General features: G+C 52.2%; 1 protein-coding gene and 1 long non-coding RNA gene across 7 annotated transcripts; one reads left to right on the plus strand and one right to left on the minus strand.

Moving 5' to 3' along the window:
• The first annotated feature begins 236 nt into the window (after positions 1-236).
• On the plus strand, positions 237-66,860 carry MGAT5B (alpha-1,6-mannosylglycoprotein 6-beta-N-acetylglucosaminyltransferase B). 5 transcript variants are annotated; one of them, XM_045513541.2, is made up of 17 exons: positions 239-949; positions 4,748-4,860; positions 13,110-13,257; positions 24,516-24,631; positions 25,163-25,239; positions 25,946-26,242; positions 26,968-27,132; positions 27,838-28,007; positions 42,058-42,189; positions 43,537-43,670; positions 47,732-47,862; positions 55,901-56,056; positions 57,162-57,308; positions 57,494-57,610; positions 63,286-63,360; positions 64,618-64,874; positions 65,315-66,859. In XM_045513541.2, exons 1-17 carry the CDS (start codon positions 882-884, stop codon positions 65,511-65,513), a joined length of 2,502 nt encoding a protein of 833 aa, XP_045369497.2. In that variant the 5' UTR covers positions 239-881; the 3' UTR covers positions 65,514-66,859. The 5 variants fall into 5 exon arrangements, with proteins under 5 accessions (XP_074199862.1, XP_045369497.2, XP_074199860.1 ...); XM_074343759.1 differs by having other exon boundaries at positions 240-949; positions 25,166-25,239; XM_074343760.1 differs by having other exon boundaries at positions 241-949; positions 26,072-26,242; positions 65,315-66,858.
• A 31,663-nt stretch (positions 66,861-98,523) lies between these two features.
• Positions 98,524-105,975, minus strand: LOC141573665 (uncharacterized). 2 transcript variants are annotated; one of them, XR_012499666.1, is made up of 4 exons: positions 105,779-105,975; positions 104,415-104,510; positions 103,734-103,836; positions 98,524-102,107 (listed from the first exon to the last, which is right to left on the minus strand). It is a non-coding gene; the product is annotated as an uncharacterized LOC141573665 (long non-coding RNA). The 2 variants fall into 2 exon arrangements; XR_012499665.1 differs by having other exon boundaries at positions 98,524-103,836; positions 105,779-105,968.
• Positions 105,976-141,635: the final 35,660 nt, after the last annotated feature.

Here is a 141,635-nt window from a genome sequence, read left to right on the forward strand (position 1 = left end):
GGTGCTCTGCAGGAGCCGAAGCACCCCTCGGCACTCGGAGCTGGTGGCGCCCGGGATCCTGGGCCCGGGGAAGTTGCGCGGTTGGAGAGAGGTTCAGGGACCCGCGCCGGCTCGCCCGCCGGTCCCCCGGCGCCCCGCCCGGAACCGGGGGAGCGCGCTGCTGGGCTGCGGCCACGAGGTGGCGCCAGCGCTCCGAGGAAGCGCGACGGCCGCTCTTGGGCCGCCCCAGCCGACGCTCAGCCGCCTCCTCCGAGGAAACAATGCGGCGCCTCCCGGCGTAACGCGGCGCGAGGCCGGACGCCGGACACCCGAGCGCGGGCAGCCGAGCGAGCGGGAGGCAGCGCGGGAGCCGGGCGCTCTCGCCGGGAGCCATGGGCGCGGCGCGGCGCGGTGCCGCGGAGCCGCGCGGCCTGGAGTCGCGGGGCACCGGGGCGCGGGCCCAGGGCCGCCTCTAGCCGGCACCGAGGGCGCGGGCCCGGGGATGAGGGCGCCCGCGGCGGGGAGCCCGTCTGCGCGCCGCGGCGCCGTCCCGCCCAGCGAGCGAGCCCGAGCAGGCAGACGCGCGGCCGGCGGTCGGGGGGCGCGCCGCCTCCCGGCCCCCAAAATGTGAGGCGGGGAGGGCGGAGACGCAGAGACGGCCGGGCCGGGCGCCCTCGCCGCCCTCCGGCAGCCGCGCGGCTCCCCTTCCCCTGCCCGCCGAGGCCGCGCCGATCCCGCGGGCCGCGGCCGGGGCAGCGAAGCCGCCGAGCCCCCACGCCCCTCGCCTCCCTGGGACCGAGCTTCGGGCCGCAGCAGGTTCGCGGCCGGGACGCGGCGGGAGCAGGGCCCGGGACGGCGCGTCCGACCTCGCCCGCGGCTCCTCGCCCAGACAAGTTTGAACAATGATCACAGTCAACCCCGATGGGAAGATAATGGTCAGAAGATGCCTGGTCACCCTGAGACCCTTTCGGTAAAGTTCTCTCCCGGTTGGCGCGGGGACGTCTTTTTCTCCACGGAGGGCGCGGGGTAGGGGTGGGCGAGGTCAGTCCCTGCGAGGGTGCCTGCCCCCGTAGCAGAGGGGACAGTTCTTGCTTCAACCCTTGCTGGTGGCCAGCGGGGCTGGAAAAGGGATGGAACCGGTTCGCGTGGGGAGGGTGTGTAATTCTGGACGTGTATTGAGTTGGTCTAGGTTGGAGAGGACTCGGGGTGCGAAGGTGGGATTAGGGGCAGAAATCACCCATGTTGTGGTCCCAGGCCCAGAAGGCGCCCCAGGCAGGGCGCCCCTTCCTTGTTCCTCCGGGTCCTCCACCTCGCGAGCGGCCCCACCCCGGCGGCAAAGTTAGCGCGCTGTGCCGGAGGACACCCTACCCGGCGGGCCCGTCGAGCCCTGAGTTGGCCCGCCCACCCCCTTTGCCTGTACCACCCCCTTTGCCCCCGCTTCTGGGCGCACTCCTCTTCTCGCGGCGGGGTGCGTGCCTGTCTCCAACGGGAGGGTTCTCAAGATTGGGGCAAGGACCCCCTTTGCTGGGAATTCGTCCCTTGATGGCGGGCCTTGGGGAGGCAGGGGCAGGGACGACGCTGTGGAGTGGAAGGGTGATGAGAGTGTGGAGGAAGGATGTAAGGGAAGACCGGCCCTCCAACCCCAATTACTGCGGTCAAGGCCAGGCAGGGCTGTGGCCGCGCGGGGCTGGCTGGGTTCTGCTGGTCCCACCCCAGGGCCCCCCAGAATCTGGTGGTTCCGGGGCAGCTCCCACTCTTCCCCATCCTAGGAGCGGAGCCTGTATCCGGGGTTAGGGAGGGGGCGCTAAACGATGGGGTGGCTATCGGGATCAGAGCGCAACCTCCCCCATGGTCTGGGCATTGTAGGGTCCCAAGGGAACAGCGGGGTCCCCGGGCCAGGGGCCACACTCAGAACTCGGCCACAGGTGGAGTCCGGGAGCTGGAGGGAGCCCAGGAGGGCAGGAACTGGATAGAAGGAGGTGCCCAAAGTTTAGGAGGTGGAAGGGGTTGGGTTTGAGCCCCTCCCTTCCAAACCTAAGGCGGAGACCTGGACCCCTCCCATGCCCGGCGTTGAGCTTCCTCCCGGCTCCTGACATGAGACCATGGCTCTAAAGGCTCTGGTCTCCCTCTTGCATCCAGCCCCTGGATCTGCAGGCCTGTTGTGCACAGTTGAAGAGAAACCTTTAGGGCGGCGGGGGTTATGCTGGACCACCACTGTCCAGAGGATGCAGGAGGATCATAGAGCTGGGGGTCCCCAGGGTAGAGCCTTGGGCAGGTGATTGGGGGTGCCAGGAACCCCTGATGTGAGAGTCCCATGAGAAGCAGGGTGGGATGCTGTGTCTCAGGAAAGAGCCTTGTTCCTCCAGTGAAATCCTCAAATCCCTGGCTGACCCAGACCGTTGAGGGAGCCCTCAGCCCTGTCTCTCCCACCCAATGTCGGCCCCTCCCTCCAGGCCATGGGAAGCCCAGCCACCAACCCTAGCTTGACTGGATGTTTCCTGGTGCAATTGGACGTGGTGGCTGGATGCCAGCACCTCGGACAGCGCCTGCTCCCTAACACTGCTTCTGTCTGGGGTCCTGGCCTGTGTTTCTTTCAGGCTCTTATCTGAAAGCAGAATTCAGAGGTTCCTCCCCCCCGTTACATAACTTCCCTTCAGGGTACCCCGAGGCTGCCTGGAGACCCACAGCCACTAGTGAAGTCTTCAAGTCCCCTTCAGACGGGGGAGAATATAGCTTCCGACCATATCACCCCTACTGTTAGTCCTCAAAGGCAGGCTGGGAGCCATTTCTCAGGTTTTCCCAGAGCCTCTGGCAGGGCCTTCATTCCATAGTTGCTCCTGGAATGTTGCTTGAAAGGATACATGGGTGGACAAAACAGTTTTAAGTTGAATCTACTCTAAATGGCCCCAGGATTGGGGTCTAGCAAAGAGACATGCAAATGAGGTGTCTGAGGGAGCTTCAGGATTTGGGCTCTGTTTTCCTCATAGCAGGTCTTTGGACCCTGGCAGCCCAGGTCCCCAGCTTTAAATACAGCCCTATAGCTGGGGAAGGGAAGTGGGGAGTGAGGGCCAAGAAACTTGAAGGCATCCATCCTTATCTGCAGGCTGGGAAGACAAACTGCTAATTTCCCCCAGGGTCTTCCTGGGTGTATGGACACCCTCCCCCCTCACGGTCCCTCTGGCTGCTAGCCTGAGGCCAGCTTGACTTCATCTTGGGGATCCCATGGCCAGAGCCCCACCCCCAGGCTTGGTGGAATTTAGTAAGAGGTCCCTGGGAAGTGAAGGAGCAGTGTTCCTTGTGCCATCTTTCCTGTCCTCCCTGTCCGCTCCTGGGGGAAGCTTCCATTGCCATCTCTGCTTTTGGGGTCTTTCCCCACCTCTCTGATTTAATCTCTAACAACTTCCTTTAAATATGGGTTGGGAATTTTGTTGTGCTTTTATTTTCTTCTGCAATTATGTGTTTTCTTTAATGGACCAAATTTTAATTAAATACTGCTCTGCCAGTTCCAAATAATGAAGATTAAAATGCATAAAGCAAGTCTTGCATAGAGATACAAACAAGGGTGGGGTTTGAGGATAGGGTGGAGGTGGGAGGGCTGGAGGGCTCTGGCAGGGCTTGTGGGGCTCCCTGTGGTGAGCCTGGCTCCACAAGACATGGGGTTCCTTACCCTGACCAGAGGGGCACTCCCCTTTCAGCTCTGCCAGCTTGAATCTACCAAACCCCCTGATAGATTCAAGGTCCCAGAACAGTCGCCACCTCTGGCTGTGCTGGTGAGCTCAGTTCTCCTGTCTGGGGTCCAGAATCTAGTATGGAAACATCAGGAGCCTGGGGCCAGACTTGAGGTGGGTCCCCTGCTGTCCCCCTGGGGATAGCCTAGTTCCTGGCACTTGATAAGTAATCAGAAACTATGTGTTGAAGGAGTAAACAGCCATGTTTGGGCCAAGTCCCCTGAGCACTGGGACCCCACACACCTGTGTGACACCTGGTACATGGGTGTCAGCTCACTGACCAGTCCATGGTGCCACCTACCGTGTGCCTGCCTGATGAGGATGTGGGTTAGGAAGAGTCTGGGCACAGAAGGCAGCCACATGGCCCTGTCCTTCTAAATCTTACCATCTGGTCTGCACTCCCCCCTCTCCCCAACATGACAAGGAAGCGTTCAGGCAAGCTCATGACTAGTTGCTGTGGCAGGGCCTGTGTACACAGATACTGGCTGAGGGGACTGATGGGATCCTGGTGGGTTTTGTCTGGGCCAATTACTTGCCCTCTGGCTGGCCTCAGGTCCTGCTGTCTCCTTCTGTACCAATGGTTCTCAAACTTGAGCGTGTGTCAGGGTTACCTGGAGACCTTGTTAAAACACCTTGCTTACCCCACCCCAAAGTGTGTGATTCCATAAGCCTGGGGCGGGAGCCCAAGAATGAGCATTTCTAGTATTTCCAAGGTGATGCTATGCTGCCAGCCTGGGGACCACACTTTGAGGACCTCTGCTGGAGGTCTCAGAACTTGCCCAGCCTTATACCTAAGTGTGTGTCATTGTCCTGCATGGTTTTGCATCTGGCTCATGGTCCCTTGCTCTCTTTATCCCATGGTGATGGAGACCTCCTGGTCCAGGAGCTCAGCCCTCTGATCTTGAATTTCTCCATCCATCTACCCTTCCTCACTTGTCCCTCCGTAGGGAGTCCTCACAGGAAGGGGTGCGCGTGCTGACCTGCCCCTCACAGGAGGGGCGCGCGCTGACCGCCCCGGCCCGCCCTGTCGCCTTCTGCAGGCTCTTCGTCCTGGGCATTGGCCTCTTCTCCCTCTGCTTCCTGATGACGTCTCTGGGAGGCCAGCTCTCAGCCCGGCGCCCTGGGGACTCGCCCTTCACCATCCGCACAGAAGGTAACTCGGTGGGGAAAGGCGGGTCACGAAGGGGTGCGGGGGTTTGGAGATCGAGGAGAGGGGGGTCTTGGAGCCGAGCCCTGCAGGGAGCTTCCTGGGGCATCGGGCTGCCTTGTCAGCGGATGTGCGGTTGGAGGGTGCCTCACACACACACACTGCTTTGCTCTTGTCCTGGCTGTGGTCATCATCATGCTTCCTTTGGCCTAGAGTCTCAGGCCAGGAGAGTCCTTTGAACTAGGGCCTCCCAGGCATCAGAAAGCACTGCCGGTGTTGCTTCTCCAGTGGGGAGGTTTGGGGTCTCTGAGCATGACATCTGTTTCTTTGAGGCACACATCTTCTGCGCCTTTGGGCCAGGCTGTGGCCACAGCACAGGGGAGAGGGCAGGCCTGGCCGTGGGCTCACGTGTCTTATCTCCAGGCTCTCTGGTCCTTCATCCTTGCCCACATGATACTTGCAGGGCGCTAGAACGGAGACTTTGGGGAGCAGAAGACCTGGTTAGTACACTGGCTCGTCATCTGCCAGCTGTGTGCTGTTGTCTAAGTCGCTTAATTCACCTTGAGAGGAGAGCAATGGCTGTTGCCAGGGGTTGGACTGAATGAGCTCACGTGGTGTGGGGTGTGATGGGGTGATGACTGGGGACGCCACCTCCTGCACGTGGGTCCTGCCCCCCACCTTCATCCTACTCCGGGAAGAACAGAGAACAGCACAGAGAGTCCTGCTCAGAGTGTCCCAGGGCCTTTCCTGGTAACAGTGGGAAGGAGGAACACAGTGGGGAAACTGAGGCAAATGGGGTTTCTGCAGCTGTTCAGGGGGCTGCTCTGTGGGCTTCCCCCTGCCCCTCTGGGGAGGTCTCTGTTTGAGGTCCACCTTCTCAAACCCCCAGGCCTCCTCTGTCTGGCTCCCCTCTTCCCAGCAAAGGATAAACCCGCCAGTGGAATGGGTTGTGGTCCAGGGCGGGTGCTCTGAGGGGCACTGACTGTGCCGTCTGATGTCTCCTCATTAGAGTCATCCCTCTGGTTTGTGTGACCACGTCTTTAAACTTGCAAAAGCTCCCGGCAGGAATTTCACATATATTAGTCATCCAAGCCTGAATGTAAATGAGTTTATCCATCTCTGACTCACAGAGATGCCTGTCTCCCTGAGCCTCCATTTTCTCCTCCGGTAAATGGGGATGATAGTCCCCCCCGCCCCCAGGATTGTCATGAGGAGGTGTAAGATGCAACCTATGAAGGGTCTCGGACAGCATCTGGCAGAAAATGCCAGCTTGATACATATTGGCTGGAGGTGTGGGTCTGAGATGGGGGCACTGCTGGGAGGGACATTCCGGGATCTCTCCGTGGGAGACTCCTGAGGATTGAGGTTGGAGGAAGGGCTGGGGCAGTTGTGAAGGTGCACTTGAGGGGTAACTTGGGGAGGGATGGGATAAAGGGCGTGATGCTCAAGCTACCTGGGTACCACCCCTGGGAAGGGGGCATGTCTGGCTGGGTGGACTGCTGCAGTGGGCTTGAGCAAGCTGGACTCCCAGAATGGTCAGGGCTCCAGGAGGTGGAGGTCAGGGGCTGGGCTTTGGTTCTTCTGCTCATCTCCCCGAGAGGGGTTGACGCCTTATCCTGGCAGAAGGTAGACCAGTGCCCAGAGTACCAGGGGCTTGTGGGAGTCCTGCCAGGCTTTGCACTGAGCAGTTTTGCCTGGCAGAGGGAGAAGGGATCCAACTCCAACCTAGATCTTGTGTCTAAAGGGTGGGCAGAGCCACAGAGGGGAGAGGACTTGCCCAAGGTCATACAGTTAAACTAGAGACATGTGTGCGCATACATGTGCTTAAAGTTTCCATCGCAGTCTGGTATCCAAAAGCTGAACACATCCATGCACTCAGCAACCAATCAAGAAACAGAATCGTGATCGTTCCCCGGAAGATCATTCCCCTCAGACCTCCTTCCACTCACCACTTCCCCGAGGACGCCAGGACCCTGACTTCTAACTGCACAGAGAAATGTCACCTGGTTTTTGAACTTTATGACAGTGGAATCGTACAGCAGTATTCTTTTGCGTGTCCCTTTATCTCTTGATATTACATTTGTGAGATTCATCCATCTCGTGGTGTGTGGTTGTAGACGTTTGTTTTCACTGCTGTGCAGCATCCGTTGTGTGAATGTATCACAATGTATTTATCCATTCTACCAGGGGTGGACATTTAGCTCTTTCCAGTTTGGGGGCTTCGGTAAATTGTGCTGCAGTGACATTCCAGCATGCGTCTTTGGTGGACACACGTTGGCATCTCTGTTGGGTGCACCTGGGGGTGGAGTTGCCGGGTCTCCTCTGTGTTGTGACATTAGTTCTCAGACCAAGTGTATCCAAGTTTAAGTCTTTTCACATCTCCCAGATCCCTGGGCTGGAAGCTTCGTGCCCAGAATATGGAAGTAAAGGCTGGGAGGAGACCTCTGAGAACCCCTGGGAACTGACCCTGATTCAGTTCACATCCCAGGTCTCATTGTCCTGTCTCCCGATTTCTTTCATGGCCTTGGATTAAACTGATTTGCGTGGAGAGACCCAAAGTAGGGATTTGGAAGAGCCCCAAGTCTACACTGTGTGTTTAAAAATCCTGATCCTGCAAGAGATGCCCCCTCAAATGACACCCCCACCCCACGCGGGGGGCAGCCCTGCAGAAAACCTCCCAGGTGCCAGCGTTTCTACTCAGGGGAAGATGGGGGTCGGGAGGTGGGGGGCAGTTGTGAAGGGGTCTGGGGAGGGACTGGAGGTGACAGTGTGGGGTGGGTCGTTAGATAACATTTATTCTGGCAGGGCGGGTGGGGGTTAGTGCAGTCCCAGGGCAGAACCAGGAGAAGGAAACCCACTGAGGGTTAGAGGAAAAAAAAAAGGTAGAATAAAATTTTAGAAAGAAAAATCCTTCATTGGTTCATAAAACCATTTGAGCCCAAATGGGAAAATAATCTCTCCTCTCCTTACCTGTCAAGCCTGTGGGGGGATGTGGCTGGGGAGGGTCAGGGAGAAGGGTTTTCTCCAAAAGGAGGAGGACCTCCCACAGCCTTGTATGGACCGTGGCCTCCCTGGGGAGGCTCTGCTGTCCCCTCTGGGCCAGTTCCTATTTCGTGATGAAGTTCTCCAGTTTGGGGATAGAAATGTGACAGACATCTCATTCTATATTCTGCACACTCATCTTAAGATTCAGGGGAGAAGGAGGCTGCACGGAGAATTATAACTCGGGGGAGGCCTAACCTAATTCCCTCTTGCTGCAGTTGGGCCTGGCCTGGGCCTTGAGGGAGGGTTTTTTTGCGCGTGCGCCCTCACCAGTACCCTCCCCCCCAACTCCTTCCCAGCCCGGTCGGTCCTCCCTGCCTCCTGCCTCCGCTTCTCTCCTCCTGTCCTAAGACTGACTTGCTTCCTTCCTCATGGCAGGGGGTGTGAAGTTGAGTCTGAGGCCTCCTTCCCAACGTTGCTGCACGTTTCCCACAGCCTGTGAGGCTGTTCCTGGCTCTCTGTCCTGTCTTGAAGTAGAGATCGGAGGCTGTTTCTAGGGAGAAGGGCTGCATGTGTCTGCCCTGAGGTTCCCCTGTGGACTGGCCCTGCCAGGCCTCCCGGCCCCCAGCCAGGATTTGAACCTGGGGAGCATCAGAGACAGATTTCCTTGCTCTGTGGCTCTCTGGCCCTGGACCTCAGTGCTGAGGGGCTCTGGGGCTCCTCTTTCAGAGGCTGGCGCTGGGTGGGTGGGCCAGGGCTGCCCTCGGCTCCCGCGCTGCCCAGAGCTCCCGTGGCCGCAGCTGGTTTCCGCGGTGGCTGTGTGCAGAGAGATGAGAGTGTGCGTTTCTCCAGCTGCGCAAACCCCGAGTCACACCCCCCATCTCCAGGCCCGGGGAGGTCTCTTCGCTCTGGCAAGATGGTGGCTCCTTCAATTTCCAGGAACCAGTGGGAGAGGGTGGGAATGCGGACAAGAGAGGGGACAAGAGGGGGAACAAGGCGGAGATGGGGCCTCGGTGGATGAGCACCCGCCGTCGGTAAACGTGGGGACTGTGGGGGACCGTTTGTGTCCCTCAGCATCCAGTCTTTCCTTATTTATATGGAAATAGGGAGGCAACATGTGTGAGTATTGCTGGGGCCTCACATTAAAAACATTTCAATTTAGCTGTCACGGAGAACGGTGAGGCGACTCGGGGCAAGACACGTCAGGAGGTTGCTCTGCTGGCAGTCCCGGCCGGCGTGTCGCGCGGGGAGGGCTGGCCGGCCGGCCGGACTGGCTGTGCATGGCCTGCCTCCTTCCTGGGGACCCACCTCCTGCCTTGTCCAGGGCAGAAAATGTGCTGAGGGCCCTGGAGCTCCTCGGGAGGTGATGGTTGTGGGGGTCGGGGGGTGTCTTCGGAGGTCTCAGGAGCTTCCAGAGTCCTGCACTGTCTGCGGATGATGCGAGTGGCCCTGAGCCCCAGGTGCCGGGATGGGCTCTGCCTGTGGTCTCGGTCTGGCCTGATGGAGGTGGCCTTGCAGACCCACCTGAGGGGGGCGCTGTCTCCTCAGCCCTGCCATAAGCCCTCCGGTCTTCTGGGATTATTCATCCTGGCGTAACGCCCCGCAACCCCGAAGGGGGATCCGGAACCCCCGATGTCTCCGAGGACTCTCAGGGGCTTGTGTTTCCCTGGTCCCCTCCTGCTCTGATCTCCTGCTTCTGTTGAGTTATCCTCTCCTACCTCCTCTGTGTCCCGCATGTTGACCTGGTGGGAAGGACACCCTGTCCCCCTAAGCCCCCACACAGAGGCGGGGTAAGGTGGGGGGCTCGGACCACCGCTCAGCACAGCGGGCAGATGAGAGTTCCCTCTTGCCCCCCTGCCTTCCTGAGACCCCCTGCCCTTCCCCGCTGGTCATCCCTGCTGAGAGCTCCCCCTGTCCTGCTCAGCCCCTCTGGCTGCCCTGCCTCTGTGTCCCAGAGCCTCATTCTCTCTCCTTGTCTCCAGGCTGAGCGGGAAGCTCGTCTTCCTACTTGAATATGCAGAGTCATTTAGCTTTCTCTTTGTCTCATTGCTCTGGGCATCAGACTCTGCTCAGGCCCACCCAGGGGTTTAGCAAAACAAAACTGAGCTCTCTCTCTGAGGAGATTCTGCCCACTTTTACACTTTCAGGGGACCACTTCTTTCCTTCCCCATTACCCTAGTCTCTGGAGGCAATTAGGGGGAGACCCAGCCTGGAGACCCTTGGGGCTCAGTAAGTCAGACCCTCGCATTTTACAGTAGGGGACACTGAGGCCCAGGGAAGGAAAGTGACAACCCCCCACCCGGTCAGGGCAGGTCGGGGCTGGAGCGGAGACTTCCTGACTCCCACTCCCACCTGCCCCAGGCCACGGGGTTGCCCCCGGGCTCCACCCACTTCTGCCCGGCTCTTGGGGTCGCTGCAGCTCTGGGCCAGATCTCACAGTTTTTGGCTTCATCTGCTACTCTGCAGCTTTTGAAAGGGGACAAGGAGCACGGGGGAGGGGGGCAGCTTTGTCAGTGACGTCTGCGGGCAGTGAGCTCAGAGGGGAAAAGGAAGCTTGGGATGGGCCTGGAGAGAGGGCAGCAGGGTGACAGGGCAGGAGCCAGGCCTGCAGCATTGCGGGGAACACAGTGCCACCCCAGAAGCCGTGACGTAGCTCAGCAGCCCTGGAGTGCTGTGTCTGCAAGTCCGAGCTGTGCTGGGTCCAGTCAGGCCTGAGCGCACAGCCGGGGAACCTCGCTTAACAGGCCCTGGCTTGAGAGTGTTTCTGGCCATGGTCTCACTCTCCTTTTTTCATCCTGCTCTTTTGGGGAAGGGGCCTCCCCAGACTGAGCTCTGAGCCATCAGGGAAGCCCAGTGAGGCTGGGCAGGCTGTGCACTGCACAACTCCAAGTCATCCATCAGGCGGCCCACAACACAGACAGTTCCCCTCGGGCTGTGCAAAGCGACGACCAGGTCAGATCGTCTGATGTGCTCCCATGGGAACTCCCCTCTTGTCTTACTCGGTGCTCTGAGCACTGGTTGAAAGTCAGGTGTCACGTTTGGATGATGGGCTTGGGTAGGGGTCTCCAGATGAGTGTGATTTGGAAGAGTCAACCGTTGCTCCCAGCTCTGTGGGGTTGAAAGAGAGAAGGAGCTATTTATATCTTGATGATTGGCTAACTGATCGAGGCTGTGAGTGAGTGAGGAGGGGCCGAGTGGCGGGAAAGACCTCAGTTTGCTTCATTTAACACTGTGGTGAAATTTCCTGATCCCATCTGAAAAATCCACCCTGTTATCAGAGAGGGGAAAGTGGAAAGACCGTTAGCTATTTTAGCTACTCAGGTGACAGCAGGTGGACAGTGTGTCCTTCCTTCCTTCTGATGCCCATTTTGTCCAGCGCCCGACCCACCCTCTGTCTGCTCTCCTACCCTTGGCCCCTCTTCCTCCCCATTCATGTCCACCCTTTTCTTCGGAGCCAGGGACCCAGGCTCTTTGAGGAGCCTGTAGCTCCTCGCTGCTCTGGATTTGATGCCCAGCTGTGAGTGAGCCCCCCAGGTCCCCGTGGCCTCCCTTCTGACCTCAGGCGGGCTCAGCTGGCAGGGGAGCCCAGCCAGGAGTTGACTTCATGTGAGAAAGTGGCGACAACCACTGGAATGGGCCTGGAGCCAGGGGATCTGGGGGACAAGCAAAGCAGAAAGGTCACGAGCAGCAGCCTCTCTAGCCTCCCCCTCCCCCACTCAGTCCCAAGCAGGGAGCAGAGACCAGCCCCCTCATGCCCTCCCCTCCCTCCTCCCCATCTCTGCCTCTGGTTCCCTGTGGCCTGCCCTGCTCTCTCCTGCCTCGCCACCCACCCCCAACCCCCTGCCACCTTGAGCCTGGGCTGCAGATGGGGGCATGGGGTTATTGCCTTGAGCTGGGGATAGGGAGGCTGAGAGTGTCACAGTGACTCCCTTGGCCACGCTGGGGGTTGGCTGCAGAGGCAGGAGAGAGCGCAGGTGTCCACTCCAGCCACTCTGCCGCCCACGGCAGGTGCCACCCCTGGGAGCAGCTCTCAAGTAGTGACTGGCCGGAGGTGGTGTGGACGTGCCCAGCCCCCTCAGGAAAATCTGGGGCTGGTTCTACACCTGCTGGTTTTCCCAGGTTGACAAAGCACCCTCTCTGGGCTATCTCCCCTTCCCTGGTCACCTCCCACTTCCCTTCACTTCCCAAATAATGATTTGCCCTCTGCCCTTGTCTCAGGATCTGCTTCTAGGGAGCCCCACCCCAGGCACCACCCCCCACCCTGGCAGCCTGGGGGGTCCCCTGGAAGCATCCGGGTCTCCCTGGACAGCTCATTTGCTAAGAGTGACTCAGAGTCCGGCCCCTGGGGTTTGCAGGCAGCCTGCTTGGGGATTGCAGTGCCTGGAACTGAGTACCTGTGGATGGTTTGGAGGGGCTGTTTTAAACCTTCACAAGATTTAATGGAAAAGGAAGACAAGGGCTGCTCTCTCACACTGACACGTACGGTGCTAATGATCGGGAACGATTAGAAAGGAAATTGTGGAACGTCGCAGGCTGGCTAATGGGATCTTGTTTGAAGCACCTCGTTTTCATTTAATTTTATTCTTCACAAGGTCCCCCAGCCGCTCAGCCCTGGAGTTGATCTTTGGGAACCCAAAGACCGGCTTGAGAGTCAGGACGAATTCATAATGGTTTCCTGGGGTGGGGTGTAGGGGAGTGGGTGGGGAAGGGGGTGGCCGGGGCTCTGCACCCCTTGAATACAGACTCACAGTCTCTCTCGTGCATCTGAGCCACTTGGGGAGCAAGCAGGGTGCAGGGTCCTGGGCCCCACCCCCTAGAGCCTTGAATCGGCAGATCTAGACCAGGGCCCTGGAGTCTGACCAGGAGACTCAGGTGCAGGTGGATGGTCGACCACACTTTTAGAAACCCTGAGCCACAATTTGTCTGGAACTTGCTCTAAGGGGCTTGGGGTTCCTGTCCCATTGCTGGGCTTTCCCTGTCTTCCACAGACCTGAGATTATGTCTAAAGCTCGATTTTGGAGGCAACAAAAACCGAGGTCCAGAGAGGTTAAAGATTATCCCAAGGTCACACAGTTGGGGGGCGGTGGGCAGGGCTGGCCCAGGCTCTCTGGATTCCTGTCCTGCAGGGGCGTGGGGTGGGGCGGGCTCACTCTCCTGGCCCCTTCTCTTCCTAGGAAGATGGGAGTGGGAAGGTCTAAGGCCAGAGACCAAGCGGTTTCAGGTGGCCTCCGGGCTGCCTGGGCCGCGCCTGACTGCCCACGCTCTGCCTGCAGTGATGGGTGGGCCGGAGTCCCGCGGCGTCCTCCGCAAGATGAGCGACCTGTTGGAGCTGATGGCAAAACGCATGGACACGCTGGCCAGACTGGAGAACAGCAGCGAGCTGCACCGGGCTGCCGGCAACGGGCACTTTGCTGTGGACAGGTAAGGGGGACCCGGGAGGGAGAGGGGCATCCGGAGTCGGGGAGGGGTGGTACCCCGCTGTGTGCTGGGCCCAGGATGCAGCCTCAAAATGCATTTTACACACACACACACACACACACACACACACACTAAATGCACAGTGTGGGGTTTTTACAACTCTTCGCTAAGTGGTTTCCTATTGTGTCCGTGCTGCACCTGCCTTTATTTTTTTTTTAAATGGAGGAACTGGGGATTGAACCCAGGACCTCGTGCACGCTGAGCACCTGCTCTACATGAAGCTATGCCCTCCCCACTGCACCAGCTTTTTCTCCTCACCGTGACGATTTTGAGCTCTGTGTCCATGGGCATGTGTGGATGTGCACGTGGATGTGATGGCCACAGTGATTGTGCGTCCTCCATTCGTGGTCCTAGGCCATCTTTGCAAGAAGGATTTCCTGATTTATTCATTTTAAATATCCCCCTACTGAGCTCAGAATGTGCAAAGTTCCCCCAAGAGTTTGTGCTGCTGTCTCCTGTGCCTCCTCAAGTCCCCCGACTTGAGGAACCCCAGAGAACGAGGGGGTGTGACATTAGGGCCACCTCAGTGGGGAGTCCCGGCCCCCAGGCGTGGAGTGGGGAGACTTGGATCCCACCCACCCCAAGGAGACAGGCTGCACTTCACCTTTTAGGTACTGGGTTCTTTATGAGGTGGAGTTGCTCAGTGTGTTCTAACTGCTGACACATACGTTGGAAACCCACACTTCTACATAATTTGGGAAAAGCTATACCTCAGCCAGTGCGATTTGCTAAAATGTTCTCCTGCTAAAAAATGCATTTGAAATCCACACTTTTAGACAATTTGGGAAAAGCTATACCTTGGCCAGTGTGTGTGATGCAAAAGCCAAAGCTCCAGGCATTTCTGAAGTTTGCTGTTGGGTAAAATCAAAAGAAAGTGACGGCAGGGAGTCCTGCTCATTGAGGGGCGCTGGCTGGCCTGAGGAAGTAACATGTGTTTGAGGGGCCCCACCTGGGTGGGTTCTGAAGCACAGCCCACCCCCTCGGTCTGGTGGGGGCTCCTTTGCCCCTTAGGCTGCCTGGGCTGGGCTGCTGGCCGTCGGTCCCACCTCAGACAGGCCTTGCTGGTTGAATGTTCTAGATGGCCAGTCTGGTCAGCCCACGTTGGCATCCCTGTCCTAGCGGGTGTCATTTCCTGGAAGCTCACCTTATTGTGTTACGGCCATAACCTCGTCAATCCCACAGCCGCCTTACGAGGGGCTTTAATCCCTGTCCCATAGAGGAGGAAGCTGAGGCACAGAGATGTTCAGGAACTTGCTCAAAGCTGCACAGCTGCTAAGAACCTGGGCCTGGTTCCAGAGATCACCTTTCTAACCACTGCGCTCTGGATGGACGTTCATTCAACATGTGGCTTGGTGGGGGTTAGTTTTTATCCCTTTGCAAGACTTTTCATATCAATGAACTCACAACTCAGGGGGGAAAATCCTTTGTTAGACCTTCGCTCTGATTTTTTGGTTTTTCCCAGTCCTGGAGCCTGGGAGTAAAGCCCATGCAGATGTGTAGTGCTCAGCGCTGAGTCTCGCTCCTGCTGGGAGCTCTTCACCTGGGGGAAGTCAGGGCCCCTGGGTGGGCAGCTCGGCCGTGTGCTGGGTCCCCGGTTAGATGCTCTCTCACCCTCCAGGGACTGAGCATCTGACAGGAGATTAGATCTGTCTGCTTATGAAATACATGTTGGCACTGCCCCAGGCGCTGAGCACACGGTGATAAGCCTTGTCCTCCTTCCTGCGGGGCAGGCAGACAGTAACTGAGGAAAAGAAGTAAATGATACTGAGCCATGCTCCGAAGGGTTAGTGTGTGGGTGACTGGGAAAGGGGCTATTCAGACAGGGGGGTCTGGCAGGGCACTTCGGGGCTGGTGATATTTGAGCTCAATTCTGAATGATGGGAAGGAGCCAGCCACATGAGGAGCTGGGAGTGGAGAATTTGAGGTAGCGAGAGTAGTATGTGCAAAGGCCCTGGGGTGGGAACAAGCTTGTTGTGTGGGAGAAAGGAACCAATATGAAGGCCAACCAGGTGGAGCATGGTAGGGAACCAGAGAGGTCAGCGGGGCATGTGGCACAGGGCTTGGTCAGCTATGGTAAGGAGCATGGGACATTATTCTTAGAACTGTGCAAAGTTGCTGGATTAGTGGGTGGCAAGAGGGGAAGCAGAGAAGCCAGCGGCGGGACAAGAGGATGGAGGCAAAGGTGCTGGGTTCCCCTGGACCCCCCTGAGGCATGAGACCATCTCCATGTGCAAAGGTCCATCCTCTCCAATGCTGCTGGGTCCCCTCTGATTCAGCCCCTCACCCCCTCATCCTTTACACTTTCCCGGCTGCCCCCAGCTGTGCTCCCACCTGCCTGGGCTGTAGACCCAGCCTCTGTCCACGGGTCTGTTCCCCAGGGGGAGGGCAGAGGCCCCAGCTGGCTCTCTGCTGAGCATCCAGCTGGAGGCAGCTGAGTTGCGGGTCAGGCGCACCGGTGCTCTGGGCCTGCCTTCTTGGGCTGAGAGTGCTGCTACCAGCACTTTCGGTGTCTCTCTGGTTTCTTCCAGTCTTGGCCTTCCCTCCCTCCCCTTTTCTGCCCTTCATCTCCTCCAGAGGAGGGGGGAGCATGCAGCACCTCCCAGCTCCATCCCAGGAAATAGCAACAATCCATCATGACCAGCAGAGCCCGTCAAGCCCCACAGGCAGAGCCATCAATTTCAGGGATACTGTTGCTCCTGGTTTCAGGGAGCGTAATGGTGGGTGTGTCCAGGGCAGGCCGAAGCTGCTTGCTCCCCCTTCCCATGTGCACAAACATTGCAGCCCCCTGCCCCACCCTCACCCCACCCCGGGTTGTCCACCCTGGAGCTGGCAGGCAAGACCCACACACTGCTGTGTTTCCAGCAAACCCTTAGTTACCTGCACTTGGATTTCTCACTTTGAAATGATCAGTGGCTTAAAAAGAACAAACTCCACTGCCCTCCTCCTGCCCTTCTGGAAGCTTCTGGGCTGTGCCTCCTACTCGTGGCTAGACTGTCCTCAGGGAAGGCAAATTTGCCTTTTTTAGCCTAGGAAAACATCATTAGGATTATTTGCAGATTGGTTGCAAATGGCATCACATTCTGTATCCCGAAACCAAATAGACATTATCTCTGAATTTTTCATATGGCTTCCCTGCAGCAGCAAAGAGGGCTGGAATTTGAGGGTGTCTGCATTCAAGTCAGTCGTGTGTGTTGAGCGCCTACTGTGTGCAGAGTCTAGACTGGAGGGCTGGGAATGGGTGGAGAAGACACAGGCGACTGAAGTCAGAGCTCTGTCCTCGAAGAGTGTCCGACCCTCTTAGGGAGAGGGAGCCAGCACCCGGTTCCTGCGCACAGCCAGGGAATCATAACAAACAGGCCTGCAGTGGAAGTCACAGCACCGCCAGCCCGCCCGGCCTGCTGCACAGCGGCTCCCAGTGAATCAGCCCCTGGGGGTGTGGGGCACAGACCTCGGTCTGAATCCCGGCTGCTGACTGCTGGGTGACCCAGGGCACGTCATGTGACGTCTCTGAGCCTCAGTTTCCTCATCTGTCAGTTAACACTGATGGAGGGGAGAGCCACCTGGCCCTGTGCCTGGCACTTAGAAGGGCAGCTGTGTCCCTTCCTGGCTCTGTGAGCAGAGAAGTGGGGGGGGGGGGCAGCCAGGTTGGGGGAGGGCCTAGAAGCCCTTCGGAGGAGGGGGAGTTTCAGATGACGCTGGAAGGAAGGGACATTTTGGCAAGGGAGACAGAGGTGGTGGGTCCAGACCAAGGGAATGAGCTAAAACACCTGCAAGACCTAGACTTGCACTGATGGAGGGTGACGGGGGAGGAGGGGTGGCCTGCCCCCCACCAGGCTGGAGGTCATGGAGGGAGTGGTGGGCATGCATTCCTGTTTCGCTTCTGTATCCTCAGCCCCAAGAGCAGCAGTTTGCATGATCTTGAGCTGAAGAAGTAGTTGTTGAAGGAAGAAAGGAAAGGAGAGAGAGGAAGGAAAGAAGGGTAGTTTGGGGCTCCTTGGGCACTCCATTCAGTGTGAACCTGAGTTGCTGGAAATGAGCCGCCGTGCTCAGCTGACGAGGTGGAAGCCATGTGCTTCCCGCCAGCCTCACCCTGGACGACGGGGGCCTCAGTTCCCATGCTGCACTCTGGGTGGTTGGACCATTTGGGAGTCTGGAGTTATTCCTGTGCTGCCCTGGGGGTGGCCAGCTGCTGGGTGGTGGAGAATCACAGACACGGTTACAGCCTTGGACCTGGCTGTTTCTTTCCGGGAGTCTGTCTTCGGGGATAGAAATCTTAACCTTTATGATCGTCTTGGTCATTGCAGCCTTTTTCATAGTATCAAACACTTTGAGCAACAATTTAAATGATTAGACAAATATGGCCACTCTGCTGGGTGGGGTTCGTGTCGGGGATGTGCTGAGATTTTTTGTGGTAAGTGAAAATGTGAAAAAGCAGGTTACATAACTATGAACAGTTGGATTCCAAGTGTGAATTCAATATATAGATAAATAAAAGGCAGGTGTAGAAAATCAATAAAAATGCAATGGAGCAGAAGAGATGGCAGAAAGGAGATGCATTAAAATTCTTGTGTGTGGGCAATGAGGTTTTTTTCCCAATTTTTTTTTAAAGCTTTATTTAAAAACTCAGGAATAGACTTTCCCCACCGCCTCTGCGCTGGCAGGGCCAGGTGGCCCAGGAGAGTAGCTTCCTGGGGGTCCGTGTGAGCGTAGGGAGCAGGGAAAGGGGTGTTCTACCTGTTAAGATGACTTGGGGCTCAATTTAAGACATGCCTCATGTCTCTCCGGCTCTGTGCTGGGCCCAGCTTCTGGATTTGCCCCCTTTTAACAGGACAGATCTGGGAGCTTGTCTGGCTCCAGGGCAGGAGAGAGGCCAGACTGGTGGGGAGAGGTTGCCGCTGGCTGAGAAGGTCACTCCAGGACAGACGCCTATTAAGTGTGACATAAATGTGAACAGTTTAATGTCCCTTAAAAAAAAAAAAACCCACAACACAGCCAAACAAACAAAGAAAAAACATCTCTACCAAAGACAAAGATTCTCAGCGTCCAATTATATGCCATTTGTAAGACAGGCCTAAAAACGACTCAGAAATTAAAAATAAAAGGAAATGTGTCCAGAACACACAAACGGAAAGGAAGTTAGGATGGCAATGTTTATAACCAAACAAAGCAGAACGGGATGCAAAAGAACATTTAGCTTAACACGACGTTGTAAACTGACTATACTTCAATTAAAAAAAACCCAAACAAACAAAAAAGACAGTAGGAAAAGGGTCAATACAGTATGGATACACATGATGGAATAAAGTGTAACCACTAAAAATTATATTTTAAAAAGTATTTAATGAATGGCAGCGTATTCACATATAGACAAAATAAAAGAGGCGATACTAGGCGTACACAGCGGGATCTTGATGTGTCTTATACAAAATAAACATGAGATTTTTTTTTTAAAAAAACCCTCCAGGAGAAGGCTGGGCCCTGGGCTGGGGTCAGGGGCTCTGTCCCCTTCAGTCTGGCTTTGCCCCACCCACGGGACACCAGCCCCTTCCCCAGTGATGAAGCCACACGCTTACTCCAGCTCTGTTCCTGTCAGTGATGGAATGATAGCCCTCTGATATCACGTGTGTGTGTGCATGTGTGTGTGTTTATGTTTCCTGGGGAAGGGCAGGCAGATCCTTGGTCCTCTCTTTGGAGCACCCAAGCATCAAGGTCCCTGGACAGGAGTGAGGAGCGGGCGGAAGCAGAGGGGGAGAGCAGTAAAAATGCAGGGAAGGCTGGACGCCAGGGTGGAGGCTTCCTGTGTCCCGTGCGGTGTGTGTGAGAGGTAGACAGACAGACCGACGGACCCAGAGAGAACACACCTCTGGTCTGTGGTGCTCGTGTTTCTGGCTGTAGTGTGTCTTGGTGCACGTGTCTGCTGGCACCTGTGAGCGGGAGTCTCTGTTTTAAAAGGCAAGCGATCAGTTTCACAATAAAAGAACAACTCCCAGCCAGCACGCGGGCCAGCTGCGCAGAAATCAATACCCCGTTAATTGAATGCAACCCTCATACATCATGGGAGGAACTCGAAATTAAACCTCCCTCCCGAGGCTTCCTGGAGAGCTCGTTCAAGGGGCCGGGGGAGTGAGGGCTGGAATCAGTGAGGGCCTCACTGGGCTGGGAGGAGGGGGCTGAGCCTCCAGGGGGTGACTTTTGGAGACCTGGCCTGAAGGGAGGTGATACCTGGAGCCTGTGTCCTGGGGAGGAAGTGGCTCCTGGCTCCCTGCTGGAGCCAGAGTTCCCCGCTTGACTCTGGCCCATGGCTCCTGGCCTTGGGTGGGGGAGGGAGCCGGGCATCCTGTGGCCAGGGGGTGGCCGTTTGATTGCTCCTTCGGGAGGCCCTGAGCCAGTGCTTGGAGGCTGGCTGCACCAGGGTCCTCCTTGGAGGTGGGCCAGCTCCAGGAAGCCACTGTGCACGAGCCAGAGGGACTGGTGCTCAGTCTGTGGGTGTGAGAGAGGGAGGCTCAGATAGCTGTTCAAGAGCTTAGAGAACCGTGGACACTTGAAACACCCCTGGGCTTTGGGAGGGGGGTGGGTGGGTGACCAGGGGCCTGGCTTGGCCTTCTTTTACTTTCTGAGTTAAAATGGGTCGTTTTGCTGGGATGCCTAGCGCTTAGTCTGTGTTCAGAAAATGCACAGGGGCCCAGGTCTCACACCTCCAGTGCGTTGCATTCAGTTATTTTGCAAATGCAGCAGGAAGGGGCGGGGCGGCACAGAGCCCCTGCCCTGTCCGTCATTTGCTCTCCTCTGGGCCAGTTTCAGAGCTGACTGAAGTGGCAGTGATAATAATTAATGATGGTAATAATAACGACCACCCCTGTTGGGTACAGATTGTGAACTTTGACCTTGGCCAGCCGCGCAATGAAGAAAATCCGATTCAGGTCTGTGATGGACACATCTGAGGGAACTGGGCTCACAAGGAAAAAGGACTGGCCCAGGTCTTAGAGCTGGAGGGGGCTGGGCCAACCTGCCTGGTGGTGCTGACAGCCTGGCAAGCATGTGACTGCCACATTTGTGGGGGGATGGGGTGGGATCTTTGCCCAGCTGGGAGGATGGCGGGCCCCTTCGGGCTGATGTGATAATGCAGAATGTCCCCAGCTTTTCTGCCCTGGCCTGGTACCTAAAGATTATAAGCTGGGGCCGGAGAACCTCACCCCTGTTGCTGGGGTGCCCGTGGCTTGGGAATAACCTTCTGCTGCAGGAGTGAGTGCAAGGCCAGGGCCAAACTTGCCTCCGCCAGGAGCCCAGGCTCTTAGTCCAGGGCCTGGAGGGGGACGCAGCAAAGCTGATCTCCTGGTCAAACACAGTTTAACCAATAGCAACATTATATTTTATGACTGTGTTGGCATAAAAGCTACTGTATTAACATCGCATATTAAAACATTTTCTGTGACCTACCATTTTTTCCTGATGTTTAAAGAAATTGACACATTTTCACGGACCCCCTAAAAGCACCGTGGGCCCTGGCACTGCACCTCCCAGGCCTGATGGAGAGGCCGGCCCTGCCGCCGCCCCAACCCGACGGTGACAGCACCGTCCGCTGCAGGCAGCTGCACGCTGTCTCCCCAGTCCAGCCCCGACTCTCTCTCTTTTCCACAGGAGCATTTCCCAGGTCGTAGATGTGCTGTGGCTTGAAGCCTCACGACGTCTACTTTTATTGTCATTTTTTATAAAAGCTTCCTGGGGAGAGACACCTCATCATATATTATTTGAAAATAGAATGTGCTGCACAAATGCTAAGTCCAGTGTAATAATAGTGATGCCGAGCACTTCTGCTCTGAACAAGTTGAACTTGTTACATCAGACAGATGCCATCTGCGCTGTTTTGGAGCCCGTGCTGGCGGTGTGCTTTATGCAAAAAAAAAAAAAAAAAAAAAAGAAGCTTATCTTATGAGAATTGCTGAATCCCCCAGAAAGAGAAGTGCTTTGCTCTTGTAGTTGGACTTAGGAGACTTCCTCTTGGGGATGGGGTGACCACTGTAGGTAGGGAGTGAAAGCATCTCGAACATTTATGGAGCGCCTACTGTATGCTGAGCACTTTACAGTCAGTCTCATGTTTAATCCTTGCAATTAATCACTGTGAGGTAATTGAGATTATTCAGATTTTATATGAGCTGACCTGGCAGCTCAGGGAGGTTAGGTAACTTGCCCAAGGTCACACAGCTCTCCGGTGGAGCTAGGATTTGACCCTAGGACCTCTGACTCAGAGGCCTTTTCTCTTTCCAGTAAATCAGGTAGAGAGTCATGGATTCAGGGCTTGAGAAGTCAAGGGTGTTTCCCTTCCCACCCCATCCCACCCTGCCACCCCTGCCCCTACCCCCAACCCTATGATTCTTCATTTCCCATGAGAGTAGCAGTAGAATAAGAAGCAGGGGTTAGAAAGATGTTCTAATACGGGCAGCAGAAGCTGGGCTTGCGCGCTCTCTCTTTTTTTCTAATGGAGGTACTAGGGATTGAACCCAGGACCTTGTGCATGCTAGGCACATGCTCTGCCGCTGACCTAGCTCTACCCCTGCCCTGCCCTGGACTCTCTTTTTGTAACGAATTAAAAACTGTTTCCCTCAGCCTGCAAATGCTGATTGTATTGGTTTCCTAGGACTGCCCTAAAAATGCCCACAGACCAGGTGTCTTAAAACAACAGAAATTTGTTTCCTCTCAGGTCTGGTACACAGTCTAGGTACCAATAGGGCCTCGTTACTGCTGAAGTCTCTGGGGGAGGCTGCGTCCTCTCCTCTTCTGGCTTCTGGTGACTTGATGTGTCCCTGGCTTGGGGATCAAGCATCACTTGCATCACTCTGCCTCTGTCGCCACAGGGCCATTCTCTCCTAGGTGTCTTCACCCAGCCTACTTATAAGGACCCCAGTAACTGAACTCAGGACCAGCCTATTCCGTCTGACCTCCTCTTAACCAGTTACATCTGCAGTGACCCTATTTCCAAATAAGGTCACAGTCTGAGTTTCCAGGTAGATGTGCATTTTGCGGGGGACACTATTCAACCCAACACAGTGATGGAGCCCTGGGTATGTGGCCCATGCTGGGAAGTGCCAGGTTCCACATACAAAATTGTATCCCTGTCCTTAAGGACTCAGGACTCCTTTGTGTGTAGGTTAATTAGGTTTATTTATTTATTCATTTTTTTTAATGGAGGTACTGGGGATTGAACCCAGGACCTTGTGCATGCTAAGCATGCGCTCTACCGCTGATCTGTACCCTCCCCCATCTTCCATTTTAAAAGATGAGGACTGGAGGCACAGAGAAGCTAAGTGACTTGCCCACGGTCACACAGTTCACAAGAGGCAGAACTTTGGCTCATCTCCTGGTGTGTTACTGTAAATCGGAGACGAGCTGACTGTTCTCTTCCAGACAGCCTCCCTGGATGATCTAAGGCCAAGGAGAAATATTGCCACTTTTTCCTGCCTGAGGACTTTTTGAGCAAAAGAAGCATCGTCTTACATCTTTGCTTGTTCTTATTTGTAATTTTACAGAAAGCTGTTGAGGGCTGAATTGTGTCCTCAAAAGGGATATGTTGGTCTCCTAACCCCCAACCTGTGAACGTGATCTTATTTTGGAAATAGGGTCTTGGCAGATATAATCAAATTAAGATGAGGTCATACTGGATCAGGGTGGGTCCTAATCCAGTGATTGGTGTCCCTATAAGAAGAAGAAATTTGGACACACACAGAAGAAGGCCAAGGGAAGACAGAGGCTGAGACTGGGGTGATGTATCTACCAGCCCAGAACCACCAAGGGTCACTGGTCCCCACCAGAGGCTGGGTCAGATTCTCCCTAAGAGACTCCAGGAGGAACCAACCCTGTTGACTGCTTGATTTCAGACTCCTGGCATCCAGAAGTGTGAGAGAATAAATCTGTGTTGTTTTAAGCCCCTGGGGTTGTGGTAATTTGTTAGAGCAGCCACAGGAACTGAATGAAAGGCAGTGCTACTTTCTGTTGGAGTTGGGAGAGCGTTGACTGGACTGTGTGTGCACGTGCGTGTGCACATGCGTGTGCATGTGTGGCGAGCTCGTCTCCCCCTTCCATCACCTCTGTTTTGTCCCCACCTCCACCTCCATGTCTCCGGCACCTGTCTCCTTTCTCAGTGGACGGGGCCACGCCCTGCCTTTCCTTATGGAAAGTGGAGGTGGGGGGCAGGGAGGCCCGAGGGGGAGGTGGCCGAGGAAGGACACCACTGTGCTTTCTCTGGTGGGAGGTGGGGTTTACAGACCCCGGAGAAGCCCAGGTTGGAAAAACCCTTCTTCATCTAATTCTCATGATGTGCGGCAGTAAAGACCCTGTCCTTGTCAGGGGATAAATGGAGCTTAAACGGGGCCTGCAAAGCCACGGAGGTGGTGAGAATCAAAGAAACGGAACAATTGTGTTCGGAAAAAGCAGGCAGCTTCCTGGAGAAAGGCCCCCGGACCCTTCCTTGCTGAGACCCAGGTGCCAGCAGAGCGGGGTCTCCCTCAGCGCCAGTTTTCGCAGTGAGATAAGTGCTGCGGGGGGTGCCTGGTAACCTTCCCCGCAGGGGGAGTGGCTGTCCACCCCAGGGAGTACATTCTTCCCCGATAAGGGCGATGTGAGCATTGATGGTGGGCTGGAGGCTATGATGTCTGTGGCAGTAAACTCGTTTAAGATCCTGGGAAGAATTCATTCTCAGGAAACTCAACAATAATTTACTAGAGGTTTAATAGTTGGCAAGTCCCCAGGCTGCTTTGGGTGGAATTTATTTTGGCAAGCTACAGCCCCACTGGGAGAAGATAGAGAAACAGATTCAGGGTAGCTGGCTGTGCCCAGGAAAAGGGCCTCCATCACCCGGGGGGTCCCTGGACAGATCCCTGGCTGGCTCTTGAATGGAGTTCCTCTGCCTGTGTCAGCCTTGGGCACTGCCCTTCACACACGTGCAGACACGCCGGGCACGTGCAGATGTGGGCTTTCCCAGCTGTGTATCACGTGTGCGCAGGGATGGTTAGCGTGCCCCTCCGGCCCAGGCTGGGGCAGCAGCAGCTCCATGTCCTGGCCCGGCTTTCCCCGTCGCTGCGTTTCCACTTGGCACAGGGTGGCATTTGGGTGCTGGGGGCCCTGGCGTCCCGCTGCCTTTGCTTGCAGGCTGAGGCCCTCCTGGGAAGGCCGCCAAGGCGGGCTCACCCCTGGCTTCTCCCACGTAGGTCCCCTGCTGGGGCCGGCCTCATGGAGCGGATCCAGGCCATCGCCCAGAACGTCTCGGACATCGCCGTGAAGGTGGACCAGATTCTGCGGCACAGCCTCCTGCTGCACAGCAAGGGTGGGGGCCGGGGGCACCCCTCTACCCCCGGGAGGCCAGTGTCCGGGGTGGGACATCCAGGTCCTGATTTCTCCCAACAGTGGGCAGCTACCCTGGCTCCTCAGGGCCCTTCAAGCTCTCAGCGGGGTGCCTCAGGGCTCACCCCACCCTTACCAGGCTTGAGGACAGACGTCCCTGGGGGTCACCCTCCATTGTGGGGGATGTGGGGAGCATCAGGCTGGGAGGCCCTACCTCTGCCCCCTCCAAAAAGTCCAGAGTACATTTGCGTGAGTGTCTGAGGGCTGCTCATCCAGGCAGTTGGTCCAGAGCCATTCAGGCCAGCTCCTCACTGGTTCTGAACTCCCTAAGGAGTGGGGGTGGTGGCAGAGGGGGCAATCTGGTGGGGGGCCTTTCGAGTGGGGAAACTCAAGCCGAAGGCAGCGTGTGTTCCTGCATTACTCCCCCCTACCCCAAACCAGCCCACTCCTCACGCTTTCTCTGCCTGGCTCCTCCCTGGGCCCAGGGCCACAGCAAGTTGGCCTTCTCTCCCAGCAGTGTCTGAAGGCCGGCGGGACCAGTGTGAGGCGCCCAGTGACCCCAAGTTCCCGGACTGCTCTGGGAAGGTGGAGGTGAGGCCCGGGCTGAGGGTGGGGTGGGGCCCATGCCCCAGACTAGCTCAGGGATTCTGCTCCTGGCAGGGAAATCCACTCTGAAGGGCCTCCAGACCCTGCCCCTGGCACTGGCTGGCGGAGGCCAGCCTCAGGGAAACCACTTCTCTGCTTGGGCCATCTGCCCTCATTCTGTCTCCCATCCCTCCTGGACTACCTGCACTGAGAGAGCCCCTCCCATCCCACCTCCAGGGCCCCACCTCTGGCTGCGCAGTCAGTCCATCTGGGGAGCCAGTCCACAGGCATCAGAGCCAGCCCCGCGCTGGTTCTGAACTCCCTAAGAGGGCAGGGCAGTGGCACGGCAGATCCCTTCTGGGGACCCTGTGGGGGTCACTGTGGATGGGTCCTGCCCAGTCCTCAGCTCTTGCCCCCTTGGAGGCTGCTCTCTGACCTTGGCTTCAGCTGAACTCTGCTCTTGTTGCCAGTAGGGAACAAAGGAAGAGGGAGTCCAGCCAGGCACCAAGCTGCTGCACTTCTGTTTGCCCCAGAGCTTTGCCCTCATGTGTCTTGACCTGGCCTCCTTCTCGGGGACCTCCTCTGCCTGGGCCTGGGAGGTGGTGGTCTTGCCTGGCCTTCCCTGAGCTTCTCAGCGACCAGGACGCAGGGCCGGGTCCTAAGGCCCCAGTCTGGTCTCTCTTCTCTGTGTCTGACCTTGCTGCATCTTTAGGGCAGGCCCCCAGACACCCTGTCCTGGGGACCTCAGGGTCCCCAGGGGCATGCATGCAGGGTTGCTCAGCGAGGGTGCCTGTGGGGCTGGCGCTGGCTCCCTGGCCCAGGCTGGCCCTCTCCGCAGTGGATGCGTGCCCGCTGGACCTCTGACCCCTGCTACGCCTTCTTCGGGGTGGATGGCACCGAGTGTTCCTTCCTCATCTACCTCAGTGAGGTCGAGTGGTTCTGCCCCCCGCTGCCCTGGAGGAACCAGACGGCCACCCAGAGGGCCCCCAAGCCCCTCCCCAAAGTCCAGGTAGGCGTGGGAGGTGGGTGGACTGACCAGCAAGGGGCTGGTGTCGGGTCATGCTTGGGGGACAGCAGGAGGAGCTCTTTGCCCCCAGGAAGATGGGACCAGCCTGCTCTGCCTGGTGGGCGGGCTGGTCCTTGCCCGCCAGCCTGCGGGCGCCTGTCCCAACTTCTGCGGGATGCTGTGGCACTGAGCTGCCCTGAGGGGCGGGCTGGGGCCCTGGAGGAGTCCCCTTAATGGGCTGGAATAATGGTAATAATGGCTGTCACTTACTGAGGGCTTCCTGTGTGCCAGACACTTTATTTGTACTTAAATCTCCTAGCAGTCTTTGTGCGATCATATTTAATAGATGACGGCTCTGAGGCCTGGAAAGTTAACGTCTTCCAGACCTGCAGGTACTCTGGCTACACTGAAAGGCAGCCTGGCTTCCTTGACCCCTTCCTCACTGCCTCCTTGTAGCAGCTGGGGTCCTGGGCACCGAGCAGATGGGCTCGGGACAGGTGGCTGATTGGAGCTGGGCTGGGAGAGGCCAACTTGGCTGGGGAGTGAGTGTTGGGGGTTGAGAACAGTGCTCCCTGACTGTGGGGGCCTCTTAGAAAGAGCGGGAGAAGCTAGAACAGGCCCAGCCTCATGGGGAAGGTGCGGGCCCTTGTGCCAGGGCCGTGGGTGGTGGTGGTGGCCTGTCTGCTGGCTGGAGGGTTAGAGAACTGAGGTCTGGACCCCGCCTCCAGGCAGTTTTCCGGAGCAATCTGTCCCACCTCCTGGAGCTCATGGGCAGCGGGAAGGAGTCTCTAATCTTCATGAAGAAACGGACCAAGAGGCTCACGGCCCAGTGGGCACTGGCTGCCCAGCGCCTGGCGCAGAAGCTCGGGGGCGTCCGGAGGGACCAGAAGCAGGTACCGTATCCTCTCTGTGCACCTGAGGAGCTGAGCTCAGAATGCTTAGGAAGGGAGCTCAGGGCCTCAGGCTTCCAAGTGGACACCAGGTCTACCCTTAAAAAAGTTTTATTAAATTTATTTGAGTTTGAGCCAGGGGCTGGGGAAGGCAGAGTCAGAATAGTTACATGTGGTAGCCCTGGCCCTTTCCAAGTTTGGGGCAGAATGACACCCCTCTCCCCCTTAGGAGTTCCACATCCTGTAGACATTTTGTTCTTTTCAGACAGAAAGTCATGGCATTTGCCTGGAATGTTGGGAATAATGTAACCCATTTGGTGCAGTTTGTTAATTCATCTGTCTGTCCATCCATCCATCCATCCGTCCATCCATCCAATAAATATTTAGCTGACTTTCTCATCACCCTGTTTGTTTCTTTCAGAGTCCTTATCATTTCATGAAATTCTCTCTTGTCTGTGTTTACTGCTGAATACCCCTTCCATGGGAATGTAAGCGCCTTGGGGGCAGGGTGTGGCTGTCTTGTTCACCTGTATCTCCAGTGGTCACTCTGCCTCTTGGTCCCTCTGCTGTGCTCTGGTGCCAGAAAGCTCCTTTCCAGGCACAGGCAGGAGACAGTGTCTTCTGCTGGCCGGGGCTCCCTGGGGGTGTCCAGGCCGGGGGCTGCTGCTTCTCCACGCTGACCCACTGTGCTCCCCCAACCCTGCCCAGATCCTTGTCCACATCGGCTTCCTGACGGAGGAATCTGGGGACGTGTTCAGCCCGCGGGTGCTGAAGGGCGGGCCTCTGGGGGAGATGGTGCAGTGGGCAGACATCCTGGCTGCTCTGTATGTCCTGGGCCACGGCCTGCGGATCACAGTGTCCCTGAAGGAGCTGCAGAGGTGAGTGCCGGATGGGAGGAGGGAAGGTAGGGGAGCCCTGCCCTCCTGCTACTGTCAGAGAGTGACATTCCTAATTTCCTCCTCCACCTGCTCCCTCTGCTTCCCACCCCCTCCTCCCCGACCCTGATGCCTGGCCATGTTTGGGATGCACCAAGGGAGCATATTTGTGGAGTGCTGTTCAAACAGCGTCCCGTTCTCCATCTAGGGGCTAACGGGGGCCTTGGTGTTTGTGCTCAGGGGCTGACGAATGTTGGCTTGTGGAGCTGAGCCACATACAGATGGGGTCCCCTCTGCCTGCCGTCCTGGTGGGCTTGGTGCAGCCTCAGGGGACCTCTTCTGGAACTGGGCTCCTTCCTGAGCCTATTCTGGGGTCTAGGGATCAGGAAGACCTGGAGGGTGGTGAAGTGGGCCACCCTTTCATGAGTGTTTGCCTTTCCAGGGTCCCTCTTATGCTGTTGGAGGTGGGAGAGTGGTGATGAGGGTTGTAGCATCGTGTGTCCACATGTGCGAGTATGATTAGGTTTATTTTTAACCACTATATCTGTGGGCTGTAGAAATATATAAGCTTTTTCTTCTTTTATTTATTAAGATTGATTCAATGATATTTGATACATACAAAAATATACATGCTGTATGTTATGAAGCCCAAGGGTGGAGTGGTCTTCCATGGTCGCCATGAGAGTATTACCTACCAGGTCGCTCGCATCTGCCTGGGGGCTCCTTGTCTCGCCCACCCCTCTGCCTCCCCCCGCCCCACTGCCCCAGGAAACTGGGAACATGGATTCTGTGTTTATCATTCCTTTGCTTTTTGTTTTTTAAGTAGTTTGTTTCACAAATTCATGGATCCATGAACAACGCATGGTTTTAGTTTTATTTGGGTTTGGTTTGAGCCTTGTAAGAATGGCATCTACTCTGCAGTCTCTAAGGCTGGCTTTCTTTGCCTGTTGTTAGGTTTCAAAGATTCATCCATGTTGCCTGTAGCTCCATCTCATTCATGTTCATCACTGAATGACATTCCATTGTGTGAATGCGCCATAATCATGTATCGGTGTCTCCTGTCTGTGGGCATTTTCCCATGTTTTTACAAGTTATTTTGAAGGATGCTGTGGTGGACCTTTTGGTACATGTCACCTGGTGTGCCTGGGTCAGAGTTTCTCTTGGGTGTGGACTGAGTTTTTCCCTTGAGATAGACTTAGGTGCACAATTGCTGGGACTTAGTTGGAGTGTCTGAAAATTTAGCTTGACACAAAAATGCCACCTGTTTTCCTAAGTGACTGCACCAGTTCAGTCCTGCCATGTACTGGCTCCCAGGGGGCCACTTTCTCACCCACAGTTAGTGTTGCTGGGCTTCCTCACTGGGGGTGCGAAGTTGTACCATGACATCTCGTTAGGGTCTTACCTTGCACTCTTTGTGGCTTGTCTTGGTCATTTCTTTATGGTGTTTTGTTTTGTTTTAGGAACAGAAGGTCTTCATTTTAGTTTTTTTTTTTTTTTTTTTTTTTTTTTTTTTTTTTTTTTTTTTTGGAAAGGGCATTGGAGGTAGCTAGGTTTTATTTGTTTTTTTGATGGATGTACTGGGGATTGAACCCAGGGCCTCTTGCATGCTAAGCGTGCGCTCTGCCACTTGAACTGTCTCCCCCAGGTCTTCATTTTAATGTAATTAAAGGTATCAAATATTTTCTTTATGCCTTGGGATTTTTGTTGTGCTTGGTGAATTTCTGTTCCTTTTTTGGGATGAGATTGCCCTAACTGGCTGTAGAGGCATTGGGAAGCACATCCCAGGTGGGGGCAGCGAGTTCTGGGGGCCACCTTGAAATAGCACTTCCGCCCCATCTGGTTGAATGTCACCTGAGTGGGAAGGAGCTAGGCTGGGAGCTGTCCCCGAGAGCTGGTGCTGAACCACCAAACTAGCTGCCCGGTGCTGGGAGAGGGAACCGGCACGCCCCTCACACTGGCGCTCGCCCTGTGGCATTTTGTTGTCAGACAAGCTGTTGCCCTTGTGTGGGCCACTTCAGAGCTGGGGGTGCCTTCTCGCTGCCCGCCAGGGCACACTGCTGCTCGCTGTGCTATGCCCACTCCCTGCTGCCTCTGAACAGAGCTCAGGAGATGCAGAGCAGAACACTGCAGAGGCAGCTAACATTGCAAAGGATGAAAAGACACCTCTCTCCCTGGCCTCAAAGCTTCCTAGGGGAAAGTCAGATGGGGCAGAGATGGGGAGGAGGCAGGAGAAAGGGACCTGATGTGTGGGAAGCCATAGAAGTCTCAGGCAAATTAGGATGACATAGCTGGTGGCTGTGGGAAGCCAGACCGGCCTCAGGCAGAACAACAAGCAAAGGACTGGTGGCCCCTATTCCCTGGGTCTCCAGAAATGCCCAGGGTGCAGTGGGAAGAGACTTGGGGCTGGGGACCGCCCAGAGGCCTCCTCCCAGGCTCTGCCACACACAGTCCCCGGTGCATGCAGAGCTTCCTTCTGTCAGTACCACTGACACCTGGCTCCACCTCAAGGTTAGATGAGTTCACATTTATCCAGCAGCCTTCAGCTTGAGTCTTCTCTTCTGACTATGCATTTTCTGGGGCCAGAGGGGTGAGAACTTCCTTCCTTTATTGCTCCCTCAGGGAGTGGGAGAGCTTCCAGGCATCTGTGACAGCCCAGCATCACACTTAGAGACCCGTTCTTCCGTGAGAGGACGTACTTGACAAGTCTCCCTAAGAGGCAGGAGTTTAACTCAGTTCTGCTTCTCAGCCCACATTGGGGTGTCTCCCCTTTCAGCCTTGACCTTGAGTCCTTGCCTGCCCAGAGTACCTCCTCTGCCTCCGACCACTTGTTGGGCCCGGTGGGCGCTGAGCCTGTGGTTGGTGAGGCTGCGGTTGCCCATCACAGGGGCCAGAGCAGTGAAGATGGGGACCCTGATGAAAAGCACCCAGAGCTGAAATACGCCTCTGCTGCCATTTCTTTCACTACACACATGCACCCATATGCATGCACGCACACTCCTATGCACAGCCACACGTGCACACGCTTGTATGTGTGCACACCCCCCGCATGCACACAGGTGCACATCCCTGCACACAAGCACTTGCAGACACACACCCGTGCACATGCATGCACACAGGCACACCCCCATGCATGCACACGCACACCCCACAGAGAATCTGTATCTTCCCACCAGTGAGTCACTACCTGCCAAGCTCTTGCAGATCTGAAATTCCCAGAAGCAGGGGCTCCAGGGAGAGGTTGCCCCTCTCCAATTACAGCTGTAAATCATATCCAGACAGCTTGGTTCCCGGAAGAGCCTCAGGAAGGTTCTTTCTAAATCTGTTACCAGGTACAATTTAAAACAACTAAAAGAATAAAAATTAAAAAAAGAAAACCACCTTCCCCAGGAGACATAATACACTTCTGTCTATAAAATTCACAGCATCCACCGGGGTAGAATTCATTTCAGGTAGGGATTCTCAGCCTCAGCTGCAACACAACCTCCTTAGAAACAGACCAACCTCTGGGCCCCACTCTTGGGGTCTCTGATTTCATTGGTCTGGGGTGGGGGTCGAATATCAGGTTTTCAAAGCTCCCCGGGTGGTCTAATGAGCAGTGAGGGCTGGGAGGTAGGCTATGTGGGAGGCTCTGTCTCGGGCCTCTCCCACAGCGTCTGGTGGTTTATTGGTGGTGTTTGGCGTTCGTCACCTTATAGAAGAATCACGTTGATCTCCGCCTTCACCTACACGCGGCATTCCGTGTGTGTGTCTGGGTCCACATTTCCCCTTCTTATAAGGACACCAGTCATATCAGATTAGGGCCCACAATAATTACCTCATTGCAACTTGGTCACCTTTGTAAAAGCTCTGTCTCCAAATATGGTCACATTCTGAGGTTCTGGGGGGTAAGGACCCCAACATATGATTTGGGGGCTGGGGGAGCCCAATGTAGTCCATTGCTAGATGGTGACTGTTTGAGCCTGGAAAGGGGTTGTGGGCAGAGATAGCCCTGAGTACAAGCATGGCACCGACGTGGGTTCTGCAGGAGGCGGCGGGATCACCCCAGCCTTGTGGGGCTGCTCCAGGCAGCTGGCGCCACAGTAATTTGAAAGTAGGTCAACAGGATATGAAGGTAATCCAAACTCTGAGAGTCGTGGCTTGGCTTCTACAAGAGAAACGTCTCCCCGGGCTGGCACAATGACCCGTGGGGGGAAGGCAGCGGGACAAAGATGCTGCCAGTACATTTGTTGCAGTTTATTCACAGATGTTCACGGCAGATGTCTTGGCCACTGACTAGACAAGGAGGCTGGACGGATAAGCCACTTGTCTCTGCTGCTCATGTGTTGCTGCTTTAATTAACTGTCTCACTGGAGGGGTGTCTGGGGCCTTGCACGGAGTCCACATCTGGCTTTGCTGCTGGAAGATGTTGAGAGCGATGGCATGTGGGTACAACAGGCCCTGTGATAAGACTGCAGTGCGGGGATGTCAGACAGTCCTGCCCATGCCCTGTGTGCGCGGTGGGAAGGAGGGACAAAGGCAGAGCCCCGTCGAGAGCATCTGAGACGTCCTCATGGATGCCTGGATCCACCGTGGGCATTTTGACGTGAAGCTGCTCCCTTCTCGCCCACCCAGAACTGGCTGTGCCCATCCATTTTATTTGCATAATTTCAAGCATCATTAATAGTACATGGCATGAGGAAAAATTACTGAGCTCTTCCTCCCTCCATGAGTGAAATTGGGTTTAGTAGAAAATTAGTTGACTTAACTGGCAAATGATGAAAGCTTGAGAGGAGAATGTTTAAGTAAGGAGGACAAGGAGGGGAAACTTGGCTGTCAAGCACTGGCCCCGGTGGAAATCAGTCTCCTAGCCTCTTTGTTCAGTGTTTGTTCAAGGGAAATACTGGGGAGGGTCCCCAGAGGATGACGAAGGCATGGACCACATCCCGTCCCGCATGCTCAGCCTAGCTTGACGAGGTCACGTCCAATAAACCCTGAGGAGCCAGTCCAGGCAGGACGCAGGGTTTGAACTCGTTCAGATCTGGCTGTGACTGACTGAGACTGGCCTGAACCAGGCTGATCTATCAAGTTCAAGGCAGCCGCAAGGTAGACGGCGCTGCCGTTCTCTGGGGGGAGGGGAGAGAAGAGCGCTGGGTGTCGGGGGCACATGGGAAAGACCTTGAATTTGAGTTTAGACACGCTGAATTAGAGCTGCCCACGTGGAGACAGCTCAGTGATGGGCCCCGGGGCTCAGAATGGAGATGGCATCTCGGTAGCCACTGAATACAAGTGTGAACAAAATTGCCGAGTGATATGGAAAAGGGCCTGACAGCAAAGACTTAAGAAACAGTAACATTTAAAGGCTTTTTGGAGAAAGAGGTCCTGGCAGGGGAGACTGAGAGGGAGCGGATGCCCATGGAGAAGGTGCTTCCGTCGGAGGAGGGTGTGACTGGAGATGTCAGAAGGAGACTGAAAAAGCATCCAAAGCGTTTGGCCACATGCAAGTCATTGTTGAGCCTTGAAAGAGCCATTGTGATTGGGTTGTGGGGACCAAAGCCAGCAGTTTGTGGGTCGTGGAATGAGGGGGCTGCTGTGGAAACCAGTCGTGAGTCAAGTTCTTCTGGGAGGAGCGCGGCTGTGGGCAGGAGGAGAGGGAGAATTGGAGTCGGGGGGACAGTGACGTTGCAGATAGCGTGTGAGTTTCCGGGGGGCTCTGGAAACAAAGCGCAGCAAACTGGGGGATTTCTCGTCTCCCAGTTCTGGAGGCCAGAAATCTGAAATCAAGGTGTTGGCAGGGCTGGTTCCTCCTGAGGCTGGGAGGGGGAACCTGATCCGTCCTCTCTCCTGGATTCTGGGAGCCTCTGGCACTCCGTGGCTCGTGGATGCCCGTCTTCTCCCAGTGTCTTCGCATCATCTTCCTCCCATTGTGTCTGTCTCTGTGTCCACATTTCTCCTTATAAGGACACTGCCATCTTGGATGAGGGCCCACCCTAACATGACCTCATCTTAACTTGATCATCTACAGAGACCGTTTCCAAATGAGTCACATCGCAGATACTGGGGGTTAGGACTTCGACATCTTTTGGGAGGATACAATGTAACCCATCACAGAAGGTTTGCTTATTTACTTTTCAAGATGGGAGATCTGTAAGCCGGTTTAAATACTGGGGTGAAGGAGACGGAAAAGAGGGCAGTGAAAGTACAGGAGGGAGGTAGCATTGTGCACAGCGGCCCCAGAGGATGGCTTGGAAGAGGAAGAGAGCAGGATGTGGTGGGGCTGCCGATGGGGCTACGGGGAAGGGGCAGGGGGCTGGGGCCTCCCCATCGATGCTTTGATGTAGGAGGGACGAGCATCTGCCGGGAGTGAGGTGGAGGGGCCGGGAGGGGTTGTAAGGAGAGTGGGCACCCTCAGAATGCCCCGAAGGCTGCCCAGGATTTATAATGTATTGTCCCTTAAAAAAAAAAAGATTTGAACCAAATATGGCAAAATCTTACAACTTGACGAGGCTGGGGTGTGGGAGCATGGGTACTCATGACATTGCTGGATTATTTTCTATAACTTTCTGGATGCTTGAAATATTTCATTGTTGGATTAGAACAGGGGAAGGAAGAGCTACATCCAGCGTCTGCCTGGCACTTCGGGGCCTCTTGTATGTCGTGCTTCTCCCTCCCCCACCTATTCCGAGAGGAGGCATGAGAGTCAAATGACTAATTTACACTAAAACTCTGCATCCTCTGCCTTCTTTTTCCTTCTTCCTCCTTGGGCTCCAGGGAGGCGTTTTAAACTGCGTAGTGGAATCGTGTGCAGCACAGCTAAATGCCGTGGAAGGTGGGGGACCTCTGCTGGGGGCCCAGAGCCATGCCGGTTCCTGCCCCCTCCTCCTTCCCCAGGATCCCAGAGAGATGAGTCCTTGCGCCTCCCACTCCGTGCTGCTCTGAGCCACCAAGAGTGGGAGTCTGATTCTTGCCGGTCAAGGCCCCTGACTAAGTCTTGATGCTGGCCTGTGACTTCGTGGATGCCGTGGCCAAGTCGCCTTTTCCAGCTCTGGCCTGGTCCACACTGGGGCTGGAAGGCTGCAGAGGAAGAGACATTGAAAAGAAATCCCAGGCCCTTGGCCAAGGTCCATGCGACCCAAGTAGGGGGGAGAGCTCGGGAGGAGTCAGAGAGGGGATGAAGAGGAGGGCTAGCTTCTGAAGGCTTTGGAGGATGGATAAGGAGGTGCAGTTAGTTCCAGGGGGCACGGAGGGAGGCATCAGTACATCTTCCAGTCTCAGGAGCCATGGATTCCCTTAAAGGGAGGTGGGGTCCTGAGCAAGAGGAGGTCACGTCCTATGGCGGCTGGAAAGGAGGAAGGCAGAGTGGGGTGAACTTCCCAGAGACTGAAGTGCCCCACACAGAACTCCACTGCTCTGGGCTCAGAACAGGGGCAGGGCTGGCCTGGGACTTTTTCATTCCCCGTGAAGCTGGCAGAAGCACAGGATGGTACGGATCACCCCGGCGCTCCTTCCAACTTTCCCTGATATCACAAAAGGGCTCTGGTGAAAGAGAGGCCTTCTTGGGAGCCAGACTTTTCTAGGCTATTCTGAAATGGACCAGGACCCCCGCATGGTTCATGGCCGGCACTCCAGGGCTATATCTTTCCTTTAACCCAGATCTCCCACAGGGCTAGTTCTGATGGCATTGAGAGTAGAGCTTACCCATCTTTGTTTCTGCCAAAGCCCCTGCACAGGTTGGTTTTCCACAAAGGTTTGTGGAACTGGCCAGAACTGTGAGAGCCCCTAGGACACGAAGATCCCCCAAGGAACTGAAAACCCACATCCCAATGGCAGGCCCCGCCCCAGAGGGAAGAGATGGCATCTCTGGGGCCAGCCCAGGCGTCAGGAGCTGTAGTAGACCTCGGTGACTCTAACCTGCACCCGGGCTGGAGAGCCACCTTCCCAGGACATTTAAAGCATGTCTTGGATGGCAGAAGCCTTGATTCGTGCTCAACATTCACACGCATTTGTTATATAAACTGGGGCTTGTCTGCAAGGATGGAGGCAGGGAAGAGCCAAAGGGATGTGTTCCCGTTCCTCTGCCGGCAGCCCCTGGGGAGCTGGAGGAATGAGTCTGTGGTTTCATCCAGCTCTCCTGGGAGCGGCAGCCCTATTCTTAGTCCTGAGCTTGCTTACCAGGAAGGAATGCTGGGGACGAAAGTGTCAGCTTCGGGCCACGGGCCCTATGCAAGCTGCCCAGTTCCCTTTTAGAACGCTCCGGCCCGTGGTTCCTTCAGGCTTCGGCTAAGGAGTGGCTGGACTCTGCTCCCATCTGCTTTTCCTTTGGCTTCCCTTTTCCTCTGAGCCCTGCCTCCACTGGGGACCTGGCTCTTCTTAGCTGTGACCCCTGACCCTCCCCGGGCACCGGGATGTCTGCTTTCTCAGGAGACAGAAGCTGAGGGTGGTCCATCATGGCAGCGTCAGCAAGTGTCTTTTGTTGAGCACAGGAAGGTCAGCCCATGCTGGGCGAGAGAAGAAAACCCCGCCGGAAAATTTAATACCTTCCTTGTTAGTGATCCTAACCCGCCCTCTAAAGCAGCTCGTTAGATGCCCCGTTAACTCTCCGGGTTTGCTTCTTTACGCTCCTTGTGCTCCGGGGAAGGGGCAGCAGCCTGCTCTAACAATGGTCCGCGGGAGAGAGACGGGGGCAGTGCCGGGTGGCTCAGGAGATGGGCTCCGGGTGGGGTCAGAGGGATAGCAGGCCCCGGAGGAGACAAAGGTCCCTGGCTGCCCAGCCGGGGTGCTCCCATCAAGGAGATGGATTCAGGGAAGTCGAAGTTCCCTGTGTACCCTTAGCACCTGGAACCAAAGATCTTGGAGCACTTTGTAAGGATTCTTTTTAATTAGGTCCTTCCCACACAGAGACAAGACAGAAGAGTGTGTTCCAGAATTTAAGCACTACCTGGAGAGATTATTTCCAGCCATAGACCAAAGGCACAGGGAGAAAAAAACCGGAGATTTTTAGCCTGGGAGGGACTGTGGAGATGTTTCCACGCCTCATGGAGCCGGAGTGCAGGTGGATGCCAGAGCGGTTCCACGTCTGTGCGGGACCACCCAGCAAGTTCGTGCCGGAGCTCACGCCCAGGGGTGCTCCTCACTGCGCAGAGCTCAGCGTTTTCATTCCCAGCAGAGGATTTTCCCCCCATTGGGTGTAGTTTATATTTTTTCCTCCCCACTTGTCCTGTCTGCCCATCCTCCCTCTTAATCTTTTAGCAAAAAGTGAGTCATCCTGCTCCGGCTATTTTCTGAGCCCCAGAATTGTGGGGCAGGAGACCATGTGCTTGTGGGGCTGGGCATGGGCACTGCCAGTGTGGACAGTTTGGGTTTTTTGGGGGGAGGGTGGTAATTAGGTTTATTTATTTATTTATTTTTTAATGGAGGTGCTGGGGATTGAACCCAGGACCTTGTGTATGCTAAGCATGCGCTCTACCACTGAGCTATACCCTCCCCCAATTTTACTATAATTTAAAAAAAAAAGCCAAAACCAGGGTACAGCTCAGTGGCAGAGCACGTGCTTAGCATGCACGAGGTCCTAGGTTCAATCCCCAGTACCTCCATTAAAAAAAAAATGAATAAACCTAATTACCTCCCCCGCAAAAAATTGTGGTAAAATACACATAATGTAAAATGGACCATCTTAACCATGTGCGGTTCAGGGGTGTTAGGTATGTTCACGTAGCTGTGCAGCCGTCACCATCATCTGTCTCTAGAGCTTTTTTAACTTCCCAAGCTGAAACTGTCCCCATTAAACCTGAACTCCCCATCTTTTGCTCCTCCCACCCCTCCCCCAACAGGCTGGCTTTCATGGGCAGATTAATCTGGGTTGGGCACAGGGCCAGGTGACCAGGTGACCCATAGAAAGGTTCTGTTTCCCTAGATCACCCCCTTCCCCCACCCCTTTTCATCTGAATTTAGACTCCCACTCAGGTGGCCTGGGGACATCTGGAAATCCAGCCCAATCACCCAATTTGTCAATTTCATGGAAACTTCCCGAGTGTTGGGTGTGGTAGTGGGTGGACCAGGGCTGCTAAGCGGGTGCACCTGAGGCCCCTTCACACTGAAATGCTACCTGTCTCCCTCTCACCAGTGCTGTGGGGGTGGGGGGGCTCCGTGAGCCCCTAAAAGTCCAAAGGCAAATGAGGAACCTGACGTTGGAATGACAAAAACGTCTGAACAGGGGCCTTTTGAGGAGTCGGTGTGGAAGGTGGAATTGTCCAGCCGGGCCTCCCTGGGCACCTTTAGCTGAAGGTTGTCAGGAGCCCGTGTTTTTCAATTCATGTCACTGTTCCCACCAACCACTTAGCGTAAAATTGCCCATAAAAGGGAACTTAAATTACAAGTGATAAAACCACAGCCCCCCTGTCCCCTCAGCTGACCCTCTCTGCTCTGTTCAGATTCCCTGTGACAAGAGTAATGAGGAAGCTGCAGACACTTACCTCCAGTGAAGTCACCTTAAATTGAAAGTCTTTGTTTTCTAGGGCTGGAGGGATGGGGGACCGTGTGGCTCCTCGTTAACTCCTCCTGGGAAGGGGACCTGCCGTCTCTGGACCTGTTTGTCTCCCTTTCTCTCCTTCCTGCCGTGTTGGCCCCCTGGGACCCGTGGGGCCACTTGTGCCCAGTCCAAACCGGGGGGCTACTCACTTGATCACCCCGGAAGTCGCCCATCTGCCTTGGTCTCCTCTCACCCACCCACCCCCTCTCCCCTAACATGCTTTCTTGACCACATTTTCAACCTTTAAACCAATTCTTCCTGGGGGTTCACCTGGTTCATTGGTTTATTAATTAGTTCGTGAACACCACGATACTTACTGAGTCAGACCCTATCCCAGCTCTGGGCTTTCAGAGGTAACCTGGCCTTGCCCTCGGGGCTGGGTAGGGGGGCCAGTTGTGAGGAGGTGACTCAGGACAGTGCAGAGGGATGGGGGGGCAGAGGGATAAGGGCATCTCACTCTGCCTGGAGGACCAAGGAAGGCTTCCTGGAGGAGGAGGCAAGGTTTTAAATAAGGAGCAGGAGGTGAAACATTTCTGGAAAGGATAGGATGGAATGGGGGGTCACAGACCAGGCTGACATTGTGGACAAATCTCTCCAGAAAACTGGAGGCAGGCAAGACTGGAGGGGGGCCAAATACAGAGGAAATGATCTCAAGATTCTAGCTGAAAACTGACGGGGGCCTTAAGTGAGGGCGGTGGGGTGTGTATGAGGGGAGGGGTCTGGAAGTGCATTGCCAGACTGGGAAATTCAGAAGGCAGAACGGATGACTAAAGTAATACTAGTCAATGGAAGCTTCACTCACCTTGCCTCTCTCAGTCCTACCAGGAACCTGTGAGGTAGGCATTGGTATTTATCTTTTGCTGATGAGAAAAATGAAATTCCTAGCGGCTATGACTCTCCAAGGTTAGCAACACAGCTGGGACCGGGGTTGGATCTCTGCTGGCAGCCCGGGGCTCCAGGTTCGGGAGGTCCCCGTGGCCCAGCAGTCCACCGTGGTGCTGTCTGATGCCCCGTGGCCCTGGAGGAAGGAGTGTTTAATGGGTGGGAGTGTGGGCTTTGGAGCCCACTGCCTGGGTTCCCATTCCAGCTCCACTCCTTCCTGGCTGTATGATCCTGGGTTAATGACTAAACCTCTCTGTTTCCTAACCTGTAAGGAGAGGAGCAGGATGGAAATGGGTCTGATCTCTTAGAGTGGTTGCCCAGATGAAAGGAACAGATGAATTAATAAGTTGAAAGTGCCTAGCATGGAACCCGTGTTCGAAATGGTAGCTATGAAGGTGGTGGTGACACTCTCTAGAACATCAGTGTGGAGTCATTCTCCCAGGAGAGAGCTGTGACTTGCTCATCTGGCTTTTCAAGGGCTCTGGGCCTGGGACCCAGGAGTGTGGTTGGGGTTGGGACAACCAGAAGAAGCCCCTGTGACTCTGTTGGTACCACACATGGCCACAGAGGGACAACATGTTGCCTGGAAACCAGCCCGAAAGGCAGTGCTGGAAAGTCGACCTTGTTACTGGCGCAGGTAGCAGCAACTAGACCCACCTACGGTTTATATTTTCAGAATTGTCTTAATTTTCCCAGACCCAGATTCCATGAGCTGAGCTGCCACCCCCTCCCTTGCTTCTGCAAGAGGAATCATCACTTTGTCTTTCTATTTGTGGTTCTTAATTGAGTGGAGGAAGTGGGGAGGGGGGCTAGGGTCTGTCCTGAACCTGGAGCTTCTATAGCCCAGGACAAAAATGATGCTCTGTCTGCCTAGAGGAGTTTTGGGGGGTGAGAGAAAGCCCACACTTGAAAGAAAACAGGGCTCCCACAGGGTAGAATGCCAAATCTGCTCGACACTTAAAAATGCTACCAAATATTTCATGCAGTCTCCAGGCTGTGGGAGCTCTTTCCTGTGACGGCTGCAGACCCCTGGCGTCTGCACTGCTGCTCCTTTGCTTTCTGAGTATTTCAACAAAAAAGCTGAAGCAGCACGACCTGCCTTAGAAGCCCTGGTTCTGTGTGTCCTCTGTGTTGATCTCGTTGAAAAGAGGAATTCATTGGAGGGTTGGATGGATGGGGGCAGGGAACACTTGGCCATTTTTAAGTTTACAGATAAGTGAGGAGAGATGGTTATCAGGTTTTTGCACTCCCCTCTCCCCACTTAGCAGCCAAGGTCCTAACACTGGGGGAGCCAGTGTGGGGAAGCTGAGGGGGCCGGGGTGCACAGGCTGGGGACAGGTAGGCAAAGACAAAGCCCCTTGTCTCTTGCTGCCCTTCTCTGCAGGGCACAGGCCAACCCCTTAGGCCTTGCTCTCCGTCACCTGACACCTTTCCATCATGGCCTTGTCATCAGGTTATAAACATTACTGAAAAGGCACTAGTGTGGGCAGTGAGCTCGGAGGACAGTGTATACAGTGCTTCTGCTGGTGTCTTGCCGAGCATGAGCAGGGGAGGGCAAAGATGTCCAGGCGGTACTTTTCCCCCGGGCGTGAATTGTCTCAAGGAGCCCGGGATGTGACCCAGGGGACTGATAATTGTGGCCCTTTGCCACGTGGATCCCTGAAGGGGCTCACTGGGAGGGCTCACAGACGCCTTCCAGCATCTGTATCTGGACCGGGGATCGAAGGGAGGTGGGAATCAGGCGAGGTGGGTGGCTGATCTCTGGGGGCTTCCCTGGGGACCAGCACCGTTCCCTCTGCCTGGCCCAGCGGCTCAGTTCAGACTCACTGAGCCATTGATCTGAAAGCCTCATCATCCCTGCAGGGGGTGTGCGGTCAGGCTAAGCAGGGGCTCCTGGGTGGTGGGCAGAGGTGTCCAGGACAAAGTTCATGCTGGACCGTGGGTTCTGGGCAGGGGGCTTTAAGCCTGTCTCCAGGGAGGTGGACTGAGCAGACGGGAGGCTATGTCCTTCAGGGTCCAGTGAGATGACCCGAAGCCTCTGCACTGGATCAGCAGGGGCAGCCCTGTCCCAGGTGAGAGCCCGCCTGCCTGTAAGCGGCCCAGCAGGCAGGGTCGGGGCCCCCTGTGCGGCGGGGCTGGGCTCCTCCCCTGGCCGGGGGCCAGTCAGCAAAGCAGAATTGTACCCACTGAGGCACGGGGTTGGGGCCCCTTCAACTCCAAACAAACGCCGAAGCCGCATTGAGGACCACGGTGAGGATTTATGGTGCTTCATGAACGTTGGATAAAGGTGCTGCCTCTGGGCAGACACAGCCCTGCAGGGCTGCGCAGATTAACAGAAGGCGCCCCTTCTTTCTGGCAGGTAGCACAGGCCAGGTGCAGGCTTCCAAAGCCAGCCTGGGCTGGATCTCAGTTCCCCTTGTGCAGTGGGAAACATACGTAACTGTACTCGGCCGGCCTGTTCCCTTCCTCTCCAAGAGTCTGCCAGGATTCACGCGCTGACCTCACTTTCCTTTACAGTGTGCCCCCTCCCACCCCCGCTTGTCTATTCCAGGCTGTAGGAATGAGGGTGGGCTCCGAGGCCCCCAGATACAAGCCAGTTGGGAAGGTGGGTTTCTGCTGTCTGTTGGTCCCTCTCGGGGCTCAGACTCTGAAGGGCTCTTCTCTCAGTAACTTAGGGGTGCCGCCAGGCCGGGGGAGCTGCCCGCTCACCGTGCCCCTGCCTTTCGACCTCGTCTACACCGACTACCACGGCCTGCAGCAAATGAAGCAGCACATGGGGCTCTCCTTCAAGAAGTACCGGTGAGAGGGCCGCGGGAGGGTGGCGGCGGCAGTGGCACACAGGGTCCCAGCCGCCAGCTGGTCTCCGAGGTGGGGGATTGCACCATCCTGGGTTCTGTAGTGGAGGGGAGGCTCCCTCTCCCCCGCCACCTTCCTTCCCAGACAGCTCTGCCTCCCGGCCAAGGCTGACTCGCTGACAAATTAATAAGCCGCAGCCAGCCGCCCCAGTGCCCCGCTGCTGCCCGGCAGGCTGAGAGGTGGGGTCAGAGTTTACCCAGACAGAGGGGCAGGGGAATTGCAGGGAGTGGGGGAAGGAAACAGGGCAGGTAACTGGGGTGTGACCTCTGTGTGGGGACCCAGCAGCCCCCTCCCCTCTTCCTCCTGCCCCCCACCCCGCCTTGGGCTGGAGGAAGACCATCGCCATCGCTCCCAGCCAGCGGACACGGGGTTTAATTTAGCACAGAGAGCCCTGCTGCTTATGACGTCACTCCAGTCCCACTGACTGTCTACGTGATTTTATTAGGAACAAAAAAGTGACAGGCGGCGTTATTGCTTTATTATTGATGCTTGTTCTCCGTGCACACGGGGCCACCTCCTCCCACCCCGCCCTCCTCGAGGGGAGGAGTGCCGACCTCAGCAGTCTGTGCACAGTTCTGGGTCACTAGGAAGGACTCGGGCTGAGGCAGCTCCTTGTAGGGCCGTCTGAGTCTCAGTGTTTGTCTTCACTCCCTGGGGGTGGCCCAAATGGAGGGAGAAGTTCTGGGCTTCGGCCTGTCGAGAGAGACCTCAGGGTGGGACACAGCCTCCAGTCCACTGGGATGCCGACTTGAAGTGGCCATACTTTCCAAGGAGACTTTGAGGTGCAATTGGCCCTTGGCAGTGGCTGGTCCCCCAGGGCTCTGCTCTTCTGCATCTGAGCCCAGAGAGGCCGGGATCGGCCTGAGGGTGTCAGGCCCCTGGGCAGAGGGGCTGTGGACTCGGGAGTGAAAATTGTACAGGTGACCCCTGGGGCGGTGGGGGGGGGACCCCACTCCAGTCAGGCTGTCCCTTTCTAGGTTCCCCTGGGGCAGCCGTAAAAATTAACCGTTTCTGAGTTGGTGGTCCACAGTTCAGGTGTGTCTGTAAGGCCCTGAGACAGCTGGGGTGTTATCTCCATGTGACTGATGGGGAAGCTGACCCAGAGAGGCTAAGGCACTTGCCTGTGGCCACACAGCCAAGTAATGTCTGAGCCCAAGCCCTGACCACACCGTGCACTATCCTGACTGGCCACCTTTGGGCTACAGAGCCCACGGCTGGGGCAACCCCAGCCCAGGGAGACAGAGGGAGGTTGGTGACCTTGGTTCCTCATCCCGGGGGTGGGAGGGGCAGGTGCCGCATCCGGGTCATCGACACCTTCGGGACAGAACCTGCGTACAATCATGAGGAGTATGCCACGCTGCACGGCTACCGGACCAACTGGGGCTACTGGAACCTCAACCCCAAGCAGTTCATGACCATGTTCCGTGAGTACCTGGCCGCGGGGCAGGGGTGGGGCCGACGTGGCTCTCCGAGGTGGCCGGGGAGGCAGAAGGTCCCATTCCTCTCTCTCCTTTCGGGGCCTGTGCGGGGACAGGGACACACCCAGCCATCAGCCTTGGACAGGAAAGCCTCAGTCCCCTCTCTGCCGATGTGCGAGCCAGAAAAGAAGCCTCTGGTGGGTCCAGAACAAAGAGGATCCAGTGGCCCTTCCAGAAAGAGAGACACTGCAAAGTGGATGGAGACAAAGTGGCGAGGGGGCAGGATAGGCTGGCTTTCGAAGCAGAGGGAACAGACGTAGTGAAGATGGGTGTGGAAAGAACCGGAAGGTTCTGGAAATGGAAGTGCTCGGGGAGGCTCCAACATCGGAGATAGTGGGGGTGAGGCTGGGGGTGGGGGCTGGGGCCCCTGCCGATGATGGGCTCCGGGAAGGGACGAAGTCATTCCAGCTGAGCTCTCTCCAGTTTTAATGAGACTCTAAAACGTATACACGCTGACCTCCCCTCTCACCTGCAGCGTGCTGAGAACGATTTAACCTTTGCTTGACAACTCAGGGTCAGTGCTGTCTCTCTGGTGCAGGCCTGCCCTGCGGGAGCGGCGGAGGTGTGCGCAGCCGTGTCCCCTGCTAGCGGGCCCCTTCTCCTGTCGCTGTTTGATGTGGTGCTTTTTCTTCTAGTTGGGAGGCTGTCAGCTGTCACTTTTAATCGTCGTCAGTCTGTCTGCCTCCAGCAGCATCTTGCAGGTCTAATTGGTGGCTCTTTGAAGGCTGTGGGTCACACAGCCAGATAAGCACCCTCGTTAAGATTGTCTCTAAATTAAGAGCAAAGTTGGCCCTGAGCAGGATCCCGAGGAACTTGCTTATAAGTAAAGTAGCTGCTCTCTGCTTAGCCTGTCAAATGAATGCATCTCTTTTGGGTATGTAGGGTCTTCTTTTGTCTTACTCTTCAGAGAGGCTGTATTAGAGGCAGATGAGATTTCTGGATACATAAGTCATAGTTTGATTGGCTCCCAGAGGGTTGGGAAGGTGGGAAGGACCCTTGGAGCCTAGAGGAGGTATCTGAGGCCCAGAGTGGTAGAGTAACCTGTCTAAGGTCACACAGCTCTGTGGGGACAAAACTCCCTCCCCAGGGCCCATTGCAAGGTTTCATGAGGCTTCTCCAAGAGAAGAGTGACTGTTCTAACAGCTCATCTGGTGGCACTGTGCTTCCAGCAGATTGGAGTCGGGTGGGTACCAAGGAGATTTCTGGAGGGAAGGGAGATGGCAGGGGAGAGAGTGAGTGGTGATGTTGTAGGCTGTGGGAACAGCATCTGTGATGGTGGAGTGGAAAGACTATGGAGTCATGGAGGACTTGGAAACAGAGGGGTGCGGTCTTTTAGCAAAGATTCCTGAGTTTATATTGGATACAGTAATTTGAGGTTCACTGTAGGTTCTTGAGCTAGGGAATGTCATGGAGGAAAAGTTCTTTGAGATGCATTATTCTGGCAGACTGCAGGTGGCCAAAAGGGCACTGGTATAGGAGGGGAAAGCAGGAGATGGCTCCTAGCCTTCTGCAATAGTCTACACTGAGAAAACGAAGCCCACTGGATGTGGAGTTCCAAATCTGGCAAACTCCTACTCGTCTTCCAAAACCCCACATCAAATGTCTCTTTTTACTGTCACTTTCCCTGAGCCCCTAATCTAATCCAAGCAGAATGTTTTTATAACTCTTAAACCTAATTCTGTTAAAGCATATATTGAAATAGGAGAGTTATTTGCTTATACATTTATTTCCACTGATAGATTACGAGTCACTGAAAAAAAGGTGATTTTATTTCTCTGGAGCTTATGGAGGGCCTCAGAAAATGTTAATTGATTGAATAAATTAACGAAAAGAGAACAGAAAACAGAGAGGCTTGCCTGCCTTAATGATAAACCAAGTCCAGCAAGGAATTCATGAGCAGACCTCTTTCCCCATCTAGTTGGTTGATTTCCCCAAAGAGCTAACTGAGAGGCTGGCTGCCTCTCCCCGCCTTGCCCTGCCCCCAGAGCTCTTTGCTTAATGGTCCCTATTATTTTAATTGGTTGCAATACTTCCCTGTCCCATGCCCACCAGTTTAGCTAATTGTTCTAAACCTGTCCCCTCGGGTGGAGTCGGTGGAAAGAGGGGTTCTTCAGCTCTGCCAACAGCGAGGAAATGGCGAGCAGGAGAGAGGCCTGGGTGCAGCCCGCGCTGGAGCCAGAGGGTAGGGACAGAGGGCAGGGTAGGGCTGGATGGGCAAACTGGGTCAGGAGCCGTCTGGTCTGCCCTCCGGGGGCCTCGCCCAGCCTGGCGGAGCCTCCTGAGTCAGGAGAGCTGCCTGAGCCCTGACCATTGCAGAAACAACTCCAGGTCTCCAGGGCCCCTCCTTTTGTCCCTGAAGCCCTAGAGGAGAGATGGTTTTGTTCTACAGTCAGTGCTTACAGTGGTCAGATTTCAGACCCAAGAATCTGTGAGCTTTCTGGAGCACCCGGACAGAAAACCGCCACCTCCTCTAAGATGCACCAGATGTCAGTTATACATTTTGTGGGTATTGAGGGCGCTGGGTAGATACACCATGTTAAATCTATACATTTAATTAAATTATACATCCCAGTGTCAGAAATGCTAAAATGTGAAAAATGTGCATCGGAAATGAAGAAACAGGGTGTTTGGCATCAGGGCTGTTCTGGGAAAGCAAGGGAAGGTGGCTGCTGCCAGTCTACGCCCCTCGCCTCTCGCGCAGGGAAGGCAGAGTAGATGTACTTGAGGTCCAGAAGCATCCTATTCAAGGTCCTTTGCACAGAAGGGAGGGGCCGAAGGCCTTGCGGATGATTGGCACTCGTGCCTGCGCCCCTGTCTGGCCACAGCAGACAGAGCTAATCAGTAATCAGTGAGGTTCCTCGAGCGTGGCCGAGGGGTTGGAGCCCCAGCTGAAACGCGTTCCCTGCCCCAGGAGCACTGGCTTCTGGGACGAGTAAGTCAGGGTGCGATCTGCGCTTTGATGGAAACCTGGCTGCAGTGGACGGAGCTGCAAAGGGAGGGCACACAGACCCCAGAGAAGGCTTCTCGGGGGACAGGGGGTGACGTGTGAGTGGGCCCTGAACCTGAACAGGATTTTCCCATTGGAGAAAGGGGAGGAGGGCGCTCCGGGCAGAGGGAAGATCAGGGGCAGGAGCTTGGCGGAGGAGTGAAAGGGACGATGTGTCCATGCGTTCATGAGCCAGTCAGCCGGGGGCGCCGGGTGCCGGAGACACAGAGCCCTGCCCTTGTGGGGCTTGTATTCTAACAGTAATACATGGAAAAATCAATAAATAGCATCACATCTGGTCAGTGAGTGCCGAGGCAAAAAGTAAAGCAGGGAAAGGAGACAGAGAGGGAGACCAGAACTCTCAGCAGGGCCCTGTGGGCAGAGCTGCATGGAGAGGGGGTTGGGGGGTAAGAGATGCCGTGGAAGGGGGCGTAGGGGCAGATCCTATAGATTGCTGTGGGGACTTGGACTTCTGGGTCCACTTTTGTGCAGGGTTTGTTGCAGAGGGGGGACCTGATCAGACCTAGATTTGAAAGGATTGCTCAGGAGAAAAGACAATACAAGAAAACCTTGGAAATGGGGGGCAGCAGTCACAGTGGTCCTGGACCAGGGTGGTGTGATAGAGGGGATGTCAGAAACCCCACCTGGCGTCACCGGCTCTGCTGATGGATGCACTGGAGTGAGGGGAGAAGGAGGAGCTGGAGACCGGGCCTGAGACGAGTCGGGAGGGGGTACTGTGGTGAGAGCAGGGACCTGGTCTGAAAACAAGCAAGGGCGACCCTGTGACCTGTCCAAGGTTCCCTACTGCTCCAAGGCTTTGTGACAGTCTCTGGGAGAGGGGTTTGCCCAGGGCACTGGTGGATGGATGCCCTCCCCCTCCTCAAACTGGTCCCTTTACTCCCAGCCCCCTTCCCCATCCCTGCCAAGTGGGGACCCGTCTGATGGGGTCAGTCCAGGTAGACCCGAGGTATGCCCTTAGCTGTCTGGTACCCCCTTTCTTGACCCTGTGGTCTGGCCACAGCTCACACCCCGGACAACTCCTTCATGGGCTTCGTGTCCGAGGAGCTCAACGAGACGGAGAAGCAGCTCATCAAAGGCGGCAAGGCCAGCAACATGGCCGTGGTGTACGGCAAGGAGGCAAGCATCTGGAAGGTGAGCCCCGCCGGCCCCAAGCTCCGGGCCTGGGATCCAGCTGCCCTCTGCCACCCAGCACTGGTGGAAAACGGCCCCCACTGGTGGGTCAGAAAAGAGGTCCCTAACTGCCATTGGAAATACCGGCCTGGGGGCTCATGACTCGTCCCCCTCCCTGCCCCAACTCTCTGCAGCAAGCTCAGATGCCCTTTATCAAGGACTGTGACTTAATCCTCCACCTTCCCTGGGATGGATCAGTAAACACTCTAACCCAGCAAAGGGGGTTTAGGCTGGACTTGGGGGTTCTGTGGGTGGGAAGCCGTGGAGAAGCAGGAGAGGACCAAGGTTTGGAACCCCACCTTCAGGGCGGGGTCCCTCAAGAAGCGCCACCTGCGTGGGAGGTTGTCTGCTCATCCGGCCACTGATCTGTTCTCTCTCCTCTTTTCTCTCTGCCCCCCTGGCAACGAGGCAGCTCCAGGTATGGTGACTGTTCCCCGTGTGCCCCCTCCACCTCCTGCCTCCCTCCCCTCTCAGTAGGGTCTCCCCTGGGGGTGCTCTTGGTTTGGGTTTTCCGGGGTTCGAGGCCCCTGTGGATGGACGAGACCAAGGTAGGAGGAGGGTAATGGGGACAGCAGGGTCCCAGGCGGGCTCTGTGAGGGGAGGCCGGCCCCCGGAGGCCAGGGTCCGGCCTGGCATGGCACAGGGCAGCTCCTCAGATGGGTTATTGACCTAAGGCAGGCAGCAGAAGGTAAATTACAGTGAAGATGCTGATCATGGGAAACACGTGGAGCAGCCCCTGTACACCCCCCCCCATTTAAGCCTGTCACATGATCATCCTAGTTAAGGATTCTCACGCTGCATTGATCAGGATTAGGTCCAGCTGTCACAGGAAAGCCCGGGATGATAGTAACTGAAACAAGGCGAGGGTATGTTTTCTTCCCTGTAGACAAACTCGGGAAGCGTCAGTCCCGGGCTGACATCTGGGGCTCTTCTCCCCTAGTTGACCCACCCTGTTTGGTTCCCATCCCCAGGTCTGCCTCGTGGTTTAAGATGACCACGGGTAGTTGAGTCGTTACGCCTGCCCTCTAGCGGGGAGGAGGAGGAAGGGACGTGGAAGGGCCAGGTTTAGGGACATTTCCTGAGCAATGCACGCATCGCTTCCCCATGTGCCTGGTGGCTGTGCCCAGGTCTTGGCCCCCTGGCTATGCCCAGTCTCAGGGGACGCTGGAGTGGCTGTGTTCCAGGCAGCCATGTCCCCAGCTCAGTCCTGGAGTTCTGTGACAGGAAGAGGGAGAAAAGAGACTCAGGGACATCGCACGCTCAGTGCTGCAGCAACCCCATGAGGTCACAGCGATGTCTGATACGTTCATCCAGAGCTCACTACTGCCAGGTGTTTGCACAATGTCTTCTCACCTGACCATCATCTGTGAGGTTGGAGTGACAAGCTAGTTAAGTGGCGGGGCTGGGATGCGAACCCACATCTGTCTCCAGAGCTGGGACACTTAGCCCCCACTGTCTGTAGCCTCCCCAGTTATGAAGCCTTGGATGGTGGCAGAGAGAAGTTCTGGAGGCTGGACTCAAGGCCCAGGCCCTGGCGGAGACGTCAGTGCCCACCGCGGGGTGTGGGGCAAGGGGTTATTCTCATATGGGGTCAAACAAGCTGGCTGCCCAGAAGCCCGGGGCACCAGGCGAGGGGGAGAGCACAGCCTGTGTCTGCTTGTACCAGAAAATGCTGTTAAGAAACTGCCCCAAGAGAATGAGAGGTTATGAAGTCTGGGAAGAGAATGGTTTCATCTCTAGCTCAGGAGCTTCTGGGCTAGCCGGGAGCAACGCTGTTCAGCCGGAGACCTCAAAGAAGCTGCTTCCAAAAAAAGTCGTCTCTGCTCTGGTCTTTGTGACCAAAGGAGGGCAGAGGTGGCTGGATGAAGAGAATGGCAGCAGCATCCTGGGACAAACAGGTGCACAGTTCAGGGCACCAGGTGGCAGAGAAGCGGAGGAGAGAGGGCGTGAGGTCACAGCATCCTTAGGGGAGTGGCAGCCAGGATCAGCGGGTTTTGGTGAATTTTGTGCTGAGGAGACTTGTCTCATCCTGGGTGCCTGGAGCTTGTGGCTAAGGCTTGGACGCTGCTGCTTTATCTGAGCCTGTCTCAGGGAGCAGGAGTGAGGGGCAAGACAGGCTGCTTGTCCAGGCGCGGGGCAAACCCATCCTTGCTGCTGGAGACATTCCACACATTAGAAGTGCAGCCAAGGTGGGCTTCTTAAACAACAGGCTGCAACCCGTGGACAAATCATGGAATCAACCCAGCTCTGTTTTTTTTTTTTTCCCTCTTCAGCTTTACTGAGGTATAATTGACAAAGAAAAATTGTATATATTTAAGGTGTGCAATGTGATGGCTTGATAGACGTAGATGTGGTGAAATGAGTACCACAATCAAGCTAATTAGCGCATCCATCACCTCACAGAGCTATCGTGTGTGTGTGTGGTGAGAACATTCAAGATTTATTCTCTTAGCAAATTTCAAGTGCACAATACAGTGTTATTAACTAGTCACCATGCTGTACATTAGATCCCTGAGTTTATTCATCTTGTAACTGAAGGTGTGTACCTTTTGACCCACATCTCCCTTATTTCCGTCACCCCCAGACCCTGACACACACGATCCTACTCTGTTTCTATGGGTTCAACTCTTAGATTCCACGTGTTCATGAGATCGTGCAGTATTTGTGTTTTTCTAATTCGGAGAGTCTTAATTCGCCTTTTTAAATGAAGTAGAATAACATAGAAGCAACAGAATAAAAGGATATCAGACGACTTTTAAGAGTAATGTTTTGTGAATCTAAGTTTACACAGAGAAATACACACATATGTATGTATACGTGTGTGTATGACTAGGTAAAAGTGTTGCTGAACAGTGTGTAACATGAACGCGTTTGTGCATGTGTGTGTGTTTTAAAGAGCACACACATCTGCTTATAATGCATAAAAGATCTGAGGAAGACTCACAAGAAAACCGTTAACAGCAGCCGCCTCTGGTAATGGGATTAGGAAGTTAAACGGGAGGCCTGGAGACCTTTTCTTCACATTTCACAGCCTTCATTTGATTTTTTCCTAGGGGCACACTTCAGTTTTATAGTAAGTGGTCCTTTTGCATTTGGTGTGATTACTGATATTATTTGACTTCGAGTCTACCATCTTACTAGTTTCTTTTCCTTACCTGTTCCATGTTCTTTTTCCTCTCCTGTTACATTGATAGATTTTTAAAAATCTACCTTCCTCTAGCCAATTCTAGGCTCATATTTTGCGGGCTCTTATTTTTCTTAATATTTTTATATTCATTGGGTTATCCTAAAGATTGGAACAGGCATCCTTGACTTATCAAAGTCCAATGTAAACCAATACTTTCATCTTTTATTGGGTTATAAAAGAACTTCAGAATGTTCTATTTCTACCCTCCCCCAACTTACAAGCTCTGACTGTATTTTCATGCTCTTTAAATGTTGTATACCTACAATATTATTATTATTATTTTATTAAGTCAATATTCATTTGCATTTACCCACATTTGTCCTTTTTATTGCTCTGTGTTCCTCCTTCTGTCTCAGAGATTCCATTTGGGATCACTGTCCTTCTCTCTAAAGAACAACCTTAGTCTGGGCCTCCTGTTTTTGATGGTCTAAAAAAGTCTTAGAGGTTATGTTCATTATATATAAATTCTAGCTTTTCCTCTGGCTTCTATTATTTCTAATGAGAAGTCAGTGTGGGTCATAAGGTAATTTTTCAAAATTTTTTTCTTTTTTCTTTTTCTTTTCTTTTTTAAGAGGAAGGTAATTAGGTTTATTTGTGTATTTAATGGAGGCACTGGAGATTGAACCCAGGACCTTGTGCGTGCTAAGCACACCCTCTACCCCCTCCCTGGGTGATTTCTTTTTTCTGTTTTCCTTTGCCTGCTTTTGAGACTCTGTTGGGTTTTCAGTAGTTCTACTATGATGAGCCTCAGCGTGGTTTTTTTTGTTTTGTTTATCCTGCGTGAATTTTGTAGATCTTTCTGGATCTGTGCTTTGATCTTTGCCCAGTTTTTGAAAAGTCTCCGCTGCTGTCTTTGTAAACGTTGCTTCTGCCCCAGTCTGTCTCCTGTACTTCTGGGACTCCGTTCACACATCCATTACATCTCCAGGGGATTTCCTTTGTCTCCAACATTCCCTTCTGCAGTTTCCATCCTTCAGTTTCTCTGTGCTCCGTTGTGGATGTTTGCTTTTGTTCTTTCACTAAGCGAAGTCTCTCTTCAACCGTGTTCATCTGCTGTGAAGTCCCTCCATTTAGTTCTTAGTTTCTGCCACTGTGTCTTTTATTTCTAGCATTTCCATTCGATTTCAACTTCCATCTTCTTTTTCTTAGACTATATTCAGCATATTCATCTTAAAGTCTGTGTCCGGTAACTCCAGCAGCTAGGTCTCCGGTGGATCTTTTATTGTCTGTTTCTCTTGGGTTGTTGATCAGAGTTTTGTCTCCTCATGTACTTGATTTTCTTACAATCAAGGTATTTAAGTTTTTTAATTGGAAAACCTGTTTTTTAACAGCTTTATTGGGAACTTTGACATGTGATACACTAACCATGTTTAAAATGTGTAATTTTTATAGCTTTTGACTTCTGTGAAGCCATGAGAGTGAACGGGTCCACCACCCCTGAAGTTCCTCCTTCCCTTCAGCATCCCTCCCCCATCTCTCCTCTCCTCCTCATCTCCAGGCAACCACTGATCTGCTTTCTATCACCACGGATTAGTTTTCATTTTCTATCATTTTATATAAGTGGGATCATACGGTATATACTCATTTTTGTCTGGATTTTCACAGTGAGTATAATTATTTTGAGACTCCTCCATGCTGTTGCATGTAACAATAGTCTGTTCCTTTTTATTGCTGAGTAGTAGCATTCCATTGTGTGGCTGGACCACACTTTGCTTATCCATTCACCTCTTAACGGATATTTGGGTTGTTTCCAGTATCTGGCTCTTACAGACACAGCTGTTATGAACATTCACGTGCAAACCTCTGGGGTAAATGCCTAGGAGTGGAATGGCTGGGTCACATTGTAGAACTATGTTTCCCATTTCAAGAACAGCGGTTGTACCATTTTGCCATCCTATGAGCAACGTCTGAGAGTTGTAGTTTCTTTACAAACTCACCAATTCTTGGCATGGTCTGTCTTTTTAATTTGAGCCATTTTAACAGATATGCAATGTTATCTTTTTGTGGTTTGACTCATAATTCCTCAATGATGAATAACGTTGAAGATATTTTTGTGTGTTTGTCTTCCGTATATATTTTTTGGTGAAGTGTCTTCAAAAATGTTGCCCACTTACCAAATTGGGCTGTTTATTTTCTTACTAATTGAGTTGTTAGAGTTCTTCACATATTCTGGATATAGTGCTTTTAACAGATACATGCTTTGCAAACATATTTTTTCAGGCTGTGGCTTGTCTTTCTCTTAACAGCATCTTTCAGAGAGCAAAAGTTCCTAATTTTAATGAAGTCCATGTTTTCTTTTACAGATTGTGCTTTTAGTGTATCCAAGAAATCTTTGTCTAACCCGAGGTCACAGAGATTTTTCTCCTGTGTTTCCTCTACAGGTTTTACAGTTTTAGTTTCATATTTAAGTCTATGATCCATTTTGATTTAAGTTTTATACATGGTTTGAAGTATGGACTGAAGTTCTTTTTTTCTTTCCTTCCTTCCTTCTTTCCTTTTTTTTTTTTTTTTTTTTTTATGGATATTCAATGTCCCATGACCATTTCTTGGAATAGACTCTCCTTCCTCCGCTGAAATGTCTTTGCATCCTTGTCAAAATCAATTGACCCTACGTGTGTGAGTCTATTTCTGGACTCTGTTTTGTTTTATTGATCTGTCTATCTTGATGCCAATATCACACCGTCTGGATTACTGTAGCTTTATAATAAGTCTTGAAATCAGGCAACGTAAGTCTGCCCACTTTCTTCTTCCTCGAAGTCATTTTGTCTATTCACGGTTCTTGCATTTCCAAATGAGTTTTAGAATCAGCTTGTCAATTTCCATAAAAAAAGCCTGCTGAGATTTTGATTGGGATTTCATTGGTTCCTTTTTTTCCTTTTTGAGTTACTGTTAGTTCTGGAAAGTGAATGTAAAAAATCTGTAGAAATAATCTGAGGTCAAGGATGATGCGTCTTCTTCTGTGGCATCCCCTTAATCAATAGGACCATTGAGATAATTTCTAAAGGATTCAGCCCCTGCAAGAGCTGCTCTCGTTCTGGGCCACCCTTTCTTTTGGGATGTAATTCCTCAGAGTTCCAACCCAAAGTGTGGCGTTTCCATCAGGGCTCCCCGTCTTTGGCAGGCCCCAAACCGTGGCTTTCATCTCCCAGGTCTGCTCAGCCACCCAGATGCTGCCCCTGGAATCAGCAGGTGCCTCAGGGGGAGAGCCGACCCCAGCCCTGGCCTCCACAATCTCCTTTCCAACTTCTGGGTCTCGGCTTGTAATTCTTCACTCTGTTAGATTTGCAGGCTTTTCGCGGATGTTTCTTACATCGCCCCGTCTTTCCTGGTCATTCTCAGAGGCAGGGCTGATCTGTGCCGTCACCCAAAGTGGAAGGCCTTGGGATGAAAGACGGATAGAGTCTGAGTTTCTAAATGTGATGAATTGTTAACAAGGATTCTGATGTCCACAGATAACATTCTTCAAGAGCCGTGGTTTCTGACATACACCTAGTTTGCAGCTCCTTGTGGCTTGAGCTCGCGCTATCCGACAGGATGTGGGGAACCATGGCTGCTTTTTCTGTGACCCATTAGCCTGCTGGGGACTGACCCTCCCTGAAAAGAGCCCCCCACCCCACCCTTCCCCCTCACCTTATCCCTTCCTCTTTAAAACTTTTTTCTTTTTCCTTTTTTTGAGGGGGGTAATTAAGTTTATTTATTTAATGGAGGTACTGGGGACTGAATTAAGTTTTATACATGGCTTGAAGTATGGACTGAAGTCCTTTTTTTCTTTCCTTCATTCCTTCCTTCTTTCCTTGTGCATGCTAGGCACGCGCTCTACCACTGAGCTACACCCTCCCCTCTTCCCTTCCTCTTTTTTTCAGGCCTCAAAAAAACCCCCAAAATTAGATCCCAGCAGCTGGTCTCATGCTGATTTTCATGGAGTTTCTACACTGGCCGCAGCCCCTGGCTCAGGGCTCTGGCTGTAGGGTCACGGCCACCCAGGGGCTGAGGTGCGGTCCGTTCACCTGGGCTATCCCTCTCCGCCCCGTCCCCTGCAGGCCGGGCCGGTCACCAGCCCCTCAGGCTGGGGGGCAATGGAGCCTGGACTGGGGGCTCTGGGGTCTGGAGCCCTTGCTAACTTGGGGGTCTTCACTGCTGTGCTCCCAGCACTGAACTCAGGGCCAACACATAGCAGGTGCTCACTAAATACATGCTGCATGTATGTATGTATGGGCAGAGGGATAGATGGGTGGGTGGAGGGATGGATGGATGAGTGGAGGGATATTTGGATGAGTTGAGATGGATGGATGGGTGAGTTGAGGGATGGTTAGAGCGATGGAAGGACAGGATGCATAGGTGGGTAGATGGGAGGAAATATGGATGGATAAATGAATGGATGGATGGATAGATGGAAGGATCGAGGGTAGAAGAGAGAGGGAAGAATGAGGGATAGATAGATGGGTGATCTGGGCTTCAGAGAGCTCCACACCTCAGAGATCCTTGGAGGTCACTGGGGATTCAGGAGAAGCCAAGCAGCTCCACCTGGATATAATTAAATGTTGGTCCCTATAGGAGACCTTTGGAAAGAGCACAGGTCCAGGGCTAAAAACAGTTCTGAAGCCTCTGGTCTAATCCAGCCTCTGCAACTTATGGACAAAGAAACTGAGGACCAGAGAGGAGAGGGACCTACCAGAGGGTCACACAGCTGATTAAGGAGCGACCTAAGACTGGCCCCACGTTTTCTGACTTTAAGATCAGGGGTGTCTCTTCAGCTGGCTCTGCCTTCTGCAGTCAGAGCAAGGCTCCCAGCTCCCCTCCCTCCTCTTCCAGGGGAAGGAGAAGTTCCTGAGCATCCTGAACAAGTACATGGAGATCCATGGCACCGTGTACTATGAGAGCCAGCGGCCCCCCGAAGTCCCAGCCTTCGTGAAGAACCACGGCCTCTTGCCACAGCCTGAGTTCCAGCAGCTGCTGCGCAAAGCCAAGGTGAGCCCCACCGCTTTCTCCATCCTCACCCTGGCCCGGCCATAGAAGCCCAGGAGGTCGACCCTACGTGCCTGCCACGCCCACCACCATCACTCGTGGCCCCTTCTGTGTGTGGATATGTCCCAGCATGCCCAGCCTCCCTCCTGTCTGGGCCTTCTACGGGCTGGTCAGAGCCAGGAGCAGAGATGGGGTTGCCCATTGGACAGGGAAGGCCCCACACTGGAAGGGACCTGGGTGGGGCTGAGGGATGGGGAAGAGGAGCTGGGCTGCCCACCTGCCCTGCCTCAGCACCAGTCCAGCCCAGCAGACTCCAGGGTCAGGCCTGGTTTTCAGAGCCACTGAGTGGGTAGGGTAATAGGGAAAGGCTGGGGGCTGGTGTTGGGGCATCCTGGCTGGTGTTCCATTAGGCCACTAGTTCTGACTGACTGCTTCTGGAAATCCCTGAGCTGTATGGCTGGACAGTGGCCAGCACAGTAGGCACAACCCTGCTGTTGGACCCTGAAGTGTCAGCTGAGGCTAGAAGTCTCCTAGCCAGCTGCCAGTTCTTCTCATTTCATCACAGCTTCTTTCCTCAGACCTCTTGGGTGTGTGTGTGTGTGCACGCGCGCGCGTGTGTGTGTGTTGGGTGGAGAGAGGGTACCTTTGTGCAGTGAGCAACCTGAACAACCTTCCATGGCAACCCTAGATTCAGAATCATTTATTGATCACCTTCCAGGCCAATCATCGGCAACTCAATGAGCACTCCTAGTGTAAGTTAGGTGCTGAATGAATGTTTTTTGGGTGAGTCAGCAAAGGTCCTTTGAGGTCAGCTGTAGGAGTGGGCCTGAAGCTTTCTAAGCTTGGGACCCTCATTCTTCTTTCCCTCTCCAAAATCTTAGCCTTTAGAGCAGGAGGAGGCCATTGATACTACCTCCTTAGACCTCCTCGTTTCACAAATGGGGAAGCAGAGGCCCAGAGAGGGGAAATGCCTGCGGTGGCACACAGCTGGTCTGGGCTGCCTCCGGCCCCAGCTGCCTCCTGTGAATGTCCCAACTCCAGCCTCTCTGGGGCTCCTGGGCTGTGATGCCCAGCCTTCTCTGACCACGGTGCCTCCTCCATTCTTCAGCTCTTCATCGGGTTTGGCTTCCCCTATGAGGGCCCCGCCCCGCTGGAGGCCATCGCCAATGGCTGTGTCTTCCTGCAGTCCCGCTTCAGCCCACCCCACAGCTCCCTCAACCACGAGTTCTTCCGAGGCAAGCCCACCTCCAGAGAGGTGAGTGCGAAGGGCCTGGCCCCTCATTGGGAGGGTTTAAGATGGGACCCCTGCAGTTCCTGGAAGGAGAAGACTTAAGCCTGGAGTGAAAGGAGAGATGGGGCAGATAGGTGGGGGCACCTCCCCTTTGCCCAGTCCAGCTTGCTGGGTACAGAGAGGAACCACCTGTCTCTGTGCCCCTCCAGGTGTTCTCTCAGCATCCCTACGCAGAGAACTTCATTGGCAAGCCCCACGTGTGGACAGTTGACTACAACAACTCAGAGGAGTTTGAAGCAGCCATCAAGGCCATCATGAGAACCCAGGTGAGACTCAGATCCAGCCAGGACCGCCCCCAAGCCCATATGTTGGGTCTTTGCTATAATTAGAAAAAGATGCCCCTCTTGGTGAATTCAGACTCGCAGGCCTGAGTTGACAAATTTGAGCATGGGCCCCACTCACCAACTTGGATGTGTGTGTGTATAAAGGGAGTTGGGGGGGGGGTGTGGAAATGCTTTGTGCAGTGAGCAACCTATACAACCTTACATGGCAGCCCAGGATCCAGAATTGTTTACTGAGGGCCTTTGGGGACCAGGTCCTGTGAGCATTCCCTAGCACAAGCGAGGTGCATCAGGCTGAATGTGTGGCGGTTCTTTGAACTCTGCCGTCTCTTTAGCGGCACATCTCAGACTATGACATGCATGCAGATCACCTGGGGATCTTGTTAAAGTGCAGGTTCAGCTTCAGCAGGTTGGGTGGGGCTGAAGCCCTGCATTTCAAATGAGGAGTGGTGCCACTTTGGAGAAGAGCAAGCGGATAGAGCACTCTGGGTTTCCTCCAGCATTTTGTGGGTGTGCGGGGTGCACACGTGTGGGTTGAGGGGGTGGCAAGGAGGAGCCTGTGCAGCTCGTCTCCTTGGCAGGCACCTCTGTGGCTTCTGATGGCTCCCTGTGCTCTCATGGTCCCTTCATTTTGAGAAGAGGTCAGACTGTGTGAATGGGGCTCCACTCTGGGACCCCTTTGGACCCACCCCTTGCTGTAGCTCAGACACTAGAAATAACCACTCCTGCCCAGTCCCCTTCCTGGCCCAACACCATGTTCACTGGGTGTGCCCTCCCTGGGGGGATGTGGCGCTCAGGGCCAACTTGGGGCAGAATCGGAGAGCCTGAGACTTGCGGGGCAGGGGTCACCATGAGGGAGAGCCATGCGCAGGAGGACACAGCCGGCCGGGTGTCTGCTGCCGGGGGAGCTGGGGGCAATGCTGGCCTCAAGGGCAGAGGCTAGTGGGCAGAGATCCCCATGCAGTCTTAAGGGCTTGGCTTTTTTTTTTTTAAATTGAAGTATAGTTGATTTTATAATGTTGTGTTAGTTTCCGGTGGACAGCATAGTGATTCAGTTACATATTTATATTCTTTTTCATAAGCTTTTTCACTATAGGTTATTACAAGATATTGAATATAGTTCCCTGTGTTATACAGTAGGACCTTGTTTATTTTATATGTAGTTGTTATCTGCAAATCCCAAACTCCTAATTTATCCCTCCCCCACCGCCCCCTGCTTTCCCCTTTGGTAACCATAAGTTTGTTTTCTATGTCTGTGAGTCTGTTTCTGTTTTGTATATAAGTTCATTCTGTTTCTTTTTTGTATATAAGTTCATTTGTATCATTTTTTTAGATTCCACAAGTAAGTGATATCATATGATAGTTGTCTCTGACTTCACTTAGTATGATAATCTCTAGGTCCATCCATGTTGCTGCAAATGGCATTATTTCATTCTTTATGGCTGAGTAGCATTCCATTGTATAAATATACCACAACTTCTTTATCCAGGCATCTATTGTTGGCATTTAGGTTGTTTCTATGTCTTGGCTACTGTAAATAGTGCTGCTGTGAACATTGGGGTGCATGTGTCTTTTTGAGTTAGTTTCCTGCAGATACATGCCCAGGAGTGGGATTGCTGGGTCCTAGGGTAAGTTTATTTTTAGTCTTTTGAGGAATCTCCAGACTGTTTTCCATAGTGGGCAGCTGCACCAAACTGCATTCCCACCAGCAATGTGGAAGGGCTCCCTTTTCTCCACAGCCTCTCTAGCATTTATCGTTCGTGGACTTTTGAATGATGGCCATTCTGGCTGGTGTGAGGTGATACCTCATTGTAGTTTTGATCTGCATTTCTCTGATAATTAGTGATATTAGGCATCTTTTCGTGTGCCTCTTCGTCATCTGTACATCTTCATTGGAGAAATGTCTAGTTAGATCTTCTGCCCATTTTTGGATGGGGTTGTTTGTTTTTTTCGTTACTGAGTTGTATGAGCTGTTTGTATATTCTGCAGACTAAGCCCGTGTCAGTCGCATCATTTACAAACATTTTCTCTCAGTCTGTAGATTGTCTTTTCATTTTATTTATGGTTGCCTTTGCTGTGCAAAAGCTTTTAAGTTTAATTAGGCCCCATTTGTTTATTTTTGCTTTTGTTTCTATTGCCTTGGGAGACTGACCTAGAACATTGCTACGATTTATGTCAGAGAATGTTTTGCCCATCTTCTTGTCTAGGAGATTTATGGTGTCCTGTCTTACGGGTAAGTCTTTAAGCTAGGGCTTCGCTTTGGGTCCAGAGCCCTGCATTCTGTGGATCCATCCCTCCGATTCAGCAGTCCCAGCTTTAACTCCCCCTCAGCAAATCGCCCCAGAAAATCCCTGCCTACCCTGCCTGCTGCATTCTTCTGCCCGTCACACCCTCGCCCTTCTCTCCTGTCGGGGTGTGAGCGTTTCTCTGCTTTAAGTGCCAAGAAAACCGCCTTGTCACAGCCCCAGCTCATCTCCAGTTGTAGCAGACGCAGCCATCAGCGGTGGGGGAGCCCTCCGCTCCCCTCTTAAGCATCAGCTTAAGCAGCTCTCTGCTGGAAGTTCCTCCAAGTCACGGCCTGAGGTTGGGTTCTTCCAGGAGCTGACCTCGAGGCAGGGGTTTGAGCACGAGTAGTTTATTCGGGGGTGATCGCAGGGCGGAGGGTTCTGGAGTCACATGGTGGATCAGGATGTGTTATCAAGAAGGTTACGCCTGCCCGCGGGTACCTGGTGCTCGATGCCGGTGGGGACCTCTGAGAGGTGGAGTAGATCACATCTCGGATTGTCCTGAGAAACGAGGAAACTGGGATATATTTACCCCAACTCCATCTGTTACTGGCTGAGTCTACAGCTGGGGGTGTCAGCTCTCAGCTCTGGGACCTGTCTGCCTGCCCTTAGGTAGGGGGCTCTCTAGGGAGCCTCAGTGCCGGAGGAAGTGGTCACTGTTGGAGACTGACCAGCCCCAGCCCAGAGCAGTGGCCCGGCACTCTGCCTCCCAGGTAGAGGTTGACTCTGATCCCCCCTGCTCCGTGCTCCTACAGGGCAGGTGGTGTTGGGGAGGGCTCTGTGGGAAGCTTCCCCACCCCGTATTCCTCACTCCCTCTCCTCCCCCCTTGCAAAAGCAACCCTCCCAGGGGGCCAGGAGTGGGGTGTCCCCGAAAGGCTGCTGTCCACCCCCAGGCCTCAGGTCTGGCCCCACCTCCAGGATGCATTGCTGAGTTAAGGTCCCAGCCCTGTGGGGGCGCAGACCTAATGGGGGGTGTGGAGGGCGGGGTGGGGGAAGTGGCTGTGCTTAGGAACCGGCTCATCTAGTCACACACTGTTTCTGGTTGGACACACAAGGTATTGGTAACAGTGGCTGCCCTGGGGACAGGGCTGGGCGTCTGGGGTCGGAGGAGAACTTACTTTGCATTGTTTTCTCTCGATTACTTTTTTGTATTTGAACATCTGTTTAAATGCGTTAATTTAAAAATGACAGTAACAAAAGGGCCAAGAACCAAGGTATTGCAAATCTGCCAGCTGTGGCCCCTCTGCCTCAGCACACCTCCCACCTCACTCTTCGTGGGTCCCACCCTGCCCCCAGGACAGCTGAGCCCTTACCCCAGAATCTCTTGGGAGGTGTTTAAAATGCAGACTCCTGCGCCTATTCCCAGCTTCTCATTTTAAAGGACTGGGCATGACCTTGGAGCTTGCATTTTAACCAAGTGCCCTGAGTAATTCTGGCCATCCTATTTCAGAAAATTGATTTAGGGACAGCTGGCAGGAGCTGAGGGAGCGAATGAGGGTCCCCATGGGGACGCAGGCTGTTCTGCAAGTCCTGGGGCCTTGCGCTGGGAGAGGGAGGTGGGGGAGGAGACCTGCGGCACCGGCCCAGCTGTCCCCCACCTGACAGGCGCCAGGTGGGGGCCCTTTTCCCGTCTCTCAGCCTCGGTGGGTTTGCCCTTCAGGCATCTCTCCGTCCAGGGTGAGGTCTTTTGAGGGGAGGGGAGGGATGCACTCCTGCCTTCCGGCTCCCTCCGGTTCTCAGTTCTCATTACCGTGGCCGGCAGTCCCGGCAGGACCAGCACCTGCCATCCTACGGAGACTGATCACCATGCACACCTGTAATGAGACGTAATGGGAGTAATTTCCAGGCAGGCTGGCTCCTCCGCTGGGAGATCCGTGGCAGGTGGGACGTGGCTGCTGCAAATACCCACCTTGGAAGTGGGGAGGTGCTCCAAATCACCGCGTGACGTGGGGCTTCAGATCACCAGGGGTGTAGGTAACTCGGGGGTTCCTGCCAGGGCCAGGCAGAGTGACATTTGGAGGGGAAATCTCTTCTCTGGGAGGTTTTATTTATAACCAGGACTTGAAGTCTTGTACTTGAGTGGCATCTCCCTTCCCCCACTGCCCCCAGAGGTGACTGGGGACGTGCTGGAGCAGCAGCTGGCTGCCGGGGCCCTGGGGGCCATCAGCTCCGGCTAGGACCGGGTGTGTGGAGCTCTAGGGCTGGAAAGGCTGCGTGGCTGGATGTGGACCTGGAGTTCTCTGGGAATTGGGAGCTGCCTCAGGATTAAGATACAGGTCAAGTCAGAAGGGGGGCACGGTCAGATGGGTGGGGTCTTGCCCCGAGAATCAGTCCTGGTGGTGGCCACTGCGTCCCTGAGACTTCACCCTCAGCTTGAGTGTCCAGGAGGTCATTTTGGCCAGAGGGCACGGGGTGGACCTCTAGCCCTTCGAGGTGGGGGCTCCAGAAGGCATTGGCTGTCTGACACACCCCTCTCATGACGGGGGCAGACCTGCCAGATTTCAATCCCTGGGCTAAAACGACCTGGCTTTTGGAGCTGCTGGCAGGAAAACAGTATTAACAGGAGGGCTGAGCTGCCTGTGGTAGGGAGCGAACACTAAAGCAGACCTTTCTCTGACTCTGGGAGGGACTGTCCCCCATGTCACCCCCAGGGTGGCTGTGGGCTGGGCCAGGGTGATGTAAATGGGGGGGGGGTGGCCAGGTAAGAAGAGTGGAGAAGTGGATCCCTCCTTATCACCTCTTCTCTCTTCCCCTTGCTTCTTGGGCCCCAGCCCCTAGCGTGGGTTGTCCTATAACTTCAATATTTAGACTGATGGGATGTGGCTTCTGTTTGGGGACACCTATCTCCTGTGAGTCCCAGATGCCTGGCCTGGGTGGGAAGCTTTGCAGATGTCATCGCATTCCATCAGGCTGGGGGCTGCCCCCCATTCCTTTGTGTGAACAGTCCACAGCTTGAGCAGAATACAGGTAGAGCTGGGGATGTTTTTTCACTTCATGACTATTTCCTGAGTGAGTGCCTACGGGGTGGTGGGCAGTGGCACTCCAGGTCTGCTTCCTGGAGGACGTGACACCTTAGAGGGGAGAATGAATTCAGGGGTTGGCCAGGGAAGAACAGGCATCACATCCCAGGAAGGGATGGAATGCTGAGCTTTAAGGAAGGAGAATCTCAGTGGAGGGAGTGAGGAGGGATGAGTGGTCCTGCGCCCCCAAGGACCACTGGAGGGTGCACCAGGGAGCGGGACATCGGAGTGGATAGTGTCAGCTCCCTGGTGCAGGATGTGAGAGCCCCCCAGTGCAGGGTCTTCGGCAGCCAGGTCTGGGGAGGGGAGACCAGGGCTCCTCCTACCTCATGTGTCTGTCTGTCTCTCCCACAGGTAGACCCCTACCTGCCCTATGAGTACACCTGTGAGGGGATGCTGGAGCGGATCCATGCCTACATCCAGCACCAGGTAGGTGTGTCCCCCACTCTGCCTCGGGCAGGGGCCGAGCCAGCTCTAGTGCCCAGGGTGCAGCCTTCGTTAAGCTCCCAGGTCCTCCAATCCTGTTTCCTTCCCGGTGGAGTTGGAGATGGGCAGAGGCGAGCAGTGCTGCTCAGAGGCCCGGCCTGGGGTGCCCCTGCCCTGGGCCCCCAGCTCTAGAACCCCAACCCCCTATTACAGCACAGAAACACATTTTTTTGTGGGGGTAGGTAATTAGGTTTACTGAAGGTACTAGGGATTGAGCCCAGGACCTCGTGCACGCTAAGCATGAGCTGTACCCTCCGCTAAAGACTTCTGTTACGTTTAAAAGTTTGGTAACGATTGAGTGGAAGTATGGAACCCCGCCCCCACCCCCTAGGATGAGGGTCAGCCAGACTGAGGTGGGAGATGAAGACCTCAGCCCAGGGGAACCTAGGGGAAGGGCCTCCTGCTCCAAAAGCAGGCCTCCCGGCGCCTGCAGGGACCTGAGCTGCCACAGGGGCCCAGGCACAGTGCACCTCTCAGTCTCCTGGGCTCTAGGTGCTGCCATGAAGTGAGCTCCAGGCCCCGACTGGGCTGTGGGACCAGGTGGAGGTTGACCTGTTGCTGTCTATTCAGAGATTGGGTGTGGCCTCTGTCCGCACCTTGACCCTGGCCCCACAAATATGAGGAGCTGGGAGAGTGGGTCTAGCCCATTTTTTCAAGTTGGGAACACTGAAGCCCCCAGAAGGGAGGGCTTGCCGGGGTCACAGAGTGAGTGGTGCAGGGCCGGGGCCAGAACCCAGGACTCTGTCCCTGTGGGTGGCTGGGAGCAATGTCGTGAAGCTCACAGAAGAGCGCTTGCTGGGCCCTGCCAGCCCCTGGAGCAGGCCGCCGCAGGGAGCGCCCCTCTAGCCAGCCCCGGCCCCGACCCGCTGTGGGCGGGCTGCACCGGCCCCAGAATGGAAACCCTGAGCCTAGCTCAAGTGCGACCAGCAGCGCAGGGTGGACAGTTCACAGACAGACCCGAGTTCAAATCCTGCCTCCGTCATCCAGCCGTGAGGCCCTGGGCAGGTTCCTTGACCTCTCTGAGCCTCTGTCCCTCTCCCATAAGATAGTTGGAGACACATTTGTACCTGTGGGGGGCGCTGCTGCGAGGAGTCAAGGAAATGATGCAGGAACTGGCGTTGAGACAAGGCCGCTCGGCCACGTGCGAGCCAGCGGCATCTGTGGCCCCATCCCTTTCTAACGCTGCTTTCCTCCTGGCAGGACTTCTGCACCGCCCCAGGCCCTGCCCCCCCAGGGGCCCGAGCCCCGCAGAGCCCCTTCATCCTGGCCCCCAATGCCACCCACCTCGAGTGGGCTCGCAACGCCAGCTTGGCCGCCGGGGCCTGGCCCCCCGCGCACTCCCTCCGGGCCTGGCTGGCCGCCGCGGGGAGGGCCTGCACGGATGCCTGCCTGGACCACGGGCTGATCTGTGAGCCCTCCTTCTTCCCCTTCCTCAACAGCCAGGACGCCTTCCGGAAGTGAGTGAGCCCCCGCCTGGCCGGGCCCAGCTCCCCTCGTGGCTCCCACAACTGCCGCGCCTGGGCCCCGTCAGCGGTGGGGGTGGGGGGGGGGTTAGTGCTTTCCAGTGAGTCAGGAAGGATCCAGAAGGGACCGCGGGGCAGGCACCCACGGCGTGGCTACCCTACTCTTGGCAAAGCCTCCGCCCCAAACCACCAGAGCAGTTCCCGGCCCCTCCTTCCCTCCCTCAGGGCCCAGCCCAAGGGTCCTCCTGGGGGGGTCAGCCTGCGGCCCCGCCCACCTGGCCCCTCTCCTCCCCTTTCACAGACAGTGGGAGGAGAAGCTGCAACCGGGGCTTTGTCCTGGCTCCTCCTAGAAACATCTTCCTGGGTCGGGAATGGGATGGGCCAGGGCAGGGGAGTGGGCAGCGCCCCGCCTGAGAGACTGCTGCCCGCCGCAGGCTGCAGGTACCCTGTGACAGCACCGAGTCGGGGATGAACCACCTGTACCCGGCCTTCGGCCAGCCCGGCCAGGAGTGCTTCCTGCAGAAGGAGCCCCTGCTCTTCAGCTGCGCGGGCTCCAGCACCAAGTACCGCCGGCTCTGCCCCTGCCGAGACTTCCGCAAGGGCCAGGTGGCCTTGTGCCGGGCCTGCCTCTGAGGGCGCCGCCCGGCCAGCCCTCCCTGCCGCAGGGGAAAGCACCAGCAGATTCCCAGCTCCAGCGACCCGCACACCCCTCGGCGCCCCCCGAGTTAGAGCCTCCTTCCCGGGCCGGAAAACAGGCAGAGCAGAGCGGTGCGCAGGCCTGGGGGCGGGGCAGCTCTGCCGATCACCCAGCCCGCCTACGTTCTCGTCCCGAGGGCTCCTGGCATCGCTGTGGCCAAGCAGCTGTGGGGTTGGGCAGAGGGTCTCACGGGCCCAGGAGCAGGTGGTCAGAGGTCCCTTGCTTTGTGCAAGGCCAGATCTGGACCGGATGGAGAGAGGTCCCTCCAGATGGAGGATGGGGCCTCTGGATGTACCCCGGAGGGTGATGCTTGCCCAGTGGCCCAGGGGAGGGTCCAGGGAGTGGGGAGTGATGTGTGAGGGGTCAGCCTTGTCCCTCTGGAGTTGTCTGGGTTTGTGGACAGAAAAGGCAGGGGACTGGAGGGAAGACGAGGCTGGGGGACCCTGTTCATGCCTCCTCTTTGCCCCACCCCTCCCACTTTCCCAAACATCCCCTCCCTTCCACACTTGGGGACCACAGTGAGGGTTACAGGGACCACCTAGACCCTGGGTTGAATTGTTTCCTCTCTTGCTTGTTCCAACTCTCTTCACTTTGGGCATTTCCTGAAACCTATCCCAGCATGACTGTGATTCCAGACCGTGGATTTGTCTCCAAAGCCTCAGTTCCCACCCCAGCCTCTGAGAACAGGCTCTAGCAGCCTCCCCCTCCTCCCCCAAGCATCTTAGGCAGAGGCTGGGGATGGCGCCTCAGCCCCGTGGCCCACCTGGCCCACATGCTGGCTGCCCAGGCCTGCTACCCCCACCCCATCAAAGCTGCGTCTGTGTCCCTACCTCCAGCTTCAGACCACTTCTGGATCCAGCCATCCATCTCCATGTGGCATGCCTTCCCCTCCACCCAGAGCCCTGTCGGAGGAAATAGGTCAGGCCTTCAGAAACACTGCCACCCCACCTGTTTTTACCCTGCTCCCTTCCTGGCAACCCCGCCCCACCCACCTAGGCCTGCCCCTCCACCCTCCCAGGGAGGCAGCCCCCAGGGCCTTGAGAGTCCGAGAGCAGGGCTAGCCCTGCTGCGGGCCTGAAGGCGGATGCCTCCCCTTGGAGAGCCCGCTCTCGGCCTGGGCTGCCCCTGCAGCCACAGAAACTCAATAGTCATCAAGGACCTGACCTTTCGGGGAAAGCAATAGAGACACTCTTTTCTCTCTCTTTTTTTAAAGATTTATTTCTTGAAATAATAAATATTTTATTGGGATGTGAGGTGCAGAGGACAAGCTGTGCTATTTCTCGTCTTTTCCTGGGACGCCCAGGCCTGGATGAGCAAGGGAGTGTGGACGCCCGGGGGAGGGGTGGCTCTCGGGGGCCCCTCCTCCACATTGTCACTCCGTCTGCAAAGTTGGGGCTGTGTCAGGTTGCCCAAAGGAAGTGCCTGCAGGTGCCAGGGACCCCGGGCCCCTCGCACTGCCCCTGACGCTGTGACCGGCTTGGCCAGCAGGGCTGTACCCAGGTCTGTTCACCTGGGGCTGGCCTCTGCTGGCTGTGTTTGCTGTGTGAAACCATAAATGTGCTTTGATGAGAGCCTGAGCCAGATCATAAGACTGACTAGGGAGGGCGATCAAGACGGTGGAATAGGAAGACAAACACATCAAAAATATATCTACATGTGGAACGGTTCTCACGGAAAACCGGCTGAAAGCTGGCAGATCTCTCTCACAATCAAAGCTGTAGGAAGGACCCCCCACATAACCAGGGAGGATGAAAATAAAAAGGAAGTGGGACGGGACCTGTCCCCTGGGAGGGAGCCGTGAAAAAGGACAGGTTCTGTCGCCCCGGGAACCCCCTGGCCATTTGGGAGGCCTGCCAGAACCTGGACTTGGCTCGAGAAGAGTGTGTGGGACTGGCATGCTGCCAGGCAGGGTAGAGAGGGACCCCAGCGCCAACAGCTGCCATGTGGCCGCACTTCCCAGCCTGAAACGTGCACCTGCTAGTACACACGGGCTAGGGCTTCAGTGATCAGGCCCGGGGAGAGGACTCAGTCTAGTTGCGCTGATACATCCCAAGGGGCTGGAATGTGGTCTGGGCACCACTGTTAAACATGCAAGTCGAGGCACAGATCTGCCATCGGAGCTCCAGCATTAGCGCAACAGGTGAGCCCAAGTCCGCCATGAGACCCCTGCTGTCAGCATGCTCGCGATGGGATGTGGCTACAGCAGCAGCAGGCTAGTACGCTGTGGGGGTGGGGCTGACATCTGAACCAATTATCAGCGCTCCCTCGGTGGGGGTGGGTCCAGCACCAGCAGACTTTGCTGGTGCGCCCAGTGGCTGGCAGGTGGCCTCACAGAATCACACGTCCCCTGTGGACAGCCCCCGGGGAGGAATACACAGGTTCCTTCCCTAGTGGGAGCACTCCAGACCTGCCTGCCTCACACTACAGCTTCGAGGTGGACCTGGGGGCCTCTTCAACAACTGGGGAGCAGACTCTACCCCTACACCAGGGCTGTGACAGCCACAGGGCAGAGGAGGCCCCGCCCAATGTCCAGTACAGGCTCTGGTCACCAAACACACCTCCGATCAAGGGGACAGTGGCCAGCACACTCTAAGACATGGCAGGCATCCATACTAGAAACAGCCCTCACACCAGAATATTGGACTCACACAGTCTACACAGGGACACTCCTACATAAACAGCCTGTCAAGACCACAATAGATAACTATTTCTCCTAAATTCATAGCCAGAGAAATTTAAGTAAGATGAAAAAGCAAAGGAACTACTCAATGAAAAGAGAAACTTCCTGAAAGAACAATGAAACAGACCTCTCCAGTCTACCTGAGCCTGAGTTCAAAAAGGAGATTAAAAAAAATTTTTAGCATTTTTATTAATATGCATCTAATGGAGGTACTGGGGATGGAACTCAGGACCTTGTGTGTGCTAGGCATGTGCTCTACCACTGAGCTATGCCCTCCCCCTCCCTAAAAATGCTAAAGGAATTAAGAAATATAACTGATAGAAATGCAGACCACTGTAATGAGAAACTAGAAACCATAAAGAGGACCCAATCAAAAGTAGACAACTCAACTGCTAAGATAAAAACCGAGCTAAAGGCAATGACCAGCAGACTACATAATGCAGAAGAACAAGCAAGTGATCTGGAAGGCAGAACAACAAATCACCCAACAGAACAGCAGACAGAAAGATAAATGAAAAAACTGAAAGCAACGTATGAGATCTATGGGATGACACAAAGCATGCCAACCTACATACCACAGGGGTTCCAGAAGGAGAAGACAGATAAAAAGGGACCAAAAATGTATTTGGAGAAATTATGGCTGAAAACTTCCTAAATCTAAAGAAGGAAAAAATACCCAGGTACAGGAAGCAGAGGATCACAAACAAGATGAAGCCAGACAGACCCACACCAAGATATATTATAATTAAAATGGCAAAAGTTAAAGCGAGGATTCTAAAGGCAACAAGAGAAAAGCAAGTTACAAGGGAACCGCCATAAGGCTATTGGCTGATTCTCTACAGAAACGCTGCAGGCCAGAAGGGAGTGGAAGACACGTACCAAAGTCCTGGAAGCGGAAAGCCTGTGCCCTCTCCCTAGCGAGAGCATCATTTAGAACAGAATGAGCAACTCAGGATTTCTCAGACAAGCAAAAACTAAAAGAACACAGCAGTGTTAAACCGAACCTAAAAAAAATAGTGAGAGATCTCTAAATAGAAAAGGCTCTATAGGAAAGACAAACAATAGGAAAAGCAAATGTATAAAGGGACTGAGTAAGCCAGTATATAGATTAAAAAACAAAAAAATTATAAAAGTGGTAATAGCTGTAATTAACAGCAAAAGGATAAACATGAAGATGTAAAAGAGGACATCAAAATCACAAATAGGGGAAGGGGATAAAAAAAAAGCTAGATTTTGTAGAATGCATTTGAACTCATGACTATCGCTCTAAAGCACGTACATATGGTTCTGGATTACCACACTTGAAAACCAGGGTAACGACAAGTCAGAAATACACAGCAGAATCACAAAACCAGAAAGAAAGGAGCTGAAGCATAACACAAAAGAACACCATCAAACCACTAAAGGAAGAACAAAAAGAAGAGCGGAACCACAAAATCAACTTGGAAACAAGGTTTAAAGTGGCACTCAGTACATACTTTGTAAAAAGTCCTTTAAATGTTGATGGTCTAAATGCTCTGATCAAAAGACAGAATGGCAGATTGGATTTAAGAAAACCTATAAAATACTAATTAAAGAGATTTCATGTTAGGGTGAAAGACACACAGACTGAAAGTGAGAGGATGGAGAGAGATTTCATGCCAATGGAAACAAGAAAGCAGGGGCAGCAATACTCATCAGACAAAATGGACTTGAAAACGAAGTCCAAAAAGAAGGACAAAGCAGGACACTACATAATGATAAAGGGATCAATACAAGAAGACGATATTGCAGTCATTAACATATATGCACCCAGTAAAGGAGCACCTAAGTATATAAAACACATACTAACAAAGGGAGAAATGGGCAGGAATACAGTAAGAGAAGGAGGGCTTAACACCCCACTGACATCAGGGGACGGATCCTCCAGACTGAAAAAAAAAAAAAAATCAGGCAACAGATCCTAAACCACACAATAGTTAGATTTAGTTGGTATCTACAGGACACCGTATCTGTCCCCTCCAAGAAACAGAATATACATTCTTTTCAAGTGTGCATGGAATATTCCCTAGCATGGACCACAGACTAGGGCACAAAACAAGCCTCAACAAATTTAAGAGGATTGAAATTATTTCAAGCATCTTTTCTTACCACAATGGTATGAAACTAGAAATCAACCACAGAAAGAAAAATGAGGGGAAAAAAATTATATAGACTAAACAACATGCTACTAAAAAAAAAAAAAATCAATGCATCAATGATGAAATCAAAGGGGAAATCAGAAAATACCTTGAGACAAATGACAATGAAAACACAATCTTACAAAATCTATGGGATGCAGCAAAAGCAATCCTGAGGGAAGTTCACATTGATGCAGTCCTTCCTCAAGAAACCAGAAAAATCTCAAACACACACCCAAAAGAACTAGACAAAGACAAAACTCAAAGTCAACAGAAAGAAGGAAATAATAAAGATCAGAGCGGAAATAAATAAAATAGAGATTTAAAAAACAATAGGAAAGATCAATAAAACCAAGAGCTAGTTTTTTGAAAGGACAAACAAAATCTACAAACCCGTAGCCAGGCTCACCAAGAAGAGAAGAGCCAAATAAGAAATGAAAGGGGAGAAATAACAAGCAACACTGCAGAAACGCAAAAAAATCATAAGAAAATACTATGAACAGTTAGATGCCAACAAATTGGACAAGCTAGACAAAATGGCAAGTTGCTAGAAATATACAGCCTGTCAAAATTAAGTTAAGAAGAAACAGATCATTTGAACAGAGTGATCACTGGAAGTGAAATAGTGTAATTTTAAAACTCCCTGCAAACAAAAGTCCAGGACTGGATGGCTTCACTGGGGAAGTCTACCACAGCATACAAAGAACTTAAACCTATCCTTCTCAAACTATTCGAAAAAATTGAAGGGTTGGGAACACTCCCAAAGTCATTCTATGAAGCCACCATAACCCTGATACCAAAACCAGACAAAGACACTACAAAAAAAGAAAATTAATTAGAAAGAAATTTAAAATTAATTAGAAAATTGAAAAGAAAATTGAATGCAAAAACCCTCAACAAAGTATTAGCAAACCAAATCCAATAATACATAAAAAGGATTATACATCATGATCAGGTTGGATTCATTCCACAGTGGCAAGGATGGTCCAGCATATGCAAATCAATCAGTGTAATACACTGCAAGAACAACTATTAGAACTAGTAAATAAATTCAGCAAGATAGCAAGATATAAGATTAACATATAGAAATCTGTTGCATTTCTTTACACTAACAATGAAATATCAGAAAGAGAAAGTAAAAAAAAATTTTTTTAAATCACACCAAAAAGACAAAAAACAGAAAAAACCTAGGACTAAGCCTAACTAAGGATGTGAAAGACCTCTACGCTGAGAACTATAAAACATTGTTAACAGAAATTGAAGACGATTCAAAGAAATGGGAAGATATCCCATGCTCTTGGATTGGAAGAAATAATGTTGTTAAAATGGCCTTACTACCCAAAGCAATCTACAGATTTAATGTAACCTCTATCAAATTACCCAGGACATTTTTCATAGAACTAGAATATTCCTAAAATTTACATGGAACCACAAAGATCCAGAATTGCCAAAGTAATCTTGAGGAAAAAGAACAAAGCTGGAGGCATAACCTTTCCAGACTTCAGACTATACTACAAAGCTACAGTGATCTAAACAGTGTGGTTTTGGCACAAAAACATACAGATCAATAGAACAGAAATAAACCCACACATGTACAGTCAATGTTTGACAAGGAGGCAAGAATATACAATGGAGAAAAGACAGTCTCTTCAGCAAGTGGTGTTGGGAAAACTGGACAGCTGCACATAAATCAATGACGTTAGAACCCTCCCTCATGCCATATACAAAAATAAACTCAAAATGGCTTAAAGACCTAAATATAAGATATCATAAAACTCCTAGAAGAGAACATAGACAAAACATTCTCTGACATAATCATAGTAACATTTTCTTAGATCAGTCACCCCAGGCAATAGAAATAAAAGCAAAAATAAATAAATGGGACCTAATCAGACTTACAAGCTTTTGCACAGCAAAAGAAACCATAAATAAAACGAAAAGACAACCTACGGACTGGGAGAAAACATTTGCAAGCGATGTGACAGACAAGGGCTTAATTTCCATAATATACAAACGGTTCATGCAACTCAATATCAAAAAAACAAACCCAATCAAAAATGGGCAGAGACCTAAATAGACATTTCTCCAAGGACATCCAGATGGTCAACAGGCACATTGAAAAGATGCTCAACATCACTAATGATTAGAGAAATGCAAGTCAAGACTACAATGAGGTATCACTTCTCACCGTTCAGAATGGCCATCATCAAAAAGTCTACACATAATAAATGGAGAGAGTGTGGGGAAAAGGGAACCCTCCTACACTGCTGCTGGGAATGTAAACTGGTGCAGTCACTATGGAAAACAGTATGGTGATTCCTTAAAAAACCAACAACAGAGCTGCCATATAATCCAGCAATCCCAATCCTGGGCATATATCTGAAAAAGACAGAAACTCTAACTTGAAAAGATACATGCACCTCAGTGTTCACAGCAGCATTTACAATTGCCAAGGTATGGAAGCAACCTGCATGTCCAACAACAGGTGACTGGATAAAGAAGATGTGGTGTACATATACAATGGAATACTACTCAGCCATAAAAAAGAATGAAATATTGCCATTTGCAGCAACATGGATGGACCTAGAGATTACCATATTAAGTGAAGTCAGAGAAAGATAAATATACCACTTAAATGTGGAATCTAAAAAAAATGATACAAATGAATCTATTTACAAAACAGAAACAGATTCACAGACATAGAAAACAAATGTATGGTTATCAAAGGGAAAAGGGGGAGACAGATTAGGAGTTTGGGATTAACAGATATATATTACTATGTATATAACAAACAACCAGGATTTACTGTAGAGCACAACAAACTATTCAATATTTTATAATAATCTATAATGGAAAAGAATCTGAAAAAAATACATACATAACTAAATCACTTTGCTGTATACCTGAAACTAACGCAATATTGTAAATCAACTGTACTTCAATTTAAAAAAAAAGCAGACTAATATTCACCAGGTATTTACTCTCTTCAGACACCAGGCTAAGAGTTTGACATATGATTTGTCATTTCATATGCTTTGCTTAGCAGTCCTGTCAGGTTGGTACTATTTTATCCCCATTTTGCAGTTGAGAAAACTGAGGCACAGAGAGTTTAAGTAACTTGCCCAACGTCACACAGCTTTTAAGCAGTGAAGATCAAATGACCCAGTAGGATAGCCCAGCATGGTGCTTGAGCCACAAGATGTGTTCAGTTTTACAGAATCATTCTGTGTTTGAGATGCTCCCCCAGGCAGGGGTTCTCAAGTTGGGGCAGCTAGCTCCCCCAGAGGACAACTGGCACTGTCTGGAGATATCTGGTTGTCATGGCTGGGGTGTGGGGGAATTGCCTGCTCCTGGTGTTCAGTGGGTAGAGGCCAGGAATGAGGGTCAACCTCCTGTGGTGCACAGGATGGCCTCTCCAACACCTAGGAACTCTGTTCTAGGCCGGCAAACATCCCAACTCCGAGCTTCTAAAAACCCAGGCTGCTGGACCCACCTCCAGCATTTCTGATTCAGTAGGTCTGGGCGGTGCCTGAGAATCTGCATTCTTCACAGGGTGATGCTACTTTGCAGGCTCAGGGCCCACATTCCAAACCACTAGTCCAGGCCCTGTAGGTACCAGTAGGTTCTTATTTTTATAGCCTTTTAGTTTGCAATTTCCCTGATATCATAGGAGGTGGGGCATCTCCCCACAGGCTCACTGGCCATGGTGTGTCTTCTTGGGGAGGTGTCTGCTCAGGTTTTTGCCCATTTTTTAAATTGGGAGTTTTTTTCACTGTTGAGTTTCTAGAGTTCTTTGTATAGGAGCCTCCTTTTGAATTGTCTTAAAATCTTAATGAGGTGGGTGGGGCGGGGTGGCAGGTGATACTGGAAGGGCAGGCTGATGGCAGAAGCCAGGCCCTGGGAAAAAGCCACAGCCCGCGTATAAGGCCGGGTGCCGGCGCCAGGGGGCCCTTCCTGCCTAAAACCGAAGCTGGCCACCCCTGCCTCCCCCAACACCTCCCATCACTGCAGAGATACCAGGCAGGGACCAGCCTCATCACCACCCTGCAAGGCCACTCCACCGCCCCACTTACAGGTGAGGCAGCGGGCGTGAGGAAGCCCCTCCCCAGCCTTTCCAGTCACCTGGGGAGCAATAGCCATCCCCACCCCTGGCTGCACCCAGACCACTAAACCGAAATCTCCGGGTGGGGGCTGGGCATCAGAATTTTTTTTTTTTTAAGAAAGCACTCCTCTGGTGTTTCTACTGTGCATCCAGCGTGAACCACTGGGCTTCCCCGTCCTGCCTGGATGGCTCCTCTCTGCTCCCCCACCCCCAGCTTTACTCTCAGGGGCTGGGACCAGGTTCAGGGTGCTGGAGGAGGCCTCATTCCAAGGCTTGGCTCCCACCCCCAGCCCCCCAGCCCAGAAGCAGCGCCTCCCTACAGCCCAGGGCGTGGGAGGCTGCCAAGACTGGGAACAAGGAGGGAAGAGGCTGGGTCCAGCCTGGGTCTGGGGCCAAGAGCACACACAGGCCTCAGCTGGCTCCAGGACAGAATCCTGAGTTCAAGGGCAGGAGAGAGAGTGCTGGGAGGCCGCTGGCCAGCAAGCTTGCCCAGAACCAGGGAGGCGGGAGGGCAGCAGAGGGGCAGATTCTCCTGGGTCTCTGCAGAGGGCTGGGAGGCATTCCAGATTCTTCTCTTGGTCACCAAGGGCCCTCTTAGGTGGGGCTGGGCCTGGAGGATTTGCCTGCCTTGTGTCGAGGCAGCTGCCCCCGTCCCTTTGACTGACTCCAAGTGCCCCCCAGACCCCATGTGTTCCTCCTGCCACTTCTGGGGGAATGAGCTCAGGGCAGGGTGAGGTCTCAGGACAAAAGGCCATTTTAACTGTCTTTATCTTTCTGCCTGGGGGTCACGCTGGTTCCTCCAGCTTTTTGTCCTAGTAACCTTTAAAGCGGTCTCATCACGTTTCCCTAAAGGATGGGGGGTGTGTCTTTTCAGGAAGGTGCTGGGGAAAGTCTCCCACTGTGCTCCCTCATCTCAGCTTGGGCAGCCCCCCTTCCCCAGCTCAGAAGGGAAGGCAGGAGTGAAACCACCCCCTTCCATCTCTTAAAAGAGTTGAGTCAGGCCCGGGCTGGCATCCAGGCACCTGACCTGCTGCCGCGGGGCTCAGCTCATATTGCCCATGTTTTTTCCAGTGCAAAATACGGAAGCCGATCCCAGCACACTCAGGGGTTGAGGATGAACCGAGATCAGGCAGGTACCACCCAGGACGCCAGGCGTGAGATGAAGCCATGTTGAGTAACCTGGAGCTGCTGAGCTATAAAGGCCCAGGATTGCCTCCAGGTGCCTCCAGCACAAGGGGCTCGCACCCCTCCTGCCGGGTGAGAGCGGTCAGGCCCGTGGGCCGGCTGCCCCTGGCCTGCCACTGCATCAGCCGTTCCCACCCCTAACCTGGAGGGCCTTAGACGGAACAGGATGGACGATGTCATGGTTGAATTGCACCCCCCACAAGATGTGTTGAAGTCCTAACCCCCGTACCTGTGAGCATGACTTCTTTGGAAAGAGAGTCTTTATAGATGTAGTTAAGATGAGATCACACTGGATTAGGATGGGCCCTAAATCACATGACTGGGACTTATAAGAAGAGGAAAATTTAGACACTTGTATACACACAGGGGAGAAGACGGAGCAGAGTGGAGTGATGTAGCTACGAACCAAGGACCGCCAAGGACTGCGCGCAACACCAGAAGCTGGAAGGGGCGAGAGATCTTTCCCTGGGGCCTTTGGAAGGAGCGTGGCCCTGCCAACACCTTGATCTCAGACTTTCTAGCCTCCAGAATCGTGAGGAATACATTTCTGTTGTTTTTAAGCCATCCAGTTTGTGATCATTCGTTATAGCAGCTACGGGAACAAATACAGAAGGGGTCAGATTTCTGCTGCTGCTTTTAAAGGTAGTACAGGGGAGGGAGGTAAGCAGCCTAGAGGCCAGAGCTGAGTGCCCTCGGTCATGAGCGGAATGGCCCCCTGGCCAGGCCATCGGCCCCAGCACATAGCCCAGGCTGTTCTCAAAAAAGTGTGGTGCTGGCTCAGTAAAAGCCCCAAAGGAAAAAGAACACTGGCTCTCAGGGATGCTGGCAGACTGTGGACCACACCAGTCCTCCTCCCTCTCTAAAACCCCCCAAATACCAGCTCTCGGGGCACCTGGGAGCAGCACCCAGGCTCCTCCAGCAGGAGGGAGGTGATCCCTCGAGGCTGACTTTCCAGGGTGACTCTGGGATTGCACCCCTCCTGCTGGATTCAGCCTTAGATCACCTCCCTCTGACTCTGCTAAAAATAACCCAGGCTCGACTTCTGCATAGATTTGAATATTGGGCTCAAGAGACTCGTGATTCTGGAGAAACAGCGCAGCTGATTCCCCGGTGTTGGGGTTGAACAGAGAGCATTTCCTCTCCCCGCTCAGCTCACAGCTACCCCCGCTGGCTCTGGCTGGCAAAGCCTGATGGCCGGCAGCCACCTCTTCCTCCCAGGAGCCTTGGTTTGGGGGGGGGGGGTCTTCTCCAGCGGAAGTCCCCAGGGATCACGTGGGAGTGGGCATTTGGAGTTTCAGGCTGGGGGCTGGCCACGGGAGGGCTCCTTGGGCCCATGTGAGATACCCCAGGTGCTCGGTACCCTCGCCCTACCTCCTCCTCGTTGGTCCCCCAGAACCCCTAGCCTGCCCACCCCATTCTCGGGTCCTCAGAAGATGGGGGTGGAAGGGTGGGTAGAGACTGCGAGTTCCCAGCCTTGTCTAAAGCTGGCAGCCTCATTTCCCACCTTGTTCCCCTCTCTCCATCACTCATTAATTTAACAAACATTCACCCAGCACAAGCGCTTGGCCCAGAGAATCTAAAGTCTCCCATCTGATGCCTGTGTCTCTGGCACTAGCATTCACGGCCTGGGCTCATGGGACCCACCAGGCTGCCTGAATCTGACGACGCTTGGCTTCTATCAGGTCTGGAAACTGCTCAGCCAGCACCCCCTCGTGTTTTGCCTCTTCCACAAAGACAGACCGGCCTCTTCATCTCCCTGCGCTGGGACAGGTGTGTTCACTGAAGCTGTGGTCCTTAAGAGTTGCCTTTCCCCACCTGCATCTCCAGGCCACGCCCCCTGTGTCCAGGGAGGGGTCAGCACCTACGCCCCTGGTGCAGGGCCTGGCAGCCCCTGCTGCGCTCATACACCGACCGCCTGGCGCCTCCCATCTGTAGCTTCAGCCGGGCCCCACCCACCCCGGGGAGGAGGGCAGCTTCCCTCCTTCCAGCACGGTCGGCTCTTTCTCCCCCTGGCCCTTGCTCTTCACCGTGGTACATTTTCTGGTGTTTTGTTAAGAAACCTTTCAAGATACCCAGGCTGAAATAGGACCGAGTGGGTAAGCCTCCCAAGGGCCTTTACGTTTCCAGTGGCTTTTCTTGTGGGACAAAGAACTTGGGCCTTTGAATCACGGTCCCGGCCTCAAACCCCAGCTTGGCTGCTCATCACTACGGCAACCAGGGCAGCCTGCTTCTCTGAGCTTTAAGCCCATCATCTAGTTAAGTGCAGATGATACATACGGGTACTAGTTTCCTGTTGCTGCTGTAACGGATGACCGCAGGCTTAGTGGCATAAAGCAACACAAATTCATTAGTTTACCGTTCTGGAAGTCAAAGTCCGAGATGGGCCTCTAGCTAAAATCAAGGTGTCAACAAGGCAGTGTTCCTTCTGGGGACTTGACCTTCTTCTAGAGGTCGCCCACATTCCTCGGTTCATGGACCCATGACACCCTCAAAGCCAGCGATGGCTGATCAAGACTTTCTCACATCTCATCTTTCTGACGCTGACCCTGCCCCCTCTTGTGATTCCACTGTGCCTGTTTGGATTATCCAGGATAAACTCCCCATTTTAAGGGCAGCTGATTAAGAAACTTAATTCCACCTGCTACCTTAATTCTCCCGTTTTCTCCCTTGCCATGTGTACTAGGATTCTCCAGAGAAACAGATGTGTCTGTACGTGTATATACAGGATAGATACCTATGCAGAAAGATTTAAGAAATTGGCTGTGATTATGGAGACTGGATAGTACAAAACCTGAAGAGTGAATGTCTGCCTGGACACCCAAGGAAGAGCTGATGCTGCAGTTCAAGTCTGAAGGCCATCTGCTGGCAGAATTTTCTTTTTCTCTGGGGACCTCAGTTTTGTTGTTCTCTCCAGACCTTCACCTGACTAGACAAGGCCCACCCACATTAGGGAGGGCCATCTGCTTTACACCAAGTCCACCTATTTAAATGTTAATCCCATCCCCAAACACTCATAGAAATATCTAGAATAATGTCTGACTACATGTCTGGGCACTGTGACCCAGTGAAGTTGACACAAAATTAATCATCACATGATGTAACATGACAGCCATAGGTCCTGGCGATAAGGATTTGGACATCTTTCAGAGGGCGCCATTATTCTGGTGACTACAGCTACGCCTGTATTAGTTAGGGTTTGCCAGAGAAACAGAACCAACAGGTGGTATCTATCTATATGTGAAATGGAGCAGGCAACTCCCAAGTCTTCAGCTGGTGAGCTGGAAACCTAGGAGGGCTGATAGCATAACTCCAGTCTGAGTCCAAAGCCTAGAACCAGGTGAGCCAGTAGTGTTTGTTCCAGTCCAAAACCCAGCAGGCTCAAGACCCAAGAAGAGCCAGAGTTTCACTTTGAGTCCAAAGGCAGGAAAGAGATCAATGTCCCAGCTCAAGACAGTCAGGCCTTGCTCACGGGAAGTTCAGCCCTTTTGTCCTCTTCAACTCATCAACTGATTGGACAAGGCCCACCCATACCAGGACAGCAATCTGCTTTACTTCGTATACTCATTCAAATGTTCATCACATCCAAAAACACTCTCAAAGACACACCCAGAATACGTGTGACCAAACAGCTGGGCACCTGTGGCCTGGTCAAGCTAGCCCATGAAATTGACTCTCATCACACCTCCCGGCAGGGAAGCTTTGAAACCCATCACACACACTGGGTTGCCAGGGCTGGCTCCCACGAGGTCACAGAAGTGATGGTTACATTTTCAGGAATTTTACAAACCAGGTGTTAAATTATTGATGTCTTTAAACTGGCCGTGGTGGGAGTGTTTACCCCTTGGAAAATGGCACACGCTACACATCAGGGCTTCTTATGTCTCATATGCATTTTGTTTTCGGAAAGCGGGTCTAATCCCACGTGGAAGGTGCCTCAGTCACTGCTCAGTAAGTGGCAATTGTCTCCTCTCCCGCTTTGCTGAAGATGAACGTCCTCCCCACCCCATGGAGGGGCTTCCTGACGGTGAGGTCTCACCCACGGGGAGGGAGAGCTTCTGCCAGCCCTCCCCCCAGCACCCCCACCTCACCCCCTCCTTTCCTCCCAGAGTTTGGAATTCCCTGCTGCCTTTCCCACCCCAGGCCCAGGCGAGCCCGATGGAACGACAGGGCAGCTCCTCCGAGCCCTGCTCACTGGAGGGTTTGACAGCTGACATACTGCTGCAGGCTGAGCTGGGCCTGGCCTCCCCCTTGCCACTGCTCAAGAAAATAATTAATAATAATTATTATTAAGAGCCGTTTACCACAAAAAGCCTCAGGGTACATTGCACTCCAACATCATTAAAAGTGGCATCTTTTAAACTTTGATTTGCAAAGGAAAGCTGGTTCTGGGGCCTAGTGCGGGAGCCCCCACAGCTCTCTCTGATCCAGCTTTGCCAGATGGGGCCAGAGAAGGTTGGAGCGAGAGGCCTCATCCAGGGGGTAAAGGTACAGTCGGAGAGCCTGGGAAGGGCCCAGGGCAGCAGGACTCAAAGATCGGGGTAGGCCAAGTCTGGGGTCTGGTCCAGCTGTGGCCACCAGTGGGGAGGGAAACAGGTGGCCTGGAAGCATCTGTCCGCCAAGGGGCGAGGCAAAGCCGCTGGTGCCAAGCTTGGACCCCTTGACCTCTATACGTGCTGGTTGAGTCCAAAGTTGGGACTTTCACTTCTTAGACCCAACACCCACTGCCACCTTCCCTCGCCAGTGGTGGTGATACATTCATTCATTCATTCAGCAAGTGTTTATTGAGAACCTGCTATGTGCCTAATACTGTGCTGGGGATGCAGCTGTGCCCAAGAGATGCCTACTCTCATAGACCTTTGATAGCAGCTAGTGGAAGACAGACAATATACAAAAATGAGAAAATTACCGCAAGGAGAGGGAGTGTGGAAGGTGGGAAGGTGGCTGTTGGTTTATAAGAAGACACTCACTGAGATGGCATTTGGTCGGGAAGCTGGAGGAAGTGAGCCAAGAGGAAGAGCATCCCAGGCAGAAGAAATGGCCTGTGCAAAGGCCCTGAGGCAGGTGCAAGGTGGAAGAGGCTGATGTGGGTGGAGCAAAGACAGGGAGGGAGAGAGTGGTGATCAGACTCCATTCCCTCTACAGATCCTAAACTCTAGCTCTGTGCCTGGCCCTGGCCTAGAACCTTAAGGTACAGGGTTGACCCCCAAAGCGGAGAGACATTTAGATGGCAGTGAGAAATGTAGCAACAGAACTTGGACCTACCAGGGCTTGTGATGATCAGCTAGCTGGGGGGCCCCACCCTGGGAGCCTGACTATCCCAGGCTAGAACAAGGATGAGCGGAGCCTGGAGAACCCTTCCCTCTGCATCTCCCATCTCTCCAGAGGCCCCTAAGGTGGGCCTGGGAGGTAACATTCCCTGGGGACTGCTTCCCACCCAGCTTTCCATCTCTCTCCAACCGGGACATCCCCACCCACGGCTTCCCTGGCTGCATCAGCCTATTCTTTTCCTGTTGAGACCCCCTCCTTGGGAGAACCCCCTCCAGGGAGTCATTTCTAATTTTGGAAGCTTCTGTACAGCTGACTTGATCTTTGGGGTCCTCTTTCTCACCCATCCCCTCATCCACCCACCATGAATTAAAAAGCGAAGTCTGAAGTGCACTGTTGGAGCCAGCAGCGTGTCTTAAGACCCCCGGACACAGCTTTGTTCTCTCCGTCCCCGGAGAAGGCGGGCTCACTCGGATGTTTGATACTCCAGTGGAATTACAATTATGAAAGGAGCACACATGCAATTCAGGTTGAGGTTGAAAGTATTAATTTTCTGGTTTCAATTATTCAATAGAAATTAATAAAAGTGCAAGAGGAATCTCAAAGGAGCTGCTCTCACCAGTGGGGGTGGGGGTGGCAGAGGAAAACTACATAAAGCAGAGTCTAGGATAGTGGGGTGAATCCAATGGCCAAGGACCCCAGCACTTATCCCCAACCCTGCCAGCCTACTTGCTTCCTGAAGGCAGGAAGCCTCCTGCACCAACCCAAGACGTGGAGTTTGCAGTTTCACTTGGGGGCAGACACGGGGAATGTGTTGGCTCCATCTGTGCCAGGAGTAAGACCCAGCCCTGCCCTCAGAGAGCTCGTGGCTCATCACGGGGAGATGGACTGGTGACTCCCCAGGCCGACCACTGTGGGATCAGAGCTCAGCCATGGTGTCAGGGCAACACAGAGCAGGGTGGCTCAACCAGCGGAGGGTGGCCCTGGGAGGTGGGGAGAAGAAAGGTTTCCTGGAGGAGGTGATTCCTGGCGGAATTCCAGAACTCCAAAAATCCCCCTTTGACCAAAAGCCCCATGCTGAGGTCCTGGTGACCATTTGAGACAGGAAAATTTCCCGTGTGGCATGTGTAATTTGTCCTTCCTATTAAGGCATCCGATTTCAAAGAGCTCTTTTTTCTTGTCTGCCTCAAAACACAAGGTGGGGTGGGCTTTGAGTCCAGATGACTGAATGATTAGGGGGTGGACAGTTCCGGGGTTTTTGGAACGGGAAACTAGCTCCCCTAGGAGGCGGCTTCACCAGGGAGGATGAGGACAAAGCTTTGAGGGGGGATGATTCTGAGGGTGAGGACACTTGTGTCCCAGGCCTATCAGGAGCCCTACCAGGCGACAAGGCTTCAGAAGGGATAGCGTACAGATGTAGAGATGGATCTCAAGAGTGCTGGCTGGCCTCAGGAGCCCTGGCAACGGAGTCCCCAGACCCAAGCTTACCTCCAGGGACGGACTGTCTGTCTTTGAATGAACCACCAGCATCTTGGATGAAGAACACCTCCATGGGGACCACACAGGGATAAAGATGGGGGCTTCCTCATTCTTGTGTGACCTCTGAGATGGGAGGAGGGGTGCAAGGAAGCACAAAACCTGACCGACTCCAAACTTCTCCCCTCTCTCAGAAGTAGGATTTGAAGTAAGATTTAACTGGATTTGGCAAAGTGTTATCTATTTCAGGAGGATAAGACAACAAGCCACAGACCGGGAGAAAATACTTGCAAAAGACACATGTGATAAAAGACTGTGACCCAAAATATATGAAGAACTCTTAAAATTCAACAATAAGACGGGGAACAGAAAGAGCTTGTGCACTGTCTTTGCTCTGACTTTTCCGCTCTCACAGACCCTTGGATCTCAGGATTTCTTTTTAAAGTTTTTTCTGTGTTCATGGACAGGTGACCTCTAGAGCTTGTCCCCCACTGGGGAAGGAAGCTATGCACACGGCAATTAGAGATGTGAATGGACCAAAGGATGTTGAAGCAGAGAAGGACCTGCGTTCCGAGGAGGGAGAGAACTTCAGGGCTGTGCTGGGCAGGGCAGGTGGGAGCTTAACTGCACCCAAGGGTCGGGGGACAGTAGGTTCACCACACACTAAGGCAAAGTGACACCGGTGGGGGGAAGAACCTGGGCTTGAAAGAGAGCAGACCTTGAGTCTGAATCCCACAAATGACCGACCTTCTGGGTGCCCAGTGCCCCCAGCTGGGAACATGGACGTTTCCATGGCACCCGCGTCCTGGGTGGTTGAAATGGGTGCTGGTGTTTTTCTGATGATCCCATATTGAAGCCTTGTTTTTCTGGTATCAGCACAATTCTCCTTGGGGGAAAAGTCACCTCTCCCCCTTTCTGGGCCCTCTTGTGCCATATGACCCAAGGCAGATCAATAGGACCCCCTCCTCCCCTAGGACCTTACCTCCCAGAGTGACACAGGGCAGAAACAGGCTATGGCGAGGCATGGGGCTGGAACCACATCGGTTCCTGTCTTCTCCAGCCTGGCTCTCCGACCTCCCCGTAGGTTCTGAGCTCCCAAGGCAATAAATCCCTGACTCTGCTTAAACCAGGTCGAAATGGCAAGCATGTGTAATCAATGGGCATCAGCTGATGGTAATGACCACTGACAGGGGGGTCCCATGTGTCAGGCACTGTGGTTATTGAGAGACTCAACATACAAATGGACAACAGCCAGACTACATATAAAAATAGAACCTGCAGCAGCCAGCCCAGAAAACCGACCAACTGACCCCTTACCTACAGTTACAGGTCCAGGAAGCAGGCCTGATGGCTGTAAGTCAGACTTGGAGGAAGTCAGACCATTCTCTCCAGCAAACATTCCAGAAGCCTAACAACCACCCCTATGACAATTGGCCCTAAATAGCCAGGAATTGATTCCTAATCAATCACTTTTCTAGTTTCTGTCCCACCTCCAACTTAGGACCAACCAGAGAGTGACAAATATGCACCTCTGACCAATCACGTGGGTCACCTGCTCCCAGTGGCCCCCCACCAGTTTGCCCAGGCTGCCAGCCTCCAATGGGGGAACACCTGGGGCCTCCTCTCTGCTCCCCTAGAAAGCCTCCCTATTCCCCTGCCTGCCTTTGAGTTTCTGCTGAAAGGAAAGGGATGGGGGCTATTGCAACGTTAAACAGTCTTTGCCTGTTCTCATTTGGTTGGCCTTCATTTAAGTATCTCCACTTTCTACCCACCACGCACTGTGTATAGAGTGGCTCATCTCTGCTGAGAAAGCCCCTGATACAGGCAAAACCCCAGACCTCTTACTGTGTGCCCTGCCTCCCACACCTTTGGGTGAGCTCCATGTTTCGCTGTCTTTGAGCTATTTACAACTCTGTAGAACGTAGAAAACATAACAATGCACATAATTTTTGTCCACAGGAAGGCACAAGAACTGAGTCTGACGGAATGCAACTGGGTATTGTCCTTTGCATCTGTTTGCAAATTCATTTCAACATTTCCAGCTACCCATGTGAGTGTTTTTTGAATTCTCCTTTGAACAGGTTGTAACATCTTGTTTCCCTCAGGATTTCATGAATTCAAGAAAATCTTTGATACACGTTCCTTTCATATTTGAGTCCTGATTTTACCTTTATAAAAATTATCCTTTAGCAACGTCTCATAGTCCTTGACATGGGTACTATTGTAATCCCTCGTGTTACAGAGGAAGAACGCAAGGCTCAGAGAGGTCAAGTAGTTGGCCCAAGGTCACACAGCTCAGGGAGTGGGGATTTGGACAGGGGAATCTGGCTCTGAAGTCTGTGCCTCTCAGAGTCCTTGAGCCCTCTTATCTGAGTGAGTCCCCTCACTAACCCCACAAAATAGGTATGTTATTTACATAATAAGAACAGGAAAGCACAGCCAGTTTCAGTAACTCACTGAAGCTCTGCTCTTCTACTAAATGGCTGATCCTACAATAAGACAGCTGTCCACGGTAGGGGTGGTCTGATGTTGGTGCCGGTAGAATAGTAATACAAACCGTGGCTAACATTTGTGGAATGCTTTCTAAATGCTGGATACCAAGGGCCACACCCAGATCATCTGATTTACGCTCACAGTAGCCCTGCAAGGCAGAGAGTTGTATTATCTCATTTTACAGCTAGGGAGACTCCAGGCACCCAGAGAGGGAATAAATGAGTCTTTCTTCATCTCTTGGTTTACTGGGGCTGAGCTCTATAAGCCGAGGTCCCTCCACCAGGGCCCCCTTGGGGTCTTCCTTAAGACCTGGTGTGTGTGCCCCTCGCCCCGCTGCTCACCTACCCACCTCCACCAGGAAGTCTCAGTCCCTGGACCTCTGAGAGACTTGGTGATGGGCACAGCCTGACCTGCGTGGTAGATCTCTCTCCAGCAGGACCTGGCTTTGTGGCGCCAGCCTTGAAAATCTGCTAATTACTACTGGGGGGCGGGAGCCCTAGTCCCGGGGCTTCAGTGAGGGTAGGGGGTCTGGGATCGAAGCTGCCTCGTCTGTTTACTGGGGACTCGTCAAGCTAATTGAAAAGTGGCAGATACCTGCCTGGGGACCAGGCGAGCAGAGCAGCCCCGGGGCTCCTGGGTCGAGGGCTGAGTTGATGAGGTATTAAAGAGGGAAAAACGCTGGAGCAGTGGCTTCATTTGCAAGGGAAATAACTTGACTGGGGCCCTTCATTTGCAATCTTTCGGCCTGGAGGTTTTGATTAACTGCGGAGGAAAAGGTTCCTCCTGTTTTATGCATGAGGAGCTGCGCCTGGGGACGCCGGGACCCCCGAGGCCCCCTCCCACCCTTTCTTTCTGTTCCTCCCAGTTGGGGAAGGAGGAGAGGGGTCGGGGAGAGGGTTCTCAGAGGGCAGGATCGATAGCCAGACCCAAGCCCTTGGTGGTGAGGATGGAAATTTCCCCAGACGAGGCTCCCCCTCCTCATCTGTAAGGTGGAGACTGTAAGACCTTGTCTGAAGGCTTGGGGGGAATTTAATGAGCTCAGCGTGCAGGCGCCTGGCTCGAAGCAGGAGCATCCTTCTGTTCCAGCCACCCCGATGGCCCTGGGGGCTCAGTGGGAGCCCTCCCCTGGCCAGGAAGCTGCTGCCCCCCGGCCCCCTCCTCTTCCTCCAGCCCCTCCTGGGCCTCCAGCCCTGGGGTACATACTCTGCTGGGAAAGTGGGAGTCGAGGGGTGAGGGGCATTGAACCAGATGGTTTTCAAAAGTTTTCTCTGCAACTACCAATTTTGGGGGCCATTCCCCTTTAAAAGTTAGACTTCACTTCCTTTTTTTTTTTTTTTTTTTTCCCTTCTCATCACACCCCCTACCCCGCTTCCTTGGGTTTTTTCCCACGTCCTCTAGGGGCTGTCACCTTCTGCTCTGCAAATGTGATGGAATGCTGAATCGAGCCCATGGCTGGAGGCTGCATCCTGGCTGGAGCAGCCGCGTGGGGCTGGGGGCCGGCAGGGCCAGCAGGGGAGGAAGGACTGGTCCAGAATCTTGACCCACAACAACGTGGTTGTGTTTCAGGGACCCTGGTGGAGGGGCACGCAGGGTTAGCCCTCCAAAATTCCCGAGGGTCACCACCCAGCAGCCTTGGGACCGTCCAGGCGGGGGCCCTCTGGGCCATGCCAGGCTGCGGCGCAGGTGGGGACCCTGGCACCGTGTACAAGGCACACTGCCGTGGGCACCTTTCAGACACGGTTAACATCTAGCCTTGCCACGTACTGGCTGGTGGTCTTTGACAACTTTCTTAGCCTCTGAGCCTCAGCTTCCTCATCAGAAGAATGAGCACAGGCATCTCTACCGAAAGGGCCACTGGAGAATTAGACACAATCTACCTAAAGCACGTGACCACCGTAGGTTTTCAATGCCTAGTGGCCGTTACTCGAGTGCTGTTACCTGCAGACCCAGTGGGGGATGATGGAGAACAGCTCTGCCTTGGGCTGAGGTATCCCCGCCCCACCAGCATCTCATCTCCTTCCTCCTACAGCTGCCATCAGAGTGGGGGTGGCCCCAGGTGAGGCTCTAATTGAGGTGCACTAGTGACTTGGAGGACAGCAAGGAGCCTCAAGGGGCAGCAGGAGCCCTGGAGGAAGCCTAGTGTTGGCGATATTCCTGGAACACCAGTGTGGATGTGGGGGCCTGGATGTGCGGGAACTTCTCCCTGATGCTTGGTGTGGACTCGGCTGATTCCTGAAGGCCGGAGCAGTACTGCCCATGGACCGTGGTCCTGCAGGGCCATGGGGAGGCTGCAGAGTCATCTGGACCTTCGTGTCAAACGGGCTGGGGTTGGAGTTTGGCTCCCCTGATGTTGAGTGAGTTCCTTTCCCCATGGCTCAGTTTTAAGTGGTAAAATGAGGAAAGAATCATAACAGCAAGAAATAAAAGAGAAGCATGTAAAGCACCGTGCCTGGCATGTCACAGGTGTGGATTAATGTCCAGTTCCATGCGTGCTATGAGAACTCTTTCCTGCTGAGCCCCAATTCCACCTTGGGATGAGGCTTCCATTCTGAGGGCTCTGCACATGAGCATCTTCCAAGCCCCCACTGAAAGGCAAGTGTACGAGACAGCAAAGATAGCCCCTGGGGGGGCCCACGGACCCCTGGAAGGGACAGTGGATAGGAGGGCTGGTGGGGCCACACAGGTGGAGAGTTTTTCAGCCTAGGATAGGCTGAGACAGAGCTGCAGACAGAGGGACTGGTGACCCACCATCAGACTCTGGGCTCAGGTCAACAGACACTGCAGAACCCAAGAGTGAATGGGGGGTTGCTGAGGACAGGGGGTCACTGAGGGTCTGCTTATGAGACAAGAGCACCAGTGGCAGCTCGCCTGCCCCACTCCCTGTGAGTCTTATCAACCGAACCCCAGCAGGCTCCCTACTAAAGAAGTTGAAACAACTTTTAGGGAAAGCCAAGGCCACTGAGCTGCAGGGCCACCAGGCAGGATGGCGGTTCCCAGGAGGATGCTATAAAACCCCACCCTTATGGCACTGGGAGGTGGGTGGGGGGGCTGGAGTAGCTCTCTCTATAATAAGGCCTGGCTTTACAGGACTTATAGGAAATTCTCACTCCGGGGGTGGGGGATGGGGAGGCCTAGCGACACAGTAGCAAAGGAAGCACCAACCTACAACCCGGTCCTCGTCTCTTACACAGGAATGAGCCACAAAGGGCCACCATTTGAGGAGGGCCACTGTCATGAAGGAGAAGCCTCAGGAAAACAACAGGAACCCTGGCCTGGAGGAAGCAGAAATGAGGTCTGAACAGAAGGCAGCACGGGAAACCTCTGCTGGATGTATTCAGAGAGATTAGAGATGACACCGCACCTGTAAAACAGGAGCTCTGTTTGGTTCGGGGGAAGGAAATCAGAACAACTAAAGAGCTCCTGAGGGTTTAAAAAACGTGCCTGCCGAGACTGAAAGTCCAACCCATGCACCCGAAAATAAGTGCGCTGAAGAGAGCAGAGATGGAAAACGCAAGAGAAAAGAGAAGCAGGCACACTAAAGGCAGCCCAGCCACTGCCCAGCAGCAAAACGGGTGCTTGTGAAAACGGACCCTCCTTCCAAGCTACGAGGAAAAATCATCTCCAACCTAGAATTCTGTATCTAACAAAATTATCCATCAGTAAACCTCAGGGCAGAATAAAGATATTTCCAACACAGAAGGACACAGTTTATCTTCAACACACCCTTTCTTAAAAAGCTGCTGGGTGAATATACAGGAGAAATCAGTAAGTAAATGAAGAAAGAGGAAGATACAGCGTCCAGAAAACTGGATCCAACCCGGAAGAGGAGTCAAGAGAAGTTTCAAGATCAAGTGACCAGTTCATTCTGGGTTCCCAGCATGTTCCCATTTTTAGCACAAAAAGGCTGATTTATGTCCTGGGAAACCAGGATGGTTGGTCAGCCCAGGCCTAGAGACCAACAAGCAAAGATTGGCACAGGAGGAATTCCATGGAATTTAACAGTATGATGGAGATATGACTGAAGCCAAATTATGGATAAAGCAAACAAGACTTGGTTTTAGTTCAGAGACAGATTATAGCTGTTAAGAACTTTGACAATGTGAAAACTAAAATGTGGTTTTCAGAAGGAGTGGAAAAGATTGTCGGGGGAAAGGCTGGGTAGGCATATATTTTTGTTACACAGTTAAGAGTCAAGAGATACTGTCAAAAGTTGATGCAACACGAAATAGAGGTTTATATGTTAGAGTTAAGTTACTCAAAAGAACAAAATAATAACAACAGCTTTCAAACTTTGAGAGGCAGAGAGGGGAAGAGAAGTGAACTAAACCTTTCTGCTCATAGCAGGAAGCCAGTGAAGTTTTTAAAAAGTCATGACACGGTGGGGAGGGTACAGCTCAGTGGTAGCGTGTGTGCTTAGCATGCACAAGGTCCCGGCTTCTGTCCCCAGTAGCTCCATTAAATGAATAATAAATACATAAACCCAATTACCCATCTCCCCCCAAAAGGTCATGATACAGACTTGGAGCAAATATTTGTGTAGCACATATCCAGTAACGAACTTACATCCAGAATATATGTAAAGAACTTGTCTCCAGAATGTATTAAAGAACTCTCATAACTCAGTAAGAAAACAAACAATTGGCCGATTAAAAAAATGGGCAAAATATTTGAACAGACACTTCAATAAAGAAGAGAGGCAGGTGGCCAATAAGCACATGAGAAGGTGTTCTACATCATAAGTCATCACAGAAATTCAAATTAAAGCCGCAACCAGATACCATTACACACTTAACAGAATGGCTAGAGTTAAAAAAAAAAAAAAAAAGAAACTGACAAGACCGAGTTCTGGCAAGGCTACAGAGCGACTTTCACACACTGCTGGAGGGGGTGCAAAATGAGACAGCCGCTCTGGAAACCCTCTGGCAGTTTCTTACAAAGGCAAACAAACCCAGCATCTCACGCCTGGTGTGACTGAGCAGGACCTCATGGGCCTTCCCAGGACCTCTCCCCACCATGCCTTTGTGCCTCTCATTTGTAGAAAACCTGTAGTCTTCGAGGCCTCCCCTGAGTCACAAAAGCCTGGCCCAAGAATTAATTACCGAAAAGATATGAATGCGTAGTGACAAAGGTAACAGTTGGGCCAGGAGAACTGGTAAGAATTTAAACAGTAAATCAGCCATATAGCCATCACAGAATCTTTAGTTCCTCCCTGAAGTACCCAGATAACAGTATCTGATGCACATTCCTGAGCTGTCTTACAGGTGTGGGAAGCCCTCACCAGAGGAAGTTAACTACCTGAGGACCATGAGTGCGTAGCCCCCAGACCGACTGAGCCTCAGGACTGAAGATGGCAACCCCTGGGACACCGCCCTGCTCCCTCACCATCAGCCAATCAGAAAATTGTGCAGGAGCTGATCACACACTCTGCAACTCCCCTCCCTCACCTTGCCTTTAAAAATGCTTCCCTGAGACCCATTAGGGAGTTCGGGTTTTTTGAGCATTAGTTGCCCTGGACTCCTTGTCTGGTCCTGGCAGTAAACGCCGAGCCTTCCTTCAGCACAACGCGGCGTCAGCAGATTGGCTTTACTGCACACGGGCGAGTGGAGCCAAGTTTGATTTGGTAACACCAGGTTCCCACATCCAAGAAAGATGAAAATCTATGTTCACGCAGAAACTCGTAAGGGAATGTCCCTAGCAGCTTTTGTTCATAACCACCAAAAAACCAGAAACAACTCAAACGCCCCTCAAATGGCAAATGGATTAAAAAACAGGAACATTTGTACCACGGACCGGCACTCGGCAGTGAAGAATGGGCTACGTTACACGCTATCACACGCATGAACCGAAGGCATTATACTCTGCACTTTGGTTGTGGTCGTGGTCATGTGGCTGCAGACACCTGTCAAAACGTATCAAACAGGGCGTGTAAAAATGGTAACTTTAACTGTATTTAATTACACGCCAATAAACCTTAGGAAAAAAGCCATTCTGGATTCAGCCCACATTTAGAGAAACCCACATCTCAGGGGCTGTGGGCTCAAGCCCTCTCCACTGTTCTAATTTGCCTAGGATATTGTGTTCTGTTCTGAGCATCCTTTCCCCCTATTTCAATTTTATAAATTTGTTTGTTGGAATAAATAATACTTGCAATGGATACCAAATTCAAAATGTGCAAAGGTTTTGCAGTGAAGTGTGTCTCCCTCCTGGCCTCCTTTTTCCAAGTCACTCACTCTCCTATCCAGAGGTGCTCTGTCAGAAGAGAGGAAAGAAAGCCCCCGTCTTTCACCCAAAAGAGCCCAGGTCCCACTCATCCAGCACACACCTTTCTAATGTAAATTTTAAAATTTACATTAGAAACAGACTCGGAGACATAGTAAACAACCTTATGGTTATCAGGGAAAGGAGGTGGGAAGGGATAAATTTGGGAGTTTGAGATTTACAAATGTTAGCCACTATATATAAAAATAGATTTTAAAAAGTTACTGCTGTGTAGCACAGGGAACTATGTTCAATATCTTGTAATAACCTTTAAGGAAAAAATCTGAAGACGAATGTATGTATTTATAGGCATGACTGGGACATGATGCTGTGCACCAGAAACTGACACATTGTAACTGACTGTACTTCAATTTTTAAAAATGACATTAAATCTCAGGGAGTCTTCCACATAAATACATCCACAGTTGCCTCATCCTTTGTAAAAGCTACACCACATCCGTGGTGTCTAGGCACCATAATCAATTTAACCAGCTCCTTACTGACTGAAATTAGTTTCCAATACTTTTCTCTCACATGCAACAACGCCACAAAGGCTCTTACAGGATATGTGCTAGGGGTCAAAGTTTAATTTTCATAAAGTGAAAAGCATGATTCTTAAACCACAACAAACGGACACTGTGTCAAAGATTCATTAATGGAGAGACCAGTATCACGGTCACATTGGTTCAAATTCGAGAGACTGGATGCTGAGAGGCACTAAGAGAAATCTGGAAAGAAGGCAGCTGTGTTAGATAGAGACCTGGTGAATGTTTAATCTCCAGGGCAATAAAACGGGCACCTTAGGGATTAGCATTTCGACCGGACAGCAATTATTTGCATTCCTCCCAGACAAAATGCATTTGAATTGTTATTAGACACAAACTATTTGCGTAGCTAACAGCTGCCTAAGAGTTGACACTTGCCCTTGAGAGCTGTAAAATGCCCTAATCAGTAGCAAAAAGTAGGTCAAACCAAGGTGTAAACGTCTATGTAAGTAGATGACCCTTGTGTAGGTCTGGTAGATAATTCCTCTCCCCTCCCCCTCCTCCTCTCCCCCCAACACACTGAAAGGTCAAGCGGCCAGCAGTTTGGGGTTATTTTTCTTACCGTAGGCAGCTGTGGGGTACATTCCCAGCCGCCTTGCTGGGTCCAAGGTATATGCATTTGTCATTTCCACAGATACGGCCATGGAGGCTTTGTAGAGTGGTACCAATGTGGCGGCCTCTGATCTTGCTGCTCATTATGCTAATTGCATCCATTGGGATGCTGATGGTTAAGGGCTGCCACATGGCCTCTAATGTAGGCGAGGGGTAGGGGGCGGTGGGGGTAGGAGGTGGAGCGTGGAGTCATGGGGTCCTCTCCCTCCCCTGGCTACCAGCCAGGCCAGCCGGGCAACGGCCCCTCCCTCCAGCAGCCTGGGCTTAGAGTCCCCACTGCTCCTTCTAGTGACGCTGGTGCCCTCTCACCGGCGCGCTCCTTACGTTTTGGTAAATGGTGTATCCTCCGGGCCTTCCCGGGTTACATGCTCACCTGGCCTTAACCTGGCGTATCTCCTCAAACACGCCCACATCTCTGGCCTTTTGAGCCCATGGAATCCTGGCATTTCTCCCCCACCGAGCGTGGGCCGGTACCTTCGCGTGCTGCGGGGAGCCGTCCTAACAGGGCGGCCCCGGCACCTCCGGGGTCCCGTGCGGACTCGTCTGCCTCCTGCAGGGGCCGGCCGGCCGCTCCCCAGGCTCCTTTGCGACGTGCGTGGTCTTTCTCCTCTTTAATCAGGCCCAACGCGTCCTCAGCTGAGCTGTGTTGCCAACGCGCCCTTCTCACTGGTAGCCAGGAGGGGATGCGGGAGCGGTTTCTGAAAAGGACACGTGTTGTTTCACAGGGGAGAAGCGTCCACATTGTCTTCAAGCAGAGGGGTGCTGACCAGGCAGTCACGGGCCTCTCTGCAGGCTCAGGGAGTTTGGGGAAACCCTGGGATTCAAGACTTTGGGAAACATCAGCCCATAAGTACCTTCCCCACGTATCAGGGTCCTATTCTTCCCAACCAGGGCTCTGAGCTTGGCGTGGCAGGTCTTCCTGGATTAGGAGTTTGACCTTCTATAGAGTTCTGCTGGTCTTGGGGTTACGTCTTGGGTCTTGACCCCCGTCTTCTGAGGCCTCACCCTAAGAGATGAAAGCCTCTTCTGTTCTCCCAAGAAGGCCCTCCATCTTTCCCACTCAGCTTTTAATTGCCCCTTAATCACTCTCAGCTTTTCGTTACGTTTCCCCAAAGCATGGCTGTCCTCCGCAGTTGGTTTATTGAAGTGTGGTTGATTTACATTGTTAGTTTCAGGTGTAGAGCCGAGCGATTCAGTTAGACACACACATACACACCTATTGTCAGATTCTTTTCCGTTATAGCTTATCACAAGAAATTGAATATAGCTCCCTGTGATCTACAGAAGGTCCTTGTTGTTTATCTGTTTTATATATAGTAGTGTGTATCTGTTAATCCCAAACTCCTAATCTCTCCCTTCCCCAATTTTCCTCACTTGATAAGCGTTTCTTCCAAACTTATCAAATGCAAGATATGCCACACCAGTGAGCACTTTCTCCTCCTCGACAATACCGGGCCACCACGGGTAAAATTTTAACAATGTTTGCCACCTGTGCCAAGATCTATGCTCCGCCCCCAGCCCCACCACTGCTGGGGTCCTTGTTGCCAACCAGATTGTGGATGACCCAACCCCACGTGGGCATTTTTTGGACGCTTCCAGCACCCACTGAAACCGCTGGGTTCCCCAGGAGGCAGACTCTGAGTCAGAGATTAGCATCACAAGGGTGGCTGGGGTCTTGGGAAGGGAAGAGTTTGTGCCGAGAGAGAAGACAGTGTGGGATGTGGTCTCAGCAGACCTGGGCCAACCCCGCAGGGAGTTCTGAAGATGGGCGACCCCCAGAGCCATCCTGAGGTGAGAGGAGAGACCTGGACTTTATATCCCTGTCTTGATCCGTCCTTTGCCATGGCAACTCTGGGAGGGGGTGCCATCGCAGCAGGCTGTCTTCAGCTGAGACGGTCTTCAGGCAGGGCTGCCAGCTGAGGGCTGAGTGTCGGTGGCTCAGGTCCCCAGTCCTTTCTTCCTGAGTGGGGATCTGGGCGGCTCCAGAACCCACCGCACGGGTAGCTGATAAACACTCGTCAAGCAAGCAAAACACAGAAGGGGCCCCGAGGGAGGAGTGAGGATGGGACAGGTCATCATGGGAGTCACAGTGACTGCTCCCATATACTGACACTGGAGAGTCCACTGGGTCTCCTGTTGTTCCATGGGTGCTCCGAGACCCAGCAGCTTCTCTCATCTGCCCCATTTTACAGATGCGGACACAGTGGTTCAGAGAGGTTGAGTAACTTGCCTGAGGTGGCCCAGCCAGGAAGTGCCCATGTGGCGACAACCCTCAGGAGCTGGGTAGCAGCCCCACATTTAGAAAGGTCACATGCCACAGGCTGCACCATGCCCTACAGTGTCCCCCACCCATTTCCACCATCTGTGTGGCCCTGTAGCTGTCTGAGTCTGTGAACCCAGCTTTGGTGGTTTGAGGCCTTTCTGGTACTATTTCCTGTGGCTAACTGTACACTTAGGAGGAATTAAAAGATAGCTTTATTAGACTAATATCATTCACATCTGTGGTCATATTCTGGCCGGCTTCCTCCCAAGGTCTGCCTCGCGGTCTGTCTGGAGCCTGGGCTCCCCGCCCTTAGACCCGCTCCTCGGCGCTGGAGGGAGGATAGGCCACTCAGAGGGATTCAAGACCGTCATTGACGAGCTGGGGTAGCCTCCCAGCCCTTTCTCTCCTGGAAACTTCCTGGCTCTAAACACAGAAGTCGAAAATCAGTTTTACTAAAAAAAAAAAAAAAAAAAAAAAAAAGGATAGAATGGAGAGGGCTGATGTGCATTATAATAATTTCCTGCTACCACACCTAAAGTTTCCCTTTGAAGTAGCCAGCACCCCTGGGGCTCTGGAAATAGAATTCAACTCACAGAATCGTGACTTGCTCCCAGTTCTCAGGGGCTGCTTGATTTTTTCTGTCTCTTACTTCTCTTGCTTTCAAGGGACCGGAGCTTTAGCTGAGATCCTCAAGACCTCCAAAAGTGTGCCCTGCGTCTGAGTGTCCTGCCCTAACAAATGACCACAAACTCAGACGGTTAACCCAGTATCCTCTGATGGTTCCATAGGTTAGACGTCTGACTCGGGTCTTCCTGGAGTAGATCGGATGTTGGGAGGCGTGTGTTCCTTCTGGAGGGGTTAGGGGGGCAGCGTCCGTGTCTTTGCCTTTTCCAGCTTCTGGAGGCCACTCTAGACCCTTAGCTCACGGCCCCTCCCCCACCGTCAAAGCCAGCACTGGCCGGCTGAGTCTGTCACACGATACCATCTCTCTGTTTCTGACTCATTGGCCTCCCTCTTCCTCATTTGAAGAGCCCTGTGGTTAGACTGGGCCCACCTGGATAATCCACCATGCTCTCCCCATCTCAAGGTCTTCAATCCCATCGGCAAAGTCCTTTTGGTCACGTGTAAGGGAAAGCTTCGTTTCAATACCCCTGACACCAGATGTGCGTGTGTGTTGGGGGTGAGGGGGTGGCAGCTTCCACACCAAGAAATCCTCCAGTTCTCAGCGGACACCAGCTTGGCAGGCCTGGAACTCAATTCTGACACCATCTGAAGGTAGCATCAGCCTCCAGGGGTTCCAGGCTCAGTCCCACAAGACTCAAACCCCCCAACCCCACACCTAGATTGACCGACCAGCTAAGAATCCAGATTCCTGTCATGACCTCCTCGGGGCTGATAAATTGTTAAAATGGCTAAAATCACAAAGCTCAGGGAAACGTTTACTTACGTTTTGGTACGTTTATCCTGAAGGATACAGATGAACAGCCAGAGGACGAAGAGGTCCGGAAGTGCCCTGAGGGCAGGAGCTGCTGTCCCTGTGGAGCTGCCATGAGCCCTCCTCACCAGCCTGGAAGCCCCTCAAATCTCCCTGATCACAAGCTTTCCATGGAGCCTAATCTCCAGGCCCCTCTCCTTCCCTGGGGGCCTGTGGGTGGAGCGAAAAGTTCCGATCCTCAAATTACCTGGTCTTCCTGGAGACCAGCCGCATCCGGAGACCATCCAGGGTGACCCCACGTCTTCCCATCAGCACCAACACAGGTGAGGTCGGAAGGGGCCGAGAATGGCAGAAGTCACTCCTGACGCTCAGGAAATCGCGAGGGTCTTAGGAGCTCTGTGCCTCGGACCTGGGACAGAGGCAGAATGTACATCGTATCACACCATGGACGGTAATATATTCACAGGCTCCTGGGATTAGGATGGGAACATTATGTTCTGGGCGCCATTATTCTGCTGGGGACACCCTGTGACTGGCTCCCAGGCCTTTCCTGAATCAGGAGTGAATCTGATTAAAAACTCCTGGGCTCTGTGCATGGAGGACAAGGTCGTGTACCCCAGTCCCCTTGGAAGTAGGAGCCCCAAACCCCAGGATCCAGGAGGGGTAGGGCTAGAGGCTCAGGAATGGGAGGTGAAGGCCACTTGGGGTCCTCATTGTCCTTTCTCTTCGGTTTCCCTTTTTGCTTGGTCTCATCCTCAGATAAAAGGAAAACCAGCACAAGCTTTGCCTGACTAGGAAGGCAGCTAACGATGCCAGGACGTGCCCCGCCCTCCTCCCAGCCCTCGCCCTAGGAAGCTGTTTCCTCCCAATCTGTCCTTTGGGGCGGTGGATTATGCTTTGTTTAAATGCACTGCCTACACGTGTGCACTGTTTCCCAGGAGAGCTGGAAGGGGCTGCATCACGGCAAACACATTTGGAAAGAACCGGGAGCAGGAGTGCTGCCAACCAGGGCCCCCTGAGGCCTGGGGAGATCTTCTTACCCTGTGTTTGCATGGACCACGTGGGTTCATTCCTCCCTCACCCAGAGATGGGGGGGGTAGTTTGAGAGACAATGGTCATTTCAACCTCAGGCTTCCTGCAGAGGGTCAGCGACTTCATCATTGTTCCTCTGCAAATTAATAGAGTGGCCCACCCTGGTCACTATAGCAACCGCCCCTCCCCGCTGGGGGGGCTTTTGTCATCCATTCAGTGAAAGAAACAGAAGAGGTGTTCTTCTGTTTCTCCAGACAAAGAGGTGGAGGAAAGAAATTACTGGAAGCACGGCACCTCGGAACAGGTCTTTGTTTCCAAGAGAACAGTTCAATTGGCTGATGAGAGACCCAGAAACCACAGCAGAAAAGGACGGCTATTAATTAAGGAGTGTTCCAGAAGTCGCCCTGGCCATGGTGAAGGGGCACGCTTTTGCAGATCCCACACACGGCTCCTGGCACCGCAACTAACCCAGAGCCCTCCCGAAATTTCAAAGCCAATGAGGTTTTATTTCTCTCCTACTCTCCCACTCTTTTGAGTTTGCCTTCAATATTCCCCACCTCAAATCGCCTTTACCAGGTTCCCACCTCTGTGAGAGGCGCTGCGCAGAGTGGGTACAGCTCAAAAGCAGGAAATCCAGGAGCCCCAAACCACTGGCTGCCTTGAGGGGTTCATGGAGGCTCCTGTACACAAGCGGGATGGTAAAAGAGCTTCGCCCCTTTGTAACAACACTCTGGGACCTGGCTGCAAAGAGAAGCTTCTGCTCCTGGCTTCTGGGGGTTCCTGAAAGGCTGCCCACCAAGCTCTGGGGTACCTGGGACCCCTGGGGTGCTCAAGTTCTGAATGGTCCGCTGGCTAGACATGCATCAGGAACCCCTGCAGCATCCTGCTGGGCACCGTCCCCAGCCCCATCAGACAGGTCCCTGGGTGGCCTCTTTTGGATTCTCTCTGGTCCACAAGGAACATCCCACCTCCTTGCTGGGGCTGACAAGCCTGGGCTTGAGGGCCACCCTCCCATTCCCCTAACCCCCTCCAGCTCTACCATCTGAACAGCCAAGCCCATTTCCCCGCCGTGATGTCTCCCTCGTCCCCACTCATGTGAGATTCTTCAGGCTGGGCCAGTGTTTGTCCTTTGCATCTCTCAACTGTAGGGGACTCATTTCAAGGCTCTCTTGGGGTCCCCTGACTTCTCATCACGCCTGGGGTTGGAAGGATTTACTCCCACCCTTCCACCAACAGCGGTGGGTGAGCCTCCCAGCAGAATATCTGCTCATGTCCCCACGATGCCCGGTCTGCCCCCCTTGCCTTGTGCTCTGGCTCACACTTTCCCTTCTAATATTCTGGAGAGAGTGGGGAGCGGGTAGAAGAGCCAAGGGACAGACTCTCCTTCACCCCCTGATGCAGTAAATTCTGCATGTGGCCAGGGTGGGGATCACGACGTCTGTGGCACTCCAGTAGCCTCTGGAGCCCTGAGCCACCAAGGAAGAGCTGCCATGCTGCAGAAACCACGTGGGGAGACACACAAAGATAGGGAGGCCCAGGAGCCGTGGCAGCTGCCTGAGCGGTTGGGTGCTGCCAGCCCAGGCTCCAGACATGCAAGAGTGGGCAAGTCTTCAAGATGCTTCCAGCCCCAGCCACCATCTGACAGCAACTGTAGGAAAGATTCCAGTAAGAGCCACGTAGCTGCGTCCAGTCAACCCCCAGGACTGTGAGCAACAATGCTAAGTATGGTTGTTGTTTTAAGCTGCTACGTTTGGGGTGATTTGCTGCTAGGCAGCGACAGATACCTAGAAGAGAGAAGCACAAAGGAACTGGTGCTAGGCTGTCCTAACATCCACTGGCGTCCCCTGCATCTTCCTGTAGAGCGTGGTCAGCAGAATGTGGCCCACAGGCCAAACTGGCCCACTACCTTGTTTTGTAAATAAAGTTTTATTGGGACACATTCATTTACATTTGTCTATGACTGCTTTCTCCTTAAAATGGTAGAGTTGAGTAGCTGTAACAGAGACCAGGCAGCCCATAGTCTAAAACATTTACTCTGTGGTCCTTTACAGAAGAACTTTGCCAACCTCTGGGGTGGAAAATTAGATTTCCCTGCTTTTTGAACTCAGGGATGTCCAGGTGACCTGTTCCAACCAATGAAATGTGAGCAGAGTGATTGAGTCATTTTGGGCTGGAAGCTTTGAGAACCAGCTCATGCTCTGTGCCTGGCTTTCTTCTTCTTAGAGGAAAGCCTCCAGGAGTCTAGGTAGAGGCGGCTCCTTCAGCCTGGGTACCGGAGTGAAGATAATGTGTACCGGTTTCCTGTAACTGCTGTAACAATGAACCACAAACTGAACACAACAGAAAAGGAGTCTCTCATGGTCCTGGAGACGAGAGGTCAGAAATCATGGTGTCACAGGGCCGTGCTCCCTCTGAATCCTCTAGAGGAGAGTCTGTACTTGGCCCCCTCTGGCCTCCGGTGGCCCTGAGTGTTTTCTTGACTTGTGGCGACATCACTCCAACCTCTGCCTCCATCGCCCCTGTAGGCGGGGCTGTAGCTGGCCCACGATGGACAGGAGCCCCTGCGCCGCGGGGTGTTTGCCTCTGTACCGTGGCACCACGCAGCCTGTGCTGACTGATGCCAGGTGTTAGGCAAGACCAGGGAGAGGTGACCAAGAGCCTCAAAGCATGGAAGGCAGGCGTGGCCAGTGACCAGGCTGACTCGGACAGCAATGGGAGGCTGAGCAGTGGTGCCTTTAGAAAGCTTTGCTCTGTAACATCTGAAACGATTTAGCTGTCTTCCACCTGTGTTCTTTTATTTATTTATTTTCTCCAAGTGCATCAGTTACAATGTAAAGAATTGAAAGTAAGCTGTAGGCTGGGGCTCTCTGGGACAAAGCAGACACCTTCTGACATGGTTTGGGGATGTGGACCCCCCTCTCCTCGTTCTCGCCCAAACAGAAACTCCTCCTCCTGGCGGTGCTAGCTCTGACCCGCAGTCTGCTGCCAGCCTGTCTCATCTTCGCTTGGGACTTGGTGGGACACCAAAAATACTGCTCCAGGAAGACTGCAAACCTGTCTGAATTTACATATAGATTTCCCAGGGCAGGTAGGTTCCAACTTTTTCCTGATGAGGGGAGTTTATTCTCCATTTTCTGATTACCCAGAGGTTGGGGTGATGGTGCTAGAGCAGCTTTCTGGATTCGGGTTGGAATTTAACAGCGAAAGTTGGTGATCTTGGAGTGGGGTGGCTGGTCACATGCACTGACTGGGGATTCCTTTACTGAAGTCTGTGCCGCAGAGTCAAAACATTCCTTGGAAGGAGCAGGGAAGGAAACAAACCTCCAGTTCCCTCCCTTCTGTGTTCCAGTATCACCGCCTGTAAGACGAGCTCCCTCTACCCCACCTCCCGCCAGTGTCTGTCTTACCTCTCCCCTCCTCCAGCTAATTCTGCATCCGTCTTCTGAAGCTGGCCTGCTCAGCTTAATGAACCACACTCATTTGCCCCCAGATGAATGTGTCCCATTAGCTGCCTGTTTAACAACCGTATTTCTTCCTCCCGATAGGGGCTCAGTATCTCTCCCATGAAATATGGCTTGAAGAGCCCCATCCCAGATTTGAAGTTCCGAGCAATTACTCAGCAGTGATTTTGGAGCTGTGGCAGCCTGGCGACGCTGCCTCTCCTGTCTCCTCTGCTTGCCTGGAGAAGGGAAGCAAGCAGGCTTCTATCTTACGAGAGATTGATGCCTCCTCCCCAGCGGGCTTTTTTTTTTTCCTTTTTGGCTCTCTGTGAAGCTCTCCATCCAGTGTCCTCTTTCCGTCGTCAATTTTAGAGTCATGGGTCTCAGTGTGCTCCTCAGGGGCTGAGATGACCTGCAGGCTGGACCTCTGCTGGAGGGAGGAGGCTCGCCTGGCCTGACCGTGGTGCTGACCGTGGCGCTGACCTCTAGCAACCAAGGTGTTGGTTCCCATGAGGTCGTGCTACTGCTGAAAAGAGAGACTAGAGTCAGACACAGGATGTCTGCTCTTTGCAGGGGTCTCTCAGATCACCGCACCTGAGCTGTCTACTTAAGAAGGCCTTCTCTGACCCCACATCTAGCCTTGTAGGGACAAGCCCTGAGGTCACTCAGGTCGTACGCTCCACCATCACCATTTATCCTCCTCTCCCTTGCTGGCTCTGGTCCCTCCCTCCCTGCTCCTCTATCTAAAGGGCCTTTTGAAACATGTCTGTGTTTATGTTACACCCAGGAGGAGGGCAGGTGAATGGCAGAAGAGAGGGGCTTCCGGCAACGTGGCTGACCAAGCCAGCGGGGGCTTTCCTCTCCTCTCTTCCAGCACCTGGACGAGCAGAGCAGAATGTAATGCCGCTCCCAAAAGGTTTTTAAAATGAGTGTCCACATTCAAAAGAAGGAGGGACAAACAGAAAAGTTAAAGGCTGAGGCAGGAGAGCAGAGGCTGACTCGAGCACTCCCATAATTAACAGCAATATTAATAATGATGATGATGAATCAAGGGGGTTAAAAACAAAGTGAAACTAAAATGCTAGCTGAGAATAACATGCAAGATAGGAGGGAAATTAGGGAAGAGACATGGTAAGACAGTAGGTGCAAATCCAAGTACACCCACAACTACAATAACGGTAAATGCGTTACACTTGCCCATTAACTGACTCAGACTAACTGGACGAAAAAAAATCCAGACTAGCTGGATTGGATGAAAAAAATCTACCTACACAAAACATTTTAAGATACAACTGACCCCAAACAACACAGAAAGATTGAAAACAAAGGCTGAAATATATATATATATATACAAAAGAAAGCTGGTGCAGCAGTATTACTGCCAGCCAAAGGAGTCATTAAGGCAAAAAGCAAGTCTTTACTCAATAATAAAAGAAATAATTATTGTTACCAGGCGGGTAGGAAGGAGGGAGGGATAAATTGGGGAGTTTGGGATTGGCAGATACAAACTACTATATACAGAATCACTAAACAACAAGGTCCTGCTGTACAGCACAGGGAACTATGTCCAATGGCCTGTAGTAACCTGTAATGAAAAAGAACATGCATGTGTATAACTGAATCACTATGCTGTACCATATATATTTTTTAAATTAGTTTTTTAATTTTTTAATGTTTTGTAATTAGGTTATTTACTTATTTATTTATTTTTAGTGGAGGTCCCGGGGATTGAACCCAGGACCTTGTGCATGCTAGGCACATGCTCTACCACTGAGCTCCCACGTACCATATTTTAATATTAAAAAACTGAAATAGTTCTTCAAGAAAATATGCCAATCCTGAGCCTGCATGCATCTAAGTATTTAGTGTCAAATAGAGAAAGGAAAACTGCAGGAGAAAGCAGTCATTCACAATCACAGTGGAAAATTTTAACAAATCTGTTTCAGAAAATCATAGCTTAATTGTAAGACTATAGAAGACTTGCACGGCATGATCTAGACATACAGAGGAAATAAACATTCTTTTCAAATGCATCTGACACTTCACAAATTTAATCAGATATTAGTCTCCAAAGGAAGTTTCAACAAATACCAGAGAATTGATATCCTCTCAATCACTTCCTGACACTAAATAAAGACATGAGAAATCACAAATGTTTAGAAACTGAAAAGCATATCTCTAAATAATACAAAAGATAAAGCATAATAAAAATATCAACTATTTAGGACGGAACAGCAGCGAAAGGACTACATTCCCAAACACGGGAGATGGCTAAAGCCGTAATGAACAATTTAAAAACCTCATTAACGAGTAACAGTGAACATTAAGTAAGCATTCAACACAAGAAATTAGAAAAAAATACCAGAGAAATTTGGAAAAGAATGGGAGGTAGGAAATAATAAAGTACAGAAATTAGTGGAACCAAATGTACAAAAGAAATAATTAACAAATGCAAAGTTGGTTTTTCAAGAAGACAAAGTAGGTAAACATTTGGAAGTAAAGATCATGAAAAAAAGGGAAATCACAAGTGAATATTATCAGGAACGCAAAGGAAGACATAACCAGACAGTAGATGTCTTTAGAAAAATAGCGCATTAGGGACGACTTTATGTGAAAACGTTTAAAAACAGATGAAATAGACACATGCATAGAAAAAAGTAGAAATGATCAAAACTATCTCAAAAAGTAACAGAAAACCTGTAAGCATTAAGGACATTAAACTAGTAGTCAGAAATCTGTTTGCAAAAAAAAAAAAAAACACCCCCCCAAACCAGACCGATTCACCTTGCCTTGGCCTCCTGCTCCCTTACCAGCTTCCTCTCTCCATCTTCCTCCCCCTTCCCCTAGACCGCCCCCGACTCAGAGGGGGGAGTCCTCCCAGGGGGCAGTCCTCCCAGGGGGCATGCTTTTCCAATACAAGCCAATCCATCCACGGTCCACAACCCCAACCACCTTCCTTATCAGGCTCCCACACTCTGCCCCAGAGCCAGCTGAAATCACTCATAGTAGCCAATCCTAAGCCTGCTCACCCTGCCTCACCCCTTCCTCTCCATGAAAAGCCACAGCAAAGGCTCTCACCCGGAGTTCCCTCCTCCCCCTCCGCCTCCTGACTCACCCGGTGTAAGTTTTGCACTTGTAAGTTCTGTGCAGTAAAAGCAGGACAAGTTTTACCAAACCTTGAAGGAGCACATAGCCCTTATCAGATACAAACCGTTCCACAGGAATTTCTTGGGATGGGGGCAGGAGGAGGGGCTCCCCAACTCCTTTTGTAAGGGGAGCAGAACTCTGATGCCAAAAGCAGGCAAGAACAGCACCTACAAGAAAAATAGGAACGCAAACAAAAAAAAGAAAGAAAAATAGGAACACAGATGAACAAATCCTATATCAAAATTAGCAAACCAAATTCAGCCATCTATATATATAAATACTTTATCATGAGCACAGAGTCTTAAACTCAGGAATATAAAGAGAGTTTAACACTAAAATATCTGTTAAAGTCATTCACCACATTAAAAGATTAAAGGAGAAAGTCCATATATATAATCATCTTATTAGATGCAGGAAAGCATTCAATAAAATGTAATATCCACTCATGATTTTTTAAAGAAAATTCTCAGCAAACAGAATAAATGGAAATTTTCTTAAACCAATAAGAAACTACAAAGAAAATCACACTTAATGATACATTAGAATTTTTTTCTTTAAAGCCCAGAACAAGATAAGGACACCTCCTCCATCATTTTGATTCAGTATTTTTATCAGGATCTTCAGCCAGGTTAATTAAAATAAGAAAAAATATGACTTAAGATAAATATTTGCCTGCACTTAATTGATATCCATGCAAATGGATGGTGACTTAAGCAAAATGGGTATTTCTGCCTCGTGTGAATACCTGGAGGTGGTCCAGGGCTGATCTTTGTGGTTCTTGAGGTTGTCCAGGAACCCAGACGCCATATATCTTGTTTTACCGTCCCGTGGTCCACCACACCTGCCACCACATCCACATGGGAGAGTCCAACAGTTGCCAAGACAATTTTGAAGAAGATGGGTAAGAGATTTGCCCTTTCAGGTGTAAACACTATAAAGTGACGCGTAGTGATAAAGCAGTATGGCTTGGGTCTAAGACAAGTAGACCATGGAGGTAGAGCAGGGAGACCAGAAGCAGATGATCAGATGTGGAAGCCTGGCAAAGACAGAAGTATCTGTACAAATCGGTGGTGGGACGATTGAGCCGTGCAATCAGTGGTATCAGCATACCTGGCTCTCCGTAAAGGAAAACGTAAAATCCGCATTTACATTATACCATGCATGAAAGTCAATTCCTGATGAATTACAGGCTTGCATATGAAAAAGAAAACTTTAAGGAGAAAATATAGAACGTTTAAAATACATTTTTATTGAAGTACAGTCAGTTTACAATGTTGTGTCAATTTCTGGTGTCCAGCACAGTGCTTCAGTCATAGAGGAACACACATATATTTGTTTTCATATTCTCTTTCCCCATAAGTTACTAAGAGATATTGAATATAGCTCCCTGTGCTATAGAACATTTTTTTTAAGACAGAGACGGGCTTCTTAAGATCCAAAAAGCACAAATTACATAGAATAAGATAATTACATTTGACTACAGTAAAAATTAAAGCTTCTAAACTAAAAAGACAATGTAACAATGTAAATAAAACCAAATTCCACTCTGGGAGATGTTTTAAAATCACCATATTGCTCAGCAAACACTGGATGGATGGATGGATGGGTGGATGAGTGGGTGAAACAGAGGCTTTGTTTAATTCTTCTGCCTATTCTGGAAATGGGCAAGAAGCCTGAGTGTTACTGTTTTAAAATAAAGTGTATTCGAATGAACTTATTTACAAAACAGAAACAGACTCACAGACATAGAAAACAAACTTTCGGTAAGTAACAGGGTTGGGGGAGGGATAAATTAGGAGTTCGGAATTTGCAGATACTGACTACTCTATATAAAATAGATAAACAACAGCCATACTGTAGAGCATGGGGAACTATATTCAATATCTTGTAATAACCTACATTGAAAAAGAATATGAAAAGAATATATATATATAACTGAATCACTATGCTGTACACCAGAAACTAACGCAACATTGTAAATTGATTATACTTCAATTTAAAAAATAATATTAATAAATAAATGTAGCATATTAATAGAAAATGTGAGGTATATAGTAAGGACAACAGATCAGGAGATGACAGCCACTGAAAACATAGTTAATTACTCACAGTTCCCAAGCGAGGGGGTGCACACCGTTCCTCCGGACCATGTGGGGAAGCAACGGGTGAGTCAGGAGGCGGAGGGGGAGGAGGGAACTCCGGGTGAGAGCCTTTGCTGTGGCTTTTCATGGAGAGGAAGGGGTGAGGCAGGGTGAGCAGGCTTAGGATTGGCTACTATGAGTGATTTCAGCTGGCTCTGGGGCAGAGTGTGGGAGCCTGATAAGGAAGGTGGTTGGGGTTGTGGACCGTGGATGGATTGGCTTGTATTGGAAAAGCATGCCCCCTGGGAGGACTGCCCCCTGGGAGGACTCCCCCCTCTGAGTCGGGGGCGGTCTGGGGGAAGGGGGAGGAAGATGGAGAGAGGAAGCTGGTAAGGGAGCAGGAGGCCAAGGCAAGGTGAATCGGTCGTCCAGAACAAGGTGGGTCCAGCACGTGCAACTCGAGACTTCGAATTCACAGAAACTAGAGACATGCTTCGCGCAGTTACACACCCGTAGCTGCTCCCGCCCCCTAATCTTCTTTATTACCCTGCTCTGAATTCCCTTTCCTGCTGAACAGCTGCTCAGTCTGGAGCTTCAGGAGGCAAGGATGAAATTAAAGTGCCAAAACCAAGAATATATTCTTGTGTGCGCCTTATCGTTGGCACCCGGCACACAGGGCCCAGCAGAATGCCGCTTTATCACCGTCACCTGCTTGTTCTGAAGGAAGAATGACCCTCCCCATCTGCGGAGGGGAGGGACACGCAGCTGCCCCTTTGGGGACAGGCCCCTTTGTTCCGATCTGTTCCATCTCCTGTCCACACACCTCACACACCCAGCCCAGGTTGCTCCCCAAATGTTTTTCTGCCCAGCTCCTACAGGAATGAGGACGCAGTTCATTCACATGCAGGAAAATCTACCCCAGACAAATCTCCTAGTAGCGATTTCCAGATCCTGAAAATGCCAACCCGGCTGTTAAGTTCTCCCCCTGGAGTGAAGCTCAGAAGCAGATACTCTCCTGGCGCATGACATGCAGCTGCCCTGCCCCGCCAGACCAGCTAGCGGGTTTGTGCCACCTGCCAGCAGCTGCGGGGAGAGGCGCTGAACTGCAGCCTGAAGTGGGCTCTTCTCAGGCCCCGAGTTGGGGGAGAGGGCTGGCTTGGAGCCCACCCAACCCATCTCTGCAGGTCACTCTGCTGCTTAGAAACCGTATCCATCCGACCATACTTATAGGTCCATCTTACAGGGCAGGCCCTTCCTGGGAACCCAGGTATAAATAAAACACACTGAGAGGGTGATGTGTCTGCGGCCCAGGAGAGACCAGTGAGAAAGCAGAAAGCAGACAGTTCCAATGTGAGAGGAAGCAGGTCCAGCTACATAACTTCTGACCCCAAACTTCGTGCAAAATAAAAATGTGAGGCCCCTTGTTCAAAAATTAAGTTCGGGGGGAGGGTACAGCTCAGTGGTAGAGTGAGTGCCTAACATGCATAAGGTCCTGGGTTCAATCCCCAGTAACTTCATTAAAGACAAACAAATAAAACCTAATTATCTCCCCCCCTAAAAAATTATTAAGTTCAATAGCTTGTAATAACATATAATGAAAAAGAATAAATAAATATGTATTACTGAATCACTACGCTGTCTATCAGAAACTAACACAACATTGGGGGGTGGGTATAGCTCAGTGGCAGGGCTCATATTTAGCATGCACGAGGTCCTGGGTTCAATCCACAGCACCTCCATCTAGATAAATAAATAAATAGATAAATAGGAAGTTTCCCATGTATTAAAAAAAGGAAACTAATACAACATTGTAAATTGGTTATAATTCAATCAAAAATTTAAAAAGTATATAGTAAGGATTTCAAGTTGGCAACAGTAGAGCATTTCACCCAGCACAGGGCCCTCCCATGCAGCTGGCCCGGGAAGGAGGCCGGGCTGGGGTGCTGCTGGCTGGCTGGACTGAGGGGAGACACTGGCCACAGGGAGGTGAAACCATCCAGAGGCCAGGAAGCTGATGTTTGTATCAAGGGGTCCAAGTCATTAGATTCATCAGGCCTGTTCTCTTTAAGTAGCTGTGTTAGAAAGTTGCTCAGAAAACCCCCAAAGACCTTTTCTAACCTTCCTATGGATCCCCCTGGCCGCAGGCTCCTTCCCAGGGACCACACTTACCTCCCCCACCAACAGTGGCATTTAGGCACTTCACCAGGGTCTGTCCTATCTTCGCTAGAGGACTTTACCCCTCGATGGCGGGAGGGGTACCCTCAGGTGCACTAATCGCAGGGACCCCAGGTCAGCTGCTCAGGCACCATTAATCCTTCCCTGCCCAGCACGGATTGGTCTTCAAGCGCCCATGTGCAAGGTGATGGGTGGGGACAGGCTACGTCTAAACAAGCTGAGATGCCGTTCTGTGCAGAAGTGACGGTGAAAATGTGTGCTGATTAACTCAGAGTGCTTCGCATTCTGAAGGTATTGCTTTCCGATGTTTTGCTGGGAAATCTGGTTTACCATTTCTCATTGGCGCTGCTTCCTGGGCACTCACGGATTAACACACACAGTCCCATGCCAGTCTTTGCCTGGAGCGCGGCATATCCTACTGTCACTGCGTATTTGTCCAGAATCCATGTTCCAGGCGGTGCCCTCAGAAAGGCCTTTAAAAAAAACCATTTGCCCAAACTTGGGCTACAGCTAAGCCAATTCTTAAATTTTAGCATCCTGGAAGGAGGTACAGATTTTTAATAAATCAAAACATGCCGACTGTGTCCATAGACAGGAATTTAGATAAAATAATGTATATCCTGCCTTTATTTCCATGTCAGGAATGTGCATCTACTGATCTCACTAATTTCTGACATGCACAATTGGCGAGAATCTGGAGTGCTTTAAATCACGTAGCAATCAGTGCCAGTTAAGTTCATTTGTTAGAGGTTAATGAAAATAGATATCAAATGTATGGAAAGTTGTTCCCAGAGGCAGGAGTGACACCAGCCAAAATGGACACAAGATAGCTTTCCTTTTCACTGGATCTCAAAACAGCAATCCTTTCCCCAGGAACCGAGGCTCTGCAGGGGGACAGGACCTGTGTTCTGCCTGCAGGAGGGGGGCTCCCTGATCTACCGCTGCAGCACTGACCCTCCTCCAGAATCAACAGCCTTATCTCCGACAGCCCCCGAGACTGGTACCTTCGCCTAGGCTAGTGTTGTCCAGAGAGGACTGGCTCTGTCCACAGCCAGAGGGAACCAGCCATTTAGCCTTAATTAACTCCCTCAAGGCACCATCTCCAAAGACAGTCACATTGCGGGTTACAGCCCCAACACAGGAATTCTGAAGGCACAATTCATTTCCTAACAGTCATATTCTGTGGGTCCTAGTGGACGTGGACTTTAGGGAGATGCTATTCAGCCCTCTACAGGGGTGAAGGGGACCGAGGACCCTGTCTTCCACTCCCTCCCCATCCTTGAGTCCACCCTCTGCCCGATATGCCCAGCTCTATCTGACCAGCATCAGGCTTGAAATCTGGGCATAACTTGTCCCAGCGAGGTCCTATGGCACCCCTGTGACTTTAGGTCCCCTGTCCCCCTCCGCTCCCAGATCTGAACCCTTCACTCTTCAAACTGCCCCCTCGACACTCCACATTCTGATTCTGTCTTCCTCAATCCTGCCCCGCCTTCAAGGCCAACTCAAGCTCCCCCTTCCCAGAAGCTGCCCTCTTCTCTGAGCTCCCACACCCTCTGCCTTTCCCTCCAGGTTCCTTTCTGAAATATTACCTTACCTCAGTCCCTAGAAATGTCATGCTTGTCCCAAGTTCAACACATGAGCAGAGGCTTCTGGGGAGCAAAGGACATGCCCTGTTTCCTCTGAGCACCCCGCGGGCCCAGCTTCTCCCACTGACACGGTGCTGGCGGTGAAGGAGCAGAGTGCCGGCCCAGCCCTGCCCCCGCCGAATCCCAGCTGTGTCACCCTGGGATGATTGCTTCCTTTCTCAGTCTTGCTTTCCCTGTCTGCAAAATGGGATAGTTAGATTGTCTGCCACCCTGGGTCAGTACAACGAGAAGTAAGATGCTCAATCGCTTGACATTCCAGGCAATGGGGTTGGCATTCCCCAGGCCCATGGAATGCAGCCAGGACTCCGAGGGTCCCAACCAGACCCACTGCCTCGGAATCTCCGACCTTGACCTTTTCACCGTTCCACTGCAGAGCCCCAGGGCTCTCCCCTCCTCACTGGCAAACTTGGCTCCTTGGGAGTGGCCTGAACAGCTTCGCCTGCCCTGGGGCATTCCCATCCACCCAGGAAGAGATTTTTGCAAGAAACCTGGGATGCCAGACAGCTCAGTGGCAGAGGGATGTGGGGGCAGGCGATCCCCACGAGGACAGCCACTTGCTGGGGAGATCTGGGGGATTCTGATGGAAGCTGGCTGCCCTGCTCTCCATGGGGGGAAGATTCTGCAAAGTAACTACGGTGTTAAATACTAAGGGGACGGCAGCTAACCTTCCCGACACCGTCAAATATTTCTGCCATCAGTGCCCAGTGGGGCGCTCCAGAGTGTGTCTGTGGACGGCTTTCCCAGCTGCCTCTCTGGAACCAGGAGCCAAGGACAGACTCCGGGAGCTGGGCGGGGCCAGCCTCCCTGTGACCACAACTCCTTCCCATGATTTTCGTACCCCCTAGGCAGCCCAAATGGGGCCTAGGATATCTCAGAGCCCTGTAGGTGGGCCGGGAAGATACCCAGGCGCCAGGCTGGGTACCATCTGTCACAGGGCGGCTCCCTCCTGCTGTCACTTGCCGGGACTGTGTTAGATGCAGTCAGTAGCTCCTGGCAACACCCAGGTCGGGGGTGCAGCTGCCGGGGTCTAGGGGGTAACAAGGTGGGTGCATCAAGGATCAAACCCTCCTCTGCCACCTGCCAGGTGAAACCCGGGCCATCACTTAACCTGGACACGGCCCGGTATTCTCCTGCGTGCAGGGCAGGGTGGGTGGAATGTGTGTGAAGAGGCCTGGATCACGCCCCCCTCCCCAGGCAGGAACCACATCTATCTTGTTCATCCTCTTGTCCCCAGTATTAAAACCAGGGTCTGGGCTTCAGCAGGTGCCCAGTGCCTGTGGGGTGAATGAAGAGGAATAACTGAACAAATAATAAGAGAAAAAGTAATACCAGTGAAAGATTAGGGTCATAACAAATAACTAAATAATGAATGTAATTTAACACACGTTAATGTGGAGTTTCCTCCAGGCAGGACACGAACTGCTCACCTCCACCTTGTGAAGCCGGTGCTGTTTATTATCCCCATTTTACAGATGGGGAAACGGAGGCACAGACTACGTGAAATGCAGAGGGAGGCAGTGGGCTAGGAGGGGCAAGGGGGGAGGGGCCCTCACACTGAGGACTGATCCAATCCCGGACCACCCGCCCAGGAGGCCAGGCCCACATCTCTGCATCCCTGGACCTGGAATCCTGCCTGGCAAGAAGTTTGTAGAAGGAATAAAGACAAATAACTAAGCCTTAGGAACAGCCATTTATCTGGAGAAACCGGTGCTTTCCACAGAGTCCTACCATCTACACCTGGAGAGAGGTTGACATCACCCCACGTGCTCCCCAGATAATTTCTGAGGAGAGAACAGGGATAGCGGGAGGTCCCCATAGGTGGCCACCAGCTTCCATCTTCTAAAACCGGCTCTAATTTAGACTAACTGGGGTCAGGCTCTGTCTTACTGAGGGAAAAGACTGAATTATAGATTGTTGGACGATTTTTAAAAACTTTGAAAACACGCACAGCAACACGACTAACAGGATAGAATTTGCCTCGTCACATTTCTTCCCGGCTTCTGGAATGAATGAGAAGAGACAATTTGCAATCAGCATCTCCATCATGTATGAGGGAGATGCTTGGGGAGGATGGAAAGTGAATGCTTATTCCACTTGGGGGTACCATACGCACCAGCCCAAACCCTGCAGAGTGCTTTCACAGGAAACGTTGAAGCTGTTTCCACCAGGCACCTCCCAGATCCAAACGTCTATTCTCACATCTTCCCAACCCTTCGTGGGAGGTGATTCCTCCCTCCTGTGAACTCTCATAACTCATTTATTTCACCTTTGGACCAGTGACTTCTTTGCTGTTTTGTAGGATTAATAATACTTTCCCTTTATTGAGCACTTACTAAGTATCAAGCATCCTGCACACATTATCCCTTTTAGTCCTCACACTACCTCTGTGCAGGGGGTTATGATGCCCATTTTACAGATGCAGATGAGAAAGGTCAAGTCATTTATTATGGACAGTGATAAAGGAATCACCTGTCTAACCTTCTCCTATTCCTTCCAAATTCCAAATAAGTGAATCAAAGAGGGTACATTTATTTGGGGAAGGGGACGAGCAGATGATCTGCCCACTGCAGGCTGTATTGTGTTAATTTACTACTCGATCAATTCTGCCCATTTATTACATTTATTCTGTAGGTGTCAGATGGTATGCCCACCTAGGAGTCACGGGAGTGACCAACACTGGGGGCATCGTCAGTCATATGTGAGCTGGGTTTTGAAGGATGAGTAGGAGTTTCCTGGTAGACAAGAGGAAAAGGTCATTGCTAGTAAAGGGAGAATGGAGTAGGTGAGTCGGGGGTAGGGATAATGGAAGGTGAGTTGAGTTTCTTGGGGGCACAGAGGGAGGAGTGCTGGTAGGTAGATGGGCACCTGGACACATACTGAAGGAGTAGAAATGAACTATTTACTATCAATCCCCATGAAGCAGGCAGCTTCCAAGTATACTGAAATATCAAAATACTAAAAAGAAGCAGTAGAAAGGTACATACTTTTTTTACTAGCACATTAAAGCATGATCCAGTGGAGGTCTTAATAATTACTGTCATTTTGTAACAGTGATAGGTGTAAATGATATTTCAAGGTGTGAATGTTGTGTGCAAGAGCTGTGATGGGACAGGAAGTATCTGTAAACATTTGTCCAAATCTGTAGAATGTACAACAAACACCAAGAATGAACCCTGACGTAAACGATGGACCCTGGGTGATTACGGTGTGTTAGTGTAAGTTCATTCATTGTATAAATGTACCACCCTGATGGGGGAGATTGATACTGGGGGCGGGTGTATGTGAGTCGGGGCAGGAGGGGATGGGAAATCTCTGGACCTTCTGCTCAATTTCGTTGTGAACCTAAAACTGCTCTAAAAAATAAAGTCGCAATGCCATTTGCAGCAGCATGGATGGACTGAGTGAAATAAGCCAGAAAGAGAAAGAAAAATACATATGATATCACTTATCTGTGGAATATTAAAAAAAAAATGAGACAGATGAACTTATTTACAAAACAGAAGCAGAGCGGCGAGGGTATAGCTCAGTGGTAGAGCACGTGCTTAGCATGCATGAGGTCCTGGGTTCAATCCCCTGTCTCTCCATTAAAATAAATAAATAAGAAACGTAATTACCTCTCTCCCCCTAAAAAAAAAAAAAACAAAAACCCACCAGAAACAGACCCACAGACATAGGGAACAAACTTAACAGTTACCAGGGGGAATTGGGGGAAGGGATAAATTAGGAGTTCAAGATTTGCAGATACTAACTACTAAATATATAAAATAGATAAATGACAAGCTTCTACTGTACAGCACAGGGAACTATATTCATTATCTTGTGGTAGCTATAATGAAGAAGGATATATGTGTGTTCATGTGTGACTGAAACACGATGCTGTGCACAAGAAATGGACACAACATTGTAAACTGATTCTACTACAATAAAAATAAAATAAAAAATAAGGGCTTTTTTTCTAGTGCTTAATTTTATGTTGTGTGAATTTTACCTCAATTGTTAAAAAAAAAAAATTACCCCAAGATACAAGTTTTTACCCAACAGACTGGCAAGCGTAACGGGCTGCGATCAGCCCTGTTGGGCAGCCGGGCGGTGGGGAACCAGTCTCTCTCGTGCATTGTTCACGGGAGTACACATGGGAAAACCTCCAAGAGAAACCTTAGTGATCAGACAGCACCCAGCACAGGCTTGTGCCTCTGACCCAGAAGTCCTGCACAGGCGTTTACCTGTAAATACACGGCACACACCAGGACGGACACGGGTGCATGAGCATTCGTGGCGGCGTTAGGGGCCATGGCAAAATATCGCAATGAACATAAAGCCCCAGAGGACTGGCTAAGTAAATGGCAGCAATGCACACAGTGGGCACAGCAGGGAATAACGCAGCGCTTCACGGACTGAAAGTGAAGACAGCGGGGTGCAGAACAGGGGCTTACGCATCTCATTTGTTTATATATATACACACACACGTGTATACACACACACGTATATACACACACGTACATACATAGAGTACCCCGAGGAACACATACGGGAACGAGCAAGACTTCCCCTTGGGGTGAAGGAAGAGGTCCCCAAGGTAGCCCCCAATGGGCCCCACCCCCCGGCAGTCCCGCCTCCCTCACTGTGGCAGGACTGTCTGTGTGACCAAGAGAGCATGCGGAAATATGTCCCTTCTGAGGCCATGTTGTGGGCCGAATGGTGTCGCCTCTCTTTCGTCTTGAGTATGTATGACCAGCCAGGCGTGGGCCTGCTTGTGCCCACATTCCTTCCTCGCCTTCTGTGGCTGAGTTCTGGGGGTCTGAGCCCCGCGGCTTGTTTCCCGGGCTTGTGGCTGGTTTCAGGCTGTGGGGGGCACCGGCGGGAGCCGGAGGATGGGAGGATGGCAGAACCTCCTTCTTTGTCTGCCCTGGGCGGCACCTCCTCCGGTGGCCCCACCAGCGGCTCCAGTCCTGAGGTCCCTCTTGCCATGTCTGCCCTGCATCAGTCCAGCCCGAAGGGTGGTAGCCGCCTCCTACCTGCCAACTTGCAGGTCGCCTCACGGCCCACGTTAGACCCACCGTCCGTGCCACGGTTGACTCTGGAGCAAGTGGCACCCGTTAGCACCCACGGGGAGGTGGCTCACTGCTAGAGGATCTACCACCGGGAGCAGCAGTCCCACAAGTCAGCCCCTTCCTGCCAGGGCTTGCAGGTGTCAGGGTCCCCAAGAAAGACACGACTCGAAACGCTTCACTCACACAGAGCCGAGAAGGGCAAGACCAGCGTCGAGAGCGTGCTGGTCCCCCGTGGCCAGTGGGCTGGCCCCACAGCCGGTGCAGGGAGGTGGTCTCCCCACTCACGCTGCAGATGAAGGGCCCAATCCCTTCCCACCCGGAGCGGATCCAACAGCGGGGTTGGCCACCTGCCACAGGATGGACCCACTCAAGCCTGACAAAGAAGTAGTCAAGCCTAGAGCAGGGGAAGCTATCCCCAAACAAAGGGAGATGCGCACAGGGGCGGGCCGGAGGGCTCTTTATCTTTGTGGGAGGACAGTTCCAGGCCCAAGGCCAGTTCTCCAAGGCCAGTTCTCAGGTGATGGTGCGGGGGAGGAGGTCCGCGCACCGTGGCTGCCCTTCCTGGCGTCCTCTACATTAATGCACTCTGATTTGAATACCTGGAGTGTTTTCTATTTCCTGTTTGGGCCTTCACAGATATTCAAATAATATAATAAGCAAAAAAAAAAAGTCATAGAAGAGGAAAATCTATGAGTATTTGGTCCAGCCCAAGCTCCATCCTGGGATCCCCTCTACAGCACTGTCCCCAAGGGGACAGCTCCTTCTGCTGCTGTGAACTCCGTACTTGGAAGCCCTCCTCCACGTGCCACCCACCCCGTCTCCCTCACGCCCTCAGCGTCTTTCAGGACTGAGCTGCCTCAGCGTCCCTAGAGGCTGCCTGGCTGCTGCATCAGATTTCTGCACTACGAGGGCCAGGTGGGCTGGGGAGGTGGGGTACCCCAAAGGCCAGCCCTGTTCAGCCACAGTAAGAGCCTCTGAGGTGTAGAGAATAAAGCAGGAGGGCACTGGTAACACTGTGCATCCCCTCTGTGAGGACTGCTGTGGACAGACTGAGGCACCCCCCTCCCCGGAGAGCCCCAGCCCCTCCCCCAGGTGGCCCCTCCCCCGGGCAGCCGGCGACCCAGCCAGCGGTGGCTGGAGGAGGTCTCACAAAACCGAGGGCCGACAATCCTGAGAGCCTGAGTGATGTTCGCTTGACTGCCCGCTTTTCGTTTTTTTAGAGTCTGACATGGGAACATTGCTAGGTGACCAGATTTTTTCAAAGCTCCGATTGAGGCAGATGGTCTGCCCAAAGATGTTTTCCTGATTTAGCCATTTACTTATATAAAAAGCCTCACCCAAAGTGTGCACGCCAACTCGCATTTGATTGTCCATTTAATGAATTGCCTTTAACGAGCAGGATGAGGCCTTGACCACTGGCGGTCATTATCTGGCCTGGATGGGGGAGTAGAGGGAAGGGAGGTGGGGGAAGGCACGCGGCCAAGCCTGGAGGGAGCGCGCCCACCCGCCCTGAGGCCAGGAAGCTCAGGCCTGAGATTCGCACCCTGGCCTGCAGCGCTGGCTGCACAGAATAAATCACCGTGGGCTGTGACGGTGATAAATAATCACCAAAGACTCAGGAGAAATCGGCGCAGCTCGGCAGCTGGTCTCTGACTCCGGGCCATTACCCCGCACGCGGATCTGGGAGAAGACTGACAGGAGCCCACCGCGACCGGGCATCTCTGGCACGAGGCTCCATCTGGGGACTGGCTCTGGACCTCCTGCTCCCTGTGCCGGTGCAGGGGTGGAGGCAGCAGAGGCCAGGAGGGGTGGTCGGTCGGCACCCCACGGTGGGGTATCACAGCGTCTCTTTGTCCCGAATTCCAGATCGCACATCTTCAGCATTTATCAGAAGCCTAGTCCTCTATACTGGCAGCTTCAGACTTTATCTCCTTTTGTCCCCATGGTACCCCATGAGGAAGACACCATTATTAATCCCTGATTTCACAAAGAGGCACAGAGAAGGCAGTGACTTGACCAAAGCCGCACAGCGGTAAGCAGTGGAGGTGGGACTTGAACCCACACCCACAGAACTCGGGGTCTCTGCCTGCAGTCACCTCACCCTCCTCTTCTCCTTCTTCCCTCTCTGGACTCCCCTGTCCTAGGTACCTCCTGCATGTGGCATGGAGTCTCTCCTGATTCCTTTTCCCCTCCCACGTCTCATCCAATCCACAGGAAATTCTGTTGCTCCACCTTCAAAATACACCCAGAGTGGAACCCCCACTTCTCCCACCTCCTCCAGCTCCCACTGCTGCTCGCACCCAGCCACCACCTCGTGGATTACCGATGTTGCCCCCAAATGGTCTTGTTTCTTTGTTCTTAGCACAACCACTGCCCCACATAGTGTAAAAGGGAATCAACACATCTGAATCCATATTAGATCAGTTCCTTTAGCTCTAACCCTGTGCTCTGTTGCCTGTGCTGAGTCATGCTGGCTCTCCACCTTTTAAAGTAAAAGAATGTTGCCTGTAGCCTGAGATATACCGGGGAGCCCATCCTCAAGGCTCTGAACTTTAAGGGTGTAACACTTTTCAGTGCAGATAGAGATAAAAAGTTGCCAAACAGAGAATAACATTTGTCTTGTTGGAGGTTTACAGGGACATCATGACCCCACCTACTCAGACAGCTAGGAGAACAAGGGATTCTGACACCAAGAAGTTTGTACCAACCAACCATACCCCCTCCCCTTTTTAGTCCCAAAGGAGCCTGGAATTCTGACTTGGGGAAGATGGTTCTCTAGGACGTTAGTCCCCCATCTTCTTAGTCTGCTGGCTTTCCAAATAAAGTCGTTATTCCTTGCCCCAACACTTTATCTCCCCATTTACTGGCCTGTCGTGCGGTGAGCAGAGTGAATTTGGCCTCAGTAACAATAGTGCATTGTCGATGGGGAAGCAAGAGGCACTTCTTACACGGGCCAGTCAGATGCTCACGGTTTTCCACAAGCTCCAATTTCACAGAGTAAATGTCCTTCCAGGGGCTTCCAAGCTTGCTACAGTTTGGCCCTGTCACCTCTGTGCCCCCATCCATCTCCTCACTCACTCTGCTCCAGCCACACTGACCTCCTTACTCTTCTTCAGACCCACCAGCTGCACTCCTGCCTCAGGGCCTTTGCACGGGTCCCTCTGCCTGGCGTGGTGCTCTTTCTCCAGACGTCTACATGCTAACTTCCTCATCATCTTGATGCCCGGGGACAAATGTCGCCTTCTCAGTGAAGCCTGCTGACACCCTATGCTGGAAAGCTCCCTCTCCCAACACCCCACACTTCCCACCCGCTGTAGGTGTCACGTGCGGGCTTGGGAGGCGGTGAGGGGTAAGGGCGTGGCTTGTGTTCAGGTTTCTTCTTCTCGAGATTCGAGATTCAGCCAGGGGAAGGGTGGTGAGGGGAGTGGTCCTCTCCTTCAGCTGGGTTCCCCAAAAGTGGACCCTGAGGCAAGGATGTGGATATGAGCGGTTTATTTGGTGACCCCAGGAAGTGGGAGGAAAGGACAAGCTGGCAAAGGGTGTGTTGGGAGCCCAGGCTCGAGCCTCTGGGGGCCCCTAGCAGCCGTGTAAACTGTGCCCCAGACTCACCCACCAGGACAGCGGTGGAGGGTTGTCTCCAGGGAGCACCGGTGCCTCTGTATTTCAGAGCTGATGCAGCAGACAAGTCAGGGCAGCCCCCGGCAGAGGGCAAGGACCACCCCGCAGACTTGGCTGAGATTGGAGGGACGGGCCTCGACCTGCCCTCTCTGGCCACACCAGGACTTTGCAAAGGCAATTCCTTCTGTCTCTGCTCTGTTACCAACTGAACTCCCAGTCCCCTCCTCTGTGAAGCTGCCCTGACCTTCCAGGAGGCGGGTCACTCCTTCCTCTGTGCCCCGTGGCCTTTGCACTGACCTCCATTAAAACCACAGGGCCTGTTTACCGGGAGCTCACTTTATACAAAGCACAGTGCTAAATGGTCTACTCCTGTGGCCCATTTAATGCCGCGACACTCTGAAGTGGGCACAGGCGTCTCAGCACTTTCTAGACAAGGGGCTGAGGCTCAAGTTCCCATGGCTAGAAAGTGGGGGAGGCGGGATTCGAACCGACTCCTAGACAGACTGCAAAGCCCCACACACAGGCCTGAACGGGCAGCACGGAGACGATGTGGCGGGATGTCTGTCTCTCCTGTCTGTCTCTCCCCCTGGACAACAAGCTTGCGGGGGGCACGGCACCCAGCACCCAGGGCACGTGGTACACGCCCCAAGAAGAAGGGGTGCACACAGGCCGGCAGATGGAGTCCGCAGCTCTAATGCATTCCAAACTCACACTCCCACGGGCGGCCGCCAGCAAAAATAGCCATCTCATTTGAATGGAGTTACAGGAGGAAGAAACAGGAACCCAACTTCAGACAAATGGACATTTTCAGAAGAGGAATGGAGCAGCCCAGCTTCCAGCAGCACAGAACTCCAGCCGAGCAATTTAGCGCAATTAACTGAAGCCAAAGCCCCAGTCGATATAATAGCGGGCGCATTATCAGTTTTGCCACAAGACATTATGCGTTATCTCTGGGTTCTGCTGGCTCCCCCAAGGCTGCTGCAGCGCGCTGCTGCTTCCCCCGCGGTCAGCTGTATTTTCATCAGCCACATTACGGGAAAATGTCCCTGGAGACAATCGTGGCAACCCTCGGCGTGTCAGCCGCTCACAGATCGAAATAGGAATGTTGCAAGGTGTGGTAAATGCAGTGTGACACCGTGCAAGTGAATTTATAGAACAATTAAACATCATTTGGAGCTGAGCAAGGGGGATGAGCGGGGGTGGGGGTGGGGGACTGGCTTGGTATCAGACAATATTTAAATGGCCTTGGGTATTGATTCGGGAAGCAATCTTTGCAAGGACTCAGGGTGGTCTGTAAATGTTTGTCCAGAGTTCCCCAGCTCAGCTTAGGTGTGGACAAAGAAGACTTAGAAAGCAAGATATGCCCAAACTAAAAGCATTTATTTGGGACCCTGTGTGTTGGAGGCACGGGGAACTGGAGAAGGACATTGGGAGAGCTGGGGGCGAGGTAGGAGGTGAGGCAAGGAGGGTGAAGGGAACTTCTAGTTCCTACACATTTCCTGGGCTGATTCCATGGGCCAAGCAAGGTGCTGGGGACACCAAGATGGGGCCACACTGTCCCTGACCTTGAGGGAAAGAGGGCCAGGGGCACAAGCGCATCTAACAGCCCAAGGCAGGACGGGAGGTGTTCCAACCTCGGCCCATTCGCCCCACCGGTAATGGAGAGAGTCCCACACTGAACCCCACAGGATGGCGGAACACACGACGCCAGACAGATGAGGTCGCCAGCAGCTCAGTAACACAGACACCCACAGCTGGGGGAGGGGTCACCACAGATGGCGCAGGGCCACACGGGGCTGCACTCAGGGGGCTGTGGAAGAAGAAGCGGGGGCTGTGGGAGGCAGGCTTCACAGTAACAAGAGGGTGAAGTGAGCGCGGGTTCCCACGGAAGGAGGTAGTGGGCGTGTTTGAATAACTCTGTAGGCTGGCAGGGAGGTGAGACCCATGAGGTTGAGGACCAGGTGGGGTGCAGCTGGTCTGGCTGGTGGGGGAACCAGCCAGGTGGGGAGCCTTTCTCGCTGAGGGAGGGGGACTATCTGGTGAGGGTAGTGGAACTTAGGCCTTCGGGGTCTTGCTAAGACTGAATTATGCCCCCACCCCAATCCATATATTGAAGCCCTAAACTCCAGTGAGATGGTATTTGAAGATGGAGCTTTTGGGAAGCGATTGGGTTTAGATGAGGTCATGAGAGTGGGGCTCTCATGATGGGATTAGGGCCCTTGAATGAAGTGATACCAGGATGCACTTTTTCTCTCTCTCCCTTGTGAAGACACAGTGAGAAGACAGCTGTCTGCAAGCCAGGAGGAGGGCTCCTACCAGAAAATGAGTCAGCCAGCAACTTTATCTCAGACTTCCAAGCCCCCAGAGCTATGAGAAGTAAACATCTGTTGTTGTAATGCGCCAGTCTCTGCTGTTTTGTTAGAGAAGCTGGAGCCAAGACAGGTCCCCCTGCTGCCCACTGGAAGAGCCCGACCTCTCTGCACAGCACCCTGAGGCTTCAGTCGTCCCGTTTGTCCTGTCTCTTCAATGCCTTCTCCTGGCCCCGTCTTGCATGCCATACTCCAACAAATTGTTTAATTGCTTGTGACTGCCCCTACCTGTGTCCACACCTTTTATGATGTGCATTTGCAGACCTTCCCACCAAAGGCAAGGTGTACTTCCCCGCCCCCTGACCTTAGTCTTGGCCATGTGACTCTGATCAATGGGATGGAGCAGGCATGACAAAGGTGGAGGTGGGTTGGAGCTTGCCTCTTGCACTTCAGCCATTGCCAGGAGAAGGGCTTCCTGTAGTACTGTTACCGACCCAGGTTCTAGGACTTTTTACTCAATAGAAATTGGTAAGAGAAGTTCAGGCAAGGCTTTACTGGGACTCGTGCTGCAGCACGAGGGAGCAAAAACAAGGAACAGGTTCCCTTGCTTCCTCCCCGGCTGATCCCTTAAATGAGGCGAGGGTAGGACTGGGTCGGTGAGTGTGGCTGGAGGGGCGGCTTGGGCGGTCTGCCCACCCCCTGGGTGGTGCTGTGTGCAGGAATTATGCCCAGCACCCTGCTTTTGCCCCTGACACCTCAAAACGTCAGCTGAGTTTTCTGTCTTTTCGTATCCTGTTGTTCATAATTTGTCCCAACTGAGCCTGTGTGCAGTTACTTTTAGTCCCTTATTGTCTCTGCATCCTGTTGCTCAAGGAGATGTCTGTCCAGGTGCAAGCTTTGTAGCAAAGAGTCCCAGGCCCTAAGTCCCAGCCTGTTTCAGAAGCTGCTGTGCCTCGGTCCCCAAGTGAATATACATGGAATACAGTTATTCCAGCCCAGCCTCAGACCAGAGCAAGAATAAGTGATTGTTGTTCTGAACCACTTTTCATGATGTTTGTTACACAGCATTATTGTGGCAAGAGTTGACAGATACAGACATGGTATTGTTGCTTTCATTTTTACTTCTCACCTCCTCTTGCTTTTTCCTCGGGCTAGAATGCCCTTAGATACTCCTCTTGGCCTAAATATATTTTTGATCCTGCATTGGGAAAAAAAAAAAAAAAACACGGTGGCAGGTAGGAGGCAGAGAAAGGGTTCTTCTGTGTGCCAGGGCTGAGATAATTTATTGTCACTTTCTCCAGGGAAGGAGGAAGGAGAGCATCTCCCACTCTCTGAGGTTCAGCCATGGGAACCAGCCTGGGGCTCTCTGGGCCCACTTGTTATTCGTACCAATTAGGAATCAGTGGGATTTGCTGATACATTTGCCTTTCCAGTTCCTCTGTGTCAGTTCCCAGCCAGAGCCTTGTGTAGTTGCCACTGAATAAGACAGAATTACATGTTATTCCATGCTCTGAAATTTAAACAGCTGCTAACACCTCCCAGAAAACATTGTATTTAGTAACTAGCCAGCCTGTGTTTTAATTTCAGTCTCTTTGCTCTTCCCAGCCTTTACTGCGTGCCAGGGATTTCTGTGCAAACACGACTGCATCTTCGGCACATCTTTGGCAGACTTGACAGTCCCTTTGCTTTCTTAGCCTGGTGGTGATGGACGCCTTATTTATCCCTGCCCCCCTCAGGAGTCTATAAATAGAGGGAGAAATGCGCACGTGCGTGCGCACACACACACACACACACACACACACACACAGGAGAACTTCTAATGCTGCAAAACTGCTCAGCTCAAAAAAGCTGCAGACACATTTTCCCAGCCTCCAGGGGTTCTCATAGCCTCTCTGATCGCAGCCGGCAGCTTCCAGCTTCCTATGTAATTTCCCTACTTCCTACCATGTTCAGGGACCCATGGAGGGCAGCTGAGTCAGAGCCAGACCCTGCCCATGCAATTGCTAACTGGAATGTGCACTGTTGGTGCTTCCCCTCTCACCAGTGTCTCTCTCAGGACCCTTCAAGCTAGAGTACAGACCACCTTTCAGGTGTGGGGTGTGCTAAATTAGATTACTGTTTAGCAAATATTCACTGTGTACACTACGGGCAGAGCATATTTCCCTGCCCTACTGAGCCTGACTTTGGGACTTTCTTTGACCCATGAAATGTTAGCAGACATCATATAAGCAGCGGGTTGAAGTGTCTGTGTGTGAATGGGCTTGCCCTCATGCCCACCTGCCTTGCCCTATGACTAGACTGTGCCCTGAGTAACTCCAGGTCCAATGAGGATGCGAGCACATGGGGAGGGTCTGAGTCCCACTCACACCGTGGAGCCAATTCCAGCTGAGTCCAAACAAGATCAGCCAACCCCCCCACTGACCTACAGACCAATGAGTGGGAAATTAGTGCTTATGACTGAATGCCACTGAGCTTTGCAATTGGCCGTTAAGCAGGAATCACTGACTGATTCGAGGGGGCGGTTTTCCTTTCCTTCCACGTTCCCCCAAGCTCTCCTTTTGAATATGAAATTGGCAGCAATTGGCATTGCTGAAGATCCACAAAGAAGAACATGAACTTAGAGTAGCTTTTACAGGGGTTAGGGCCTCCTTATGTGGAGTCAGGCTCATTATCCACCCGGGCTCCCCAGCAAAAAGCCAACCCCTATTACTTATCAATACGGTTATAAGTAGAGCAAAACTAACTCAGCTTGTCAAGCCAGTTGGCCAATATCAGGCTCCACGCTGGGGCCCTGACCTGTTTAACATCATGCGCTAACCAGCTGAACTAGCTAGCTGTAGCTGGACCATCCCAGCACCAGCACGCTGAGGGAACGTGCTGGGTAAAGGCCCACCCACGGAAACCTGGCCTCCACAGGTGCTGTCCAGCTGCAAAGGTGCTGAATTGAGAGCCGCCCCTTCTGGAAGGTCTTGGAGAGCAGATTCAAGGGCTGAGTCCTTAGACGTCACTGACAACAGTTGGCTGCTCTCCACCCCTGCCCTGACCACTCTCTTTATCCTTGCCAGTCTCTTTACCTGATCCCAGCCCTCCTCTTGAATTTCTCTTGCTCACCCCTGCCACAGCTCTGATCAATTACCCAGGAAAAAAAAAATGTATTCATCCAGAAAGTCAAATCTCCAAATCACCCAGATAATCAATATTCGACTACTGTGCTATAGAGCGGGGGATCGATTTGCTGCCAGCCATTGCTAGGCAACTGGAAGCTTTTACACCATCCTCATGCCAAGCAGGGAACTGTGAACAGTGGAACAGCACCATGGGGCTGGTTCTCAAGGATCAGTGGCATGCGAAGCTAGGAAGCCAAATCATAGGGTGAAGAGGGACTTGCTGCTTTTAAGACTTTAATAATGCTTCACATGACATCCTGGCTTGGAGCAAACCCTTGCTTAAAAATCCTTTTCATTGTAGAAAATTTCAAATATTTACACAGAGACATATTATAATGAATATCCATGGGGCCATCAACCAGCTTCAATCATTATCAACCCTTGGTGAATTCAGTTTCATTCTACCCCTCCCCTTCCCCCCTCCCACCATCAGATTATATTTAGGCAAATTCTCAACATCAACCGTAGGTACTTCTGTAGGCATTTCTGAAAGGGAAGGGCTTTTAAAAACGCAACACTATTATCACACTTTTAAGAAATAAGCTTACTTCATTCACAACATCAAATATCCAGTTTGCATTCAAATGTCTCTAAATGTCCTAATTGTTTTACAGTTTTATAAGCAGGACCCATATGAGTTTCAAACATTGTAATTGGTTGGTACGGTTTTAAGTTCCTTTTAATCTACCAATTTTCCTTGCATCTTATTTGTTGAAAAGGGGGCTCAGTTGTCCTGTAGAGAGACCTATGAGCTGAATCTTACACCCCTATGGTCTGGTTTAACATATTCCTCCAGCTCCCATATTTCCTGTGAATTTGTAGTTAGACTAAGCAGCTTGGTCAGATCCAGGTTTGATGTGTTTGTAAGACCATTTTATAAGGAATCGTTATCAGTCGTCTACACTGGCTGGTTCTCTCTCTTTTGGCAGGTGTTGATTGCTTATTAGGGAGTCACAGCCCACAAAGTGGAACAAGATATTTGCGATATACATATTTGACAAAGGAGTCACGAGTGAAAACGTATCAAGAACCCTTACAAATCATTAAGGAAAAAGTAGACATGCCGCTAGAGGGGACACACCACTCTTTTTGCATAGAAGTTTTTAAATTCCTTTCTCCTAGAACTGAATCTAAACATGAAAATCAATTAAGAGAAGGTGTAGACTGCATTTGGGGAGGGGGAGCGGGGGGCACAAAGACACATCAGCCACCTCCATTCAATCATGAAAATGAACTCTTCACACGTTTAAAGGAGGAGAAGGGCTGCTTTGGAGAAACCAGTTGATCAATCTTCCAAGGCCGACTGACCAAGATTCTTCAGAGTTACTGAGGGATTCATCTGATGACAAAGAAAATCAATGTCAATAATTAATCTCATGAATTCTCCTTGTTGCAGTCAGTGACAGGGAACGCCACGCAGCCCCGGAATTTAGTATACCCGCAGAGACCACTCTGGGACCAAGTGCATAAACACTAGTAAATTACTTCAAAGCTTTTCTCTTTTTTAATTAACTGAAGTAATTTTGTAATAATCCCCAAAGCTTGTGTTTAAAATGGAAATCAGTTAAGGATCGAATCCATCTTCTAATAGTGTTTGCTTAGTTCTGGAGCTGAAACCACAAGAGCTCAACCCAAAGGGTGGTGGGGGCTCGAAGGCTTTAATAAAGCACACAGAACTTTCACACTTCACTCCAACCTCGGCAGATGGTAACAAGTGTCAGAAGCATTTAATTAGCCCCTGCATTAGCTCATGATTTAATGAGCCCTGTCTAGCCGCATACCTGTGATGTGTGGATCTGTGGAGACAGAAGCTTCTGAAGGACTATAAAAAGCTTTTTGAGAATGATGGGCTTGAGTGCTTCAAGTTCCCAGACTGCCATAAAAGGCAAAGGCCAAGCTCCCCGTTCCTCTTTCCTGTGCACACACAGCAAATGGAGCCTCCAAAGGCAATGAATTCCACAGTCCCCAGTTTCATGGGGGACCATGGGCTGTGCACACGCTTCATAGCATCACTGAGCCAGAGGGACCTTGCCCTGCAATCCCTTGTGTTTACATGCCTCAGAAATGCTTTTCAGAGTCAATTCACTCGCATTATCACGTTTGAGCTTCACAAAATCCTGTTAAGTAAAACAATTATCCTATTTGACAGGTGAGAGAACCTCCATCCAAAGTCCAGGTCAATGATGGATGAGTGAAAACGCTGACCTTGAATCCACCTGCCTCCATGCTGAGCCTGGTCTAGGCTCCAGCGGCATGGCACCAGGGGGAGGACTTAAAGGCAAAGGCTGCAGTCCTCATTCCGGAATTCTGGCAGCTCAACAGTCCCTGGCACTTACGCCATTCATTCAGGGAGAGTGAATCCAACAGTTCGTGAGGAGGACCATTCCACGCTCTTATTGTCTTAACGGTCAGGAAGTGAAATCCAAACCCTGCTGCTTTTTGGCAAGCCTTGTTCCTCTGTAGACCAGGAGGTGACCAGGTTTATGTCCTCTCTGTGCAGGTGCTGAGTACACCTGGAGGCAGTAAGCAAGCCACGCCTCAGACAACGAGCAAGTTCTCTGCAGGAGGACAAACCCGGATTTCTTAATCTCTCTCCAGGGGAAAAAGTGTCTTCTGCTCCCGATAACCATCTCCCCATCAGGGTATATTCCTAGGGCTGAGACCCCCTGTGTGCCCTCTCTGAGTGTCCCCAGACTCCAGGCTGACCTCTCAACTCCGGTGGGCAAAGGAGCCACCCCAAGTTTCTTTTGCAGGCACGGATTCAGGAAGCGCACCCTCCAGCCCCGGCCCCTCCCACTTTGCCAATGAGTTTTCCAGCTGAGCTGAAAAGCTCTACTCTGTCACCCCCGGGTTTGCAGGGTCTGCTGCACGGGGAGGGACAACGATGGAGGAAATGGTTTGGAAAGAAACGCCAGCAGCAGCTGCAGAGGCAGAACAAGCAGTGGAGAGGCAACACCAGCTCCCCTTGGCTCCTCCAGGCAACGCAAATTTTACATCCTGAAGCTCCGTGGATCATAAGATACCCACTCTCAGCCTCTGCCTTCTAATTCCCGAGGGCCTCGGAGAAGGATGATAACAGCCTTTGCGCAGAGTTTCTCTACCTGCCTACCTGCAGTTTGAATCACTTGGGCTGCTTTTGCCTGAAAGCAAGTCAGTCTAGCCCTCTGGGGTGAGGTCTGGCTTCAGGACTTTTAACAGCCCCCCAAGAGGAGGATACGAATACCCAGCCAGAGTTGAAAATCATCCTTTAACGTGAATATGTGATGCAAGAATTTCTCAACTCTGGCTACACTTGGAATTCTCTGGGAGCTTTTAACAATACTGTTGGCAGGACCACTTTGGAGACCTTGATTTAACGGGCCTGGGGTATAGCCTGGGCAGCAAGATTTTTTTTAAAGCTCCCCAGGTAAGTCTAATGTTCAGTCAGGGCCGAACCACTGCTCTAAACACTTTGATTCCTTCTGCTTTAAAATGAGCCCCCGGAAACCCTGCTTCCCTCTGGCTTTAGAAGAGTCACTCAATTCCGCAAAGCATCTGCAGACAGGTAAAACGGACCCCGAAAATCTCAGCAGCCTGGCAAATTAACAAATAGGCCGGACTCCCAGGAATGACTTCATTTCCTTCAAGAATAATAAAAATCCCAAACTCTGTGTGCTGTCTAAACACTATTTAAAGTCACATATGTTCTCATTTGAATATAACCATGGGAAGGTATTTATGGGCCTCTGAACTGTTCCCTCATCTATAAAATGGAGCTGAGTGACTTGCTTATGGTGGCTGGATTTGAGGTGCAAATCTAGGCCTCTAACTCTGAGCTCAGGGCCTTTGCACCTGAACTGTCTCGTGATACACACTAGAGACAGGTCTGGGGAGGGAAGTAGGCTGTGTGTGGGCAGGAGGTGGAATTCACCTGGCTCCGGCTTGGGATTTGGTTCTGGATGACTGGGTCTCTTGGATCATACAGGGAGCCAGTAGGAGGACAGGGCAGAATAGAACCCTCTATATAAAAGGATTTCAGTCACCAGGACATCACCTCCCACTTACCTCTTCTATGGAAGCTATTGGAGGATGTGCTCCAGCAAAATGAGGGCATAAATCAAGATAGACAAAAATGCAAGATCCAAGTTATAGGAAATCCAACCACAGAAAAATAGTGAAAGGAAGTCCCAGAATGATGGAGAAACGAAGGGTGATGGAAAGGATAGCTCCAGACCAGGGCAAAAAGAGAGATTACCAATAAAAGAATGAAACAGATATATTACCTAATGCCTATGAACATTTAGAAAATATTATTGATGGACATCTGAGACCTTTTCAAAGCATTTGGGAAAACACTGTCAAAAGCTAACCTGAAAACTCTACAGATACAACATGGAGGCAATGATTAACACCAAGAAAAACAAAAAGCTACAGAAAAAAGGAAAGGGCAGTAGGAAGGTATAATAATGAACACTGGCTATTTATTTAACCAAAAATGTAATATAACCATCCTGGGAGGGTTGTGGGAAAGAATAGGGGTGGGAGAAGGAGTCAGAGTGTAAGAGAGCCAAATCCTCACCTACCCAAATAGGAAATGAATAGACAATATCTAAACTTAACAAGTCAAGAAAATAAGTGTAAGCATGCTATTTAGAATCATGGAGGCAAAGTACAGAAGAAAAAGCTGAGAGGGCTGTAAGTAGCTCCCCCAGGTCTGGTGGTTGGGCCAGAGTGGGGTGGGACGGGACTGCAATTTTTTGTTCTTATTTCCTGTTTTCAAATATAGGCTTCAAATAATATTCAGATATAAATATTAACATTGATGTCACTTAAAAATAAAGTGGGAAAGAGAACTTAAAAAAAAAAAAAGCAACCAAGAGCAGACAAATAGGTGCTGAGGCTAACCCACCAGGGCCTCCAGCTCCGGCCCTGGTTGACCCCATTGTGGTGGGATGGAGGAGGGGCTGGAGCCTGCGTGACCACCCTAGGGACACTGCTCAGGCACCCTCCCCCTTCCTCCCTCATTCATGCTCTGATGCCAGCCCCAGTCAATGATCTAATATCTATGGACGTTTGGAAAGCGTTATTGATGAACATTTGAAACCTCTTCAGAGCATTAGGGGGAAAAAATAGCAAAAGATAAATTGAAAACTATGCAAAGAGAAAACTCCCTCAGTCGTGCTCTGATGTCAGCTCGTGTCAAGACCAAGTTCATCTGAAAGGCAGTGACAGAGGCTGAATTCCAGCCTCCTGCACATCCCCACATACCCTGTGAGCTGAGCAGAAGTTGCAGCCTTGCCGACAGGGCTGTGGGCTGCCTCCCTGCCCTGCCAGTCCTCTTGGTTTAAAATATCACATTGAATACCACCTACTGTCCCTGAGAAGGAGCCAGGTAGGCAGTCCAGGGGCCCAGGGACCCAGGCCTGATGGACATCCCATACTGCACCCCAGCTGCTCCAGGAAGGGGTCTCTTCTCCAGGGGGCTCCACTCTAGGACCCCCGATAAGGAGTTTCTCCCCATGGCTACTCCCCAGTCCATGAAAACTAAGAATGCGGAGCCACTAGGACATCCCAGGAGTGGGCCAGCGAGAACCGTGGGCCAGCCTCTGCCCCACAGCACCGTCCCCCTTTCCCTGCTCCCGAGGCAGCACAGCCGTGCTTGGGTGGGAAGTCTCTATACCCAGATGGACATGGGTTTAAAGCTAGACTCCAGCGTCCACTAGCCTGTGCCTGTGGGCGAGGGACTGGCCTCTCTAGCCTCATTCATAAAATGGGAATGATCACATTCAGCTCTGAAGGCAAAGTTGAAACTTAGATGGAGTTCTAGCAAAAAAAAAAAAAAAAAAAAAACAAACCACCAAAAAAACGCCTGACCCAGAACAGGCACTAGACCAGCTCTGAGTATTCTCACTAGTCCTCAAATTCCTTGGAGAACCCAGTCAAGGAAAGTTCCCACCTGCTGCCTCCCATCTTGAGGTCCCACCCACCGGTACTTGGGGCCTCTCCCACCTGGACAACCCTCCTCCCACACACCTTCCTCAGCGAGGTTCTCTGCTCCTTGCTCAGGCCGGTTCCCAGGGACCACCTCACTCCTCCCGCTGGTCAGCTATGCCCCATTCAGAGGCTCCCTCCCGCTGTCTTCACCACAAAGGCACACTGAGGCATCTTTCTTGTAAAACCAAACACATCTGTTTTCCTCCTGACCCTGCTGGTGAGGAAGGGGTTCCTGCGCTGAGGTTTTGGGAAAGACTGAACACACAGCACCCAGCTCTGGACAGATGAGATGGTCAGGGAGTTATTAGCGACATGTGTTCACAGACTAGGGGCGTGGGGAGGACACTGCACACCACGCGGGGCCACACAGGGTTGCTCTCGGGAACAGAGTCTGTCAGAAGCAGTGGGGGCTGCAGGAGACAGACGCTGTAGTATCAAAGGGGTGAGGTGGCCCTGGTTCCCTGGTAGGATGTGATTGGTTGGTTTGAATAATTCCACGGACTGGTAGGGAACTGAAGCCCACTGCTCAGGGATAAGCAGAAACTGCGCCTGGTGCAGCCGATAAGGACGGTTGTTGAGCTGGGGGGCTTATCTGCAGGAGCAGAGTGGGGAGGGGAATGTGCAGCTAAGCCGTCTGAAGCCCACCCGCTTTCACCAGAGTTCACAGCAGCATGTACACTGGGCTTTGATTTTAGGTCTTACACCACGACCTCGCCCAGGCAGAAGTGGGTTCACTCAGGAATTAAGCCAGAAAGAGAAAGAAAAATACTGTATGATATCACTTATATGTGGAATCCAAAAAAAAAAAAAGAAAGAAAGAAAGAAAGAAAGACACAAATGAACTGATTTACAAAACAGAATGGGACTCACAAACATAGAAAACAAACTTATGGTTACCAGGGGGGAAGGGATAAATTGGGAGTTCAGGATTTGCAGATACTAACTACTATATATAAAATAGATAAATAAGTTTCTATTGTACAGCATGGGGAACCATATTCCATATCTTCTAGTAACCCATAATGGAAAAGGATATGAAAAGGAAATATGTATGTATGTATATGTACGACTGAAGCATTATGCTGTACACAGAAATTGACACAACATTGTAAACTGACCACACTGCAATTTAAAAAAAACCAGACAATTGGATTAACAAGATGTGGCATATATACACAATGGAATTTTCCTCAGCCAAATGAAAGAATGAAATATGAAAAAAGAAATCAGTTCACTCAGGGTTCTATTTAATGCTGCTTTAAATATTCATTTTGTTCTTCCTACGACAGAAGGGACACGCTGTCCCCAAGGTGCTGGGATGGGAGGGGCACGGCAGAAAGATGTTCACTTGCTTGGACACCCCGCCTCTGCTTTGATGGCCCCAGGGCTTACAGCAAACGTCCACGCTCCTCGGGGTGACATGTGAGTCCTCCTCACTGGCAGCTCCCGCCCCCACCCCCTCCCTGTGCACCAGCCACACTGCCACTGCTGTGCCGGGATCCTCTGGGGGGTCCAGGACCACTGTGTCTTCTGTCTTTGCAGCCCCACACCTGGCCGAGCTCCTGCTGAACGAATGCCTTCGTGATGCCTCATTCTTCTTCCCTCCACCTGAAATACTCATTCTCCAGCCCTCCGTCTGGACATACGACTCCATTTTCTCGTCCATAAAACAGTGATACAAACAGTGCCTGGCTGGCTGGTTATGAGGACCAGAGGAGCCACGCACCTAGAACAGTCTGGCACCAGGTCAGCGCCCAGAGCCTCAGCCTCCACCATCACCGACGTGGTCCCGAGCGGAGCCCGGCACAGCAGACTCCAGGCTTCGGGGTCAGAGAGGCCCGCGTTCGAATCCTGACTCAGCTCTTTCCAGTTGCATCACGCTGGCTGCAGGACTGAGCACAGGGCTGACTCAGGCAGCAGCCTCACGAGGGAGGGCCTCTTCTTGAGGGCAGAGGAGGGGGTCCTCGGTGAGGAGGGCTTAAGGCCGTCTGCAGGGAGGGTCCAGGCCGCCTTTCCCATGGCATCAGGCTTTCTGCTGAATGGCCAGGGCACCTTCTCACCCTCTAGTTGGCTGTCTGGTGTGGACAGCTCCGGAGGCTGGGCCGTCCTGCCCACCCCGGCCTGACCCCATCCACCATGCCTCCCTGTCTGCCCACCCTGCTCCCTGCGAGGGGCACGGCGCCTCCATCTGCACCTTCTCTCCCCTGGCCCTGGGATGGGGGATCCTAGGGAATCCGAGCAGTGGTCTCGGATTGGGGCCTCACATCCCCAGGCCGGGTCCTGGAGCATCTCTGTTGCCTACAGGTCACCCCCAGACTGTCCCAGCAGCACTGGGGACAGTGTGGGATGAAGGCACTCTAAGGAGAGAAAGTCTCACTGCTGGCCCATCCTGCACTCACGGAGTCAGGGGGGCAGTGCAAACGTTCCTTCAGTTCCACATGGGGTCGTCGCTGGTCCGCCTCGAACCCACATCCCACGGGCAGGCCCCTCTCTGCCAGGACTCCCTCCTTTTCTCCCTCACAATCCCCTTGGCTTTTTCAATCTCCCTCCCCTTCTCCTCTCTTCTCCACCCAGGATCCCAGCTCCATCCTGGAGTCAACCCAGCAGGAGGCCTCATTCCTACAAACCCCTGCAGACCAGACGGCCACCCTCTTTCAGACGGACTCAGGTGGGAATCACCCAAAGGAAGCCCCCTTACTCCTTCTTACCAAAAATCTGAAGAGGGTGCAAGAGAGGAGAAAGGTCCATTTTGTGAGAAAAAAAAATGTGAGGACAGGAGCAGGACTTTGAGGGGGTCATAGGAGGGAGGGGCAGGAAAACCTGAGAGAGGGTCCAAGAGCAGAGTCTGAGGGGACAGCGGGGCAGCCAGCTTGGAAAACGCTGCAGCCAGAAGCTGAAGGAGGCGGCTCCCCAAACCCACCAGTGCAGCAGCACCCACGGCGGAAACAGAAACCCCACGGCAGAAACAGAAAACCCCTCGGCTCTGCTTTCAAGGTGGGAAGGTCACGGAGCAGAGCCAGGCTGAGGTCCCAGCACTGCAGGCCAGCAAGAGAGGACCTGCACCCTGTCTCTCTATCACCTCCCTGGGTGGTGGCCTGGATTTCCCCCAGGTGAGGCCAGGACCTCCAGCAAATTCAGCCTGGCCGAGCCCAGGTCTGCCCTTTCTTCCCAGGGAGCCAGCTGCCCCCACCTTTGCTGAGAAAAGCAGAAAAGCACAGCGAGCCCCACTTAGAAGCAAATGACATTAGGGGCCCTTCCACGGGATGTCAACCGGCAGATCACTGGGTTTCGGCTTCGGTCACGACTCGGCGGAGCTGATGACGGGTAACCAGGAGCCTCGAGGTTTGGCTTGTACCAGCCTCTAAATTTGGGGGTTAATCTTGGAGTGTCTTGTCACATTAGCTCCAACCAGCAGAGGTGTGTGTGCACCTGTGCATCTGTGTGTGCATGGAAGCACGTCTCTGTGTGTCTGCATGTGCTTGTGTTCCGAGCTCTGGGCTGGGGACCCTGGCATCTCACAGCAGAGATGAGACCAAGTTTCACCTCAGAAAGCTGCAGGCAGAGACAGTCCACCGTGGCCACCAGCTGGGCATTCTGTGGGGAGTCAGAACACACGCCACGCACGCACGGCCACACGCTTTGGAAATCCTTTGGGACTTAGCTGCTGGGTGGCGGGAGGCCCTGGAGAGCCCAGCAGACAGGCCTTCACTCTGAGCAGACATTCGGGGCCCACGCCCTCTGTTAACCCCAGAAGCCACTGCCCTGCCTGCCCTCCCCGCTGGCTGGCCTGGGAGGGACTGGCTCTGACCCTCTCAGCCCTCTGGGACCCCTTTGGGCCTCTGAAGTCTCAGCCTTCTGCCTCCAGGCCTCTTGCACCCTGAGGAGCCAATGTCTCTGCAGAAGGCCAGGCCTCCACCTTCAGGCCTGTCCCAAGGCCAGGCAGAGGAATTACTCCAATAGCGTCTCAGCCCCTCCTTTGCCCTGTTTGCAGCACCCAGGTTAGGAATGATCCGCTGCACCTACAACATTGCCCCTCACTGTAGCAGAAAATGATAATGATTTTCCTTTTTCTTCTACAGGCTGCACGTTGACGCTCCTCGCAGTGCCCAGAGCTCCCCCTTGTGGCAAAGTCACACAGGCACACCATCTGGACCCTTGGGGTCCAGGTGCTTTCCTGACATCTGAGAGGCCGGTGGGAGGGTACAAACACACCCCCTCCTGTGCCCTGCTGACCCTCCTCCTCCCCTCAGGGTGCTAGGTGTGGGGGAGGAACCCTGTATTGGGTGCTTTTCACGGGGCAGAGCCTCCTGGATACCTGGAAACCACACCTCCCCTGGGACAAATGCCATCCTCAGGTGTCACCTTGGCTCCGGTCAGATGCTATTTCATCCCTTTCCTAGCAACAGTCTCTGAGAGCACCTCGACGCCCTCTCTGCACAATTTCTAGACGGGATGGCGAGCTCAGTGAGGGGGGTTCCTCGCCCCATCCAGGGTAGAGATTTTCTGGAAAGCTGCCTTTCTCGTCATGTGTCATGTCCGCGGAGTCAGCCCCTGTCCTCCCCGCCAGCCCCTCCCTGCCCTCTCACGGCACATGCTCCAATCCCCAGGAAAGGCAGAAAGGAGTATTTTTGCTCTAAGACTTGTCTGCTTATAAGCAGAAATGATTATAATGAGAGCAAATACCTACAGAGCGGGTACTGTGCAGCAAGCCCAATTCCGAGTCATTTAGAGACATTAACTCATTTACTCCTCCTAATATTTTCGGTGTAGAAAATTGGTAAAGTACAAAATAACAAGGAAGGAAAATAAAACCCTTGCTCCCATCACGCATTTTCTCCTGGTCCTTCGTCTGTGCGTGCGGATTTTTTTTAACCAAATAGCGATACTGCGTATTACACCCCTGCTTTCTCCCTGTTCTACTGAACACAACCTCGTGAGCCAAGGTCATTGATTGTGCAAAATAGAGTCTTAACAGCAGCATGGTATTCCTTCCTCGGGGCGGGGCAGGGGCAGGATTCTGCTTTTACTAAGTGTGGGAGCCTGTGTGATGCCAACTCGTGGGGTTTGTTTTACTCCATATATCAACTTGGGGGCGTAAGAGCTGTAACATTTTCCCAGATCCCCATCTGTGGGTATCTCGGATGTGTGTCTGTTTACATGCGTGTGCAAGTACGTGTGTGAACATACGTGAGCGCCCACATGCTTAGGTTTACCCAAAAGAAGTCATACTTCCTAGGATTACATTTAAAAGAATTAAAGAATGGTATTCAAACAAATGCATGTATATGAATGTTCAATCGGCATTATTGAGGGTAGCCAAACTGAAACAGCCCAAATGTCCATCAACTGAGGAATGGATAAACAAAATGTTGTTCATCTGTACAGGGGGATATTATGCAGCCACAAAAAGGAACAAAGCCTGAACCTGTCACACAGGGATGAAACGAAGCGAAAGAAGCCAGGCACAAAAGGCCACCTGTTGTTTGATTCCACTTATATGAAATGTCCGGTACAGGTAATTCATAGAGAAGATTGGCAGTTGTAGTGGGGAGAGGATTGGGGAATGACTGCTTAAAGGGTAGAGGGTTTCTTTTGAGTGCAACAAAAACGCTTTGGAACTACTTACAGGTGATGCTTGCACAACACTGAATATACTAAATGCCACTGAATCATTCACTTTAAAACGGTTATCATGTGGGGGGCCGGGGGGAGAGCTCAGTGGCAGAGCAGGTGCTTAGCACGCATGAGGTCTTGGGTTTAATCCCCGGAACCTCGATTTAAAAAAAATGGTTGTTTTGTGTCATGTGAATTTGACCTCAACTTTTTTTTTTTTTAAAGAAGTCACACCAGTGACTCCTTCCAAGCCTGGCTTTCACACAAATTACCTTTATGGTCACAAATGACACCTTCCTGTTTCACCCATTTTCTGGAGCCCTGCAGCCGAGGCTCCAGTCTTGTGCAAATGAGCCTCGGGTGCCTTGTGGGCACTTAGCTCCATCACCCTGCTCTCCCTTTCCTCGCCTTTCCGGGACGACGTATACTGGTCAGAGAAAGGGTGTCAGTCACGATGTGGGATCTGAATGGCTTGTGCTCAGGACTTTGGACTTCATTTTTTATTTTTAGACCATGCTCCCAAGAAACAAAAGGCTTGAGCAGCCCCAAGGCAGGGTTTGGACAGTGGCCAGGCGCTTCTGAGATTCTCCTGTCCTGCTCGCAAAGCACCCGAAGGAAAGTTGGATCAGTCACTGCCTCGGTGATGCTAATCCAATAACCGAGGGTTTATTTGTCTCCTTAAGCCATACCCAGGAGCGTAAATCCCTTTTAATTCTCCTCAAAGACTGTAAAGTCGTCTCCCCACACAAAATTAGTTAGGAGGTGGCCCCACTTCCTCCAGCCCACTCCAGGGAAGCTTAGAGGAACCTGGAGAGTCCCCCTCGCCATCCACCATCCCGCCTCCTCTCAAATCTCCAAATAACTCAGGGGCATCCATCCCTGGAAAGACTGCAGGTGCACACGGCACTCCTAACATTGGCTGTCAAGTGGTCGGTCCCCCTGCCTTGACATTCTCATCTTTAAACTTGGGCACAAAGAGAGAGGTTAGCGGGCTCTCCCCACCCTCACGTCCGGAATCCACACCCCAACATCGCAGCCAGCTCGGTCCGTGAAGAGCTCCGTGGAGCACCTGAGGGACCTGTGCTAGGTTCTGCGACTGATTCCATTCTAGCGTCTGTCAGGGCGTTTGGGGACTGCTTGCTGGTAAATCGGTTTAGGTGCTTTTAGCTGTAGTGACAGAGACCCTGAATCAATCTGGCTTTATCGCTGAGGGGTCCTGCCGTCTCCAGAGCAGGCGCTATGGGGGAAGCGCAGGGAGCAGGCCGGTGTCGGCTGATCAACAACGTCACAAGGACCCCGCTTCCCTCTCTTCCTGCTCTGCCTTCCCCAGGGTGCTGGCCATGGCCCCAGGCTGGCGCCTCTCAGGGCTGCCAGATGGCTGAGACGCCTCCAGGCACCAAACCCAGAGAACAGCCTCTGCAGGAAGAAAGCACTTTCCTAGAAGGTCCTGAGAAGACTCCCTCTCAGCACTCACTGGTCAGAAGGGAGTCACGAGCTTGTTCCTGACCCAGTCCCTGGCCGTGTATTATCACCTGGGTCACGTTGACCACAGGCTCTCAAAGCCTGGTCCCTACACCGGCAACGCCAGTTTCACCAGAGAACTTGCCAGAAATGCAGATGCTCGGATCCCCATCCCAGAACCACTGAAGCAGGAACTCCGAGAGTGGGCCTCAGCAAACGGCATTTTTAAACCTGTATTTTTATTTGCTAGTGTAACCACCATGGTTTAACCAGTGCCCAACAGAAGATGACCTTAACAATGCTGAGTGGAATTTCCTAAGGAAACAAAGATTTCCGAAGTAAAATGTCTAAGATTTTACAAAACGAAAGGCACATCATTTTTACATAAAAACGTTCTCTCTAGGTTAGACCTGAAAGTTAGTTTTTCCCAGCTGCAGGCTCTCCGGGTGACTCTAACGGATGGAGAAATTTGAGAGCCCGTGTTTCAGGCTTATCACTGGGGATGGTGAGTCTGTCATCTATCGCTGTGTCACAAAGCACCCCAAAACTTAGTGGCTGAAAACAACACTACTTTATTTGCTCCTAACCCCACAGGTCAGCAGTTCGGATTGGGCACCACAGGGCAGATCTCCTACAGCCTCATGCCTAGTCGGAAAGCCAGATTCAGCAAATAAAAATACAGGACACCCAGTTCAATCTTAATTTCAAAGAAGCATGAAATAATTTTTTTAGTGTAAGTATGTCCCAGGCAATAATTTATGCTAAAAATGCTTCATCATTTATATGGAGTTAAAATTTAACTGGGCTTCCCTATCTTATCTAGCGACCTAGCCTCGGGCCACCATGGCCATCTGGTGACTTGGCAAGGCTGGACAGCCTGACAGCCTCACTCACTCCGTCTGGAGGGTGGTGACGGATTCAGGTGACAGCTCCCTCCATGGGGCCTCTCATCCTCAGTAAAATGCAAGGCATTAAAATCACACACAAAGAACCAGCGGGGCGGGACTGAGGGAGAGGTAAGTGCCCGTCTCCTGGGCCAGCACTCACTGAGGACCTTTTCTGTTCGTGACACCCCCAGGGCTGTGTTACCTCAATGCCAAGTGTTGCTTAGAAAAACTCTCCTCTTCCACCTGGACTTCTCAGTGGCCGGGCTTCTGTCCAGACCTCCAGCTCGGAGCTGCTCTGGCTCTTTCTTGGATTTGGTCTAAACAGCGGGGTTCTGGAACCAGCTCATACTGATTCATAAGACTACAAAATTTTCAGGACTTTGGCAAACCAACTGTTAAACATGGCCACAATTTTTTAAAAAATGATGTAAACTTACAACGACATACATTATATAAAAAGACAATGGATCCCCAATCCCAGCATGCGCTCATTACTGCGTTTTACATTATCTATGCTCTCGAGGTTACTTATGACTATTGGTTTTACGAGGTGGAAACACCAAAGAACGGCATGACTTAAGTCTGAGTTCGTGCTGGTAGACTGGAATCATCCACAGCGGGGGAGTATCTACACCACAGGAATTGGTAAATACTATAAATCATGGCTTCTGTGTGTGTGTGTGTGTGTCCAAAGAGTCAGTTAAAATTTACCAGTGTACCCCTAAATCTAAAGGTTAAAAAAATAAAGTCAAATGCCCTTCCTGGGTTTCCTAGGGTCTCATCCACCCATGGGCTGCTCATGAGCGCCTCTCAAAGTCCTCCGTGGGCACAGAACCCACTCAGACTCAGCCTCCCAACTCCCTGCCGCCATCCTGCTTGTTGTCAGGACATCGCTCCATTTTGAATTTTCACTCTGCACTCTGCCTGTCCGTCCTTTAGGACTGATGGTGGGAGGGACCCGGTTCCCCTGGTCTGCCGTGGGGCCTGGGGTTCCCCTAAGCACCACATCCTGTAGCCTTGACCCAGACCTCCCTGGCATCCACACACCAACCCTTGTCAAGACCCTCCTCAGCCCTGGCCAGAGCCCGGGTCCCTGTCTGCCTGGCAAGGGAGGTCAGATGTCTCCCTCCTCCTTCACGCAGTTAGAACAGATGCTCAAAGGAGCAGCAGGCAGAGCCACCAGAGCTCTCTGCTCCCCCCACCTCCTCTGAGTGGCACTGTCCCCCGAGGCAAGCAGGCTGGGTCAACTCCGACCCCACTGCTAATCTCAGCAGGGATCAGCCAGGACCGCCACACCTCAGTGCTTGAGGGGATTCCTCTACTCTCAGGTTAATCCTCTGAGCACTTAACAGCCTCACAGGCTCCCCCGGACACAGACGGCCGGTGGAGCCGTGGGATGTGCCCAAAGCCATCCTTCTGGCACCTCAGAAGGTCCTGTGCCCCAGCCTCTGCCTTGGGCAGACCTAAACCAGACACTAGAATCTCCATCCTTCCCTAGGCTACCACACGCTGAGGAGCGAGCTTCAGACACGATCAGGAGCCCCAGGGGTGAGGAACAGCACACACGGACCAACATCTGCCCGTCCCCGCTGAACCCGGAGCCAAGCCCGCCCCTTGAAGTGTGCGTTGTGTGGACACTGGAGAGAAGTGTGTTTCACCTGTAAAGATGTAGCTTCTTTCCTCTAAACAACAAAGGCTTGTTCATGGTGCTCGATTATTTTTTTTCTAAACAATTATTTAAATTTCTAATTTCTAATCAAAGTATAATTTGCATATATTGAAATGTATATATTTTAAGTATACAATTAATGACTTTTGACAAATAGGTATCTCAGTGTATCCCACGCTCCTATCGAAACTTAGAGCACTCCTCTCATTCCAGAAAGTTCCCTGTGTCCTGCCTGTCAATCTCCACCTCCCCATCCCCCCACCACTCCCACCCCAGGAGCACACAATTCTGATCTGTCACGTAGGTTAGTTTTGTCTATTCTAGAGCTCCACAGAAATGGAATCCCACAGAAAGGACTCTTTTGTGTCTGGTTTCTTTAACTCAGCATAAAGCCAGATAATTATATTTAAGCAACTTTAATTTTCCATGCAGTCTGTGTGCTGGAGAAGGCTTCTGGATTTGGCATTTTTGTGTTGAAATTCAAAATAGCTTTTGTTGGGCTGAGCACATCTTCCCTGCCTCCCTGCCTCTCCCTCCAGGCTTCAAAGACCCTGTTTTATATTGAAAATTTCAAAAGGGCCTCTGAGCTTTGGCACTCAGGCCTCACCCTTGGACCCTGGAGACACCCAGGATGGGACACTGCTGTAAGGGGGCCAGAGATCATGCAATTTGTTCTGGAAAACAGGGATGGAAAGAGGGCATGAGGGTGAGTGCATTAACTTCCTCTTGCTGCTGTAACAAACTGCCACAAATTTAGCACAATTAGCCCGCAGGTTAGAAGTCCAGGTTGGTCTGCTGGTTCCTCTGCTCCGGGTTTTATAAGGGCAAAATCAAGGTGTCAGCCTCATCAGGAAGTTCTGGGAAGAATTTGTTCCCAAGGCCTTTTGGGTGATCACCAAGTTCAGTTCTGTGAAGCTGTGGAACTGAGGTTCCCTCTTCCTTGCTGGCTGTCAGCAGGGGGCAGTCTCTGCCCCTAGAGGACATTCTAGCTCATGTTTTCCATGTGCTCCCCCAGCAACGGCAGGTGGGGTGCCTGCCATACTTCATTTCTCTCTGCCTCCTCTTCTGAATTCAGCTGGAAAAAGTTCTCCCACTTTCCAGGGTTCACGTGGTGAGACCTCTGCTCCCCCTGCCAATAATCCCAAATAACCTCCCTATTTTAAGATCTCCAACTTTAATTATATCTACAAAGTCCCTGTTTCCGTGTGCAAAGTTTCGAAGTCCCAAGACCACCTTCAAGTTTGATAATTCACTAGAAAAGACTCCCAGAACTCAGGAGAAAAAAAAAATCGGTTAAACTCACAGTTACCAGTTTATCGCAGTGAAAGGACGCGGGGTAAAATCAGCTGTGGGAAGAGGCGCCTGGGGCAGGTCCGGGCGGGACCACGCACGGGCTTCCTGTCGGTCATATGTATGGCCCCTGGCTCTCCCAGCAACGATGTGCAACCACACGCACGGAATACTGTCAGCTAGAAGCTCTCATCTGAGCCTTGGTGCTGTTTCCATCGGGTCTCAGTCGTGGAGACACAGCTGACCGTCCACGTGGCTGGTCTTAGTCTGCAGCCCCTCCGGAAGTCAAGCTGATGCCATGTGGCCCTAGCTCCCTCCCTCAGATCACATTGTTAAGACAGATTGTCTGGCTAGCCAAGGTCCCAGGTAAACAAGGACGCTGTAATCAGGCAGGACCTTCCCAGGGCTCAGAAGTGACCTTCCAGGAGCTGAGGACAAACCTCTCATCGGGCAAGGTTAACCCTTTACTGCGCACCATGAAACCACCAAGGTCACAGGTTCCAGGACAGGAAGGACAACTTTGGGGGCCATTATTCCACCAAACAGTGAGGGTTAGTCTTCCAGTGTTTCCCAAAGTCTGTCCTTTGAAACCCGAGTCCCTTCAGACGCCTGATGGTGAGGATTCCGTGATCAAACAGCTTTCAGAACCATTGCCCCTCTGTCTCCTCCTTTCTCAGAGACCCACGTGGGATTTAATCGAACCCTGGGGAAACCCTGCCACAAAGAACCCAGGTGTGCTTTACTTAACCCAGCGTTCCCCAAACTGTCTTATCCAGGGAGCCCTCTTCTCATGTCACCTTTTGTAAGGTTCTCCAAAGAGATCTGGGGGAAAATGAAACTGGACCATAAGCAATCTTTGCAATCCAAAGACTTTCCTATAACCCCTCCCTCACGGCCATTTTAACCCCTCACCTCTCGTCCTGGCGCTGGGCTATCACACACCAGCTGAGCACCCCTCCTGCAGAGCGGGCTCCCCTGGCCAGGGCCTGCTTTGAATCCTGGTTGCAAGACTTTCCGATCTGTGAC

The sequence above is a fragment of the Camelus bactrianus genome, chromosome 16, assembly GCF_048773025.1.
Source record: "Camelus bactrianus isolate YW-2024 breed Bactrian camel chromosome 16, ASM4877302v1, whole genome shotgun sequence".
Lineage (NCBI taxonomy): Eukaryota > Metazoa > Chordata > Mammalia > Artiodactyla > Camelidae > Camelus > Camelus bactrianus.

Coding starts and splice junctions, on each gene's coding strand:
- MGAT5B (XM_045513541.2), top strand. CDS start 882: ATGATCACAGTCAACCCCGATGGGAAGATAATGGTCAGAAGATGCCTG. Junction 24,632..25,162: donor CCTCCTGCTGCACAGCAAGG/GTGGGGGCCGGG, acceptor CTTCTCTCCCAG/CAGTGTCTGAAGGCCGGCGG. Junction 27,133..27,837: donor TCCGGAGGGACCAGAAGCAG/GTACCGTATCCT, acceptor AACCCTGCCCAG/ATCCTTGTCCACATCGGCTT.